This window comes from Ostrinia furnacalis, unplaced genomic scaffold (assembly GCF_004193835.3).
Source record: "Ostrinia furnacalis isolate ACB-3 unplaced genomic scaffold, ASM419383v2 OfSCF5080, whole genome shotgun sequence".
Taxonomy (NCBI): domain Eukaryota; kingdom Metazoa; phylum Arthropoda; class Insecta; order Lepidoptera; family Crambidae; genus Ostrinia; species Ostrinia furnacalis.
Window position 1 is genome coordinate 227314 of NW_021135319.1, and position 144179 is coordinate 371492.

Genomic DNA, 144179 nt, shown 5'->3' on the forward strand with positions numbered 1-144179 from the left:
CTTCCTCATTGGCCCTAGAGCAATTCCAAGTATAGCCTGACCAGGAACATAAAAACCCTGGCATAGAGGCGCTTCAATTGCATTTGATAGTGCAACACTGAGTACAGTCCTACATGTGTTAAATTAATAGGCTAAATTTATGTATCAGGATTCAGGATTACGGGCTAATTTGACATTTTCATAAATTAACGAAAAATATTATTAAAGGTAACCTGGTTTAAATAAATTAAATGAAACCATCAATCGAGCTAGTAGGATTTATTTTATTATTCATCAATAATCAAATTCAGAACTTGAATATTCAACTGCAATGTCTGCTCATGAACGCTTCAAACTCGATACTTCTTTCCCAATTCCATAAAATTCAAAACTTAGAAAGTGACAAAAAACATTAAAATAAGTAGTTGAAACAGACTACAGCTAATTTTCATAGTGGACTGTANGACTATAATGAATCGTAATTCCATTTCCACAACTTATGTACCTCATGTTTTTGTTTTTAATTAATTTATTGCATGATGCTTGATAAATTTTTCACGACCAAAAACACAGAATGTTCAAAACAAAGGTCGACTTTTGTTTACCCTTGGTAATTGAACATTATGAGCGTGACAGCAAAAAATTAAGGGTTATAATAGGTTTTTAATGGCTCCTGGGTGTAGGTAAAGTTTTCCCAAATGAGTGGTCGTTAACTCCATCAAGCTGCTAATCACTGAGGACTGCAAAAAGTTGAGTGATGAAATTAAATATACTTAAAAGCTGTAGTTTTTGTTACATAAACTAATGAGATGATGGGCCAATGTTTTAAATTAAGCAAACTTTAGTAAGGATATAAAATATTCGCAATAAGTGTGATGGCACAGATTCACTTATAATTATTATGCGAATTACTTTACGTTATGGTGCAATTGAACTTATTATATTTTTTGCGACAAGTCCTCTTGTTTTTCGTGCATTCAATTTCCGCCTGATGCGGAAAATGGGATTTTACGTGTGAAGCTGAAACAATTTTTCTCATTTTCCCCTATTCAATTCAGAGAAGCATGTCAGGGGAAATGTGAATCCCCTTAGTTTTTCAATATTATAATGTATTTTTTTCTTCATTTCAGCAATCGGTCCCTCCTGTGATGGCATTCCATTTGGGCTCGCTAGGATTCCTCACGCCCTTCGAGTTCAACAACTTCCAGGAACAAGTTATGAACGTTCTAGAAGGTAAATATACGCTTATGATGACGCAAATAGATTTTGGCAATCGTGTAGGTAAATAACATGAAATCTAGAACTGAAATTGAACTGTCTACTAAATTATTTCGGTTTGCAGTCTATTAGTTATTTATTTAGACAGCTATATGCTTGCATGATTGCAAAAATATTTTTATTGTTGTGACCACACCGGCTTACTTATAAGTACAGCGGTAATTACTTCGACATTGTTACCAATGATGACGAAGTGATATAAATGAGCCAAGTGGGTTTTTCGACACACAGTTAAATCATTTGAATAAAGCGATTACGCACTGCATTAAATTGTATAATAACGGTCTGCTTGGAATCGGATCGAAAGCAGTGTTGATCACCCTTATGCGATAAATGTTTTAGATCTTTGGACATTTAAAACGCAATTTTCAAGAGCATTTTACGCTATCCCTAGGATAGCGTAATATCCTAATATTAGAGATAGTTCCTTCTGCAGTGAAGAATAATGGCTTAGTGATTAATACGCTTTATATGAAATCACACGCATGTATGGCCGAATGAAATGCTATGGCCATTTAAGGCTATTGATTAAAACCTACATATTTACCTTCCAGGTCACGCGGCGTTAACGCTGCGATCGCGACTGCAATGCGTGGTGCTCCGCAAGAGTAATGACCACAGCAGCGACAAGAAGAAGCCCACCACTATTCTAGTACTTAACGAGGTGGTGGTGGACCGCGGGCCCTCGCCCTACCTCTCCAATATAGACTTATTCTTGGATGGGAAACACATTACCTCTGTGCAAGGAGACGGTAAGTCCATGCGATATTGGTCCTTCTTTCTCTTGAAAGGTCAATAGCCCTGTATTCTATTAACGTCACTAGCAACAGAGTAAATACAAATGAGTAGGTCATCTTCATAGAAATGCACCGAGCGCGGTTTGTGTATGAGCGAGCCAAAATACGTATGCGGTGCGCCCGTGCGTTTCTATGAAGATGACCTACTCATTTGTATTTACTCTGCTAGCAAGCGTCAGTCAACGTCAATTCTTCGTAAAGTTTAGTGACAGTTAAATAACCGAACATAGCTAAATGAGAAAGTTGCACACATCGCCGTTCTGATAAACAAACTAATCAAAGTTTTAAAACCTATAAGAAAAGATTATGCACCACGGTCAATAAATATCAATTAAGGGAGGCCCCCTTATGAGCAATTAGCAACTACCCGCCAATCATATTTTTCAGAAAACAACACCTGTCATCCGCTTTGCAATGGAGGGAAGTCGAACCTTAATTTCGAACTCCTATGTTCTTCTGATTAATTTCGTTGCGGGTCCAATGACAGTTTAACTTTCCCCCGGGACAACCTTGACCTTCATTGGTTGGGTTTTTGTGGCGGTCAAGCTGTAGATCCTGGCTACACAGGAGTTGCAGTGGTGGGAACGAGAGGTGGGAATAGTCCCGTAAACAAACTCATCAACAATCATTCGGTGGTTACCGAAACCCACCTGGAATATTAGCACCAAACGTTCGCGAACTTTACAATACCCACATGTGATTGATGACCGCTGTTGTTCACTCAGTTGCCATTATTGTTCGTCCCAAGCCTTATTGCAACCTATTAAAGTTCCAAATCGCTCGTTGCAGGCCTGATCGTGTCGACGCCTACCGGTAGCACAGCGTACGCGGTGGCAGCGGGCGCCAGTATGATCCACCCTTCAGTGCCAGCCGTCATGGTCACACCAATCTGCCCACACTCGCTGTCCTTCCGCCCCATCGTCGTACCAGCCGGCGTCGAGCTCAAGGTATGGTATCTTTTTAATGAGGGCTATCGTTTTAGCGCTCACCAGTTAGCGCCACTGTAGAGTAAGGTCCTGTCACTTGCTAGTAGCGAAGACAGTGGCACCAACTGGTGAGCGCTAAAGTGGTAGGAGGACTATCGCAATTGCACTCATCAAGATGGCGCCACTGTAGAGTAAGGTCCTGTCAATCGCCAGGGGTGCCAACTGTTAAGTATAAAAACGATAGCCCTCATTGAACCAAACTCCTTAGAGTGTTTTATTCTCTGTGGTTTTGACATCTTTCCCGCCAAAACTAAAAGAAGAGTGGCGGTGCCAGCCATCATGGTCACGCTCATCTGTCCCCACTCGCTGTCCTTCCGCCCCATCGTCGTACTGGCTGGCGTCGAGCTCAAGGTACGATATCTTTTTAATGGAACCAAACTCCTTACACCCGTATTCACAAACGATGCTCGCTTAAGTGAAGCAGCAAATCGAACGCACAGCGTTGAATAGAGCTCTGTGATTGGTTCGTGTGTCACCCTGTGCGTCCACGCGCACTGTGAGACCTCATAGTAAATACGGGTGTTAAGAGTGTTTTATTCTCTGTGGTTTTGACATCTTTCCCGCCAAAACTAGAAAAAGAGTGGCGGTGCCGGCCGTCATGGTCACGCTCATCTGTCCCCACTCGCTGTCCTTCCGCCCCATCGTCGTACCGGCTGGCGTCGAGCTCAAGGTACGATATCTTTTTAATGGAACCAAACTCCTTAGTGTTTTATTCTCTGTGGTTTTGACATCTTTCCCGCCAAAACTAAAGAGAAGAGTGGCGGTGCCGGCCGTCATGGTCACGCTCATCTATCCCACTCGCTGTCCTTCCGCCCCATCGTCGTACTGGCTGGCGTGGAGCTCAAGGTATGGTATCTTTTTTATTGTTTAATGGCGTTTAATGGCAACCAAACTCCTTAGAGGGTTTTTTTTTGACATCTTTCCCGCCAAAACTAAAAGAAGAGTGGCGGTGCCGGCCGTCATGGTCACGCCCATCTGCTCCACGTAGAGCTCAAGGTATCACAACCCTATTGTGTTTTATGCTCTGTGGTTTTGACGTCCGCCAAAACTAAAAGAAGAATGTTTCTGTTGACTGTTCTCTGTGCTGCAAGGAATCAATATGGTGGGAGCACACGTGTTTTACAGTGGCGACGAAGATGACTGATGATGACAATGAATTCGTCCATAGCTCAGGGAGCAATCCCAGTCGCACAATACCCATTTTAATAGTTGCTAACAGACTGGCCCTAGAGATAGGCATAAAACTCCATACATGTTCTTACCCGACTCTAATACTTTATAAAATTTTTACATAATGACACACACTTATACACATACAATTTTAGATCGCTCTGTCCCCGGAGGCGCGGAACGCCATGTGGGTGTCGTTCGACGGTCGCAGCCGCCAGGCGCTTCAACACGGAGATAGGTACAAAACGCCGTCGCCCTCCGCAATCCGCATGCCGTAGCACTTCTGAACACGCTTACAATATAACCTTTGCCCTGTGTAGACTAATGCCACCTCTGACTAGTGTTGTTTGTATCATTTTTAATACCGGTTTTTCGATGATGTTATTAGATTTTAGTAGTTGATGGAAGCCGTTGTAAAATGTTTAGAAACCGGCAGTGAAACGTTAGATTTAAACTGTTTGGTAGGTACAAAGTAGTGTTGTGGTGAAATAGATACCCAGTGTTGCGTGTATGATCGTTGTGGTATCGATAGTTGTTGATTATGAATCGATGTAATTAGGGTGAAATCCTAGTTCTACTATGTAGCTAAGCTGAAAAGCTTGTTTCAGATAACTCCTAGCCTAGAGGCCCGCTCGGCGGCCAGTGTTTCCTTCGACGGCCGGTCTCAGTTGGTACTCAGGCCCGGTGATAGGTAAACAACTAAACTCGCCACACATCATTCGAACATAAACTTCATTACTAGGGCACAAAGACTATAATCCGATGCCCGTTTCACTTGGGGAGTAGGTTGAGGTGGTCATTTAGTTGTAGTATGTACTAATATAGTTATGTATTGCTTTGCACGTGTTTGTCGCTTTTGTACATAAGTTATTTTGCTTTATAATAGTAACTAATTAAGTAAACCAGTTTAAATTGTTTTAACCAAGATCGCGTGCAGATGCTAAAGCTATATAAATGTTGCGTGTATTTTTATGTGTTTCAATATACATATTACACGATCATTGAAACATCGAGTTTATAATACGTGACGAGCGTGGTTTGACGATTTTTAATTACGAAATGTAAATAAAGATTTATTAACTTTTTACTATCTCACAAACTACATTCTGTTTATCGTATCGCCATGTAAAACGACCGTCACGTATTATTACTGTGCGTCTGCGCGCGATATAGAACTAGCTCTAACGTACCAATCGTTCCAGCCTCTACGTGACTACGTCGGTGTACCCGGTGCCGTCGATATGCGCACAAGACCAGATCTCGGACTGGTTCGATTCCCTGGCGGAGTGCCTGCACTGGAATGTTCGCAAGAAGCAGAAGCATATGGATGAGCTGAGTGACTTCACGCACTCCTCAAGTGACACTCTCGACGACCTCGAGCAGAACCACGACGCTCCCGCCAACGCGCACGCGTGACTCGCCTCAGTCACTGTAGCGTGAAGCCACCCGGCAACGAAGTTGACAACAACCTTTATAAGGCATCGACTGACTCAACTTAGTGTTTTCAACTCACGATAGCCACTACAATAATGTTCGTAACCACATCACTAGAGCTAGGTATTGCCTTCGGTCGTGACGTCACTGTTGCAAGCACTAAATTGAAAACGCCTCTATTCCACAGGGTCTCATGCTCGAAAGGCGAAAGATAGTTACGAACCTCGTATTAACATGTCGATAGGATAAGTTTTTATATCGCATAGGTGTGTAAGGCAGTGGTTATGTTCGTTGCGCGCGAAATTGTTGTTAACTGAGCTATATTGCTCGTCGTATGTTAAAAGAATTATTGTTGGACTTATTTACATTCCCTTAAAACAATGTAACCTACATGGCGCATTGAACTGTTCGTATTTTTTTCTACACGAATGCTTTTATTTCCAATAAAGTTATTTTCATTTACCGAAAGGTTACAACTGAATACGTTATTTTTGTAGTTGGGGCTCAATATACAGGGTGTCCCAAAAACAATGGATAATCTTGTAACTATCGATAAGCCTCACATAGCCTGTCTAATATTTAATTTTGGCCAGGTAAAAGTACCTATCATGGTTTTCGAGATGTTTAAGTTTTTTGTATTTTTAGAAAATTACCACCTGCGATTGCGATGCCGCGATGTTATGTATTAAATTATCTTCTTTTTAGTACATTTTAAATAATTTTCTAAAAATACAAAAAAAAATCATGAAGAGGCCTATCGTTGGCTTCAGGGTTATCCAGTGTTTTTGGGACACCTATTATACATAGTCACACTTAAAATGAAAATGGGACAACATTTGGATTATTGCTTCTGAAATAACGTTTATATTCCAAAACGTTGTGGTGCTACCTAAATATTTCAGTGCCAATATAAATAAGAATAAGATTTGCCACTGGTGTTCAACGGAGCACAAAAATAGGTGTAATAACACTTGCATAATTTTAGGTTGCGTTTCAATATTTTTATAAATGCAGGGGTTGGATTGTTCCTAGGTATTTAAATAAGGTTTGCATATACCTAAAATGATCGTTATCTTCTCTGTACAAAGTGTACAAAACAGATTTGTTAATCCAAACTCCAGAGGACTGGAGTATGTTTGATTCTTTTAATTTTGTCTGTTATTTGAATGAAGGTTTGTTTGGTGTTCACAAGTTTAAATAAGATGAACTGTATATATGTTTTACTATTGTAAATTATACAAATTTGACTTTAACTGTGTTATATTATTTTCCATGACCTAATGTCCATCATTGAATGCTCTCTTAGCGTGAAATCATAGAACCAGTTTCAACCAAAGCCGAGCGAAGAGGTGGCGTGGAACGGTGGAAGTAATGAAGTAGTTGGTTATTTAGACATATCCTTTCATCTTGATCACTTTAGTGGAAAACTGGCTTTATTCTCTTGACGATCATTTAGCGTTAATTCCTCTATGTAGTTTGACACGATAATAAATTAGGTATATCCAAAAAGTACTCTATTTCAACAAGCATTCAATTGCCCGCCCTTTTGAATCTTTATTTCGAAGTATAGTACCTACAATGTTTAGTTGATATGGCAACGTTCTAGTCATTCTAGCTCATAGCTCATTACGTGTACAATTTATAGATAAATATCGGTTTTATACAACACTATCATTGACACTTGGTGTCAAATTTTTAAAAAGATAAATGCCAAAGTAAAGCGCGGGAAACGNAAATTTGAAGTATTTTCATCGATAAAATTGTCCATAGATTACGCCCTTAAAGTTTGATCACTACAAACCCGGACACACTGTATAAAAGGAGAAACTGACTGACTGACTGACAGATCAACGCACAGCCTAAACGGCTAAACGTAGGCACTTGAAATTTGGAAGAGACGTAGCTTAGGTACCGTAGAGGTGCACTAAGAAAGGAATTCTCGAAATTCCTACTGGAACGGGAATTAGCGGGAAAATCCTTTTGTATGAAAAATCTAAACCGCTTAAGTTAGACGCTTGAAATTTGGCATGCAGGTACCTTAGTTAACTTAAACCTTATTTACAACAGGATATTGCAAAATTCCCACGGGAACGGGAGTGAGCGGGAAAAAACATTTGTATGAAAAAATCTAAACTACGTAAGATAGACGCTTGAAATTTGGCATGCAGGTACCTTAGTAAACTTAAAGCTTAGTTACAACAGGATATTGCAAAATTCCCACGGCAACGGGAGTTCGCGGGAAAAAACATTTGTATGAAAAAATCTAAACCGCGTAAGATAGATGAAGGGGGTAAAACGGGATCCACGCGTACGAAGTCGCGGGCGGCCGCTAGTTCCTTTATATTTGACTAGCGGCCGCCCGCGACTTCGTTCGCGTGGACCTCGTTTTATACCTCCGTTAGATATCATGTTGATAGAATTGGCGTTTCACGGCTTCCCCCGAATGAAATTTATGAACGTCATACAGTAGTTTGTCCAGGGCTGTAGATTTTAACCAATGACGATAGGTAGATGGCGCTTTTTAGACACGTCTTATTTATTTATTGAAATTTATTTGTCACATTTCGTCACAAGTTAGCCTATATGTTAATCTGGGTTAAAAAAAATAAGACTGTAAAGTTTTAACAAAATCCGTTCAGTACTTTTTGCGTGAAAGAGTAACAAACATCCAGACATCCAGACATCATGACATCCAGACATCCAAACTTTCGCCTTTATAATATAAGTAGGAAGTAGGATAATCAGGGTGTCCACATTCTGGAAAGTCAGGGAAAGTCAGGGAAAAGTCAGGGAAGCTCATAGCAGTCAGGGAAAGTCAGTGAAATAGAGGGGTCACCTGGAAAGTCAGGGAAACATTGAGATTTTGTCTACCAAAACACTGTATGTCTCCCGAAATTTCCCAGTGATTGTAAAATGAGGGATTTAATTAACTTATGATCTAGAAAGACCTTTGATCTTGACTATCGAAGCATTTTTTTTCAGGTTTGGAGTGATCTAAATTATGACTTTGTTTTTAGTCATAATTATTTACTCCTTTTTAGTTTTTTTATCTAACTAGCGGCCGCCCGCGACTTCGTACGCGTGGATCCCGGTTTACCCCCTTCATCTATCTTACGCGGTTTAGATTTTTACATACAAATGTTTTTTCCCGCCAACTCCCGTTCCCGTGGGAATTTTGCAATATTCTGTTGTAACTTTAAGTTTACTAAGGTACCTGCATGCCAAATTTCAAGCGTCTAACTTAAGCGGTTTAGATTTTTCATACGAGTACTATGGATAGTTTAGGAATTTTTACTACAGATATTCGCTTAGCCTTTACTAATAACCAATGCCTCCTTGCTGCCTTTCTTGATATCACAGCCGCTTACGACGGTGTTAATTTATCTATACTTAAAAATAAACTGGTAAAGCTACAAGTACCGATTACCCTAATCAATTTCATTATTAGTATGTTATCAGAAAGATCTATTAACGTTGCTACTCAAGATTCAACAGTTTTGACCCGAGTTCTTTGGAGGGGATTACCCCAGGGGTCTGTTTTAAGCCCATTGTTGTATAACGTATATACGTACGACCTTGAATCTGTTTTTATTAATAAAATTAATATTCTACAGTACGCTGATGACCTTCTTTTGTATGTTTCTGGTTATTCAGTAAGCGAATTATGTAATTGCTTAACTTCAGCTTTAGGTTCCCTTAAAAACTGGTTAGATAATAACTGTCTTTCATTGTCGGTCCCCAAAAGTTCTGTGGTACTTTTTAGTAGAATGCGGATGCCACCTCCTATTTTTGTTTACTATGATAATATCACTATCCAAGCTTGTAAGGAGGCAAAGTTTTTAGGTATAATATTAGATGACAAACTATCAGGGGTTCCTCATTGTTATTATGTCACGGCCAAATGTGAGCGTCTATTAAATATTTTGCGCTGCCTCTCAGGGGTCTGGTGGGGTGCTCACCCTTCCTCCCTAAAACTTCTCTATAACGCCATAATACGTAGTGTTCTTGATTATGGAGCTTACTTCTTAGAACCTTGCAATCTAGTCGGTCTGAAAAAAATGGACAGCATCCAATCAAAGGCTCTTCGTATTATTTCTGGTACAATGAAATCTAGCCCTATTAATTCTTTACAGGTTGAATGCACTGATCCTCCTCTTAGATTGCGCCGTCAATTCTTATCTGACAAATTTGTATTTAGAGTTTTACAATATTCAAATCACCCCCTATTCTTAAAATTACAACTTTTATCTGATTCTATTGGGACATCTCCTTACTGGGCTCATAAAAACCTTCCCTGTCTAGTTTTAAGTTACCGTAAATTTATATCTTTTCAAGCTCCAACTCACAGAACTCCAAAATTTCCCATATTTTCTGCTAGTTTTGAGTCGTTAGTTCTTTCTCCTGAAATAATATATGATTTAGATATCCCAAAAAATTCACTTGACGCTAAATATAAATTTAACTTAATTATTGAGGATAATTGGGCCGATTGGCATCATATTTATAGCGATGCATCCAAACACTCCAACGATGGTGTGGTCGGAGTAGGGCTTTTCCATCATCAGTATGGTATTCATGAAAAGGTCAGATTACCTCCTGAAACATCAGTTTTTACCGGGGAGTGCTGTGGAATTTATAAAGCCATAGAATATGTCCAAATTATGAAACTGAAAAAAACAGTAATTTTTGTAGATTCTAAGAGCGCTTTACAAGCCTTAGAAAAATTTCCCTTTAAATGCAATACTCAATATCCAATCGTAATCCAATGCAGGGAATTGCTTCATAAATGTTCTACTTTGGGGTTCAAAATTATCTTCGCCTGGATTCCGAGTCATAGCCATATTTTCGGTAACGAAAAAGCAGATAAATTTGCGAATGAAGCTGTTGTGAATGGTGATATGATCAGTTATAAAAATTATTGCCATGACCTTTTGTCCCTCCCTAAGTCCTACTTGCGTGAATCATGGGAATTGGATTGGGCGCACAGTAGTGCAACCAAAGGAAAATGGTATAAGTTCATTCAACCTACCATTCCTATAAAACCATGGTTTTTTAAAATGAAACTGGGAAAGGTTTCTACCTCTAATATTATCCGTATGAGAATTGGCCATGCTTGTATACCTACGCATCTTTTTAGACTTAAAATCGTGAATTCTGATTTGTGTGAGTGTGGCACTGGCACAGGTGATTTAAATCATCTGTTTTTCACTTGTCCATTACATGACCGATCCTCTTTCCTCGAATCCCTTATATCTTTAAAAGTACCATTTCCTACTTCCATAGCCTGCCTCTTAAACATGCATGATAATATTGATATTTATAATACCCTATCTGTATATATGAATAATAATAACATTAAAATTTAATTTGTTATGTAATTTAATTTTTATTTTTCCAGATTATTTATCATTTTGTTCTCTCCTTTACTTTCCTGATCCTTTGAAACCTTCTTTTTTCCGTTTTCCATTTTTACTTTCCTATACGTTTCCCAACCTTTACCTTACTTCGTCGTGGCTGACGCACAAGCCGTGCATGCCATCATAGGGAAAAAAAAAAAAAAAAAAATGCCAAAGTGACAACTAACCTAAAAAATTTATGAAATCAAAATAATTTGGCTTTTTGCAGTATTTTGGTTCTTTTGGCAAAGATAAACTGAGCAAAATGTCCAAAATTTCTAATTTGATCAACTTCTTTTCTAAAAGAACTATCTCCTTGTCAGCACCTAGAGAAGGTAAGAGGAATTTTAGGAAATTTGTAATTCCTAATAAAAGGGGTTCTCGCATACACAAAAAACAGCAAATGGGTGAAAATCCTGAACTGCCAGTGGACAGGAGAGGTGTGCGTGAAACAGGTTACAGGCTCAATGGGCGATTTGTGAATGTTCCTGAAATGATACCAGAATTGATTGTACCTGACCTGAAAAACTGTGACCTAAAGCCCTATGTCTCGTATAGAGCTGCTGATGTTATACAGAGTGAATTCACAGCACAACAGTTGTTCGACGCAGTCTATAGCAAAAAGATAGTCACTGATTACAAAGAAGGAAAGTTGGATGTAGAAGGAAACCCGTTAGAACCATCAAAAGAAGAAAAATTGCAACCGGAAGAGGCTGTGGCTGCTGCCAGAAGAACAGGCTCTGACTTACTTTGAATAATTTGTTGTTTATGTAGTAATATAGCTGTAAATAATTAAAATGTTAGGTAAATTACAAATAATGTTTTTTATTTAATACACCTGCCTAATTTGTAACTTTTTCTTAAAATATAAATCAGTTTAGGCTCTTAACCCACTAATAGGTATTGTATTAACATTCTTAATACTTATACTTATTAGCCTAATAAAAAAAAAAATAATAAATAATACCCAAATTGAATCTGAAACCCTTTGCCATCAGGCACTTCAATCAAACCACACACAGGCACTTAGCATCAAGCCCTCTGCCCTATATTGACCTTAGGATAGAGCGTGAAAATAGGTAGTAATGTCTAAATGGCGTCAGACAGCAAGGGTTGCATTAAAAACGCATAGGTTTAATATTGTGGAATACCAAATAAATGATCACATTTACGTATCAGCGTAAGGCTCCGTGCAAACGGGTCATCAGTAGCGCGGCGGCACGGCTGCCGCACTGGCTTTGGATGGTCGCTCATATGCGTGGAGCCCTCGCTGTATATGTATTCAAATATTGATTTACCCTGGCACTGACTCAGCATGATATAACTATGTATAATATCTGGTAAGCTGAAAGTGGTCCGACCGAGCGAAAAGTTTTTAAACGGTGCGTTTATGGAACTCGTAGATACAGCGTGCAGCGTTCGCGTTGGTTGGTAGCTACTCCAACTTTTTATCAGTACCCTTAATCACACATGTTTACAACTTTATACCACGCGACGAAGTTATACGTTCATAATAAATAGGTTCCTTATCATTTTTATTTTATTTTACATTGAGCCGAATGATTTGATCATGTCTAAGTCGTGCGTGATATTTTTCAGACACATCCATCAACTACAAAAGTACCTATGTTGTTGAACCTAGGTTCTGAAAGTGAAAACTCGATTCGTAAGGCATGTTTCAAACAGCGATAATCGCGTAGTTAGTAATAGGTACCACCTTAGATTAATAAAGCCGGCACCACCCAGTTACATTACAAACTTACATTACATTTATACAGTGTGAGTCACGTTAAAGTGTACATATGAAAATAGATGAAACTAGACCTATTTTTATCGACAAAAAAGAGGTCAATTTTTTTTTTAGATTTTTTTTAAATTTTTTATAGAATTTTTTTTCTTCAAATTACTTTTTGTAAAGAAAACGTAATAACATTTGAACTAAGCGGTATGTCCTGATAAAATAAAAACAGTAATAATGCTAAATAACAGGCAATACTAAAAAAATACATAAAATACACAAAAAAGGCCAACAAATAATAAAAAACGATACTTTTTGAAAAAAATCTGCTTTTAAATTCGTGTTTTTTTGGTTATTTGATAAATTTCTACAAAAAATGCCCCTATAACCGGTGGTTTTTATTACTTTGTATTATTCTCTGTCGTATTACCTTCGTAAAACCAAAAATCGCATGTCTCTATCCCTATCACAACGTTTGCAATGATCGTTTGAACTAAGCCTCTCCGGGCGCGTTATTCAACGCTTCGTTAACAACGAAACTGAAAATGGCTCTAGATTTGTAATTTTGATAAAGACAAGTTAGATTTCAAATAAAAACAAAAGATTTCGAAGTAAAATAAGCATTTTAGTTAAAATTAAAATTGTCTTTACCTGTAGCGGAGAATAATGTGGTGGCAAGCCTTTGTTCAAACGATCATAGCAAATATTGTGATAGGGATAGAGACATGCGATTTTTGGTTTTACAAAGATAATACGATAGAGAATAATACAAAGTAATAAAAACCACCTGTTATAGGGGCATTTTTTTGAGAAATTTATCAAATAACCAAAAAAATACGAATTTTTAAACAGATTTTTTTCAATAAGTATCATTTTTTATTATTTGTTGGCATTTTCTGGGTATTTTATGTATTTTTTCAGTATCGCCTGTTATTTAGCATTATTACTGTTTTTATTTTATCAGGATATTATACCGCTTAGTTTAAAAGTTATTACGTTTTCTTTACAATAAGTATATGGAAGAAAAAAAATTCTATAAAAAAATTAAAAAAAATCTCAAAAAATTTTTGACCTCTTTTTTGTCGATAAAAATAGGTCTAGTTTCATCTATTTTCATATGTACACTTTAACGTGACTCACACTGTATTGTATCAAATCGTAATGGCGCAGTTACCGCCGGTCGCGACCGGCTAGGCCACACGTGGCGTGGTTAGGATTCAAATTCAAGTATTTTATTCAGTACATACGCCCGTTCCAGGGCACATATACATACGAGTATAACACTTAATACTGGCACATGATCTATTCTGTGCTACGGCTACCGCTACCGCCTCGTCAATGAAAACTAGCCAGAAAAGCGCGCCCTGACTGACCACTCCAACACGGCCTTATACAAAATCAGCGACCCTAACAAAATGTTACAAGTACACTCGAAAAGTTATCTTATTACGAATGAATGTAGGTACTAAACTGTACCCGGAGCACGAATAAATTAGTTCTCGCTATGTATGGTATGGTAGTCGTTTTATTTAAACAAAACCGCTACGGTTTGTGTAAAGAATAGGATTACGAAAGTTATTCGTGCTCACGGTACCATGTTATTTATGAATGACACACAAACTAGACTAGGCACCAAGCTTAGATTAAATCTATGGCACCAAGATTAAATTTTAAAACTATTTTTAGAAGAGTGAGGGTATTTTATAATAAATATCAATGCGAAGTGGCTATAATGACATCGAATATTATGTGCATGTGTTGTTTAACAGGCACGGAGACAACGTTGACCCCAAAGTTTATCAGATGAAGCAGTCTGGAGTTCAGAAAATAATCATCGCTCCAGTATCATTTAAACTAAAGATACCAATTCGCGCGGTTGTGAGGCGCGTGCGCAGTTCGAGCCGGTTTGATATCTACATACATATTTATAATGGGTGGTAACTATTCCGCGATGGATCCGATGGAAGTTCCTGTCCCGGACCTAACGAAATTATTCGAAAGAGATGGTTATTTGAAGCCGTACGAACGGGAAATTCGTCGCAGGTAAGTCTTAACTATCATAACTATATTCGTGTATGAAAATTACGTGTGTTTATAAAGTTTATTTAAAAGTGTTCTTTTACTTCTTTTGAGGTTAACTCAGCTGTGTTTACTAGTCGCTACCAACTAAGCAAAAAAGCGCTTTAATCATTCACGGAGCGCTGTTTCACAGTATTGCAGTATTTCACACTTCTTACTACGTTATGCCAAATTAAAAACGAAACTTTAATGAAAAGCTGAGTTAATCTTAATAATTTTGTTATTTGGTGCCCAAATCTTTATTTTTCATGTCATAAATAAATGTAAAATGTAGGAATTTCATTAGAAAAATATCTTTGTCAATACAATAAGCAAAGTTGTAGGTAAGCGCTTTATTGCCGTGCATGTTGCTTACAATGTCAAACGAAAGGTCATTCATTGATATGAAAGAGAAGCTCGAAAATAATAATCCTATGTTCGGTAACAAACTAACAACCTAGGCCTAAGTATTGATTAAAAAGAACATGCACGTTAAGTCGTAATATCAAAAATTGTTTATATTAGCTTGCTGTAGGTAAACTGTTGAGACACCAGAATATTTTGTTGTCTACAAACAGTAGCTACGAGTTTATTTGTAGGTATTATATGTAGGTAGGTAGGTACTATAGGTATTTATTACCTACCTTTACCTTCCTTATGAACTTACAATACTTAGATACTTTTATAATAGGTAAACGACACAAACTTAGGACACAAAATATAACGAGTAGGATATATAACGAGTAGGATTGGCTTATGCAGTTAATTAAGATGAGAATTCTTAATTACTAAACTCCGTTTCGAGTTCGAGCTATCAAATAAAACACCTTACTTTATAAGTTAGGTCGTAGTTAAGAGAAAGCTTTAAAGCTTACCTTGCTTTATCATTTCATTACTCTCCCAACTTATACCTACCAGATATGCGTGCTACAAGGACCTCTGGGAACGCATCGAGTCTTGGGAGGGAGGCGTGGAGGGCTTCACCCGAGGGTACAAGTACTTCGGGCCACAGTTCCACGCAGACGGATCAGTAACATGGAGAGAATGGGCGCCGGGTGCCCACACCATGCATCTGCAGGGAGAATTCAGTAAGTCTCAAGTCTCAACACAACAGATGGGGAAATTACTCTTTATTAGAATCACTAGAGTGGTAGAGTTGGCTACCACTCTGTCTTTTTTTTTTTTTTTAATGGCAATCCGCGGCAGTATGTGCCGTGCCAGAGTCGAGTAAAACGGGGAAACGGGGAGATTAAAATATTTTCGGCAACGGATTTAAATTTAGCATTTAGCAGAAAAGGTTACAAAAACACCATTATAAAACCAGCATCCGTCATTGAGATGAAATTTTTGATAACGAATGATTTCGTTACGAAATGCATAGGTACTTACAAGATTTAATGTTTATTCAGCTAAGTAAAAACTGCAATTCAGAGTGAAAATCAAAATGCCTGTTACTGTATGTGGGTACCTACTTTTATTTTAACCGATCGGACATAAAACTATTCAAAAGAATGTAATGTAGGCCCAAAATACCGTGTGCATTCATTCAATGCGTGGCGAACTCGTGGGCGACACATGGGCCCGCGGGTTTCAGCTAAACTTGTACCATCAACATACATAAAGTAAACACGGTTGTATGTCGCGGCGATCGAATGCAAATACCAACTTTACCTGCCATTTTGTTTGTTTGGTATTGAGATAGTAAAGAGATATTAAAGACACAAAATTAATTCATCATTAACATTATCAACCATTTATTCACACGCAGACGGCCGCATAGCCCAGTAGTTTGCGTACCGAACCTAAACCAAGTCGCGGGTTCGATATTACATGTAATTTATTTATTTAGTAAACGTACTTACTTACAAGTTTAAAGTTTTTCGCCAGTAGATAATGTTGATAGATAAGATATTGCAAGTCCTTGAAAATATTAGTTATGTAAGCGATAACACTAATGTTGTTGACGCCGTACTTATTATATGCACGGGTTACAGGTTACGGTCATTATTTTCTATCTTAATCAAACCAAAAGATACCACAAAGTAGTAAAGTACCAGAGTACCTACCTTTACTTGTTAAGAGATACTAGTTAGAGATTCTATCTACCACATTTTTTATTTTTTACCTTTAGCACCAATGCAATGCAAATAATTTTATTACTTATTCATTCTAATATTTTCCAGACGGCTGGAACTCAAAGAGCCATCCATTCAAGAAGCTGGAATTCGGCAAATGGGAGTTGCACATTCCCGCCAATCCTGACGGCTCCTGCGCCTTCAAGCACGACAGCCGAGTCCAGATCATCGTGAATGACCACCTCTACAGGATCTCTCCCTGGGCCAGCTACGTGAAGCCGTTCGAGGGATTCACGTATCAGCATTTCATTTACAAGCCAGAGCAGGTATTAATAGATTAGGTTTACTTACTGATAACCTGTCTGCTATTGTTGTTTTGTACACTGCATAGAAACCATATTCAGAACGATAACCTACTTAAGACCATAAATCGATAACACGTACCTAATTACTTATCCAGTTTAGTAGTTTACTTATTGGTCAACAATCTTATATTGATATTTTAACTTAATTAAAGTAGGAGTATGGGTAACAAACACCTGCTCACCTGCTACGTATTTAATATCGACAGTTTTGAATCAATTTTCTTTTCTAACTTAATTTTAAAACTTTTAGCCATACCAATTCAAACACCAGAAGGTGGATAAGCCAGCGTCACTCAGGATTTACGAATGCCACGTTGGTATCGCCACTTCTGAAGGCAGAGTTGGCACCTACACTGAATTCAAAGACAACATTCTACCCAGGATAAAGAAACAAGGTACAACACCCAGACTTATTTGAAAGCTGTGTTTTTTTCTGTTTTGATAATAGCAGAAAATGATTAAATTTCTCATATCTTTCAGGATACAATGCTATCCAGCTCATGGCCATCATGGAACACGCGTATTACGCGTCATTCGGATACCAAGTCACAAGTTTCTTTGCGGCTAGCAGGTATGTACCTTACCTACTTTCATTCGTTCGTTTCAGCCGAATATGACGTCCACTGTTGGACAAAGGCCTCCCTCAAGGATTTCTGTAACAACCAGTCCTACGCTGTTCGCATCCAGGCACTTCCCGCGACCTTCATTAGACCGTCGCTCGGTCCAATTAATTGGAGTCCTGCTCACACTACGTCTTCCGGCTTGCTCCTTTCATTATAAGTTTCTACATAGTTTATTTCTACTACTTACAGATCGCCATCGCCGGCACGATCATAGGCCAATGACAGGTCGCGCGACCAATGACAGGTGTTGGACAATGTGGTTGAGGCTGTAGTAAAACGCCTTCTTTAAAAACTTCCATTTATTAAGATTCTTCTTCATGTCATTGGCCTATGATCGTGCCGGCGATGGCGATATGCACGCGTTGGTGTGGTTGAAGCCTTAGCCTAAGTTTTAAGATTTAAATGTTACCTGCATATTGTTCAATCTCGAATTCTCGACTAACGAACGATGACATTACTTGTGTTCTAGTCGCTACGGCACCCCTTGCGAGCTGAAGCAGCTGATCGACAGGGCGCACGAGCTCGGGCTCTACGTGCTTCTAGACGTGGTCCATTCTCACGCCTCCAAGAACACCCTGGACGGGCTTAACGAGTTCGACGGAACCAACTCGTGCTACTTCCACGATGGGCCGCGCGGCACGCACTCGCTTTGGGACAGCAGGCTGTTCAACTACTCAGAGTGAGTTTTAAGGGATCTCAAGTATAAACAATGTCTTTTCAAAGTTCTCAAGTCGATAAATTCACACATAAATTGCACATTCGTTAGCATGCTAAATGAGTGAGAGAAGAGTTTTCTGAACTAAATAAAATCGATTAACATGTCGACATTCATTTTAGAAGGAAAAAATAAGTTCTCTGCATGAACTAAGTAAATGTACCTTTTGTCTTTGTTTCAGAACTGAAGTCCTCAGATTTTTGTTATCCAATCTCCGGTGGTATCAAGAAGAGTACCAGTTTGATGGATTCAGGTAAGAAATACCTAAAGAATTAAGCAATTACAGTAGTCCTCGGATATAGCTGCGAGTGCAGGTCTAATATTGTGTAAAATACCTACTGCGCAGCGACTCATGCGATGTTCCGAGCCGCTATAAAGTTTGCATCGGACTGTAATTATACGGACGACACTACATAACTCAGAGAGAAGCCACACGGTGCGGTGCGGTCGCGGCGCGGCGCCGGGGCGGTGCCGCTGCGGCGCGTCCTGCATATAAAAATCAATGATTTATGCCAGACAGTGCGTTCCGGCGCCGCACCGCAGGCACACCGCACTTCGATTGAGCGAGACGGTGCCGTATTGCGGCGCCGCATACCACCATGTGTACAGTGATGCGGCAAAATGTTTGTGGTACGGCGCCGCACAGCACCGTGTGGCTTCTCTTTAAGTATACGATTATCGCTTTCCTTTGAAATAAAACTGGGAAATCCTTATCTCCAGGTTCGACGGCGTGACGTCAATGCTGTACCACAGCCGCGGCATCGGCGAGGGCTTCTCGGGGCACTACGACGAGTACTTCGGGCTCAACGTCGACACCGAAGCGCTCATCTACCTCATGCTCGCCAACATGCTCGTGCACAAAACTGACAACAGGGCCATCACCATTGCTGAGGTATGAGGCACTTCATTTAAGTAGTTCGTTCGTTTCAGCCAAATGACGTCCACTGCTGGACAAAGGCCTCCTCCAAGGATTTCCGTAACGACCGGTCCTGTGCTGCTCGCATCCAGCTACTTCCCGCGACCATCACCAACTGTTTAAAAGCCAAATTTTTTTGTTGATTTTTTTACATCCATCATTTCCATGTAATTTATTTTTTTCTCTCTGGGAGGTCTTTCTGGAGGATCTAATGAAAGAAGAATACGTAAAATACTGCGCTAGCCATGGTGCTATTCCAAATTCATCGCCAGAAGAGTATAATAGGAGTCACACAAAAAACACCTCCACATTTTGGACATCATCTAGCTAGTGTAGACATCATATCACATTCGGAGACGCTCCCCACCAATATTTAGTTGAGAGAAGCGCCGGGTGCGGGGAGTTTGATCCAAGCGTCACAGCGTCAGTGGCGAAATTATTGTAGGACGAAATCGTGGGGCACGTTCGTGGATGACACTAGCTGTAAATGCTAATTGCATTCTAGGACGTATCCGGCATGCCCGGGTCCTGCAGACCAGTGACAGAGGGTGGCACCGGGTTCGACTACCGGCTGGGCATGGCCATCCCCGACATGTGGATCAAGCTGCTGAAGGAGGAGCGCGACGAGGATTGGAAAATGGGCCACATCGTGCACACGCTCACGAATCGACGCTGGATGGAGGGGACCGTGGCTTATGCTGAGAGCCACGATCAGGTGGGAAAGAGTTATTTAACTTATGCTTCAACTACACCAACGCGTTCAGATCGCCATCGCCAGCGCGATTTGCCGTTGTTGTGGTTGAACTTGAAGCTTTAGTGGGTGTACCATTTAAGGCTTTACTTACTACTTTAATGTTTTTTTTAGATAGGGACAAAATTAACAAAGGAATTAAATTTGCTGTAGCTAGGCATCAGACGATTATGCTTTGAGCACACTTTGTTGATTTGGCGAAACATTTAATCGCAGCTCTTTGCGGTCATTCTTTTATTACACACGACACGACCTGATAATTTGCACAGACTGTGTCTTTTCGTAATTACGAAAAGACAAGCCTAAACTATTAGTTATAGTGGCGGGTGCGTCTCAGCCTGAAAAGATAGCGAACGAAAATTTTTCACATTACGCTAAAACATTCGGTTTAGTGGTGCAGTGGTCGACATAAACCCTCAAAATACTGTCTTCTTTTGTTATCTAAGTAATGAGGGCTATCGTTTTAGCGCTCACCAGTTTGCGCCACTGTAGAGTAAGGTCCTGTCACTTGCTAGTAGCGAAGACAGTGGCACCATCTGGTGAGTGCTAAAGAGGTAGGAGGACTATCGCATTTGCACTCATCAAGATGTCGCCACTGTAGAGTAAGGTCCTGTCAATCGCCAGGGGTGCCAACTGTTAAGTATAAAAACGATAGCCCTCATTGGACCATGTTTTAATCAAAAACAAATTCTCCAGGCGCTAGTAGGCGACAAGACGATCGCCTTCTGGCTGATGGACGCGGCAATGTATACGCACATGAGCACCTTAAGCGAGCCCAGCGCCGTCATCGAGCGCGGCCTCGCGCTGCACTGCATGATCCGCCTCATCACGCACGCGCTGGGAGGCGAGGCGTACCTCAACTTCATAGGTCAGTGGCTACCATGCAGGAGGGCACTAAGTCCGGTCGCCGAGCAGATAGAATTTCGTTCAATGACCCCAAGCTACCCATCCTTATCGCTCACGTGTAATAATGCTGTCGCGCTCGCACACTCACTGCGGCCGCCCGTCGCACAGTCGCGTGCGGGTGATAAGGATGGGTAGCTTGGGGTCATTGGACGAAATCCTATTTACTTGGCGACCGGACTTTAGATGGTCGCCTTCTGGCTGATGGACGGGCGATGTACACGCACATGAGCACCCTGAGCGAGCCCAGCGCCGTCATCGAGCGCGGCCTCGCGCTGCACTGCATGATCCGGCTCATCACGCACGCGCTGGGAGGCGAGGCATACCTCAACTTCATAGGTCAGTGGCTACCATGCAGGAGGGGACTAAGTCCGGTCGCCGAGCAGATAGAATTTCGTCCAATGACCCCAAGCTACCCATCCTTATCGCTCACGTGTAATAATGCTGTAGCGCTCGCACACTCACTGCGGCCGCCCGTCGCACAGTCGCGTGCGAGTGATAAGGATGGGTAGCTTGGGGTCATTGGACGAAATCCTATTTACTTGGCGACCGGACTTTAGACGGTCGCCTTCTGGCTGATGGACGGGCGATGTACACGCACATGAGCACCCTGAGCGAGCCCAGCGCCGTCATCGAGCGCGGCCTCGCGCTGCACTGCATGATCCGGCTCATCACGCACGCGCTGGGAGGCGAGGCATACCTCAACTTCATAGGTCAGTGACTACCATGCAGGAGGGGACTAAGTTCGGTCGCCGAGCAGATATAATTTCGTTCAATGACCCCAAGCTACCCATCCTTATCGCTCACGTGTAATAATGCAGTCGCGCTCGCACACTCACTGCGGCCGCCTGTCGCACAGTCGCGTGCGAGTGATAAGGATGGGTAGTTTGGGGTCATTGGACGAAATCCTATTTACTTGGCGACCGGACTTTAGACGGTCGCCTTCTGGCTGATGGATGCGGCAATGTATACGCACATGAGCACCCTGAGCGAGCCCAGCGCCGTCATCGAGCGCGGCCTCGCGCTGCACTGCATGATCCGGCTCATCACGCACGCGCTGGGAGGCGAGGCATACCTCAACTTCATAGGTCAGTGGCTACCATGCAGGAGGGAACTAGACGTCACCTTCTGGCTGATGGAACCAGCGATGTGTGATGTGCGGCCTATCTCAACTTCATAGGTGAGTTAGCTACCATTGCAGGAGGAAGATGGGAGCAAGAAAATAGGGAAGGAAGGCGAAGAATAGATGGGTGAAGGACATTTTCTAAGCATGGCACGACCGGACGAAGGAAGCCAGATTAGCCAGATGAGACGCTGAAGTATGGTCTCAAACTTGAACAGTTCTTGAGCAGGTCGTAGTTCAAGTCAAGTTTAAGTGCACTGCGCACTGTAACGTTCAAGTCAGTAATGACTTCAATTTAACAAAAACGAATTATCGCAAGTGCAACTCTTCTTAAAGTTTGAAGGTTTATTTAATATTCGTAAGATTACTACTTACATGTTTTCTCTCAAGCGAGGTCTTCAATAGAAAAGTATATTTTGTAACAGACATACTTATATAGGTACCTAATAACTCGTAAAATATCTTAAGTAAACTTATCTTCTTCTGTTTCTCCACAGGCAACGAGTTCGGTCACCCCGAGTGGCTGGACTTCCCGCGCGCGGGCAACAACTCGTCGTACCACTACGCGCGCCGCCAGTGGCAGCTGGTGGACGACGACCTGCTCAAGTACAAGTTCCTCAACCAGTTCGACCGCGACATGAACGAGCTAGATGAGAAGTACCGTTGGCTCGCCTCCGACCCTGTGAGTACATAGCTAAACCACATAAACGCCAGTTTGAGAGTTTTGAGACGATGGTGCTTCTTCACGCAAAAAATATTCGATGGATCTTAATGAAAATTTCATTTGGGTGGTTTTCGAACACATTAAGACATAGTGTTAAAGAGTCACATGAGGCTGACGCCTGGATTGGGACAGATGCATAGTCTATAATATTTTATGTGGGTAGGACAAAATTATACTGTCGTAAGTTCGTAACGTCTGTTGTTTTAGCAATTACCTAAATCAAATATGGCGGACAACTACGTCACTTGTAATTAATTAAATGCATGGGTGGGAAATATACCCGACCCATAGAAAAGCTAATCGTGATTATAATAATCTAACGATTATACCGTTTTCAGGCCTACGTATCTTGCAAGCACGAGGGCGACAAGGTGATCGCGTTCGAGCGGGCTGGCCTGCTGTTCGTGTTCAACTTCAACGCCTACCAGAGCTTCACGGACTACAGGATCGGCGTCAATCAATCGGGCAATTATAAGGTATTTAAGGCAAAAAGTAAAGCACCTAAGTAATTCTATAAACCACCATCTATGAACTTAAATAACGGATGTTTTCTCCATTTCAGGCTGTACTTTGCTCCGACAGTAAGAAATACGGAGGTTTCGGCCGTGTAGAAACTGATGGTGACTCCCATTTGACGCAAGGCACACCTTGGGCCAATCGAAATGATTCTATACAGGTAAATATATTTTAATTACCTACTAATTTTTGAAAACCTTGGAGGAGGCCTTTGTCCAGCAGTGGACGTCATTTGGCTGAAACGAACGAACGAACGAACGAACTAATTTTTGAACTGAGATTTTTAAATTTCAAAATTTACCATAATTCTACTGAACTTTTATTCTGTTTGCTTGCAGGTTTACATCCCTACCCGTACTGCAATAGTGTATGCCCGAAGTGATTAAATATTACTAAGTTTTTAATTAATTTTATTTCTGATAATGTTGATTTTATTATACAAGTTTTGGTTCTTTTAGGACAATAAAAGGGCTTCAAATCTTAGCATATATGCTTCATAGCTTAGGTATGTGTAATAAACTAGTTACTAGTCTCAAATTGTTATTGAGTCAGTGATATCACTGAAATTCATTTTTTTTTATATTATAGATTTAATTCATTTGTTATAAAAATGAAAGACTTATTTTAGTAAGAACTTATATTTTCCAAATAAAATTGTTTATTTTAAGATTATCTTTATTTATGCTGGTATTCCAATAAGTAAGTTATTCTTAGGTGTACATGTTAGTGGCTTTAATCTTGATAATGTGACTTTATATCCAAATTCTTCAGCTAGGCGGGCTCGGTCTGAATCTATTATCGCCATGCAGCGAGAGCCTCTCACCATTAAAGGATGCTCTTCATGAGTCTGGTCTGCTGCATGACCTATGCACAGGTACTGGTCAATGTTTACATTGCTGAAATTATTGCTTCTAGGATAAGCCAACCTGTCAGTAGAGTGTAGGGAGCCATAACAACATGGACAAAGGACAAATTTGGCATTGGCCTTCAAACATTTGTCCAATACTAGATCAGTTGCAATACCACAAGCGTGCAATGCAATTCCAATGTCAAACTTCCCATTGAAAAAGTCCAGGTTACATTGAAAGAAGAAAACATTCTTTAATTTCATTTCATGTACTCTTTTTCTTGCTCTCAAAAGGGATTGTTCTTTATTTTCTAACAATATAATGGTGCATTTAGGCAACAAGTAAGCTATAAGGATGCCCAGGTGACCGCTGCCACTGCAGAAGTCTACAATTATGTCACCATCTTTGGCTATGTCTAGCACAGGTAAAGTGAGATTCTCTAGTTGTTGAGATTTTCTAATGATTCTTGCATCAGGTAAATGTCCAGCTGTAGGATTTGCACCATCTGGAATATCATTCCAGTTGACTTCTGAATCAAAGTTATTGGCTGTGATATTTAATTCCATTCCTTCCACTAATGCGCTAAGGGCATTTTCTATATCATGTTCTTTGGTAAATAATCTCTTTTTGGGGTTGTGTCGAGATGGATCTCTCTTGTAAAGGCTCACTCCTTGCATCTCTGGCACAAATATATTCTCAATAAACAAAACCTTACTTTCTACCATGTTCATTAAATCTCTAATAATTTGTATCTCAGGCTGCTCCAGTAGATTTGTAAACCATTTAAATGTTAATGGTAAATGTGATTTAAAGACATCTTGCCCAAGAGCTTGCATGATGATGTGATATGATGGCAGCAGTACCATATCAGCAAGGGTAAAAAATGGACCTTCAGCAAATTGGTGACTGATACCTAAATCTTCAATTTTCACAGAACTTTCTATTTGAAGCTCTTTTTTTGTATTAGATTTCCATTTCCTTGGTTTAGCGGCTCTACTAGTTTCCTTCTTTTCCAGACTGCTTAGGCTGTCAGCTACCTCAACTTTGGTTTCAATATTTTTTTTGTTTTTATTTATGTCTCTTGCCATTTTATAAACATTGTGAACTCTAACTGGTTTACTCAAATGGCTCTCAAAGCATACCAAAGGTTTTGAAACCTCATAGAGCTTTTCTGTTAAGTCATTATTGGTTTTATTATTTACAGCAGCAAGGATTTCTTTAGCCGTTTTGATTATATCAACTTCACAGAATTTAGTCCAAACAGAGGCTTCATTGGGCACCTGCAAGCAACCCTTGCGGAATCCTAACAGGCCCTCTTCGTGTTCTTTCGGACTCTGAGGTCGAGATCTGTATTTTGTGATGTGTCTGGCGACTGCACACAGACCAGTTATGATTGTATCTTCACACATTACTACCGGATAAACACATGATGTGACTTGCCATGGTACATTCAACAAATCGGCGAACACTAATGTATCGTCATAATTATTAAGATACACAGCCTCCTCTGATTTAGACTGCGGACAGGATATAAATTCCAATTTAACTTCGGCTGGCGCACAATATTTAAATAAACAGTAGGTTATGAAAGATTGTAGTGGAATAGCTAATTTATGTGATTGAATAAACTCATCATAACTTGTATACGTTTCTAGAAACACAATATTATCCATTTTATTGCACTTTCATTTACAAAATTCAATTAAAAGCAAAAGCAAAGGAGAAATAACCTAACTTTTTTACCCAACTGCGACTGTCAATGTCAAAATCAAAGGCGTGTTCTTTTATTATTAGTAACTTTTACATATTGAACTGAAAAAGTTTATAAAAACGTAACTATATGCATTGCATTAAAGTGAATCGGTATTGTCACCACACTACTTTTTTTCAGCATAAATTTGACATTGACTGACAGACAATTGACATCACAGATGAGACAGATTGACATTGATTGACATTTTCTAGTTTGTATGTTGATGTAGGTTAAAACCAGATAAAACTTATTTCCTATTTTGAACAAAATACAAATTGATCGAGGTTGCCATTCATTATTCATCGCTCTTTAAGTTTTCCAGTAATAAACTATATAGGTACACCTATCATACTTTGAAGTCATAATGTTGGAGGTTATAAATGGATTTCTTATGATTTACTTCATTGTCTTATGTGTCTTCAATGTTTTTGTCCCCTATTTAGTGAAGCCAGTAAGTTATCTGTTACAATATCCTACTAATATTATCTTCACAATGTACGATCAAATAATAATATGAAATCATTATCTTCAGATTGCAGCTTGTTTTAGCAGACCTTCCAATGAGGAGAGAACAATATGGGCAGAAGTTGTTAAACTAAAGGCTGAGCAAAAGACTATCTCCATGAAGGAGGAATTTGCTGCTTATTCCAAGATTCAACGCAAAATCAATAAATTAGAAGGACAACTCAAAGAAGATTCTCAGTCTCGCATGAGTAAGAGTATTGCAATCAAGGGCTCAATCCAAATTATTCTACAGGTAGTTTTAGCTTTAGTAACAATTGTGTCAGTAATTTGGTTCAGACGTGAACCAATAGTAGCTTTGAAAACCAATCTTTTCCCATTTACCACCATGTTACGATACCCAAGTGACATGCCCAACTCAATTTCCACACATGTATGGGTATTAGTGTCCAATATATCTTTGAGAACTCTGCTGAAACCTATTATTTCATAGTTTTATTATAATGGAGATAGGTTTAGCTTAATATTATTTATTTGTACATAAATAAGGGTTTAGAAATTTAAAAACTGCCAGATTTTGTTTTAACCATTTATTTAAAGAACTTCATAGAATTTTATATTCAGTCCAACTCTGTCCCTAAAATTATATAATATTTAAAGATCTGCCTACCCACAATAACCATGTTTGTATATAATTGCAATTTTTGACAAATTAAGAACATATAACATACAAAATTAACATCTTGGTAGCTTCATATAGTACCATAAACAATCAATTTCGATCAGAATTGACTTTAGTAAATTACTATACTAATGTGATTTCTTTCTATATGAATATGAGGGACAGGATGTCCTAAGTTGTGCTTTATCTGTGCGTAATGTAAGGGATAAACTTCAAACTAAAATATACAAAAGCTCTATATCACAGCTTACCATTTACATTGTGAGCTAAAGCCCTTTCATTTGTGTCAAATATGAATTTACAAACTTGCACTTTTTAAACATTAATAGTATAATAATTGTTTTGTAATAATAATAATTTCTGGACTACAGCTGTTTCTTTGTCATAATTTTTAATTTGATAAACATTATTCAAATTATAATTTTCAACTGACAATAAGAATTGTTTACTTTTAATGACTTACATATTTTTGGACAAATATCATTATTCTTCTACACAGCTATTGACTAGTCTAATTGCTAACAAAAGATTTGAGTTTAACATAATAATAATAATGTTAAGGATCTTTTCTATAATAATCAAGTTGTGGAAGTAGAAAAAAAAAATTTTATGCAAGTTATGAACAACCCTGATTGAACACAAATAAACTACATACGTTAAAAATCAATGAATTTACACAAACCATTTTATATCAAAATAAAGTAAGTGAATAAACATGTTATACAAAATATAGACTGGCTACCAAAGGCAAAAATGGTTTTGTTAACTTAGTTTGATCACTGACAAGAACATAAATTCAATGTCACTGGGGAAGTAATCTTGAGACTAGAACTATGTATGACTAAATTTTTATCAAGTTAATCAGGTTTAATCATTTTACTGATGTGATGATGCATGAATGAAAGACACTATATTTGACATGTGTTCTACTACAGGCCTAGCATATAACTGGGTCAGTGCCTGAGGTTTGGGAGGAAATGACGTGTAACATATGACATGACAGAACAAGTCAGTACGGCTAGCACGAACAACTTTCGAGTTCGAATCGTTTGCGTATTCGAATCGCCATCAAAAGATTTAGTACGAAAACTATAACAGCGCCCTTGTGAACGTATTGTAAAGTGAACTTAGTATAAGAAATGGTTGCACGAAACATATTTTGAGAGTCAATATTGTCACGTTATCGTTTAGTTTGAAAGTTGAGTATCGAATTTTGTCGAATATGCAAATGATTCAAAGACGATAGTTGTTCATGCTAGAGGTACTGAAGCATAACTGAAGTTTTTCTGACGTTTGACGTCACGTTAACACCCTCCCGTGCCGCCCCCTTACCTCAGGCGCTGAGTCAGTTATGTGCTACATCTTTAATCTGTAGTTCAACTCATTTAGCGTCAGATTTTTGTGCTGTAAATTAAAAATTATGAAGTCATGTATGGAAAAACCTAGGACGCGTGTCGTTGACACGGAAACATCGCTTTGTTGTGCTATATTACCAAACTGAGTGATCTATCTTGAGCCTTACTTGGTAGGCTGGCTGCCTATAGAATCAATATAAAATTTAGTGCTTTCATTAATATATTTTATCATTACGAATAACAATACAATCATGATTTTTTGATCTTAGTCATAAGTACAACTGTTATAAACAAAAATTCACTTAAATATACAGTGAATTAAAATAACAAATGTAAGCAAGCTTCTATAGTTACTGTACAACACTAATCAACAACATCTACATAAATCAGTCACTTATGTGGCACAGTGAACGGTTCACTACTTTATGACACTTACTAATAACACCCTTAACTAAAAACAAAATAGATTCGGCTGAATTATATTTACCAATCTAATGCAAAGCTCTGCAGTATATTGACATCTACAGTCTCCTTGGACAAGGTCTAGTAATTTTCAAATTATAAATCAACTACATGCAGCTCATCCCGCATGGGAGACTAATAATCGTTGAAGTTGCTTGGTAGCTCTAAATTTTCTCAATTGCTAAGTGTTTTCATAGAAGGAACTATTGAAGTGTGTCGTGAGGAGGTAAACAACAGCTTCGTACGTTGACATCATGATCGCCGTGTTGGGTATTTGACGCACCAGTTGTGTGCCAAGGCCCCTGTAAAGAAATGTATACTTGTCAATGACTTTCAATCCTTAACATAGGTTTCTGTTTGCTAGAGTAAGAGATTAGGGTCATCTAAATTTTTAATGCCCGAGTAACATAAATGACGAAAGACTACTGTAATTCGAATGTTAATATTGTGTACAAATTATTTTTAAAATGCGTGTTAGGCTCAGAATACACGGTGAAACGCAATTGCAACGAAACTGCAACTTCTACTTACTTTTGAGTTGCATCTAAGTTTCTGCCAGTTTGAAACCGGTTTGAAATGGTCGCGTCATGTGTAATCTCTCAACGGAATCTATGGCAGAAACTTAGATGCAATTGCGTTTCACCGTGTGTTCTGGGCCTTAGTGGTGGGGGTATAGCAACAAAATCTTACCTATAAACTCCGCGATACCCCTCCTCCATCCAGACCGTGTGCAAAGTTTGCCAGAACTTTCGGTACTTGTCGCCTTCCTCTCTCAGTCTTGTTCTTGCTACCTCTGTAATGAAAATTAAATTAAGATGAGCTTTTCCTGAAGCGAGGCGATTGCGTTAAGAATAGGTCCTGTGTTCGGACATCAAAACTTGTATTACCCTCGTCTTATTGATCATTTAGGCATGCATATAAATAGGTACTGGTGGCGACAGTACGACCACACAAAATGAAAACATTTTCCATTTCGTAAGTCTTGTCCTTTTTGTGATTATAATAAATAATTATGTATGCAAATGCGGAAACATTACAACAGCTAATATCCGGTCTCTGTTGAAAAGCGTGTAAAAAACATGTAAAATGTAGCGAAGAAAAAATTCATATCGCACTTTAACAAACTTTGGATTTAGCGGATTGTTCATTTGTGAAACTGATCATGAAAGGGAATCCTCAACATGTGGATAGTATCCATTATGAAGAAGAAACTTTAAGATGTCGATAAGAATGAAGATGCGACCGTTTTCAGATATTCTGGTCCAAATGGACGTTGTGACATCAATATCTATAATTATGTGAAACTAATTAATGAAGAATAAAATAAGCACGATGCGACTGTTTCCGAGATATTCAGGCCTAAATGGACAACAAAATTTGTCGTGGGCGTAGTTCTGTGAGTGATCATGAAGAATCCTTATCATGTGGATAATCAATGCACGAAGCGACGATCGCTGGCGCCGTGTAGAAGCATGGAAATGGACATTGGACATCTACATTTTAATATTTTTGGAATTAGTATTTTGCTGATTGTCCTGTGAAACATTATGATGCAAGATCCTCACCATGTGGATAAGCAATGCACGAAGCGACCGTCTTCGAGAAGGCGCCTGCTCCCATGAACTCCAGGAAATCCCGCGGCGAGCGCTGGTCGCTGGGAATCCCCTCCCGGTTACGCGCGGCCATCAGCCGAGCCTTGACACCCTCGTACAACACGAAGTGGACCACCGTCTCGCTGATGCCCATGTAAGACGCTGTTATGCCTTTGTAGAAACCCCGAATACCCTGTTTTGGAAGTGTGCCTTTATTAGTGATTGATTTTGGTTGCAAATAGTTTGTAGCTCTTGTAAACAATGTCGACTCTACAATAATAATATAGGTAGATCCGCGTAACTGTCGCTTCACTCGTTTTACATCCTATTTGTCGATAAACCATTTATAGAAACGTTGATACGGCACGCAATTTCATCCTTCAAGGCGTGGGTGGTATGGTATATTGTATAGTTGGCATAAATCTTAGACTCCAATAATTCTTACAAGAAATATTCGAATTTTTTATTGTAAACATGGCCACACGATTTATTTTTAAAAATTAATTAATAATAATAAGTGATTATTGGGAAGTGTTTAGTGAAAGAATCTACACAAGACGATAAAAACATACAACGGAAATGTATTGTACAATACTTTGTATAACCGGACAACGACTTTTTATTTAATAATTATCGTATCAGTCATTCATTATATTAATTACCGTTCTAGCGTATATCCTCTTGATACACTGCACTGCCGTAACGTTCTGCCCGTCTAGTTGGAGCCGAGTCTTTACGAACCATATTGGGTTGGTCATTGTGCACGATACGAAACCTGAAATGTATGACACGGTTACAATCTCGTTTTCGCTGTCAACGACCTTAAAAGTAAGTAAAGGTTCAATGAGTAAAACAAAGACATGAAGGTATTATATTTTTTATTTTATACGTAACTGTCTTGTCTTGCAAGTTACATAATACTCGGGAAATATTCAAGTATCTTACCTGCAGCGCTAGCTGCGGATAGGTGAACTATAGGTGTGTCTGGAGGTATGTTCTGATTCAGGATAGCCTTAGCCTGTGAATACGTGCAGAAGTAGATGGCCCTGGAGGGCGCCACCCCCACAATGTTCGGGCCCAGGCCCTTGAACAACGCTCGCGGTCCCTCATTTTTGACAATGTGTCTGCAAGCGTTAAGATCAAGGTTAATCAATCACCTTTAACACAAACGTAGGAGATAACGTCCATGACGTAAATCCCAATCGACTCCCTCGGAGATAATATTTTGTTGTCAACATCTGACTAAAAATATCATGTTTTGAGTTTATCCCGTCAGCTACAGCTGAAGCGAGCCGCGGGCGGTGTAAAATGTTTCACGGCCAGCACTTGTGATTCTCGGGGATATCATCTAAGTATGAAAGGCCAACTGATAAAGATAAGCGATCAGCCAATATTAGCGGGAGTCGCTAATCAGAAAATATTTGGCGAACCAATGGGTCCAGTGCAAATCCGGCTCACGCGTGCTTCTCGTGACAGCGCGCGCGCATTTGCTTCTTATCTATTAACACAAGCGTGATAACAATGTCAGTTCCAGGCGGTTCAAGCTCCTTCTATTTGCCGGTGGCAGATTATTGTTTAAACAAACATAATCTCGACATGATATATTTTTTGTAGTTTTCCATTGTAATTCAATTGGCGTTGCATCTAATTTCGTGAATCATTCATAAGGTTGACAAGTGAAACAAGATAATCGCGCGGGGAACAGTATGCGATCACGTTTGGTCTTCACATAATAGTCTGGAGCACGCGATGGCTCGACGCCAATATGTCAGTTAGGCTAAAATACATATAGGTAAACGATACAAACACACATAAAACTGCACATAACACTTACACTAGTAGAAAGTTGTGACATGTAATGTTGAATGAACTTTTGGCTCTGATAAACGGACATTTCTAAGGCACTGTACGCACCGGGAGGATTTGTGTGCGAGCATTCGTTGCGCGAGCGATTGTTACGTAAAGCACAATAATATTTTGTCGCAAAAAATCTGCTACACCCTCTATCAATCTAGTGTTTGTTATTTATTCAAACTAAATTCTCCCAGTGTGCACTCATTTCATGATGACAAAAATGGTGATCTTTTTTTTTAAACATTTATTAATCGTAAATCGACGAGTACTCGTATGAATGCGTAAAATGCGCCGTGAAGTATAAAAAGTTGCATTTATGATTCGTTCAGCGAGGTAACAAATGGTAATATGCATAACGAACCATGTCACGAGTTACGTTGCTCAATGCTCTTACTAACAAGTTCTACAATGGAATTTCATCACGACAACAATTTTATTGACGATAAATGGTGCAACTGCTCACCTGATGCATTGGATAAGGCTCATCCTGGAGGTGGTCCTAGCGTGGCCAGCCCTCGCGTACTGCTGCACCTGACAATTGTACGACATCAGCATACGATCGCCCTGCTTGCTGTATGCGAACATCGCGCCCATCGTCCGTCTGTAGCCCCATTTGGCCTCCTGCATACATGGCCAACGTTATGATGGGACCATCGCTTGTGTGAAGCGTCATAGCTCGGCCAGGAGTTGCAATGTAGAGACGCGCTTCCCGCTTCCAGTTGATGTACAGCTGCAACTCGTGGCCGAGCTATTTTTTATTACAAGAGTGAAACTGCACTGCGATAGCAGATGTTGAGATAAAGCTATTGAAGCTGCATTTATGTTATGTTTTCAATTGATAATAATATTGCAAGTCGCACATGCCAGTGAAACGGAAGAACGTTTACGACTTTTTAATGCTTTGCACATATTATGTATTTACATCTGAGAAACTACAAGTGAAACACACAATATGTGTATCAGTTATTACTCATAGTATGCACGTTTGCTGTGTTTACTACTTTGTGACACAATAGTAAATAACTACGCTTTACACAAGTGATGGCGTAGGTATTTTTGAAATCACATTTCAGGGCTAAATGTTTCCATACGGCTACTGACCTATGTCCTACATCATTCGTTCAATATTCGACGTTATATTATTACATCGAAGTCAACATCTTTGTATCACGCTTCTCTGTGCTGTACAAACTAATGTAACGAGATAGAAACCCTACATGCGCTGATTACACCCATTACACAAATAGACGAGATAAAAGGCAACTTACTACGCAAAATATTATTATCTCAAGTATTGACTCGATAAGTAATCCAATACCTAAAGAATAATTGCATTATTAATAAGTTTTGATTACAAAATAAATACCTAAGTGCACACCATTATCTCAAGCCAATCGGATGCAAGCGTCGGCCTCCTCCTCCATGGCGTGCTAAGTATAGCTCGACCTTGAAACTTCGTTAGGTTCAGTACATCTTGACATTGCGTAAGGTCAATGGGAATTGCGTCTTTGTGGAAGGATAATAACTTAATAAGCCAGAAGACAACAGTTTGATCAATCAACGGAAATGTCGAGCAACATGCAGCTAAAGTCATTTATTACTTTATTACGTGGTTTTTGTACACCAGTGTTGCCTTCTAAAAGAAGTTGAATGCAGATTATAAAACTGTAAATATTATATGAACAAACATAACATTACTCAGATTAATGGACTCTAAAATACAGCTGAATGTGTAATTTATGAAGGACGAACTACGCAGCAAATTAAATAGACGGCGCTAGATTCTAACTTTATTATGTAGTAGACGTGGAGGCCTAATAATAAATTAAAACTTGGACGAATAAAACTATGGATAAAGACAAAACGGTTTCAAGTGTTATAGAGATTGATAAAAGAGAATCATCATCATCATCATTTCAGCCATAGGACGTCCACTGCTGAACATAGGCCTCCCCTAATGATTTCCACAAAGGTCGGTGTAAGCATCTAATACCTTCTTGCTACCTTTATGAGGTCGTCAGTCCACCTTTTGGGTGGACGTCCTACTAAAAGAGAATAAATTCAATAAAATGTAGTAGCATGTTAGAGAGAGACCACTTTGATAATTTGATTGTTTTTAGGGTTCCGTACCTCAAAAGGAAAAAACGGAACCCTTATAGGATCACTTTGTTGTCCGTCCGTCCGTCTGTCAAGACCCTTTATCTCAAGAACGCGTGAACGTATCAAGCTGAAATTCACATGAAATACTCAGGTCTATTGTCCCTTTAAGCTGTGAAAATATCAAACTTCTAAGCCAAGCCAATCAAAAGATACAGCCGATTATGTCGATATTTTCAACAAATTTTCGACACTCGCAAAGGAATCAAAACCTACAGGATACTTCCCGTAAACTCAGAATCTTGAAATTTGGCATAAAGCATTGTCATATAATGCAAATATAGGAAAAATTGCGAAAATTACATTTTTTTAGTTATATAATATAATAAAAATATTTTAATAAAATGAAACTTACTACCTTATTTCTCACGAACGAATAAAGGTATCAAATTGAAATTTATACCAAATACCTAGATCTATTGTCCCTTTAAGAAGTAAAAAAATCAAACTTCTAAGTTAACGCGATCAAAAGATACAGCAGTTTATACCGACACCTTAGACGAATTTCCGTCACACGCTAGGGAATCAAAACCTACAAGGTACTTCCTGTGAACTCAGAATCTTGAAATTCGGCACGAAGTAACGTTATATAGTAGATAAAGGATAAATTGCGAAAATGATAAATTTGAAGTTATATAAAATTAAAAATATTATTTTTGCTTACATGATAAAATATTTTTTTAATAATTATAAACTTACTACCTACCCTTTTTCACATGAACGCGTAGAGATATTAAAGTTGAAATTCATATCAAACACTTCTTAAATCTAATTGCCTCTAAACTGTGAGAAATTCTAAATCAACGCAAAAATTCAAAACGCTGAGGTAGGTACCTACCTATAATGCAAATATAGGAAAAATAAATAAATAAAAATAATCATACCGCATATTTTGAAATTCGCCACTACTCGCAACGGAATCAAGTAAGTAATTTGATTTAATACGTCATAAATTGTAAACCGCTACGTTTGTACGGCGGAACCCTCGGTGTGCGAGCCCGACTCGCACTTGGCCGGTTTTTTTTTTATTGAAATAAGTCGACTGTCGAGTATCTATTACGATTAGTAATCTCTTCTGAAGTAACATGAAAATCTAGGTGAGGGATGTACCCACCTACATTGTAATGGGATCAGTCCGGTCATCATTCATTGAATTGTATTTAATACTTTTGTACGAGCCAAAATCAAGATGTCCACGACCTACTTTTCTCACACTACAACGAACGGATAATCTGCTATCTATGAACTACATTCTGAAGGCAAATAGGTTTTTTACAAAGATAAACCTACTTGCTGAGACAATATGTGCACGTAACATTCTGTTTCATACAGTATCGCATAGGATCCGGGACACTAAAATTCAGTTAGGTATTTGTCTGATGTTCTGTCTAACTTAAAGCAGTAAAATTATATTAAGATTTTATTTAAGCCTAGTCAATCATAGTATCTAAAAATAACAATCGGTTTTACAGTCTATTACGAGACATTGAACTGCTGATTTCTGAAGCAAGAACATGGCAATTTTCGTAGGTACAACGGAGCAACATGATTTGGCTTGCAAAATGTTTAGGAGCCAATCTTTGGACTCGAGCCAATGTGGCGGGTCACTAGCTCCATAATTTCTTTTAATCTGCCGTAACGCTAATGAGTACACAAATGTCATGGATAAATAATAAAATGATTCTTACTATCACAACAATTACCTAACACTAAAGTCAGAGTTTGTGCCTACTATGGCGACTAGATAACGGAGATACATGTGAATAATAATACTTTACGTACACAAAAAACGTCATTGACTCCGGATATTATGTGCTAGAGCTTATTACGCTAGCATTTTTTACCAGCGGGATTCGAACCCATAACACCTGTCGATTTAGTCGTAGCCGTTTAAAGGGTGCTTTAGAAAAATATATTGAAACAAATTCGATTAAAAACATGGCATCCATGTGACATTACACCCAATTATGCGAATCATTATCGTCACAATAATAAGTAATAACAACGTCTTGCTTGGTATTAGTTAGCTTGATAGATCGTTATTCGTTTATGATATCGTAAGATGCGTAGTTACGTCAGATGCCGACCGTAGAATACTATTGATGAATTGTTACAATTGTCCCTATTATTCTTTCCAACCACTTATTGTAATATTATAATAAGTTTAGAAAAATACCTATATTTCTCATTACCAGAGCATTTGAGTTAATCGTGGGTAAGTCATTAAAATTGTAATTTACTTACTTTCAAAAAAGGAACTGTATTATAAGATTTTAATTTTATTTTAGTTGAACTGTATCATCAACTCAAATATTTGAAGAGCTTATGATTTCATCCATTGTGCAAACAATCCGTGTTGTTTTGGTGCAATGCTACAAAATAACAACTGGATCAATAATAGCTAAGCTGCTAGTGCCAGATGTCTTTCAAGAGAGAGACAAAGCATTTTGTAAATTACTTGAATTTGAGTAGATGGAGACAAGATAGTCCAGTGGGGCATTCATAATCTGAGGTCGTACGATCGATGCTTGACCTGTACTACGGAGTTCAGGGTAGTAAAAAAGCGTAAGAACAATAATATCGAAGGAAACCTAGAGCTTAGACTGGTTACGTTGGGCTTACAGTGCCTACAGTATACCCTATAAGGCACTTTGTTCAAATTCCTAACATCTGAATCATCAAAATGGAGGAGGGACATGGCTCCCAAATTACAATGCGTTAATTGTAGAGCCAGACATAGAATTAGTGGCTGTCTAGGAAAAATAGCAATGAAACAAGACACATACTTATTGAAGACCGTACCTTCTGTCCTACGGTCCTATCAGTCAAGAGTGTACTACGAAGACTACAAATTTAGAAGGTGAACGTTAGCGACTATCGCCTCGTTGGTTAATATTTGCTTAATATTAATTATGTTTAAGCATGCTGCCAGCTTATCACAGTCAATTCTCTACAGGGGTTTGTTTATCAAAAGAATGTCAATAAACAATCATATTTAGTTCGATCCAGTTTTATCCGAATTCGATACAGACAGATTACGTTTCGTAGAAAGATGTCGCCCTTCTTTTGACGCAGTTTACAACAATTTCAGATTATAAAAGTTGATACTCATGGTCATAATAAGACTGTGGATTATAAACAATTGATATTGATTAATCGTATTTACCAAAAACTTATGAGTAATATTAATTTTCTTTTGGTTAGGGTAAATAAACAGGAATGTTGTTTTGGTGGACCATCAATTGGCAAAAGGGGTAGGTATAATTAAATTACATCGACTTTTGTTGACTAGTTAGCAAATAAATGCAACAGAAAAAATATTTAATTGGTAATGTTCCGCGATGACTTTAAATATCGTTTATCAGAAAAGCGAAAAGAAATAAGAATTACACACAAATGTGTTAGTTAGGTAGGTATTTGAGGACCGCGAAAATGCTGATAAACCTACAATAAGAATTCGCGCCGACAACAATTATACTTCATCGACTGTTTTATGTTTATTCTTATACCACACCTATTTTTACATTAACTTACGTATGCAAACATAATCGAAAACCGGGTGATAATACCTACCAGTTAATGATAATCTTTTTTAAACAACAATTGCTTTGTTCCTTTAGGTATTACACTTATTACATTATATTAGCAGTGGTTCCTTCATACTGGGTAGGTATTGCGTCATATGTTATAGATTTTCTCTTCTAGGAAGAAGGGACATGATTTTCGATTGTGCAATATTTTGAATTGAAACTTATAAGTTGCTGTTTGCCTACAATAATTAGACAAGTCAAAGTTACTTTGTAAGTTTATTTAAAATGAAGGAAATATTTTTAGGATTTTAATTTTTACTGATTTAAACTTTACATCATTTTACTTACTACATGAAGTAATTATAAAAATACCTTAAGCCACTCTATAGATTAAAACAGATGATAGAGCACTTTTTGGTTTCTCTGTTTCTTAATTTTCTATACATAATACACCCTGTATAGCCAACCCTACAACTTGGGCACCAATTTAATCAACGGGAGGGGATTTAAGTTTCTTTTTACCATTAGTAAACATAGTAGCTCTCTATCCTCGATTACATATTATCTTGCTGTTTATATTGTGTAATCAATCACATGGCATAAATAGTAGGTAGTATACTTGTACATACTTAAAAAATAGATAATGAATACCAGATACTTGTAGTTAAGTGTTATTAAGTTGGGGAACCACTTTAGAGGCAAATTATGTTCTTAGTAAAGTACTTAATTTAAATACTTTAAAAAGTATGCATAAGGCTGTTGTTAAGTGTAGGAATACCAACATTAATCATACGAAATATAATCAGTAAATGTCAAACATTTGAGATAAAACAAAACATACTTAAGATATGCAACTGAAATGTAAAGAGCAAAGTCCGTACCTGATGTTTGGGAATTTTTGAGCAGACTTTCCTTGTGCTGGTAGCATTATCAGATGGAGGGGGGCCTGGTGGTGGCACCCCTACTCCTTTGGACGACTGAAGACGAGTTTTGACCACTTCTAAGGGGCAAGTTACAACAGCACCAGCAGTTCCAGCCACTCTGGAATCAAAACAAAAATATGATGATTTCCAATTCAATAAAAAACTTGCTATGCTGTCATTTCCTCTTTTTTTCTTCTGGCAGATATTTAGGGTTTCAGACCAATTGCTAAGGAGATGAACATACCTAAATTGACACCTAAGAATATATGATCATCCATTAATCCAAAACTTTTATAAATACTATTCTTTCTTTCTTTCAAAACATTAAGTCAAAAAGTAAGTCATCCATGAATCCTGATATAAAATGGTCAGGCCTATTACAATTTTATGTACTAAAGAACCTCCTAGAAACATTTTTGGTGGAAATCACCTACTGTACCTAGTTGAATTTAGCGGGAATCTCCCACTTTAGTTGAATTTTCTAACATACAGTTTACTGGAAAGTTTTTGTTTTGACTGCTCTATGTAGGTGAGATAATTGCTGATAGTATTCCAGCACTTATCTGACTGTGATGGATGGATGTGTTCAATTACAAAAAGCACTTTTCACACCATATTGACCTGGCAACACTAGACTTGGGTAAAATTAACCTCGCATTGGTGCTGAGCTGAAACCATGTGATGTTGATTTTTTAACAGTCAAAGTCAACATTTTTATAGGTGTTTTGTAAAAGTTAGAACCATATAATATGAACTTAGGTGAATGTGTTGTGCTATAAAGAGTTTCCATCAATATTTGAAGTTGAAAAACATATTTTCAATTGTTTATTTACATTTTTACTGCTTTGAAAGGCCATCAAAATATCATAAAAACAGGTCCAAAAATACGTTCAATACACAGTAAAGATAGTGACAAGGTCTTGTACTTTTGACATCACAAATTTTAGCCTTGTAAACTTATACATTTGGGTTCTAGTTGGAAAATTAGGGTTAAATAAATATTAACATACCAAAGTTAATCAACCTTTAATTAGATTTAATAAAAGCGTTGGCGGAGAGCAATCGTAAACAACCTTTCGCCACATGTGCCAATGATCAGTACGATTATATTAGTGATATAGATGAAGGTAATGATAACTACAAGATTAAGGTTCATACGGGGAAACTTTACTCACCCGCCGGCAACAAGGTGTATAGCAGTATCTCTCTGAGACATTTTAGCGCCACAAGAATAATTACATGACTGCAAATTGCGACTGTCTATAAATAAACAAATGCACTACTACTACTGCTCAATATAGTAACATACACACAACTTCGATACTTGAAAGTGGAAACAGGAAAAAACTTTATTCTCACGAAGATCGATTATTGTCTATATGTATTGAGATCTGATTTTCATCAGTTTTACGTGTAATTTAAAATATAAATCGGCGAAATCCTTCACAACACCGCACTTGCACGTCGTACTTCGTAAATAACACACACAAACATAAAAAACTCTCGTGTGAATATGAACGGCGCGCACACAACGGAAGTTGCGTACGTGACGTGATCCGCGACGACATGAAAACACCAACTGCGGTCCAACAAAAAACTTTATCATTGTAAAAAAAATAGCTTAATGGAATACGCCTTGTCTCAATGATTTGAAATCGATTCTCGAATCGATTCAACAACATTGTAGTGCCCTTCCTTAGCTTGTCAAACTGACAGCTGACTTTTCGAGTTGCATAATTTTTGCAGCTGAAAATTTCTCGAAATACAGAAAGAAAAGTGCCGGTTCTTCGGCAGTAACAAATCAATCGTTTTATAAACATGTTCGCTTCACGCCGGGTTGGATCTTTAGTGTAATTACAGTTTTTTTGAAAGGATATTGATTTTTCTTTCCTAGCTGAACTGTTATTCAATAATCGTATTTGTTTTAGTTGGGCGGTGGGTGGTGCGAGGCAAAAGCACTGCCTGCCTAACCTGCCATACGAGTACAATGCGTTGGAGCCGGTGATCAGCCGTGAGATCATGAACCTGCACCACAGCAAGCACCACGCCACTTACGTCAACAACCTGAATGTTGCTGAGGAGAAGCTCGCTCAGGCACAGGCTAAAGGTAAGAGTCTTTCAATATAGATCTATCTACATTAATAACAAAATGTATACAACCTACTTGTGTGACTAGTTCTTGTTTAGGCATAGTTTCTCCATCTTATTATTTTGCATAAAATGTAATGAAGTCAACTAATAAATGTCCCCAACCTATAAATATGGAAACAGTCATTTACATTTTAAATTGGTTTGACAGCAGCTGATACTAATGTTATCCTGGGCCTCCTAAACACCATCAAGTTTAATGGAGGTGGCCACATGAACCACTCTATACTCTGGAATAATTTGACCCCTATCAAAGCTGATCCCTCGTGTGAATTTTATTGTGCAGTTGAACAGTAATTTTTTTCTTTTTATAACATGTTTTATTAAATAGTTATGCATAGTTTTGATGTAATTTACCAGATTTTAAAGCTTTTAATTTGTATTTACTGAATAGTATATGAATTGATGTCCTAAATGTAATAAATTAGTCATTGTAGTTTTGGTTATGTATTTATGCTACCTTAATTACTCTTGACCTTTAACCATTTTAAAGTGTGACTTTTGTATTATTGAATATTTGCTACAGGTGACATTGAGACGGTCATTAACCTGGCCCCAGCCCTCAGGTTCAATGGTGGTGGCCACATCAACCACACCATTTTCTGGCAGAATCTCTCCCCCAATGGGGGAAAACCCTCTGATGAGCTCACCAAAGCCATTGAGAAGTATTCAAAATTATATTTGCATGATTTTTTGAATGTCCATTGTACTATAAAATGTTTTTAGTTCATTAAAGCTTTTATGTGCCTTTGTGAATGATAAGAAATCTTAAACTACAATAATATTCTGCACTACAATAACATTAAGTGTTATCAGTCTACAATAGTCACAACAAATATGATAAACAGCTACCTTTATTTGCTTTTTATTTCGTAGTAGAATTCTTTATTTTTATATTCAGTTAAATTATTGCAGTTGTAGTTAATTTTTATTATGTGCTCCAAAATTTATTGTATTTTTTTCTATTAAATAAGAACACTACCAGCTTTGTGTATATGTTACGGTCAAAGTGATAAATGTGAAAATTATGAATAATCGCCGGTTATTATGAATAATTACCGCATGATTTGGTAAATGTGATTAATATGAGGTCATTTATGTGTGTATAAAACTAAATAGGCGGCTTAGGGGTGGCCCAAGGGCCCCCCCCCGCCGCACCCTAACCTATTTTTCGCTTTAAATCAAAACATTATGTTATAGGCATCATGGAAAAGTAATATTATGCAAGAAACATTCCAAACTCATTATGCCAAATTATATTAATATATGATATCAAAACGTTCAAAAGTTTGGCTGTACACGAGCACGTACACAAGAAGTTGTTCTCTTGTATGAAATTTGATAGTACTAAGGTTGAATTATTAAATAATCACTGTTAAATGTGATTAATTTATCACTTTTACCGCGACTGTCGGTAATTATTCATAATAACCGGTTATTATTAATAATTTTCAATTTATCACATTGACCGTAACATATACATTAATCTATTAAAATATCTATACAATACATAACTCAGTGGCTCATTATTTGAAATTTCCAGAGACTTTGGGTCATGGGAAAACATGAAGAACCAATTAGCGGCTGCGTCGGTCGGCGTCCAAGGCTCCGGTTGGGGCTGGCTCGGCTACAACAAGCAGATGAAAAAGTTGATGATTGCCACATGCCAGAACCAAGACCCTTTGCAAGCCACCACTGGTATGTACCTTAATTGCTTACCCTGCTATAATCGATTTCTGCTGGAAGAGACTAGTATCTTTTAGTTGCTGTCATTAGTTATATTTTTTATACTTATGTATTTTGAGAGCCTTCATTTCAAACTTACCTTTCTATATTTACAGGTTTGATTCCCCTGTTCGGGATTGACGTTTGGGAGCATGCCTACTACCTGCAGTACAAAAATGTTCGCGCTGATTATGTGAAGGCAATTTTCGATATCGCAAACTGGAAAGATGTCTCGTGCAGATACGAGAATGCCCTGAAGTAAAATAAATACCTCAGCATTTTTAGGATTAAAGCTTTAAAAAAATTGCAAAACTCACAAGGTGAAAGTGCATTAGATTGTGATAACCAAGTTCTTGAATAACATGTAATGTCCTTATTTTGAGTTTTATTTACATAAACATTCATAGTCAATTAACTCATTCCTAAACTTTTACAATTTCAATTTGTACCACACAATCAGCATGACCCGCTATCCTTATTCGCTGGGTGCGAAGTACTAGGTGGGGGGGACATAATCTATCGCAGCGCTCATGGTGGTCAAAAGTAGAAATAATGTTAGCTCTGTCATCAGATGTATCTGTCAATGGCAAAGCGATTCTACATAATACATTTTAATATCATTAATTAATCGCATGAAAAGGGTCCTACTGGGAACTTAAATAAAAGAGTGGACTGTATTTCGATAGGGCTGTTTTAATAGCCGTTTACAATTTGGAAATAACTAAACTATACAACGTGGTAGTACAAAAATGAGTCACAGTAGTTGTTGTGCACAGATGTTTGCCTTATGATGAGAGCGTGAATTATTGAACTCTGCCCTTGTTTTGTTCTTAATTCTTCTACATCTCGGACTTGTCCAGCCAATACCAACAACTTTCCTTTAAATACGGTTTGTGGTTGGAATTTGATATTGTAACTCTCACAAACCCGGTCTTCAAAACGATACTCATTTCGATCTGAAAACGATATTTAATTTATTACTAGCGATACAGAAACATTTAAATATATTTACTGTTATATAATGAAACCGTTAAAGTAGCTTTTTCTTTTTGTTTTACTGTAAAACTACAACTATAAATGAAGTAAACAAACCCTGACACAATCAAAATTAAACACACTTTTTGGACTTACCTCATTTGATTTGAATGACCAAAATGATTTCAAAACCTTTTTTCCACCCAAATCGTGGTATCACAACAATTTATTAGTTGAAAATATTTGTTATTTTTTCATTTCGATATTTTTTCACAAATATACGACCTAAATGTCAATGTGACAGAGCCCACAAAGTTGTGGACGCTAGTTGGCGCTGTAATCGTGCACGGAGCCAATTCTCCAAAATCCCCAGCTACTGAATTAAACTTGGCACAGAGGTTTAATGTCTGCTACCTTTGAAGTCATTACTTTTATCCAACCAGGTATTTGTGATAGGTTGATTTTGCTAGAATACAGCTTTTTATTGTATTAAACTGCAAACGAATGTACCACTTTGTAACGTTAAACTGAAAACTACTGTACCGCTTTGTAACGGTATTTTTTTTTAAATAACGTTACTGGTTATTTTAATTTCTAGGAAAAATATTTTCCTGTGAAACGAAACGGAGCGTTATCTGTCAAATCAGCCAGAGCTGTCAAATCAGGTGATTGTCAGTTCGCTTTGTTCAAAAATTGTGGTGAAGAAAAAATAATAAATAAAGATATTTTGAGGAACTTTCTATTGAACATTCGTGCTCTGTAATCGTGAACTTCTAGTGCACAAACGGGTAAGTTGTTAAACTAGATGGTTTATCACATTTTCACAGAATTCAGAAGGCTACGATAGCAGTGGTCTAGTGTTATTGATTTTTCAGGGATTGGTCATAGCTGACCGAGTTGTACTTTATAATATTAGTTCCATTACTTATTATAACAGGCTATTTAATAAGTTAAATACATTTACGAAATGTCCCTACAGTTTTCCTTCTTATTGTGCTAAGTATTTGGTCAATATCAGATACTTTGTGAGATATTACGGAATTCGTGCCTGAAGGTCGATATTTAATATTTTGAAATAGATCACCGGTTATGCTTTGTGCTCATCTAGGTTTTCGATTAGTTTGGTGTCTGTTATGATCAAACATTCCTTTTACATCTTTGAAACATTGCTTTATTGTGTTACTTGAAATTGATTAATCTTTTTTTTAATTGGTTTTGTAGTTATCAGAAATAATAACACTGAAAAAATATTTTATATAGCCAAACTAATTCACTGACCAAAGTTAGAACTGCTATCCTCTTAATTACTAGTAGCTACCTATATTTGGTCTAGTAGAAATTAGATTTTCCTCTAATATTTATTTACTTTAAAATTAATTAAACTTTAAGGCAATTAAAACCTGATACATTTCCCATAAGTATGTTTTCCTCTTGACTGTGAAAGATTTTTTCAGTTTAAAAAACTTTATAAAAATATTACTAAATAATCCATTCATCAGTTTCTGAAGACAGCAGTGTGACATACTTTGTACTATATTTCTTCAAAGTAAGTAACAAATACAAATTGTCAGTATAGTCATAATATCCAACTATTTCGATGGGTTGGATATGCATTAATTGAATGAAAGATAAAGTATGAACTGAAAAGATATAACGGCAAATAAAGATTGAAATAATAATAAAAAATAATAAGCAAAGATGTTGCAATCTGGAAAGACATTTAATGCACATACAGGCTAACTAATGGTTGATTAATAATAATATGCTGCAAGGTTACTACTTATATTATTGGTGAATGCCTCATTTATTACTATTATTTATTTATTAAAATTATCTTTTTATTGATTTCGATTTCCAAATTGAACAAATCAATATTTTATGATGTTATGTTTTTCTGTCATGTTAGGTCAATAACTCAATTTACCAATTGAAACTTGAGTGCATGGGGTGCTTAAGTGACTCAAATGCAAGTCAATTTATATTTAATATCTTTTATTGATTCACTTGAGTCTGGATGTGACGATGGGATATCTTTACATTAAATGACAAGATTTCTTCCATCGTGGTTCCATCCATAAATTATTTCTTTGATTGTAATTTAGTTTCATTTCCTAAATGCTACTATGTATTATGAAGAAAGTGCTAAGAGATAGGTCATATTTTACATAGAGAACTAAGGTGCCCATCTTTTTTTACCAAACTCATTGACCAAGGGTCTACCTACATGATTTGTCAGATGGTAACCTGGCTATAGCTCTAATATTTTTTTTCTGTGCAATGAAGGCTCTTAAAATCTGTTACTGTTTCGCCATCCTATAAGACCATAACAGAATCAATTTAACAAAGGCATGGTAGGACACAAGTGCTGTTGAAATATTGGTCACTTTCCTGACATGTTTCAATTCATATAAACACCAATTTATTCTTACATAGATCATTTATGTGTGTTTTAAAAAACAGGGTTGTTTTTCTTGAATCATATGGTGGAACCAGTCATTCGACAATTTCTGTTCCATGTGATGAAAATTAATCACAGATAAAACGCATTTTTCGCAAACCCCTAATAACCAGACCATTCCCCGACTTTTATAGCGCAACTTTGTTAATGCCGTTATCCAAATCAATGGTTTCCCTATGGGGGCGATGGTTTATCGCACTGGCGCCGCACGCGATCCGACGGTGAATGCACCCGGCGCAGCCGCGGGCGCCCAGCCGGTGGGAGCCCCATAATTGAGGTCCTTGGGTTATTGTGTCGCGTCCATGGAAATGTTTTCTGCGAACAGACACTTTTCCACCTCGACCGCCACGTTGGGATAGGTCGGAGTTACCTTCGTGATTCACCGCCATGCCAAGGAAAGCATTCCTGGAGGGACCCATAAGCGAGGCTAAACCGAGTTCTTAATTGCGAATTCCAAGCAAACATGAAAGCATTGCACGTTTGGGGTAGGTTATTAAGCGAAGGATATATTTCCATGTTTCCCCCATTAATTTAATGATCATGGCAGCTCTGCGTGAGCCAGGTTGTGGTGTGTCCTTTAATATGAATTTGGGCCGTAATATCTTAGACCTGGCCATAAGCAAATTAAGAAGAAGAAGTGGTATTCGTACTTTGTTAAGTGCATCGTTACGAGTTGTAGATGTAGAAAAAATATTGCCCTCCAACATGCTCCAATCCATATATGATATGATTGAACCGGTGCCCATTTTAGGATCACCAGTCGTGTACTTTACAATGCGGTCAAACCGGTCAATCTGTTAGAAAAATCTAGCGAATCTTTTTCTTTCATTGCCGATTTATTTATTTATTTTTCTTTAATCAGAAAACCACAGCTCTTTATATCGATTTGGCTAGATCGTAGAGCAGTTGTCTGTGATTTCACGATGCACTTGCTAGTGTGACTCATTGTTCTGAGCGATTGTGGGAGTGAGCGCCTGATAAATGAAATCTTGGGTTATTGTGTCGCGTCTGCGGAGCTTTTAACGATAATGACTTCTATAGTCCTCCATTTACAAGGTGGACCGACGACATCGTAAAGGAAACAGGGAAGCGCTGGACGCAGGCCGCTAGCAATCGATCAACGTGGAAAGCATTGGGGGAAGCCTATGTTCAGCAGTGGACGTCCTATGGCTGAAAATGATGATGATGATGATGACTTCCATAGCCTAATTGGGATAGGTTTAAGGAGTTTCAGGTGCTTTCATGATCTAAGGAGAGTGACTCGTTGCACGCTTTTTTTTTGGAGGCTGGCTTTTCAGCAAAACGGGCAAAAGAGTTAGTGCAGGTGCTTTTGTGATCTAAAAGGAGTGACTCGTTTCACGCTGTTTCAGCCCCGGCAAAATTAGGGCAAAGGGTGTGCTCAATATTGTTAAGCGATCATGATGTGTGACGTCACACCTTATGCGTCGGCACACTAGCACGATCTACGAGCTGCAATTCACTTGTTTGTGTTTTCGTGATGCATTCGTTATATAGGATGGTGAGTCATTGATTGGAATGGTTGCAGGCATCCAGTTAATTGATTGGGTTATTGTACAGCATCGTGTAAAACATGTATTTCAATTTGTACTTCGCTAAATTGAAAGTATGAAACAAAGAGGTAGGTCTTCTTTTAGGATTTTGCTTGCTTTTAGAGACCTTTACCTTTTGGTGTACATATTCCACATAATGTATAAATTTTTATCTACTCAGCAATCTTTAATGCAATGTAAGTACCCAATCTAGTCACAACTGGAGATACGGAGGCTTCAAAATTATATCTCTAAATTAATAAACATAGGCCTCCGAACCGAAAACCTGTTTGTATTTATAGCATGGTCGTATAAAATTTTATACTGTCTGTAATATGAACGAAGAGTGATGTGGATATTATTCGCGGAAGGGGCTATTCAGGGAATAGGGGCGAACGAACTACAATATACACACCAAGAAATTGTATACAACCTGCGCCCTTATTTTCACGATAAGAAAGCGATACATTATGTGTTGATCAAATAATGTACCTACCTATTGTGGGAACCAGGCAAGGATTTTTTGTAATTTTAACGCTTTTCTTTACGTAAATCATTTCAAACAAAATGTAGAACAACGTGATTCTTTGTAATGGATAATTTAAAAGTGAACATAGTAAACTTTTTATCACGGTTTCAAACTTGTTTAATTTCGAGTAGATAAAAAAGCATTTTAGTCATGTAGAGAAAAACTCTCTAAATACAAACGGACTTTGCACCTGTACTAACTTTTCCCGGAATATTACTCTGTATGCCGTATTGTTACGTAAACGCTTTATACAGAGCCATTTCAGTGGAAAATAACGAATTTTCTCTCATATTCTGTTGTTCCGTAAGCTTTGTGTCGTGTCATCATTATGTGTTGAGAGTTTCAAAGAGGCTCTTATTAGTTAGTCACTAATTTATACTACACTATTAATGTATGTAGTAAATTTGATCTTTAATATTTGTCAGATTTGCTGTTCGTCATGATGTTTATTGGTATCATCTCTACAAAGAGCTTCCAACTTTCAGTCTAGGCATTTCAACTGCATTGTGTTAAATATAATCAAAACTAAACCTTAAAGTTTTACACAAATAAGAAACATTTCACTGAAGCCAATCTTTCAACCTGAGACCTTGTTACTAGTATAAACTAGGTAGAGCCGAGCTCTACGTACCCATTTGATGAGATATTTCGTCGGGCCTCCATTGTTCTTGGATTGAAAGAGCTTTCAGGTTTTTTATAACCGTAGACAGTACAGTCGGTAGCCTAAACACGTTATTTCATAATTCAAATACTAGGTATTGTGGAATACTACTTCCATCTGCTTCAATCTTGTTATACAACATGTTTAGGATGCGCAACGCGCTATTGGAACGTGATATCATTACAAATATCTGTATTACTCAGACGTTATTTAATTTATCACGTTACAAGATTATGACAGTTAATAAATATCCTTAGACATTTTACACTGCGCTTCTAGTCCCAAACTAAGCAAAGCTTGTACTATGGATACTAGACAACGGATATAAACATACTTTAATACTTTTTTTTTTTGTAAATACATACTTATTATACATAGAAAACACCCAGTCCAATACAAACAAATATGTTCATGCACACAAATGTTTGTACTGTGCGGGAATCGAACCCGCTACCTCCGGAATAGTAGTCCGTTCCGAACCACTACACCAAACGGCCGACTAAATTAAAAGTTGTTTAAACAAAAGTTTTATGGCGAGAAAGACTCCATAAAAGATGAAATTGACTTTGTGAAATAAGTTCAGGGGAAGAAAATGAGTAAGTTTTATTATTGGCGCTGATGTTACACGGTAGCGATAAAATGTTAGCAAACTGCAGCAGGGTTGTTGCGAAACTGTACCGGTTGGTTTCTTGTTTTAAATGAAGTGTCCATGACGTCTTAAGATCCAAAACCTTAACATATTATAATTTTGTCTAAAAATGCGGCTCTCCCTAAGTACACTCTATCTCCATTCGATTTATGATGGTTGTATTTGTGCTTTTTCCATATTCTTTGTCATCGTTTTTTCCCACATTGATACAAATAAGGTGATTTAATTTGATTTATGTGGCTATAATATTATTCAACTTTTACAATAGTATCGAGTGACTCATTTCGGATTACCACCTATATCCAAAACTTCAAACTTTATCTCATAATTTACAGGAATATTCCAATAACTTAAGTATTTTATCATGCCAGCAAAGTTAACCATCTCTTTAAAATATTGCAATGTTTATAAAGATGGTAAAATGGAAGGAGGGTGGGGATGTAGATATGGCGCATACGCGAGGAACGTAAAAGAATAGTTTTGTCGCAGTCATAACCAGTGAAACTTTTTAATGTCCTTACTGAGTAGTGGCATCCTGCCTTACCCAAGTTAGTGGATAAAGTGTTCAGTCCAGAATTTCAACTTTTCCACAGATGTTCGTACAATTTTGCGAAATAAAACCGCCGTCGCCAGGCAACCCTGGTCGTAAAGAGTGCAGCGGTGTTTAAACGAGTGTTGCCTGCAGCGAGTTGCGCTTGAATTATTTCCTCTCGACGTGTCTTGTCGTGTATGCTGCAGCTATGTACTACTATGTCGAATGTGTTGTGCTATTGGATTGAAAGGGACGTAGGTACTTGTTACATTGTTGTAGCTCTTGCAATTTGTAGATTTTTTAAATTGAAACTGAAAACAGCGGCTCTAAAACGGGTTTTAAATGTAATAGAACGAGGAACTTTTAAACCTTATGTAGGTTTTTGAGTTAGCATAGTTCCATAGTTCGTTCGTTTCAGCCGAATAACGTCCACTCTTGTCCATTGCTGTGCTTTGTCCAGCAGTTTGCATAGTAGATTGAATTTATGTATAGCTGTATTTAATATTTTGATATAATACACAAGATAAACAGATTCTGTGATTAAAGGTCGTGGGCAAGCATATTAAATAATTAAATAAGCAATTACAGCTAATAACGTGAATGAGTAGGCACTTAAGTCTTTAATTGACATGCAATGAGCAACACACAACTGGAGGAAATTCCGTGGATTCATTACTTCATTAGGCACCTAGTTGTGACTCCGCTGATGCAAATTTGATTGCTCTAAGCTCGTCGAGGTACCGTAATGGAATGTCTTGTTTGCTATGTCTTCAACGTTTAATTATCTCATTTGAGGACTGATATTGCTAATTGTTTGATTAGTGTAACGAGGGGCTTGAAGCTTTATAAAATAAAAGCATTTTTAGTATTATTTAAAAATGAATTGCATCAAAATTGGAAATGTATAAGTATTCGTCATAATATCCTACTCACAATCCCCCATTTGAAGGGCCATGGTCATGATTCATATCTAGCATGTATTGTTACAGACTTGGCAACTTACAAACATGATAATCTCTAGAAAGTGAATGCTGTAATTTTCTAAAGTTAATTAGTGTCTCTATAGGTCGGCAATCGCATTTACGCCAGCGTCGCTACACTACACACAAACTTCTTTAAAATATTCATCATAACTCCGAGTTATTGATAAGAATAATTCTTATACCAATTCAATACTCAATTAAAACTTTCTTTGTACGATACGATAATTTATTTCAGTTCGTCGTTTCAGCCAAATGACGTCCACAGCTGGACAAAGGCCTCCCCGAGGATTCAAACTCAAAGAGCTTCAATTTGTAATTCAAGGATATTTTAATGAATACTCCCCAATACAATGGAATAAGAAAAATATAAATTCTGCCTACATATTTTGAATTTAAAAAACGTATCCTAAAGAATATTTATTTTCCGAAGTTCAGTGATTTGCTGGAGGAATTTGCGTTCCAACTTCGGCGAAATTTAGCGATTCAAGTGAAATGGAAGTATTCAGGGTATGGCAGGGGCGCAAGCTCCAATTTGAAGGTTCCAAAGGCTCTCGGAAGTCCTTTGAAAGGTATTAATACTGTTCCATGACAGATTTATTTTATTTTATTTTATTTATTTGGTTCACCAACAGTTAATTACACCAATACAATTGTATAAATCTTAAGAAGAATAGGTACATGTTCAATGTATTAACTTATTACAGGCAAACACAGCATGCATTTAACGTGAAGACTAATATTATACATTATAATTTTATAATGATAGGTATAAATCAATCCAACAGACATGTGCTAAGTTTTAACAGAAACAAAGTTGTACAGATTTTTTACATTAATTAAGCAAGTAAGTATCTAGAGAATTTTATTTTCATGAAGACGTGTTTTCCGCAGAGCTGGGACCGGACAAGTGACTAAAAATGGCTTTACGGTATGATGTCAGAGAGTCCGCGTGTAAATCAACCAGATCACTTATGCTGTTGACAAGCTTACTCAGCCGGGGTATTGGAGAACTAGTCCCTAATACGGTTCTTCTAAGAGGGGGATATAGTGGAGTGATTGGCTTCCTCGGTGTTCTAAGAGGGACGCGAAGCGCGAATAGACCCAACAATTGTGGACTGTCGATCTTGTTGTGGAATATTTTATGTAGAAACAGTGCATCCATTAGATCCCTACGCTTTTCAAGTGACATAATGTTAAATTGCAGTAATCTACTATTATATGAGGAAAGCTTCTTAGCTTTACCCTCTGCGAACGCAAGATGCCACAAGAAGCGCTTTTGTATGCGTTCTAGACGAAGTGAATGCACGGCATAGTGAGGACGCCACACTGTGCAACAGTATTCCAGAATACTTCGTATTAAACAATTATATAAAAGTATTTTGATCTTGCGTCGTTTAAGACACTTAATATTTCGGATCACAAATCCCAGCATTTTAGATGCTCTTTTGTTTATGTACTCAATATGAGACTGAAAAGTTAATTTTTTGTCATATATAACACCTAGATCTTTCATTGTGTCTACAGCCTGTATTATGTTGTTATTGATCAAGTAGCTAAAGTGCGATTCATTTATCTTCCTTGAAAATTTCATGTGAAAGCATTTTTTGTAATTGAGTTGCATCTTATTAGCACGACACCATGTTGTTAGGGAGTCAATGTCCAACTGTAAGCATCATTTTTAGAGTTGATAATTTTGGCAATTTTTAAGTCGTCAGCGTATAGGAAAGGTTCAGCCTTATAATATTAGTATAGACTATTATAGATTGTTTTGTGCCGTAAAAGCTTGCTCGATAANGCTACACCATGTTGTTAGGGAGTCAATGTCCAACTGTAAAAGATCAGCATCATTTTTAGAGTTGATAATTTTGGCAATTTTTAAGTCGTCAGCGTATAGGAAAGGTTCAGATATACTTACTGCCAAGATCTTTAGAGCTGGAAATTGGGAACATTCTTCCTGTTAAGTGCTCTTGTGTGCTCTTTGTGAAAGTAATACGAGTACATTAGATGAAGAGAAAATCTATAGAACTTATTAATTTATGGATGACGGCACATCAAGCTAACACTGTAAGCTCTTATGTAGTAGTATCAGAGGTGCTATTATACAACACAAATGTATTGTCTGACGTGCCCGAGTGTACACTTTATATGCGTTGAAAGAGTCAGGATAATTAATGGCCAGTGAATCATAAAGATCTCGCCTTTGTCTCTTTTATCATGCAAATTAAACTGACTTGACGGCGCTTTATTAAGCGTCAGTTAACGGCCATATTGTCATTTCTGTTTTCCGTTCATTAAAGTGTATTAGAGTTACTTGTTACATTTTCGGTGATACTTAGATAAGCCTTATCTTATTTCTTCCTCGTGCCAGAATTGCCTGATCCTATTTTGAAGCGTGAAATTCTTGTTTGCGTTTTATTCTAATTAGAAATTATATCCTTAATATTAATTAAGTTGGTATTAGGCGAATGGCTTTTCGCCTTCCTTATTACAAGGATATTCTTGTATCTTGAAATTTAGATTTCGTTGGACTATCGTTTAATTTTGCCAAACAACCAAACAGGAGGGTTTTAATGCTTCATAAAGCTTTGACGACTGAAACTGTCATTTCAGTCTCTCCTGAAAAATGTGTATCATTTTCATTAATGAAATTATTTATATTCACGTCGCATTACGCTTCTCCCGCGTGTAATTCCCGTCGACAGACGTTATCAAATTTCCATTACATGAGATCCGTAATATTCGACCTCCGTCCTCTTCTCTTAAAAACTTCACCGGACGTGCTGTTCTGTTTTCGTATTTATTACTGGCAGCCGTTGGGCTGAGGTAAAGTGGATTCTATCGGGAGGGAGGTAGGTGTGTTTCGGCGTGTCGGAATGCGGTGGAAAGTCTGAGGTGTCGTTTAGGGAGCTTACTCGGGTCGCGTTATTAGAGTCTTGTCCTTCTTTATTGGAATATACGACGGGCCGATGTCCCCCTCCCGCTCGAACGCAAGAGGCTGCGGTATAGCGCCTGTGTTCCTCCACCTACAGAGAATGTAAGGTCACCGCTATCGTAATTACCGGGCTATTTATAGATGATAGACATGGCGTTTTCGTTATTTATGCAAACGGTATCCGATAGACATCACATCGTTAACGAATCTATTTTCAAATATCGTATCAATAAATTAATTAATTGGCTTCATCAGAAACAGCTAAAACGTTGCTTCAAATTCGTAAAAATGCAAAATAAATAACGCCTTATTTTTTTTTTACAAAAATAAACGTGGACTCAATGCACCCAAATACACGTTGTAGATAAAAAGTAACCCAACTTACCTCTATTTAGTCTAATCCCATAATGTTTTCAAGTTTCATCAAACTCCATTTTTGCGTGAATGCAACAATAAACATCCACCCGATATATCGCTTTTCGTATCGCTTATCGGTGGAGGAACACCCCAATTCCAGAACTTGACGTGGGATCTAGATTGGTAACGTCAATCCGTGTCGATAGCGCCGGGAAAAGTCGTACCCAGAAGTAGCTTAGCACATTCTGCTTTATTGGACAAAAAGAAAACAATAAACGGACAAGTTGTAACTTTCACGGAAATCCTCGAAATAGCAGGCTTGGGTATTTAGATCAAAAGCCAGTAATAGAATTTCCAATAAGATTCCGTTACGGATATAATGTGATTTTATAAAAGCTTTCGTAGTCGCTACGACTACTACGTATCTACATGCTACGGCCTACGACTACGAATAATCGTAGCGTGTTGTTAGGGCTGTATTAAAAAGTTTTTCAAATTAAATGAAAAATATATGTATTTTTTTTAATAGACTTGTGTTATTTGTAAATGAAGACCACGGGCTGGAAGACATAGCTTGGGCAGGCCTCCTACTATCTGGTAAAAGTCGTGGGAAGAGCCTGGATGCGGGCAGCGCAGGACCGTTCATTATGGAAAACCTTGGGGAGGCCTTTGTCTAGCAGTGGACGTCATTTGGCTGAAACGAACGAACGAATGAATTGAAGACATAAAACAGAATCCGAACCGGGCTCTGTAAAAGTGTAGTTGCTCTTATGTAAAAAGCATAGGAAAGAAAGGAGCCTACATAAAAGCTTTTCCTTTTAAAACGTTACATGTCGTATATCGGTGAGTTATTTACTCTTGTGGCAGGTCACGCGTGTGTATCGTAAAGAGAGATGCACCGTAGGTGCTAGGTGCCGCTGAATACAGTTTTATAGTTCTTTAGGGCTGCCCTTAGCTTGATGTACTATTTTGTAAAGACAATAGGCTTCTAAAGCTATATTATAGGCTTCATTTTCTTGATTTTCTCTATGAACTATTGTCAGCCAATATATCTTCAAATATGGTATGGTATGGTAAGAAGGTGAGCAGAATATATTTTGCAATTTCTAAACAAAGTTTATTTTTTAAAGCATTTTAAGTCTTAAGATGATGATATTATGATGTCAAAAGTTCTGTAACTTAATAATAAAGTGGCAACCCTACAAAACAGCAGTAAAACCTGTTACTACGGCACGTTTATCTCTAACTACATAGCCACTGCTCTTTGGATTTTGCAACTGAATTTTACAGTTCCTGTGGATAATGGTCGCTGTAATTCATGGAATTTACTACACCTTTGGAGTCTATAATGTTATCTAACAAGTTAATTCGTGTATTTGTTACAGATGCGCTAACTTCAGCTCTCACACAGTAAGAGGTAAGTACTTTCAAGATAAACATAATAATCGTTTTGAGTTCAAACTAGACACTACTCGTATTTTTAAGTCCGTGATCGATTTGTTATGACAAAGCTGTTTCTCTCTTTGCGTCTTCCGTATCGACTACGTGCGTGCCTACGTTAATAGACCTAGTTATACTAGTCTTATGTTTGGTCAGATTCTTCCTCAGCACGTTCAACTAGTTATTGGTACTCCAACGGTATTTTGTGCCAAATAGTAGTGAATAAAAACGTGAGACTTTTAAAAATATCTACAACTGTTCCGGTATTATGGATATCAGTCATTGGATGACCCCATGACAGTTCATCTCTTTCATAAAATCAAAGAGTAGAAAGTTACTGGCCAGGTTTGTATAAACTGCGCCATCATTTATTGAAAAAAGAAATACGTCACTTTTACAGCTTTTTCAGCACTAAGCTGTACCTATTAGTGGCGTAGTGGTGGTATTAAAAACGCATTAAATCCTCGCAGGAGTTGGCGCCGCGTGGTCGCGTTTTGGCTTGCTAATGGGATTATTTTTCATTAACGTGAGTGCCGTCTAGGATCGTGAAAAAATATGAGAATATTTATGAAGCATCGAAACTGTAGAGTTCATTGTTTTAAAAGAGAACCACTAGATTTCATATACTTTTCTACTGTAAGCAGTTCTAGTGTTACGAGTTTAAAGAGTGGCAAGATATCGATCTAGTTAGGTACAATATCTTTGTAAATATATTTAAAATTAAGATATACTATTTTTATAACACAAAGAAAATGGTACTAACGGAGCAGTTTTATACGAGACTGTTTCACCATTTAATTTGTATGCGTGTAACTTAGGACTTGTGCTATTATAGGTGTACATAATGAGCGGTTGACCCATAAAACCCCAATATGCGGTACAAACTGCTCTTCAACGTGACATATTAATTATGTTTCCCGCCAAAAAGGTCTCGCAGTCAGGTGCGCACGCTAATTGGTTTTGAGTTACGCCGCCAGGGCGGCGCTGGCGACACCTGCTTCGTAGAACTGGCCCATTTTTGAGATAAGATTTTTATATAAATTCATGAGATCCAAATTACTTTAGGATCTTAATAAATCTGTAGGCGTAAAACTTATCTAAACTTAAAGTCAGTGGTTTTAGTGAAAAGCTGTTAAAACATCTGCAATAAAATAGACTCAGTTCAGTTCATTTTATGATAGTTGCAGTTAGGAACGGTTCAGTTTCCGATAGTCTGGCAGTGTTTCAGTTTCCATTGTATTCGAGATCTGGATATTAGATTTCTCTGGCGAATACGATCTCTTGCTAGGGCTCTTTGTGTCATCTGATCTGAACTAACCTAGATAAAGCTGCAAAGGAGGCTATAGTATTTCATTTAGAGGAGGTTTATTATTTATCTTTGTCTAGCAGTCTATTTAAAACTCTACTTTGTGGAGGATAAGTGTGATAGTTGGGATTTTTTTTTCTTAGTAGTTTATTTGTAATGAATAATATACTGAATTTTTCAGATCACAATTGAACATTTTCCAGACCCAAGAATATACAAATTTACCTAAAGGGTTATGTGGAAATAACTTGATATATTGTACACACTAATTATATTAAACCTTGCAGAACCATTTCAATTTTAAATTATCCAGGAAATGGAAAAAACCGTAAGAATCCTATAAATAACTTCAAACGCTAGTTCCATTTATCATGAGTTGAAGTGAATGTACAATTTAAATAGTTTCTTCCACGAGGCGGATATTAAAATCTTTCTGCTCTTGGGAAGAGCAACTAACTAATTTCCTTTGCATACAATCCGTCTGACATTCTTTTTCATTAGATTTTTATTGATCTAAGCCTTTAGTGGCTATCGGTGGTGATTTGGTTTTAGGACGTAAATCAGTTGAAAAACAGAAAACTTAAGTAGTGACTTTTCCAAAAAACTACTTCGATTTTCTTAGCCATTAAATGCAAGGTTTTTCAATTAATTCTAACTTGTTGACGTACGAGTGATGACATCAGTGCTTATTGCTATAAAATTATATCGTCTACATAAGAGCTTTAGGTCTATAGCAGTTGTAAGACATGCTAGTATGACTGTAGCAGCATAGTATTCATGAGTACCTATTACGTGTAGGTGTGGTGACATTATTATGTATGACGTCTAAGAAATATATTTCTGGCTTTTACCTACCGCCTTATTTTTATGTGTCCTTTCTCCCACGCTGGCCTTATTAGTGGTTTAACCTCTAATCGTCTCTATAAATAGTATTCCAGACGCCTGTATCCTGCCACTGCTGCGTCATGGGCGCGACGCTCTGACGCCATAGTCTGCTTACCATAATATTGCGTCGCTGTCGAATTTTCGATATCTTTCGCTCATCCATCTCATTCTTATATGTAACTTTCCCAGTAGTGTAAGGGAGATGGATAGATTTCGTTTGCGAAGTAGAGTCGGGATTGTTTTAGTTGTTAATTTGTAGACACATGCGTCTCCGTTTGATTAGTCATTTGTATAAAATGAGGATATCGTTCTTAGAATCTGTAATTTCTTCAAAAGTATGACGCAGTTCTGCGATACTTGTTTATGTGGATGATTCAGTTTACTTTCGCTGGCTAGATCAATTGAGTTGGTACTTTCAAAGTAGGGTAAAGTATTGTAGGTACAGTTTTAGATATGGTGGAGTTAATAAGTTTCCCTGCCAGGTATATCATTTAGAGGCCCTTTAAATCTACTTATTTGTTAGATGCATTTGGCAGTAATTCTAAAATGAAAATTAATTATGACAACGGGTCTTTGACATAACAAATGAAATTAATGAGCTGTCAAAACCTAATAAAGATATTCGATTCTAAAACGCGATTGCTCAATAGATTTTCTTAATGAAAACTTCACTTCAAAGAAACTACCAATTTTACAGTTAATGGAAAACAAATTAAGCTTCAGGGTAAAAATTAGGTATTTTTTAAGCATTATGGTATGATTTGTAATAGAAGGTATCGAAGTAGAGGTAAGCTTACGGCTCTAAAAGACAACCTTTATTGATAAAATTTCAGCTTCACGCACAAATCGATAGTTATAACCTCTCTTTACAATACACTCGCATTCGCACACATATTCCCAACTTCATTGCCATTCCCTGCAAACCCCTGTCCAACTGACCTTGCACAAAGGAATCCGCTTGCGCTGCATACCAAATATCAACCTGAAAACGAGTAGAACCGCACGTGGTTCCCAGTAATGGTGTAAATCAGGGTCTCTCAAACTTTCGGCTCCACGAACCCCTGTTAAAGTTTCCAGGGGACAGCGAACCCCTTAACTATCTATTTAATGCACGTGTTCACCATCAATCCCTAACTTTTAAGGGACCTCTATGGTAACACATAACAGGATTTTTGTCTTCAAAGGGGTCACTTAAAAATTTATTAGGGATTGATGGTGAAAGCGGGCATAAGTCTCGCCAAGAAAATAATAAAATTTACTATTGAAGAAAAATAAGGTTTTAATTTCAATAAAAGATACCAAAAGTGCCAAAGAAATGATGCCCTTTTAATATGTGTTGAGTGTGCCTGTTTCTTGTCGCAAATGTCGTCAATTTTACGAGTATTTTTAGACAATATTTCAACCATAATTCTGCCAGCATTACGTAAATCTTGTCGCGAACCCCCTGGCATCGAATGGCGAACCCCTAAGGGTTCGCGTACCCCATTTTGAGAAACCCTGGTGTAAAGCGTTTTTCTCAGTAAATACTTGCTTGCGTGATCAAAGCGGGGTGAAGTCGATATGTTGATTGGCCTAGCGCGCCGTGCTGGCGCCCGCGCTTTATCTAAAACAATGGTTAGTTTGCTGAGCACGGGAATTGCTTCGGGTCGAGTTTCAAATTGGAATAATGGTTTTATTTATTGTTATGGTAGATGAAAATTAAAGATAGTGGATCGAGGCGTCTTTTGTTTGAGAAGTATCTTTGCCTGGTCTACGTGATTATGTACGTGGAAAGCTTGTTTAAAGTTGAATGGTAATTCTAACCCGCAGTTCTTCATAGAAAACGGTTCTCTACATATGAGTTAAAATGGAAAATGTAGATTTAACTTTTCCTTCTGCATTTGTGCACTATTTCTTTAGCACAAGTGTAACAGAACCTTTCAAAATGTAGCATATCGTCAGTGGAAAGGAAAAAAGACTAAAGCGCCAAAACCGTACTTGTGGGAAATGAGGATCAAAGTTTTTTTTTTACGAAAAAAATTCGTATCTCTTTTGATATTAATGTTAAACTGTTCTTTTAAAATGCAATCGTGTTCTTGATTTTTTGCCTATATTTTAATGAAAACACCAGGTTTGTAGCTCTTTTAGATCGTAAAATAGGTGTCGCTTTAGAAAAAGAGTTATGAAAATTCATTAAATTTTAGTCAGGGTAAAACTGCTAACCTCCATTTATAATCAAATATCCAGCAACCAATAAGTGCTAAATAGTTTGAACAACCTTTTTGATAAAAGAGAAAAAATACTTAGTGAGATACAGCTTAATAAGTAAGTCGAAGATAAATTACTAAACTACAAAATAAGATAGTCGCATGCGCCAGCGAAAAAATGCGTAAAAGCGATATTATCCATGGAGCTTACATGAATATTTGCTTACTTACGCAGACCCTATAGAACGAATATAAGAATAAGAATAAGAAAAACTTTATTTGACACAAAAGAAAACAGAAAAACAGAACAAAGGGACTTAAAACTATACACGCATAATATTTTGTGCCAAAAAGGCGCCCGCTCAGCATTAATCGAGCCACGCGTGCATGCACGCGTGCCCCGACGCTGGTTTTCAGCGGGTGACTCTCCAACCAACATTTTAAATACAAAAAACAAAACATTAAACAAGACATTGACATTGACAAGAGGGCGCCACTATCTCACCGCACCAATTTTGTATAAGCAAATGTTACTAAACTCTTACTACATTAAACGTTTTAAGCAAAAGTAATGCTTATAGATTGAATAGGTATTATGTTTTATGACAAAAAANCATCTTATTAGCACTACACCATGTTGTTAGGGAGTCAATGTCCAACTGTAAAAGATCAGCATCATTTTTAGAGTTGATAATTTTGGCAATTTTTAAGTCGTCAGCGTATAGGAAAGGTTCGGAATGTCGTAAGTGCCAGGGAAGGTCGTTTATAAAAACATTAAAGAGGACAGGGCCCAGGTGAGATCCCTGGGGAACGCCTGAATTAATATTACGAATACTGGAGTTAGAACCGTTCATCACGACAAAGAGCCCCCTTTGAGAGAGGTAAGACTCGAGCCATTTCAGTAGCGATCCTGTAATGCCGTAATCTGACAATTTCTGAATCAGAACATCATGAGGGACCCGGTCAAAGGCTTTACTCAAATCTGTGTAAATGACGTCAACCTCCTTACCAGCATCCAAGGCTTTTGTCAGATATTCTGTAAAAACTACAAGGTTAGTGCAAGTGGATCTAGAGCTCACGAATCCATGTTGGTAATTACTTATATATAGCTTAAGGTGTCTCTGAAGGTGTGGGCAGATGAGAGATTCAAAAATTTTGGCAGCTGCTGATAGAATTGATATGGGCCTATAATTTGCAATGAGGGAGTTATTGCCACTTTTATAGACTGGAACTACCTTAGCCATCTTCCAAACGGAAGGGAAAACTCCTGCAGATAGCGACTTGTTAAATATAGCAAGTAGAGGCTCCGCCAACTCCAATGCACAAACTCTTAGAAATAAAGGGGGTACATTGTCCGGTCCTGCACCCTTACAAGCGTCTAAGGATTCTAAACTAGCCAACACTTCGTCATAATATAGTAAAGGTGCATTCAGACCCAGGGCGTTTGCTTTTAGGGCAGCAATAAAGCTGGGATCAATACACTCAGCCGGGCCCAGACTACTACCATCATCAAAATATAAGCAAATGTTACTAAACTCTTACTACATTAAACGTTTTAAGCAAAAGTAATGCTTATAGATTGAATAGGTATTATGTTTTATGACAAAAAATGCTTAATTTATCCTAACATCATGCATAATTTGATTGTCATTACTTCTAACCGGGTACGGGAGTGGTAGGTAATTACTATATTTTGAATTATAGTGAACAAACGTAGGGACACTTAACAATTTTAATGACCACCACTAACCACTGGTGGGAACCTTTGGTGGGATGGACATGGTGGGTGGTGACTTACGCGGCCACCACCATGTCCATCCCACCAAAAAAGCCAACCACACACTGATAGTCTCATCGACGGACTCGAGCATAACCGGCGACAATGTCATAAGACCGTCAGAACTAGGGTTTGTACCCGGGTTTTCCCGGAACCGAAAGAACCGGGAAAACCCGGGTTTTTTCGACAGCTTAAGAACCGGGTTTTAAAAATTCAAAACCCGGTTCTTTCGGTACTTTCGGGTTTTGCATAGTTGTCTAAAATATGTTATAGGTATTAGGCATGAGTCGTCACAAGAAAATTGCGAACGTATAGAGAACCTAAAGATATCAGATTAGCTACTAATAAAGGTTACCTACTTATTGGTTTTGTACTTTGTTTTTTTTTATGAGATATGTCTATACAGTGTGAGTCACGTTAAAGTGTACATATGAAAATAGATGAAACTAGACCTATTTTTATCGACAAAAAAGAGGTCAAAAAATTTTTGAGATTTTTTTTAAATTTTTTATAGAATTTTTTTTCTTCCAATTACTTATTGTAAAGAAAACGTAATAACTTTTAAACTAAGCGGTATATCCTGATAAAATAAAAACAGTAATAATGCTAAATAACAGGCGATACTAAAAAAATACATAAAATACACAAAAAAGGCCAACAAATAATAAAAAATGATACTTTTTGAAAAAAATCTGCTTTTAAATTCGTGTTTTTTTGGTTATTTGATAAACTTCTCCAAAAAATGCCCCTATAACCGGTGGTTTTTAGTACTTTTTATTATTCTCTATTGTATTACCTTTGTAAAACCGAAAATCACATGTCTCTATCCCTATCACAACATTTGCTATGATCGTTTGAACAAAGGCCTGCCACAACATTATTCTCCGCTACAGGTAGAGACAATTTTAATTTTAACTAAAATGCTTATTTTACTTCGAAATCTTTTGTTTTTATTTTGGAACTACCTTAGCCATCTTCCAAACGGAAGGGAAAACTCCTGCAGATAGCGACTTGTTAAATATAGCAAGTAGAGGCTCCGCCAACTCCAATGCACAAACTCTTAGAAATAAAGGGGGTACATTGTCCGGTCCTGCACCCTTACAAGCGTCTAAGGATTCTAAACTAGCCAACACTTCGTCATAATATAGTAAAGGTGCATTCAGACCCAGGGCGTTTGCTTTTAGGGCAGCAATAAAGCTGGGATCAATACACTCAGCCGGGCCCAGACTACTACCATCATCAAATACAGCTGAGAAGGCATCGGCAAACAATTCACAGATACTTGAGCTATCAGATGTAGAGGTGTGTCCGTCAGACATATTAGCTGGGTAACTACTGCTGCCTCCTCTTTTACTTTTAATCAAGGTCCAGAACAACTTGGGGTTGCTAGTGATTCCTTCCTCAAGTTTATCAACGTGTTGCTTGTAACATTGAGCGGTCAATTTACTACACCTTTTAGAGACTATACCCAGTTCTATACCATCCATAGGATTACTATACTTTTTATAGCGCAGTCTTAATCTATTTTTTTCCTTGAGAGCTTTAATAAGACTGTGGCTAAACCACGGAGGGTATGAGCTTTTTTTAAGTTTTTTAGAAGGCACATACTTATCAATCACATTATTAATTTCTCTATAAAATACAGCTACCATAGTATCTACCGTATCATCCGTGTTAAATAATGAGGTCCAGTCAAGTTCTTTCAAGTGCTCGCGAATAGAAACAAAATCGGCCTTATAGAAGTTAGGTTTTTTAGTATCGCTGTTATATGGTAACCTTTTGTCCTTAAAATAGGTAATAGATACTTCTATCGGTGGATGGTGGTTATCAACTATGCTAAGCGGACACACACTCTTATTTACAATACATGATGCCAAATTGCTCAGCACAAGATCCAAAGTGCACCCAGTCTTATTAGTAACATGATTAAATTGGACAAGTTTATTTACTAAAGTAAAATCTAAAAGGGTTTTGCAAGTATTAGACAATGAACTAGAGTAGGTTTTTACATCTAGCATGGACCATTTAATTTGACGGAGATTGAAATCACCAATAATACATACAGGATGGCCAATATTTTCCATTATGTTGCTGCAATTGTTAGTAAACATTTTCAAATTGCTCAAGCCGACCGGGGGAGGGAGGTAAGCTGCACAAAGAGCCAGTTGATTAACTTTACATGAAAGACGAACCTTTAAGACTACCCATAGTTCTTCCAAGGAACTCTCCCATTCGGGAATCCGTTTTGATTGGAAGCTTCTTAAAATAGCTATCAATACACCTCCCCCATCCTTGCTGTTCAAATGTCCCGTGGATTCTCTATCGCGCCTATAAACTACGTACCGTGGATCAAAAAGCTCATTGTCGTGCATAGAGCTGTTAAGCCATGTTTCAGTGAGAATTATAACATCGTAATTATTGCAACATAAATTATTATAAAATATATGAGATTTAGTACGAAGGCCCCGAATGTTTTGATAATATATTTTTAACCCGTCGAATTTTACAATTTTTATTGAATGGTACACATGTTTATAGGCGCGCAACCCAAAATCACACAATTTTACTAAGGTCATTGAATTCCTTAATTAATATGTAACCTGAGTCGTCATTTTTTCTAGCGAATATTTTACCACTTCTAACCCATACATATTTATAACATTTTTCTTTCGCACGTAGTCTCACAGCGGCATGCAGGGCCTTATTATGAGGAGAGAGATGTTCTACCACAAATACTGGCATTTTGTCACCACCAAAGCCGAGGTGCGCCGTACATAACTTGTCGTTTGGATTGTCTTTATTAAACTTGTATGTGGCAGCAAGAACCTGGTCACGAGTCTTGGGTGAAACAAACTGAACCACTATCGATCTGGGTCGTGCAGTTGAGGGGTTAACCTTGGCCACCCGTGTACAGTTGGCAATGACTTCCTCATTTAATTTGCACTTAACAACGTGTCCAAGCTGAGAGATTATATTCATCAGGTTCTCGCTCTTGCTTTCCGGGACACATTGGATTTCAAGGTTATTTGCTCTTGATTGTTGTTCCAGATAACTTAGACGCTGAGTAAGATGAGTCACTGTATTATTTAGTTTGATGTTGTCTGCGACCAGTTCTTTTACGGTATCGGATGCAGCTTTATGTTCTGCTTCGATGCTGTCAAATCTGGCACTCATGAATGACATGGATGTTGTAATTTGCTCCATTTCCTCCTTAATTGGTGCGAGTTTTTCATTGAGGTTCTTCGAAAAACTGTCATTTATTCTCTTGTACATAGAATCGAATTCTTGCTTGAATAAATCCTGGCCAATAGAACGTACTTCATCGACAGTAGCGGCAGCCGCAGGGGGGGACGGCGCTGGAGGCGAGTTGAGAGCAAACCTTTTCTTGCTCCTAGACGTAGATACATTACGGGCCGGTGTTGTGTCAACTCTTGCAGTTTTAGGCATTTTATTTATGCATGCAGGACACTTCCAAGTTTCAGGTAATTCAGACGACTCCGTTATTGATAAGCATGCAAAATGATACTTATTTCCGCATTTACAACAGACATTAAAACTCTCGTCCTCCGAGCAGTCATTGCCGCAGCAGCCCCAGGAGCTTGTCGTCTTNATCGTCATAAATTATAGCCTATTATGTTATTCAGGGTTATAAACAATACTACTGTAAAGTTACATCAAAATCCGTTCAGTAGTTTTTGCGTGAAAGAGCAACAAACATCCAGACATCCAAACTTTCGCATTTATAATATTAGTTGGATAATAGTGTCAACCACTCAACTAAATAATAATTCCTTCTCGTGTATTTCTTTGCAAACTATTACTATAATAACGAACTAAATATAAATAAGTACACGTGGATATCTGTTTTTTCTTGCATAGTATTAAGAGTAACATTTTTCTATCATAACGAAATAAACGCAACACATGACAAGACAACCCTAGCGCGACGGCCGAGCGTGCGAGCGAGAGAGGTATGCAAAGCGAGGTACATACATGAGTTTACCTTCTGTTATATTTTGTGTTAAAACTCTCGTCCTCCGAGCAGTCATTGCCGCAGCAGCCCCAGGAGCTTGTCGTCTTTGACATTTCAAATAATAATATTAATAAATGTTGTTTACTGCGAGGAATCCGTCGTCGAGTGAGAGCGCGTTCAACCGGCAGTCGTAGCACAGAGAGTAAAGTGTGGTCGTAGTCACTCGTAGCAATTTCGTAGCTCGCCGCGCTCAGGAGGTTCGTAGTTTGCGCGCGTTCGTAGAAGTTCGTAGCACTCAAGTTCGGTTATGGTTGCTTATTTCGTCGCGCGGCTTACCGATCTCGCGGCGCAGTTGGAACACGCTCGGTCTAAACAGCCGCGAGGCCCCGAGATCGAATCCAGCCCGGCACACAAAACACGCACTCGCGCTCGACGCGACGCAAAGGTGCTCCGGTCAGACGGGGCGCAGCACCAAGCCAACAGGGGCGAAGTCCGAGGGCTCCGGTCAACAAATATCAAATATTTAACAACAGCGCGGAGACACTTCGACACGTCCGTCCATCACGAATTCACAGAGAGAAGGAAAATCTAAGCAGATTGTATTTTATTTGAGATAGGAACATCATTTCCAAGTGTCCAACAAATAAAAATGTGCTATTTCCTTCATTTGTCAACGAAGTGCATAGTCATTATTAGATAAATTATTTATTGCAAACATAATCAATTTATCGAAGTTAAAATCAATTTGTCTTATCTAATCGTCACCTATTTTCAGATAAAGTGTTCTAAGTACTGATTTTGAGTTTTATTTGAAACTAGCTGACCCGGCGAACTTTGTTCCGCCTTAATGGCAATAAATAAGCAGACTTTTTTTTTATTTCGAACGGGATAAAAAGTATCCTATGTAAAAGTAAAAGTATCCTTCTCCTGGCTCTAAACTACCTCCCTGACAATTTTCAGCTAAATCGGTTCAGCCGTTCTTGAGTTATAAGTGGAGTAACTAACACAACTTTCTTTTATATATATAGATATGTATTAGTATCTAATGGTTTTCCTTTACAAAAAATATTTCAAAACAAAGTGTTAAGTTCCCATTACTTAGATTAGATCTAGTATTTTTAAATAATATGGCAATATCTTTATTTTTCTGATCTTAAATCGGCTTTTGTATAGTAAAATACATAATATATTACGTATTAATTTTAAGAGCTTCAATTTTTATTTGGGACTATCGCATATTCATGCTATCAGACTGTGTAAACGAGTCCTGAACTTTTACATGGCCGTGGTCAGAACCGTTACCGTTCAGTTTAGATTTACGTGTTTTGATCCGACAATTTGATACGATCCCCTATAAAGATCCACCCATTGTTTACACTGTAACAAGCTTGTAACAATTACACCAGTAACCCATTTGGTGTCTAATTTAAATGGAAAATAGATTAATCAAACGGTATCAACTTTCTAGCCATGGCGATAAAATATTTAACAATAGCTCATCCTGTGTTCTACAACGTGTCCTCTTTTTTTGGGTTGGGTACCTATTTTAAATTAAACTAGTTTGTATTTCTCTAACGTTGAGATCTTATCGGGCGATCGGTTCTTCAACCCTTTAATGTATGCGTCGTTTGGAATCGGAATATTTTAGCTGTAACTAGCCATGTGAAGAGGTTTTGATGTGAAGCATATGTTCGCTGCGGCCAACTGCGCGGTTTAACCACAAAACTCAGTAAAACATGAATTCGAGAAAATGTTCTTTGCGGTAAAAATGTCTGTCAACTGTTCACATGACCAAAAGTAGGATATTTAAAGTGTTTTGTGTTAGCGTATTCTATAATTTGTTAGTTTTTGTAACCCTTACCGGGTTTTGAATTTGGACAGCCATCGCACTCCGTATTTCCACCGCGAGCACCAGAGCAATAAAGTAAGCAGTTTTACAAGTGAGTGGCCCCAGAACGAATGCACGGGTTAGCGTACGCCCGATATTCTTATTTTATGACTGTGAAAAATCTCGCAAAGAATATTTTCCGGGGTTATAACATAACGAAGCCCGTGTAACCCGGCAGATTTTGACTTCAGACAAAGGAAACTGTAATGCTTGCTCACTTGCGGAATATGGTGACCATAATTGTTAAAATAAAAAACTCGTACTTGCCTTGAAATTTGATACTCAGAAGTGTGAGGTGGCAAATGGCCATCATTAACCCACTTAACTGCCCTGTCATTTTAGTGACTGTTGATCTTTAGACGCGATAAAAAAATGGTTGACAAAAAATCGAGATCAAGATATTCTTTATGTCTATTAGACGACCCGTTTTAAAGAGGATCTCGGATACGATCTTTAGAGAAAGTGAAATTTTGAAAAATCCAGTGTTAATTCTGTTTCATGCATGCATAAGCGCGGGTGATTATCGTTCTTATTCCAACAAGCAGCAATTAGTCCATTCATGTTTATTATAATTGTGGCGGATGATTGGGGCATTTCGGTTTTGTCGACATGATTGTCAGTCAGAAGTTATGGGAACGTCATTAGCCCAGACGAGTCGTATTCAGTCCGGCCGAGAAGAATGCACGGGCAGCGACAATACCTCCACATTATGTTGTCGACTGCGTTCGCGCTCTCCAATTAAGTGAGATTTATTCATCCCCTCGATGCCATCCGACTCCTCTAAAGACATTATCAAAGATTTAACTCGGCAGGACAATTGTTCCCCAATTTTCTAAACACCTCGACAATGCTCTCGTAATTTGTTCCATCCTCTTGGCTGTTTGATTGTTTGCTCTGGGAAAACACGAAGCGTCATCGCAGCGCCAGGGTTGCCGCGTCGTACCTATTCCTCGCATTCGATATTCATTTGCTCGGTTGCTTTGTAATCGTTTACAATTTGAATAGGGAGAGGGAATTTAAATCATGTTGCCATTACGGTTTACNTGTTTACGCAGATTGTGAACGTTTTGAAGTGAAAATGATTGTTCTCTCGTGGCTGCGTACGTGAGCGTTCAACACTAAATTTGACAAAAGCTTTGTTATTAATTTGAGGTGTACCTATACTTAAATTTCAAAGAAAATCAACTCCTCAACCTTAATATTTAAAGCAGCCCTTTATGCGTCAGCATTCCTCATACTATTAATAACTGGTTAGTTAATTGGCTTCCGAGGACCGCGGCCTTTGTTATACATGAACCACACCCCGCGTTTATCTAAGCAATAGCTTATTTTAAATGATAAACGAGCTCCCAATCGATTTGAATAACAAGCAGGCAGATGCTCTTAATCCTTTTGATTTCATTAAACGCATGCGCCCCTCGGCTCCTGTCGGAAATATCACTCGAGTGAGTCTCGATTCAACCATGCATTGTTCGTAATAAGGTTCATTGGATCCCATCACGTCATTTACAGCATCCCGACCTTTAGATTTTAAGGGTATTATGCTTTTTGAACAAATTCCGTATGTCCAAAACCGTGACTGCACTGTAGTTCTGTTGGATTGTCTTCAAATGCCCTTAAAGTTTTTTTCTTGACAGAAAAATCTTTCAAATATAAAGAAATGAATATCCTATTTGTAGAGCGAACAGTATTGTGTAATCACGGGCGTTATATCCTCTCTCCCCGACGGAGATACTAATGAATTCCCAGTAGAGGTTACTCTGGAGTTCGTACCAATTGCAGCGTCATTTATTTGATCGTTTCGTTGGGGAGAGGCCAAGTGAAAAATCCGTCAACATTAATCACGTCGATACTGAAATACAATTTCGAACGGTCGAAAAAATTTACATAAATAATTTATACCCGTGAGGCAGATCGACGGTTCGGCCCTAATCCGTCGGGGACTGCTGCCGTCTTGTTATGAGTTTCCATATTGATTCCGATCGCCGGAGCCATTGTCTCTATTGCTCTTCAATCAATTACAGAATGGGATTGCTTTTATAGTTATCACGTACTCGCGCATTAGTTATACTATTTATTCGTATTGATTGATTCTAACGTGTACGTATGGCAGCGTGTAGTGGTTCTCAGCGGGCCGTAAGGCTGGCGGTACACCGATCTCTACAAGAAGAGGTGGCCTGCGCTTCGCTTCGCTTGACAGACCTTAGGCATGTGACTGTGATCGATTCGATCGGATCTCTTTTCGGACAGTGCGAGTTTTTACCAACGCTGACTGGGTCGAGAAATACCACGCTGAAGATGATGTAGTGACGCGGTTTACAAGCGTGTTGCGATGATGTATTGTCGATGTTTTGACCCCTGTTTTGGTGTTTTATTATTAATTGACTTGGGTACTTGCCGCCGTGTTGGAAGACTCTGTTTTGGCAGTTGCAGTAATTTATTTTATATGCGAACCAAAATTACATTGTGTTCCGAGAAATCTTATATTTCTTTGTTCAAATCAAATCGTATGCAGATTTTGATCTCAGTTACCAAACGTTGTCTGTGTCTTCTTTGGCGTGATAAAGCGTATCTAATTTTATTTATACTTGCGTTACAGCGTCAAGACATGGGCCCATTCAATTAACCTTAGTTAGCCGCCAATAAATAGCGGCACCGAACAGCTTTACGGGCAGATATAATTAACGTCCCGGTAGCAGCCCTGCGCAGCCTATAGGCCATTTAGCTCGCCCGCCACCTGATAAATCATTAATGGGAATCTATTTACTTTAAGACATCGACTGCCTTAAAATATTTTCGACGAAAAAGCTCTAAGAAACTCTAGGCCGATTTGAACGTACTTTGCATTTACTCGTATAGTATAGGTATAGTAATTCGTTCGTTCCTTTCAGCCGAATGACTTCGTACGTAATTACTTGAATAGAATTTAATTTTGTGACACCATAATGTTCATATTGCCGAATGAGGAATTCAATGCTTAAAATTCTATTGTAACAGATAAACGCCTGCCTAGAGATACGAACTCAAATTACGGCATAATTTATTATAATCTAACTCATTAATAGATCTAGTCGAAATGACAAACATTATATCATAATTATCATATCTGGGAAGAGATAACAACTTGCTAATATCAAAGGAATAATAAAATAAAAATTGTTTCACACGAAAAATATTAATCAAAGAAATAAATACAACATACAAATGAGGTGTACAAAAAACCAACTTGTTAATGCAAACGATTTGCTCGCTATCACGGCGATGATCGGACGTCGCGTACATCGTTTTAATAATTCCACACGAATTAATAAGGCTTAGCCACGCCTTGTAGGCGTCCACTCTATGATTAATAGAGCCGAGCAAGCGACTACCGGGTCGTGAAGAGACCGCACTTCGCCCCACTAGAAAACTCCACGCCTCGCTCTTGAACTTCGAATCGTACGTATAAACCGAACCTATTATTCTAACTCAAGGTGAGCCCGCGAACTTCTCAGACAGTTTCAGCCGTGCCATGTTATATTCAACCTCCAAACTAAAGGAAAAGTTACGACACAAAGAAGAAACTCAAATATCACATTCGCAAAAAACGATAACGTGGTCGGTAATTTAAAATCAAATTGTAATTATGAATCAGCAGAGCGGGTCTACCTATGTTTTAAATGTAGGCAACACAAAAAACAGATTGGTTCATTACTACGGGCCCCAGCTCAATTCACACGTCCACATTATTTATACCGATTACGTATGCCAATACGGCCGTATATCAATCCAAGTGTTAATATTTAAATAATAACGTCAGATTATAAATTGTTTCTCACTAGACACTTTTAATATTCGCTTTAACGAGATGCCTCAGTATTTTAGACTATATTAACGTTGTAGTGTAATAACTTGTGTTCGAAATAGCATGTTTGTAGAACCTGATGACGGTCTATTTAAAAATTATTACCCTGGGGCACGCATTTTCGATGGTAATTTTTGTTTTATTACTCTGTATCTATGTTCTCTTTGCCTTTGTGACTAATTTAAATGCGTGAGATGTATGTTAACTGCTTATTTATTTCCTTATCGTAAGCGTTTCTTGATATTTACTTAAAGTTTAATGTACCGTTTTTAATTGTCCATTGTGTTGTTGGTTTTGTTAAATTTAACGCCAACGCTAGCAAGAGTTGTTGCTGCTTCCCAGAAATTATCCGTAAATAACATTTGTGTGTAATTAGTACCTTTGCATATTACCATTTTTACCATGTTACGAGTACATGCTTACCTTCAGTAGGTACAATCGACAGCACATTGGGCTTTACTTTTTTATTGCGAAATTGTACCTATTACAACTTCTCAAGGTTCCTGTGTTTGGCTTGATGTCCCATCGTCTGTACCTACCACAGTGTAAGTAATCATTGTTCATTGTTTTCTTTTGTTCAAAGTATATATCTCTAAATATGATCCTCACCACAATGATATTAGTAGCAGCACCCTTTCACTAAAGAAAGGGATAATAAAAGATTAGGCAACAAAGTAAAAATTGAAAACCCTTTGTTTATTGCACAGCTTTCAAAACAAAGCTAAAACGGTAAACTGTATTTTAGAAATACAAAATTTGTTATTTTTTATCAAACTAAAGCTTATCTGTTTGTTTTTTAGTTCTTTTAATATTCCAGGAAAGACTGTCTGGTCTGGTGCAAACATAATCTGTATTAAAAATGCGTTTTTGAAGTGAAGGAAACTTGTGTTCGCTGGCCAAGTCAGTATTACATTTGCCATGTTTATTTGAAATTCAACGCAGTATTTTTAAGATTTTTTCTATCCTGTGGACTGTAGATTGCAAAATATAGAAAAAAGACTGAACAGATACATGTCTGAAACTTTTTTGAACGAAAAATAGCTGTATATAGTTTGTAGAAATGCTGTTAGCTCTAAAATTTTCCACCGTTTTGCGCACGTGACTGACCGATAGTACCCGCTGCCGTGCCGACATGTCTCAGCGGCTGGTGGTGGAACCACTAGACTGTTTGGTAATGGACGATAGATTGTAGAATTGTAGCTAGCTGACATAGTAAGTAGTGACATAAAGTACCTATTCTTATTTCTTGAGTTCTGTCTATTATATTATGTGTCGATTTCTTCGACACATGCTTGATTTGACCTATGCTGATTAGGATATTACGTATATTATTTTCATTAATTTATGAGAACACTCAGCAAATAGGCCTTGAATGTAAAACAATCGGATTGTTGGAAGATTTTCTGATTAATTTCGTTGCGTGTCCAATGACAGTTAACTTTCCCTCGGGACAAACTTGACCTTCACCGGTTGGGTTTTTATTGGCGGTCAAGCTGTAGATCCTGGTTACAAGGAGTTGCAGTGGTGGGAACGAGAGGTGGGAATAGTCCCGTAGTGGCGGATTTTGCACCGCTTCATTTTCAATGTTATCAGACTTCATCAAAGAAAGTGTTGTTGAATTTCTAATTTGCATGTTGTTTTCAAATCATAAATCAAAGATGAATTCCTCGAACCTTTAATTATTAAAGTGGAAATCATTTTAGAAAATGATTTTCATGTAACAGACGGCGTAATAATCTATCAATTTAAAATTAGTATTTGTCCGATTCAGTTTCGTAGTCCATTGTCTTCTCGTTGTCACTAATAAACGAGATATCGAAAACTCAATTAAAGTCTGAATAACAACATGAACCCTATTTTAGCCGCTTGACACTTTTAGTGTTAAGATTTAAAGCTTTGCAAATATTTGTCGTGACATTTTACGAGCCCAGTATTCTATTATTTCGAGATTGATGATCAGTTGATAGAATCGATTTTGATAGTCATCATTTCAAAAATTATATTACCATCGTAATATTGTGCTATGTTCGAATATCATCATATTAATCATAAATATCAACTGTTGTAAAGTGAATATTTGGGCCATTTCTTAGATAAGTGGTTAATTACACGTGGTAATTTTTTCAAATACTTTGCTTCATACATATTTGAATATTCTCCAGTTTTGCGATGAGAAACTGGAGAACGCATCATTCGTAGTATCTTTATGACATTATTTACAGCCGGCCCATACCAGTAGTCCTAAGCAAACTGCATTGCATAAAGCATTGTTCGTAAAGAAATATGATCTTTGGCGCATATCTTCCGCAAATATTGACTTTACGATGATAGCATTGAAATCTTGACACCTGAGCTAACACCGGATCGATTTCTTTGAAAAGGCGCATAAATTCCTTTTCGTATCGACTTCCGAACGAGCCTCTTATGTCATAAAACAAAAGGAATAGTATTTTCAATATTAAAATGCGGGATGAGTAACAACGTAATTTGTAACTGAATATGTGTGGTCCGGGCGCAGCTCTCAAAGGCTTTGCCGACAGTCACAACCGTCCGTACTCGGATGCCGTACGCAGAATATTTCATTATGCGAGTGCCCAAAGTACGTAATAACTTTTGTCCAAATGCTTGGGCTGCATCTTCGATCGCACCGCAACTGTTTTCATAGTACGCAGCTCCCAGAAATGCGACGGCTCTGTTTACCTTTGTAGATCCATTGTGCTCCCGGGGACGATAATTGTAGTCCGACATGTTTTTTTTATTTCTTCGGATATGATCGTGTCTGATGATTTTATAAATGTTTGTGTTTCTGCTCAATGTGATGGTTAGTGACGTGTAGAGCCGAAGGCTATTGTCCCTGAAAGCGTTCAGTCTGCAGGCTGTTTGCTCTTGTTGCCTTCCTCGCATGCCTTTGTGTGCTTTTGGTATAATGTACGAGGGACGCTAGCGATCGTAATACATCTTGATACTTTGTTTACAAGGAATATTTTACATTTAAAGTTTTATACTGGCCTATAAAACTTTAACAGTTCAGTAACAACTTACATCCATTCGGCCGTATATCAAAGTTAGGTTGCGTATATTTTACTATGATAAATAGACGTGATACCTATCATTAAATAAACTATAAAATATTTTTGTTGTGCTGTTTGTAATGTATTATAGGTAAATTGTATGGTTAAGTTTTGTAATATCTAACCATTTTTACTCTTAAAATATAAAGAGTTTTCCAGTATCAAGATTATTTAGCTATAACTTCAAATTACACTATCACTCCTACGCATATCGTTGAAAAGGTAAACATTGAAGAATTCGTTCTTTTTGTAGTTGCCAACAATCGGGTGCTCGTCTACAATGAAATTACGGCATGTAGCATTATTACCGTGCATATTTGGTACAAATATTCTTCGTATTGTAGGAGGCGGCCGTATATTACGTGTTTAATATCTGTCGGAAATGTGGGCATTCATATTCTGTGTCTCTATAAAAACCAACAAGCATTGCATTGTTGTTCGTTCCAAACAAGATGCTGCGAAGACAGCGGTACCCTCCCGACAATAAAAGCGTAATCATGCAGATGATTCTGTTAATCGAGAATCCGTCCACCGATTTTGACTTTCAAATTGACGGCATTATTTACATTAATGTCCAATGTTATCGTGTCTCATTAACGTTTAAATATTTAACCTGTTTCGTTGGTGTTTAAATACTGATTACAGGACATATAAAATTCACTATAAATTCTTTATTTATGTGACAAAAAAGGAAACAGTGGGGACGCTCTTAGAATTAAATATATGCTCGCGATCATAAAATAAAGAATTTATAGACGTCCTTTGGTATTACCACGGCTCGGTTTTATGACTTTACGGAGCGTTTATTCAGCGTTGCGTGGTCGTATCACGCGCATTCCAGATAACTCCGCGCTCCTGTTGTCACTGTAAAGGCAATTTCCGTCATTTGCATGAGGAGTCTCGTCTATTATATCCACATTATACGGGCCGTTTAATTATAAGGTATGTTTACGACGCGCAGTACTTGGCGTGGCTACGAAACATAGACTCTATTTTGCACTTATATTTTAGCTACTGTGTATGACATGATTCTTAAACGTTATACGCTTTTTTACTGAGTTTGTGGGTCAGTAAAAGGAACAGAAAATAAAGTAAATAACGCCGTGATATGTGATCATTCCGGCTATGTGTTAGAGATTTATCAACAGTAACTAGCTCCCATATTGCAGCACTTTTATGTCACTCTTTACTAACATCTTGTAAATAAATGTAACATACAAAATCGCACTGAGCTTTCATGGTGCAGCATGAGCTTACGTAACGTAATCATGAACTCTATAAACATTAAATACGATTAATTACAACTAAAAGTGATACATTTTACATTTAACATGTCTATCTCTACTAAAATGAGACACTCAAATGGTAAGCATACGATATTAACCACAAACAAAACAGTACCTATAGACGTTAAATACACACAAAAACCGTGACTAACGAGTTAACATGACCGTTCTCTCTATAAGCACGCGTGAAATTGTGATTATGAACACAAATAAACAAGTATTTTAATCGAGCGGCAGGCGCACACGATTGACCAACCTGTTTCGAGCTTTGGAGTTTGGTTAAGTTTTAACGAAACTGTTTTAGGGGAAAGTTTAAATAATCTTGGATACGTATTTCTGTAAATAAATGTAACTAGATTCACCACTTCGCCTTATCATCACCTAATGGTGATATTCAGGCTGAGAGTTCCTCGTTGTTGTTAAAAAATATCAGATCAACCTTCGTAGAGCTGTTAGTACTATTACGCTCGTATTCACAAAAATTACTATGAGGTCTCACAGTGTGCGTGAACGCACAGGGTCATACACGAACCAATCACAAAACTGTATTCAACGCTGTGCGTTCGATTTGCTGCTTCACTTAAGCAAGCATCGTTTGTGAATTACGGGTGTGAGTTATTCTATAGTAGAGCTTAATATTGAGCCTATAACTTCTATATTACTATCTATGCGATAGTGAGTAATGCCGCGTTTTTATTAAAAATATATTTGAATTAACATCGACTTCGCACTCGCATTACAGTTAATCATCACAAAAAGCAACAAAGAAAAAGTACTTACACTTTATACCTACTGGAAAAAGCGGCAAAGATACAAAACTAGCTGCCGGTAAATTAACCACTTAGTACCGTGAAATTGGATCTAGTTTCAGATTACTTTTTGCACCTAAGCAACATAAAAACTAATGCTTTAGATAAAGTAGATTTGTTGCTTTCTGACTGATGCTCGTTGCAGTTAATGTTATATTACATCTTATACTTATGTGCCAGTAATAGGTAATAATTACATGTTGTTGTATTGTTTTTGTTTAGATGTTAGGCTGAGTTGATCATCTTACTTTAACTTTGACAAACGTCAAAAATCTGTCAAACTCCATACACAAAGCACCGGTTATTGTTATTGTTACGGTTAAAATAAGGTGGTACAACTAAGCCTTATGCCCGTTTTCACCATCAATTCCTAATTTTTAAGTGACCCCTTTGAAACCAAAATTTCTGTTATGTGTTACCATAGGGGTCACTTAAAAATTAGGGATTGATGGTGAAAACGGGTATTAGTCTTTTAATTTATACTTTACTAGCTTTGGCCCACGGCTTCGCCCGCGTAATTATCTAAAGTAGAAGGCAATACGAGTAAATGAAGGCAACGTCAACACATTTTGTGACATTTAGATTCGATAAATAAAGAGGAATGCGGCGCACATTCATAAATTAATTTCGAAATTTACACGCTCTAACATGCACCGAGTAAGTTGTAACACGTGTTATGAATGAAATGCAAAAGAATGGATTGTTTTGAGCATCGCCTGTGAGGTGCGCCGGCGCAGCAAGCCCATATTGTGGCCGATTTGTTACGCTTTTTGTGGCGTTCGGCGCGTCATTGTGACGCAGCCGCAGTTGGGTTAGGTCAAGTAACAGCTGTAGGTAACTGTATCAAGATGTGTTCGTGCAGTTCTTTTGAGTGTTGTTTTATGTATGATAAAAAAAAAACTATCGACAATATAACAAAATGCAAAGACACTATTTAACTCATGACTATTATAATTATGTTCCCGTTTTTCTGTATGTAAAGCCGTCATGCACATTTCTCACTTGAAAAGCTACGTATCTGCAAGCAGAAAACCCTTATCTCTATAATTACAACACGTTTTATTGTAAAATTTATGAAACAACTATTTCCACTCGTCTATCGGTGTTATTGCTTAAGCATTGAAGCTTAGCGATTTCTAGGAGGCATCTTTTATAAATCACGACACAATCAGCCCTAAGTCACCGAGGGCTCATGACGCCGGACAAGCGGCCGCTTCCATTCCGAGCAAAAACAGCTGTATTGGACGATTCCAGAAGAAATTATTAGCACTGTCCTCGGGAAACTTGTCAGCGTATTAGAAATAGTTTTATTCACCTTTTTGCACTACGCAATCTGAAAAAGATCGGGCCAGGTATTTAAAAAAATATAAAGTTGTTTGAAAAAGAAAGCATAGATTTATTTACTACATACCTACATTAAAGATACAACTTTCATACGAGTTAATTGACAGGAGCTCTTGCCCACCTATTCCTATCTATGTCTAAGTCTATAAATTCTTTGAACCTAAAAAGGAAATGTTTCTTGCTGTGTCCAAGAAAAATAAAGTTTATATTCTTCGTTCTTGCCATTAATTCGCTGGCATTTCACCTTTTCCAAGTATTTAGTCCATTGGAGAGCTAGTTTGTACAGTTCACTGGGTTTGAGACGCGGTTTGACTCTACCATACCGATCTCATTACAACAAACTGTATCCTAACACCACAGTATTAGCCTATTCTCTAGGAACGATAATGGTGTAATACCGGTGTAATCATACTTTGTAAACCGTTATGGAAATAGTCGAAGTCTGCCACCTCATGTTCAGTTTATAAGATGGCAGCCAACTGTGTCCATTGTTGTTTTGACTTATACAAGTTTCCCACTCTATTTGTTACGATTATGTTTTGGGAAACCAGCTACTTAATTAATAGATAAAATAAGGTCTGTAATATAGACATTAGACACACTTACAGTAGAGCAGTCTCTTATTGAGTAAAATACCACTTTTCGTAGACCTTCACCGTTCCAATCCAAACGACCTCTTGAAACTGTCATTGTTGAAATAAAAAAAGTACTAACTTATTTCATCAAGCATCAAATGCTTCAATAGCTATTTGAGTAAGTGATACTCACACTCAACACTCCGCTCCCAGAACGAAATGAAAACTATATCGACACGATGCATGCTCTTCATGCCTTATTGTCCGTCGAACGTGACTCTTTCTCCACATTATAATTACAGATCAGCGATTGTTGTGGCCATAAAATGTATAATTTATAAAAGCGGGACGCAGAATCCTGGAGATGCTGTTTATTTTTTTAAGCGACAAAGTCGTCACAGCATGCGCCATGTTACGTATTAGTTTTTGCGGAATCAAATCAGTGCAGCCGAGTGACGTGATGTACCGTACAATTATGTGGGACCGTGGGGTGATGTATGATTGAACGTAACTCAGGAGACCATTCAGGTTCTTGTGCAGCTAGAGATTGCAATCCGGATTATTCGAAATTCGAAAATATCTGAAAAATCCGGCAATTTAAACAAGAAAGGCTGCACAGTGCAGCCTTTCTTGTTTTCTCATAGAATATCCTTATAATCAAGACATTTTGTAAGACAGTGAAATTACGTCATTCAGTATTTCATAGTGATGATCGTTTATCATTAGAACAAATAATGAAAAAAACTTAAAGGCTTGTGAGTAATTTTTTTTTTACAGTTAGGTAAAAAAAAGTTTTATTATCGATTTTCAATCAAACAAATATTCCAAATATCTTCGCAAAAACGGTTTACAGTCATTATTTTTTATAGCGTATCGTAAATTAAGAGAAACGGAAAGGTGCTATCTAAGATTAGTTAGAATCCCCATAGATAGACGAGTCCCTCGTGTGACGGCGTGACACGGCGTGTCGTGGTTTTATGGTCCTCATAAACCGACCATTACTATTCACACCGATCTAATACGATTTTTATACCTAGTCTCTATTAATTGTGCTAGTTGTTCTCTTCGATAGTAAAACTCAAAAGTTTATCGGCAATAAATTAGCCGAGCCTGATTCGATGTTTACGCTTCAAATGTTTCCCTTGGATGTTAAGATTCAAGCAATTAAGTATTTGTCGGTAATATTAATTAGCAACTACTTAGTGGAAGTTATAAACTAGTTACAATATCCACGAATTAAGTTATTGTCCCATTTTATTGCTAACACTGTTATACAAACCAAAGTACCATTACAAAATTAATTTTAACCGACACATCTCGATTGCCGGAAAATGTAATAAGAGTATACTGGCGTATATTAATTACTTTAATTACCAAATGATTCGTTCATTTTAATACAACCGGATTTATCACTCTCATCGTAACAAACATAAATTTCGATTGTATAATTTCCATCTCCGTTTCAAGAGAGTGTAAAAGGCTGATCGAATCGGCTCTTATGTTTTTAAACTACAACGTTAAAAAATACTACCTGCATAGGTGATTTCGTTTCTGAGTATGAAAAATTGAGTCGCAATTTGGCGGCTATTGTGTAGGAACAAAGGTTAATAAAACAGGTGCATCGTTTTCAAGTTAGGGGTCCCACGGGATAGCTACGTGACCGGTTCGTTTCTGTTCGAATTTCGACTTTGATACCGTCCGTTTTGTGTAATTGGCGTTAAGCTTGAAACTATTTTTCAGTGTTTAGGCCTTTTTGCGGCATTGTGCCGAGATCGGGTCCGCCCACGTTTCATTAATGCGAATCTAATTTCTGTTGCGGCGACCGTTCGGGTTCGTTCGGACTTTGTTGTTGATGCGTTAAAATGATTAGCGAATGTTTTGTGCAGATGCCATACAAATTACATCGGCCTTTGTCCAATATTACGCTCATTTATTGTGTGGGCAAAAAATATTCTCTCAATAAAACGCTTGCAACTTGAAGGGGAGTTACCTCGTAGTTTAAATATTATGCGTTATTTTTTCGTATTAGTTTTATTTAGTAGCACTGATTGAACATTTGTAGATAGATGTAATGCGTTATTTTTTTGTACTATTCATATTCAGTAGCACTGATTGAACATTTGTAGATAGATAGGTAGGCAAGACTTGCCGCAAGTAGTGTTGCAAAAGAGCCCAATATTGCACACACATTTTAAATTTTAAGTTCGACGTTCGCTTTTAAATGTATTTCTATAAATCCGATCTTTATGCTATCTGCTAAAATACAAACGATTCGAAACTAAATCCAAATAATAAAGGGGAATGTCCTTTAGACAATCTAAAGTTGTAAGTGCGGCACAGCGCGATAAATCAGCGCGCTGGCAGTTAGAGACCTGGCAATTAACGCTACCTAAATCAGATTACAGCAATTGGCTACCATTGAGCGGGCGCATTCGTTTGACGACGAATTGTTAACGTCGCCTTACAGCGGACTTAATAGATGCTTAACTAAATTAGCTGAGGAAAAAGACAGCGGCCATTCGTTTAAGAGACATTTTTAAATTGTATCATTATGGTAATTATTGATATTATCAGTTAGTGTAGCTTGTGACACTGCTTGGCGCAGAGCTAATAATAATACGAGTAGGTTTCGATTCAAGTGTTATACTACATTTATGTTTATTATTTTTTGTATACTACAGACCGTATCAGCCTATATGGTTGTGAAGTGACCTCGGTCTAATCATCATTATCATTTCAGCCACAGGACGTCCACTGCTGAACATAGGCCTCCCCCAATGATTTTCATATGACGTGGGTATAATTTCATAAAAATAACTATAAACTTGCGAATAAAGAAAAACTTAAACGTAGTACGTACCTCACTAATGTCCCTAATAAACACATTCAGTCAAAGTTTGCAGTGTTCATTTCAGATTTTAAACTAGTGTAAATAGATATTACGGTAAAAGTTTATGTACCCATGTAAGCACGTAATCAAATTCGAACCACAGTTGCGGTTACAAGTTTGGCAGAAATCTCTCCAAACTAAATTGCTGTGAAAACATTCCAGCGTACGCTTTGATATGTCAGATTGTTGGTAAAGTACTGGTTAGTTATGTTTCAAAATTCCTGACATACTTTTCTCGCCACGATCCACGGCCCAATTGAGGATCTATCACGACCCGTGCGCTTAATCAGGGATCAAAGAAACGTCGGATATCTTCGATGCTTGTAAAATGACTACTCGTTAGTTCTTTTGCAGGAGTACATCGTTTAAGTCCATTTTGGTCGGCCACTTTCTAGATATTTCCTTAAGAGTACGACGTCGTACTTAAAAGTAACATTGAAAGCAACATTGTAATAGTGGATAGCGATTTAAGTTATGCGGTATCGTATCCTCGAATGCGGGATTCAGTCCGCATTGGTGCATTTTTTGCACAATCGTTGGCGTAATCTTGCATGAATTCTAGAGTGTGCGGTTTCCATGTCTCCGGATCGTGATAGCCAGTACATCTCAATTTGTAAAGGGCGCTTCCATACGAGATATTTTTTGCGTCGTTTGTTCGCGGCGTTCTCACTCAGACGTTTCGAGCTCATTATTTCTCATCTCCGACATGAACATAATATTTGTTGACTATGTTTTGTTTGCGATCGTTCGGTTCCCTTTGAGTACTTTCTTGTAAAGTAAATTGATGTTTCATGTATTCCTCAATAATAAAGCGCACAATTATTTTCTGTTCGAGATCAAGTTTTTATATCCACGACGACCAATATATTCAATAGTCAATTAGATGGCAACAACTGGCCAGTCTTTCTGATCACATTGTGCTGAATATTGGTATATTAAACATAGCGATTCGTTCTTATTCGAATTAAACTAACAGCGAATCTTGTTTCGCGCGAATATTATTTAGACAACAAATCCAAGATACGTAATCTTGTTCACGTAATCTTGAAATATTGTTGTTACAAACAAGGAACTGAATTTGAATTTCTACACTTGAAACCTGTATCGCTGTAGCTGAACTCTTAATGTCACCGGGAATACGAAACAACATACAATAAAGCTTCACAATGGTGCCTCGGGGGATCCGTTATCGTTTCAATAGAGACGTAGATATCGGCTATCAACGGACTCACCGATGTTGACAGGGTTGTCAAAATCTAAGAAAAATTAGGTCTGTTTCATGAAACGACGTTCAATTACGAGACTAAAATCAAGTCTAGATTCAAGCGTGTTTAAACTTATGCTTGAATTAGAATCGGGCTTTTAGCTTCTGGGTAATTGTTCGCTGGAAAACGTAAAGTAAGAACTATTTATTAGTCTAAACAAATAAAGAAATTTTGACTTTGACTTTGACTTTGAAAGAAGTTACTTATGGTCGTAGAACCATGACTATGGACATAGGTTATTGATGGTATGTTTTTAATTCGAATGAATTATGGAGAGTTCTGGCGTTGTTTGTGTCTTTTTATTAAATTAGCAAAAAAATCCCATGTTCCATGGTAAGTTTGGTTTTGTTCAGAAAATTCGCTTTTCTGTTCCAACAAATTTGTGGCCGAGTGGTTATGTTCCGATCGAAAGCAATCAAAAAGTTTCTAGGATCAGACTCGCCGCAAAGCCGCAATGAGATGGTTAGTAACAGGCTCAATGTTTATTTCTGGGTGAAAACTGGCGAAAGAGTAAATTTTCAAACACAATTAGTTTCAAATCACCGAACATCAAGTAGCGGAGGAATCCCAGATGATTCGTTTATTAAAATTGGAATTAATGTTTGATAACATGTCATTATGCATATTGGTTATTCCAATTTTAGCTGTCACTTCGAAAGCCAGCTGACAACCCTAAATAGAGCCCAGTTTATCGTAGATAGACGACAAAAACAGAGCACATTCTACCGATCTCACCGTAGATAACTCGAGATGTTTTTGTGATTCTCCAAATGCGATCAAACAATGCACTCAGCCGTCTTTAAGTTGGTCACAATTACGCAAAAAACCTTTTAGGTTGATGAATCACACATTTTTCCAGTTTGTTTATTTACAATAAGACTTTTTTTAAATAAATAATAACCTGGCGCCACCTAGTCCCAACCAAAGCAAAGCATGAATGTGGAATTTTGTTTTCATAGGGGTCACTTAAAAATTAGAGATTGATGTTAAAAACGGGCGTTAGAGTAGTAGCAGTTACACATTTTTATAGTATTTTGTAGTTTCATTTTGTTAATTGGTTTCTAAATTTTAGATTAAATGGAAAATATCAGGTTATTTAAAAACTCATTAAATTTTACAGGCTTTTAAATGCTGTTTGCCAATGAACATACCATGTTATTATTAGTTAAACATACTAATTATTCAGTATTACGTTAATTACTCATTGCATTGACTTTTACCAATAACTTTTAATTACAAGCCTATTCCTTGGCCGTGGTACGCACTTACGCGATAAAAGCTAATAATTAAGTAAAAGAGTTTGCAAATAAAACTACCGTCCGACTTGCAAAAGTGAATGGTTCACGTCCGCACTCCGTAGTAAGAACGCAGCAGATTAATATAAATCATAATAATCGTTCTTGTTTATGGGACAGTTAATAACATAATTGCCGCTTTATTACTGCAGTGTTATTAAACTCGTTCGTTTATTAATTAGCCGCCGTTCAATTACGCTGTTTAAGTGATCAGTTTTTGCTAAAGTCCGATAATATTGCGTGGCAGCAATTAATTTTTAATATGGCCCTCAATTCTAGAAGCGATGACAGATCAATGTATTTTATCACTTTTATCAGTTTCAGTCTTACGTTTCCACTTTTTCAATATTAATAACACTAAGGCTGGGTTGCACCATCTTACTTTAACTTTAACAAACGTCAAAAATCTGTCAAACTCCATACAAAAAACACCGGTTATCGTCAAAGTTACAGTAAAAGTTAGGTGGTGCGACTCAGCCTAAGTTAGTAACAGATCTTTCGTCACTTGAAACTAAGAGTTCGTGAGAACATCTTACTCGTCAAAGATGCCGTTGTAACTTGAAAAGTGAACTGTCAAATATTATTTTAGCTCAATCTCCTAAGAATATTTCACCTGGAAAATGTGTTCCCGGGGAATGCACGTGAGATAACAGCGCGGTATTGAGGACTGGCAGTTGTTGCGGGCGGGACGTGTAAAGCAAACAAAAGTGGCGCGAAACTGAAGGTAATAACGGACCGGACCGGGCCGGGCCCGGGCACGTACGGCAATTCGTTCTAATAGTTGCGACTGACAGTGCCGCAACTGGTCACCTATTCAAGGAACACTCGATAATTTCAAAGGCAAATTGCGAGGCAGATCGCCTGTGTCTTTTATTGCGAGCGAACTGTTCTGTCGCGCATTGAAATCGAGTCTTAGTAAATTATCGTTTTATAACGTCCTATTTATTATGCACCTATTTTTTCTTGACTTGTTACGGTTTTTATGTACATAAATATTTCATCATCCACTCCACTTACATCGGCGAAGTTCTCACGAGCTTTCGATTTAATCTCAATAACGTCTCTCACCACTAGTATTTCTAATTGCGTATAGGTAAGTGCGCTGTCCATTTAAAATGTGCATACTTTTCAAGCGCTAAATCGGAACTGAAACGGAACTTTTTTACGAAAGAAGACCTAACCACGAAGTTCTATTTTCCCGGCAGTCTATTCTCGGACGATTACCGCATAGCCATGTCGCTGGTATAGTGGCCTGCACGAGGTAAACAATTTTGTTGCAAAATGGCACGTGTTACAACTACATAAGCTGCTGCAGTGTTAAGCATCATGTGCTCACGTCCTTACATTGTTTTGTTAGGTCGGACGGCGGGCAATGCAAAACTCGTGCCGCCATGCGCCACCAAGTGTGTGATCTGTAGTCTGTACGGTGTAGGCGCCCGTTTTTTTCGCCTAAACGTGGGGGGTGGATTCGAGTGCACCCCGATTGCGCAGCTCAAATGAAGGAACCAGCCCACATGAGGCCTAGACAATCTAGACATCGCTTAGACTGGCATGTTTTACAAATGTTACATCCTCGCTCGTACATCATCTACATTTTGTGATTTTTTATACAAAGTTTAATCAGTCGTGCATTTAAACAAAAAGCTCTGAAAAACATGCTATTGCGCTAAAAACCTGTTTTACTTTAAAAAGGCTTTATTTGGCTTACTTAATAAGAGATACTTATGTAGATAACTCACAGAGGCCTTTAAAAATGTGTTTTACACAGGAAACTGGCTGTTGCTGTCTAGCTATGCCGTTGCAATAATTAATGCGCCCGAGTGAAGCGAGCGCTCGTTGGACGTCAAAGTGTTTCGGTACAAATTGTAATGAATTGCCCTACGGGACCTCACACTTTGAATGTCTACTGGATTACGTCATCAGAACTTTATTTGTTTACGGAATATTGTAATTATGGGCTAAATATTTCGACACGAGAACGGACCACTTAAATTTATTGATTGTCTAATAAGTCAAAACGTGGTTTTAGTGCTTTTTGATAAATAAAAGTACAACCTACTCGTAATGACTTTACGACTTAATTTTTACTACGTTGTGCTCTTTATAAAATGGAAATAACTTACGTTATTGTTGATTAATGGCGCACTTTTAGTTTATTGTTAACTTTCGCCCATAAAAGCCTCGCAATAAGCAAAACAGTTCATTGGTCTTAAGAAGTAAAAAAAAATTAACACATTTTGTATGAGTTAACGCTTACCTTTCGATCGAATTTCAAACATCGATTTTCAATAACCATAACGAAGAAATTTAACTGCTACTGAATTGGTTCTAGTCTACCAAGGCATAACATTATCACGGATATTATACCGTCTGTTATAATTTACAGTCGTAAAATACAAAGTATTCTGATCAAATACATCGATAACACAACGGTATGAAGACATTTCCTGCCCGAATGCGTTTTCCATCGTCTACAGTGCTATAGCCGAGCCACAAAAACAATTTGTTACTATCACTTTTTAATGGAGTCATTAAAATAGTTTTGCGGTTAAGAACGAGTCATAACATTTTGGCGCCTCTTACAATCACGGATAACAAATATCTTGCGGTCAGTAATGCCTCATACCGCTTAGAACCTGCCGTTTGAGAAATCGCATAGTTGCCGTACAATCGGTCAGTGTCATTTGTAAAGTTCGGACAAAAAACAAACAGTTCTGATTCATCACGATTCTACGTAAAATGTTGATTGAAATAGAGATTTTTTAGCTTCATGACTAACCCTTTTCTGCAGCTTTACTTACCAGACTTTTTAATCCTCAGACCAAGCGTATGAGCTTTCTGTCGTGTAATTAGTCGTTTTAAAGATAAAACTCTACAACGGATAAATCTCTAAACGGTAAAAACGGTAACTTTACTTCAAAAAAGTTAAGCGTGAGTCACCGCAACACAGTGGTAAGTAGGGCAAAAAATACTAGGTTCAATTTATTGAAACGGTTTTAAAGAAATTTGTCCCCAAACTTTTGTTATAAAATTCCAGAAACTAAATGTATGTGCCTGTCGGTTGTCGGTTTCTCTGACTCAACCAAATTCCAATACAAACAAATTGCACCAATAACGTAACTATAAAGTCGGTTTGCTCAAGGCAAGCAATCTGGCATTGAGGATTTGTTTAAATAGTAAAGTATCATTTTTCTATTGTCTCCTTAAAAGCGTGCGTCCTTTCACTCTCCGCCGCCTATTATTATGTTTGTTTCTTGTCTTGCTTTTGTCCTTTTGTCACGTTGGAATATTGTGGAATGGTAGCAGACGTTAATTGCATAATATTTTACTAACAACTTCTGAGGAAAAGTGAAATGATGTTATTGTTTTGTCTAGGTCAACATTAACCTTTTTGTGATCGTAACTGTCTAAAATCTGTAAGAATGGGAGCACTTCGAACAATGCACGGAATGGCCCTGAAATTGTTTCCCAGTAATAAAATTTGCTGCCGAAATAAATATACCTTAGTTCAAAAACGAAAGTAAAATTACCATTTTTTTATTTATTTCTACTTTAATGGTAGCAGATTTTTCTACGAGAGGTAACCTTTATGCACCTACCATTCCTATCAATAAAGGTTTTAGCTATTGTAATAATGTCAAAATTGTCGGAAGGTCATTTTGTATGAATGCGGAATTTAAAAAAATACGAATTCGACATGCTTGAATGCTTACTTAACCCTAATTTATAATAATAGTCTTTGGTACAACTGACCATATGTCCTCCCCATTCTTTAGTGCACATTTTTGTGGGAGTCCTCCTCCCCAAACTAGCCAAGACATTAGTGTCATATTCCTTTGGTGCCATGTGTGGCATTTTTTGCCCCTAAATACACGGAGTGTGTCATCTGTCTTAATTGTCTAACAGCTTATTGTTATTAATCAACAAAACGATGGAAAAAAAGGTTTTTGTTTACTCGTGACAGTTTAACGCAGTTACGATTTTGTGCTGGCGAGAATTTATGACCAGCAATTTGCAACAGATTGCCTGTTGGTGGGAACTTCTTGCTTGTTTTATATGATTGCGCTATTTTTTGCTATTTTTTTGTTCGTTGTCTTCGCAATTCTAAATCTTCAGTTTACTAGCTAAAAGAATATACGTAGGTATTTTCTATTAATATGTAGGTTACCTGTTTATCTACACTTACTTTATTTGGGAAGCTTTGTGAAGATGTTTGAATATTTGGAGGAGTAGGTAACCTAACCACAACCTAAACTATTGGATTGATTTCGATAAAAGATATCATGAAAGTTTAAATCAAAATCTTCGCAGAACAATTTTGCGGGATGAGCTTCTTGTCAACAGTAGGCAGACCGCAGACGTAACAATTAAACCTTTCTTCTCGAAATTCAAAGCTTAAAGCAAGAATGGAATATTATACAGTAGTATAGAAATTACGTCAAAGAAAAGAAGAAAGTGATGCGCCGCCATTATTCCCGTAATTTGTATGGCGGGAATCGGCGGGTAATCTGGGTTCAGACTCTTTAAGGTTTTTCATTATTTCTGTGCGGAATGGGCGCTCGGCCTTTGTCTAGGTACCGGTTTTAAATATTTTTTTAACCCCACAACCCTTTTCGCTCTGGGTGTTCGGCCGTTTATTGTTTCTTTATTGCAGGCCCTCGCCGACAACGGACTTTGCATAACATCTACCTAATAAAATTTCACGTCGGTCAGTGTCAGTAAAATACGTAGTAAAATTTTATTTAAATGAAAGAACACCATATATTTTTTGCTAATTGGTACGTTTTAATAAGCATACTCGTCGGCCATATTTACTCTAGATTTTCATCGGACGCGTAAATTAATTACTTATGTTGAACAAAAAATCTTTATTTGTTTCCACGGTACGGAACGTACGCTTGCTATGGGCGAGGTTTGCTCTAATAACAAGTTTCCAAAAACAATTAGTCGGACCTCTTTGAAAAAGTAAAGAATTTTATCGGTTAGATTTATTATATTTGAGGTGGATGTTATCGCTCGCGTCGATTGCGCGCGCACCGGACCGTTCCCTAGAACAGTTCACCAGGTAGACCCGAACATTTATCGGCCGTTTTAGTTTTTTGTCCTTACTTTTGTTATTATTCGAATCCCTCGGATGTATTAATCTCGTGTGGGTCTGCCTGAACCGGTCATTACACCAAACTCGGGGGCGTATTGCGTCCGGGTGCCTAGTTATTACGGGCATTCTAATAAAATAACCCAGTATCATTTACGAAATTAGGTGTATCGCTAAATATTTTATAATGACGGAGCCGAAATTAGTTGGGTTGGCAGCATTTAGGCTGATGTTAGTGGAGCAAGCCGTGTGCGACGGGCTTAAAACTTTAATGACACAGTCCCTAAACGTTTATGTCTGCCTTAACGGGCGCATTGAACCGATTTATTTCATTTTTTCCTAAGCTTTAGAAATGTCAAGCCCAGTCATTATCAGGTTAGCAGTATGTTTCTTAATAAATTGACCTGTTATTTTGCAATATTCAAAATGAGATTGATAAATTGTGCACGGAGTGACACAATTCGAAATGACTTGTCTTTACTTCAACAACTTTTAAATGACTTCTTTTGGGAAAATTAATAAGTGTAGAGCACAGAACATTCCCGGCGCACTTATCGTCGCGTTTGCGCATTATGTTTCTGACATATTGTCATAACATCCCATTTCATTTCACTTTGGAGTGTTGTCGCGAACATCGGCGGAGCGTGAGGTTTCGTTTAGAAGCGGAAATGAGGAGGAATTTCCCAAAGAGACCTCTGACAGAATAAGAATATTACTTGCCGTCCGAGTGCCACAATAGGCCCGGCCGCGCCCCGCCCCGGAAAGAATCAATTATACAAACCCCGGCCGAAGACATGTCGCCGAATGGGCGAATTGTTTGTTTAATAACATTTCGTTGCTACTATAAAAGCCGAGAGAAATATTTGTCGCTTTTGTCCGCCTACTTTTGTACGTAAATGAAGCGATAGACAAGCATTTTTTCCATCATTATATTCCGGGAGATGTCTCTGTTAGTGCGGATGCGTCCGTTTTTTCGTATGGGAACGTTTCCTGTCTCCGTCAGTTTAGTTTTTTAAGAGTTTTATGTCCCCCACGATATGGTGGCGATAAATTTGGCTTATAAATAATACATACATCATATGATTCTCCCGTATAGGGTGAAAAATGGCAGTCATGTTTCATTCCATAATTACTTAACTAGCCTACACATACGTTCCCGGCAGATCCGTTCATTTTATTTTTTAATACGATCGTATTTTATGATGACTTTTAATGGCTTTATTGTCGGACATTGAATACAGACGTTTTTAGTTTGTTTACAAAGTCTATTGAATAGCTTTAGAGAACGTTTTATATTGCTTACCAGCTTCTGAAGCTCGACGTTATTTATAGGTAAAGAATTTTATCTTTTGCCGATTCTATGCAAGAAAGCGGCAAACAGTTTATTAGTAGGGATTAAGTATTTTTATTATATTAAGTAGGTGATTCCCGCTAATTTTAAACGAATATCGGTAATGAGATTCACATTATAGCCGCTTTTAATTCAAATAGTGCTTCAACGATGCCTGTTACCTCCACTGGTATCATACGTGATGCGTTTTCGTAAGATAACCGCTGCACAGTAGCACTCATATTCACTGATGGACTCATTTCTATTCCGTAGCTATAACGCTTAGTGTGCTTTGAATAAGTCGACGATGCCCGAATGGTTTTTAAATTTTACATATCTAAATATCACGACCGTAGTCCTCCGTAAATGAGCGCCAGTATGACAGTTCTAATTTACGCTCAGTGTCTTTTAAGTAGAATTTATAATCATACTACATATTTAGTGATAAGACGTCGCTTCGCATATCGTATTAGATTGTTTTTATGCGCGCAAAGTAACTTCTATCTCTTTTACACCATTCGTGACTATCTATTTGTTTTCAAGTTTTGCAGTAACGGTACAAATTTGGGCTGTGTTGTCACAATTTGATTTTTTGCAATATTTTTACAGTCGCACGTGTTTCAACAGTTTCACAACGTATGTATGTGGCCAGGACCACACAGATATTTGCGTGTTGGGCTTTGACTTTTTGTCGTTAGTTTTAAAGTTTTTTTTATTTACACATTTTATTGATACTCCTACTAGTCTTCACACAATAGGGGTCATAAAGTTAAGTGCATTTCTAATAAACTATTAAAGATATTGAATTGACGATTCCAAACGAACAGCATAACAAATGATTGTAAATTCACCCTCATTTGTTTTAGTATTTTAGACTTTTATAACCAATGATGTTGATTTTATGTGTTTGTATGCAACGTATTGCTATGCGGCCGGCATTAAAAGCAATGCTTCTCGTTACACCAATGAATGGCATCGCAATAAAACCTATTTTTATTGCTGTTTCCTCTCCGCTTCGTTGGCATTCATCCCGAGAACTACCGAATCATTAAGGCTTATGTTTGTTGATTTTTAGGGTTCCTTGCCCGTCATTTAGGACGCAAAAACACGTGCGATAAACCATTATCATGATAATGTAACCTTCCGTAATTATACGGATTTGCTTGCAATTTTCAGTTAGTTATTTAAGTCAAGGATAAAATTGTGCTTACTTAATGTNATTAATTTCAGGTAAGGCTGGCTGATGATTTTTTGAGTTAACCTATATATTTTTTTAATCCCCAGCTGAAATTACCGGAGTTCGGTTATTGTAAGGTAATTTTAAATATGCAGACAGAATTATTGTATATTTTAAAAGTGTTGTATGTATAGTTTAACTGTATTATTTATTTGAAGCATTTTTGGGAGCAGTTATATTTTGTACAAGTTTTCCATCTCAAGGAAATTACTTATCTTATAAATGTATTAAGTTAAGTAAAACCTAGAGTTCAGAAAATTGAGCAATTGATGTGAGATAAGTAATGGTTGAGAATTGAGATAGTGATGCCGTAGTAAATCGTGATAATTTTTGTAACTAATATGCACTGAACCCGACACATCCTGGCTAATTTGTTCTTGGCTTNCTTAATGTCAGGTAAGGTTTGGCCGATGATTTTTTGAGTTTACCTATAATTCTTTTTAATCCCCAGCTGAAATTACCGGAGTTCGGTTTTTGTAAGGTAATTTTAAATATGCAGACAAAATTATTGTATATTTTAGAAAGTGTTGTATAGTTTACCTGTGTATTATTTATTTGAAGCATTTTTGGCAGCAGTTATATTTTGTAAAAGTTTTCCATCTCAAGAAAATTACTTATCTTATAAATGTATTAAGTTAAGTAAAACCTAGAGTTCAGAAAATTGTGAGAAATTGATGAGAGATAATGGTTTAGAATCGAGATAGTGATAATGATGCTGTTGTAAATAGTGATCATTTTAGTAACTAATATGCACTGAACCCGACACGTCCTGGCTAATTTGTCCTTGGCTTTATTCTTTATTTGGTTTATGATAATGGGTGTTGGTTTCATCGCGCCCCCACGACGCGGTGTGAAACCTGACGCCTTCATTCACCGCGTTTATAGAGGCACTCGCTTTGGCCAATGCCTTTTTAACAGAGATTCGCCCCTGACACGTTCATTTTACAAATTTTTACAACCGTTTATGGCGATGTTAATAAGTTTTGTTCGGTCCCAGTTGTTTCGTAGAGTTTTCGTGTCTACTATGTGAATTTGCTTCGTTATTTTCAAATTAACGTAGATGTATCACATACTTTGTAAATTAAGTGAACAAAACTATTAAACTTAAATCCTGAGTTAATCAGAAACATCTGCAAATTACTGATTTCAAGCGATTTTACACTCAAGTGCACAGTAAATAAACCAAGAAACCTATAATAAGGCTCTCTGCCACTAAGCCGGGAATTTGCCATTAAATTAATATGGGTCAGACCGAGAACAAACTAATCTTGCACGGGCAAAATAGTCCTGTTTTTATTAACAACGAAAATCATCCGACAGTTTCACCAGCAAGCAACGTACACCAACTATTACTGGACCTTAGACGTTCTTTGAAACCAAACCGGAGTTGCACTCATTAAAAGTTATACGCGACCGCTAGTGCCCTCGAAACTCGCAGGAGGCCGCGCTGGTATTTATCAGCTCTCAAAAGTGCTCCAAGGGAAGTCTGCCTGGACCATTATTCCCCATTGTCCCTGACAATAAGATTAAACTAGCGGCCGCCAACTATAGATAGCGCTCTGACCAATTCGCGAACTGCTCCCGTAATAGTTTTGTTGTTATCGCCCGTAACCACTCTTCAGTTGCTTCTGGGACGATATTAAAAAGATTTTGGCAGCGAGCCACATAGATATTGATCTTTATGCTTGGCCAGACGGCTATAGGAGTTCTCTAAGTGCCGGTTGCTTTAATGACTTCCCATGTTTGTAAGTTTTGGATACGATATTTTATTTACTTGGCGATGGATGCGGACGTTTCTAGCCAGCGGTTGTTTTCCACGTTTTCAAATTTCTCCATTTTAATTTAATGCGATGGCAACTGATATCTTGGTGGTGTGGTGTGGTGATGGATGAATTGTTTATCATCTTTCAAGACTGCTTATTTGGTAGGTGTTTTGGGTTGGACACTCCTTATCTCAACGCGACGTTATAGGGGTCCATTAAAATGGAACGATGGTGGTCCCCATATAAAGTTTAATTCTTATGAGGACTGTCAATTCGTTATCAGCGATGAATCGTCAATTTTGGGCTAATTCGTTGCAGCTGTGTGCTTATCGCGAATTGAGGTGCGCAGTCAAAAACGTGTGTAATTAAGTTGGTATGCGTGAAGGGCGACACCTGCCGGCGGTATCGTGGATCAGGCGTTACGGTTTATGGGGTTCCTTCCAAAAACAATGGGAATGGCAAAAAGCATATGCGGGTTGTGGCACGAGCAGGTACGAGGGTTGGCGGGGTGCGGCGCGGCGGGGTTCCAGACCGACAATTTATGATTCCGCCGTGTCAGAGAGCTAATGAACGCACTCTGTTGCTCTTTATTGAGATAACGCTCGCAATCGATAGCCGCGCCGGTATCCGACCATTACTTATTGCATCGCCCGATCTCGCGTGTCCCTTTATATATTTTTTGCTCAGCACTTTCGTGCCATGTAACTATTATTAACGCACCACCACGAATATTGCACGAATAAGATAACTTAATCCGCAGTACCACTGCCCCTTAATAAGAAGATCATAGTTGCATATATCTGCATTAATAATGATACAGCATTATAAATATAAAGGAGCTCATTACAAATGCTTATTGCATGTTATATTGGTTACTTTGCATTTAAATATTCATGGTTTTCAAGATTATCTTATTATTGGATGTTTTATTCCAATCAATGTGCATTGGCGATTTATTGTTGCTTTTTATACAGTGAAAACTCTGTCATAAACTATTGTACTTAATGGTGAAGCAGATTTGTGTTGAGAAACGCGATCAGATGCGCTTCTCAAGTCGTTCGTTCTTTTTATTGCTCCATAACTTGCTTAGAATTCTTTAAGATCCACCTCGTATACTCCCTTACTAGTGACTCGTTAGTATTAAGTATATCTCGCATTACACGAATGTTTAACCTACATTCCAGTTGCCCATTAAAATCTCAAGCTAATTAAGTGTTGAGCAATTCAATTAAGTGCTGTTCCTCTAACTTATGTTTTTTCTTGCATTGCTTACATGTGTGAGAGAAGTTCTTTACATTTACTACTTAAAATTTTTGAATGGTTCATAATTCCGAGTTTGCAACATTACTTTAAGCTTTGTGGCAATGTTTTCGAGTAAATAGCATTTTGATTTTTGATCACAAGTTCAAGATTTTTCACCTCAAACTGTACCTACATTTTGTGTTATGAGTCAAAGTTATGGTTGCCACCTCATCAGGTCATTTACTCTTCACTGCAGCAGGATGACCTTCTCTAATTTACCATACTCAAACGGAGGATTTGGCTACTCCCCACGCTGACCAGACAGGTTGGTTTGGCAGGTCTCTTCAGGAATTCTTAACTTTAAGGATTCGTTTGTTCGTTCGTTTCAGCCGAAAGATGTCCACTGCTGGACAAAAACCTCCCCCAAGAATTTCCACAAAGACCTTAAGGATTACTTAAAACTTATTTACAGAATATCTCAGACTTATTGCATGTGAAAATATTCTTTTCGTTTCAATATTTGCGTTGAATCGAAATATTCATCCATTTGTTCTAATACAGAATACCATCCGATATATGCGTATAGGCGATCGCCTATCCCTTATCTGCGGTATTGACGGCTGACATATCGGAGGCGGTCATACGTGCGATACATTAAGACCTCGCGTCCACAGCGCGATCGTCGCGTATCTCACGACCTTCATCTCAACGATACCCGGCTATCAATGATACGATTGATCTACAGATTAATTACTTGGACTGAGGCTGCACTATTTGAAGGCCCGACGAAGTGGTGCGGTGAGCTCATAGGGTTCCAAGCTCGACTCCTGCCAGGCTAGGATATGCGCTATGATAAAATCTTATCGACGATTATAAATGACAAATCTATATGGGTTTATCGTGCAAAATCGATAAAAAATTATCGTGTTGCACATCCTAGGCCCCAATAACTCGACCAGTAGGTCGAGTTATTGGGGAAAATATCTTCGCTGAATGTATCTAGCCTGCGGTAGAATATGATGCGTACAATCGACACCACACCAGACAATTTTTTGCTACAATGAGGGACCTAATAGAACTGCATAAGATGCCGCAGCGCCAAGATCGATATAACATCGTTTGTGTCTTGTCTTACACTGATGAAGTGTATCTTTAGTCCAAAACCACGAAAACACGTCAACATTACCTACGCGTCTTAAACTTAGGAACTCTTGTGAATTGCTGAATATTACCAACATTAGGTACAGTCAACATCATATCAGACTTCACATTTTTGTTTTGCAAAATAGCTCTTATCACAACTGCACAAGAAGCCACAGTTTTCGACTTGATTTTCCGTCGTCAGTACATGTAATTTGTTCGTTAAACTCACTCTAACTAGCAACTGAAATCATTTACCTATTTACGAAGCTTTCCACTCGGCTGTTTTATACTTACTTGTTAAAACCTCTTATCGTGCCGTCTTTCGTCTTAAACTTTGCAAACTAGGTTTAGAGACTGCTATGTTTTGTATTCCATTAAGGTTGCTTGCGGTTCTGTGGTGAGTAGATAGGTATTTACTGTTTCGTTTAGGAATAAGTAGGTAATATAAAGTCTTAAACTTAATTTAATCCATCCCGGATTAGGGAGTAGCTTTCTGCTTATTTTGAGGTGTTCGTTTCAGCCGTAAGACGTCCACTTCTAGACAAAAGCCTCCCCCAAGGATTTCCACAAAGATAAGGAAATTTTGAGGTGTGTTTGTTTAACAATTATTGTAATACTATGAACCTGACTCTACGAAGGCTTAACACATAATTATTTATTTAAACATACATTACTGTAGCTGAATTTACATAAAAATATCAGAAAGCCAAATTAACTTCCAGTTTTGACATCAGGTTTTTAAATATTTGTGTATGCATTCCGGATTGGACAAAATAAACTGCTCTTACCAAAATATCTTAGGGCAGAATCATGACTCATCCATATTCTATTATGTCTTTGTTTGCAAACTTTTCATAAGGAAATATTTTCTTATTTTGTCCTGACATTTTCGTTGAGTGGAACTTTAAAGGAGGATAGTTGAGAGATAAGAAGATCTCGTCCCCTAGTTTTTTAAATTAATTACTGTACTCTTTGCCAGCGAAAAATACATTCCTAAGGGATATCACTCTGGACTGGATACAAAAAACATTGGAACCAAAAAGAAAATAGCCGATGCAATTTTCTACATATTTTCCGGAAATGCTTATTACAATGTATTGGTTGACGACTTTAATACTTACATTCTTAACTTTTCATGAACTTCGAATTGAAAAAACACAAAATAAATATCAGAAAAATACAACTTAAATACCGAATATTGCAGCAATGCAATAAACAGGTGCGTATTTTATTATATTAATCGCGAATCGATCGGTATGCTGTTTTTCTCAGGTCAAAAATTCGTTAATTATAAATTATTCGGCGCACAAGTTCGGCACTTTTGTTCGGCTGCATGCCTGCAATTACTGAAACGTTTGCGCCCAAATACAGTCCAGTGAAGTTCCTTTTTATTTCCTCCTCTAATTCTTGCGATATAAGGGTCAAAACTAATACTTTGGTGATGTTGCTGACGGTTTGGTCTTACTCAGTGACGAGTTTTTAACACAAGGCATGTTTTCGTATGTCTGCATTCCACTGTGAGCTGCAACTTGAAATCTGTCCTTTAAAACTTCGTGCATCATTTCACGTACCCTACCTAAGTAGACTTTTTAAAATACTTAAATGTTCTTTCGACTCGATATCTTAGGTTATTTGTAAAAAAAGTACAAGTAGCCAGAAATTAAGCTATAAAATATTTTTATAAGAAATTTAATTTGAATAAGCACACTTCAGTTCCCTTCATCACCTTCTATCTAATCATCGGCAAATCATTATTAATAGTCATTCAGTATAACATCATTAAAAACATCTGCATATTTTTTTATTAAACCTTTGAATATTAATCACAAATTAATGATATGATTTTCAAGTTTTGCTACTGCTTAAAACTTTACTTACTAACTTTGGATTTTTTTACAAATATTTAGTGTTGTCAGTAACAGCTTTTATAGGCCGAAAAATTATATCGATATATGCTTATATTTCGCTACTCTAAGTTATTTTCAGAACGGCGATAAGTCTGTGCGCTACCGGGAGCCTTCGGTCCGGGCCCATGCGTCTGGGCCCTGTCTTATCTACGATAGTATCGATTGATAGCTATTGTTCCCAGTCATCGGTACCGCTTAACCGTTGTTCAAGTTAACGTACCAAGTGATGAATGGCCCGCTGATCCCTGGATATGTTTATCTGCCAACGGTCTTATAGGACTTGTCATTCGTACAGATAATCTTATTGGGAATCTCTCGGCGCCGATTCGAATACGAAACGGAATCGATGCAGCGTAATCGGTTCGACAGTAGCGATGGCCGATTGAGCGGTGATATAATTGGGAGAGTTGGCATTAGTTTTTTTTTTGTATTGTCTAATATAATTCAGTTTTTAATTTGAAATAGTAACATGACATTTGTATCATAACTTTGTAAGTAAGTAGATTAAAATTTTCTAAAAATAAACAAAGTAAATTAATATTTATTTCTTCTTGTTACAGGTATTTAGACGACTATTTGAGGACTTGGCAAGCAGTTGATAAGGTTTTGTCAATTTTATATTTTATCTTCTTCTAACATTATTTAACAATTTATAATGCTGTTGTGGTTTTAGAGTTAAGGTTAGGGTCAATATTTAATTGTAAATGTAAAAATATGTTGACCAACCCTTTCTAGTTTACCGGTTGACTGATTTAGAACACTTGAATTCCCGAATAAAAACACAATACAATAAACCGACTAAGTAGATAAGCACGATTATTGAAAACAGCAAACACCGGAAGTTTGCTCTGTCTGTTACACTCGCCAATCGATTAAACTTTATTTATTCGGCATATTCAACACGATTCAACAAATACTGCATTGAACTAATACAATAAATCCAATACAACAGGCGTGTTTTGATGTGCTATCATATTCCCATAAGATTTGCGTGTATAGTAAACTAGCTGGGCCCACGACTTCGTACGCGTGAAAAACCCTTATCATCTAGGACTACTTATGTAAAATAGTTTACCTATTATTTCATCAAATCTACTGAATATCACACGCAAGAATCGGAGCCGTTTCGGAGGACTTTTATTACAAAGACTGTGACACGAGAATTTTATACAGGTGTCCCAAAAAGTAGTGATGCTCTACCTCTGGGCTCCGGTTTGACACTACTTTTTGGAACACCTTGTATATTAGAATATTAAATTCTATTACTTGAAATATACGCCACCAAGTCGTTTAAACGGTCAACAGTGTAATGATGTAGTTAAAACAAATGACAACTACTAATTTGGAAATTCAAATTAGCGGCCGCAAATCGGACGTTTACATCGATTTCTAACAAGTACACATTCCCGATCTCGAGATTATCTTGTGAGACGTCAAGTATATTCAAATAAGATGTCCACACAATAATTTTCCGTAACGAAAGGTTTCACAAAGCGAGGCATTCCGGGCTGTAACGGGCACGCATTACGGACTCATAAATCGACTGCCAGACAGTAGTGATGTCTCTCCACGACTATTTAATTGGGATTGCTCCAATTTCTCGGCAATAAATCTCGGTATTCACTGTCCGAGCTTATGTAATAACTAGCTCTAGAAAAATATTTTTTTTTAGGTAAAACTATTTAAAAAAAACATCTAATTGGAATGGTATTGAGCTGAATTCTAATAAGATGATTTTCAGCTCAAGTCAATGCTTGATTCTTATTTAAAAAAATATGCAGAAAATGTGAAGACCAATGTCGGGCAACGTTATTTTCATTGATGTTGTTTAGGTTTAATAAATAAACCAATAATTTTCATTTTTCATGATGAATTATTCGATAAGAATACTTACTATGACTTCCACAAAGCTCGTGCCAGCTGACATATAAATAATTACAATTAATAACAAACAGATTGAGTAACCTACATTATATTGTTCGGTAATTATTTATGAGGTATTGAATAAGGTGAATACACACTTTAAAGGTTCCATTAATAACAAGCCTTGAAATCTATATATATAAAAATGAAACCCGTTTCGCGTTGTCACGGCATCACGTGTGAACGGCTGAACCGATTTCGATAATTCTTTTTTTTAAATGTTTGTGGAAGTCCAAGGATGGTTCTTACGGAAAAAAATATTAAGAAAATCTCTACGCTAAGGCGGTACGAAGTTCGCCGGGTCAGCTAGTTGGATATAAATATTGAAAAAATTTCAAGCCTTTAAACTTTGTATGACGTTACATAACCGTCCCATACTACATAATTAGTAAATCTATAAAGATGATTGATTTGTATTTTGTTATGTTTGTAACGAATAAACTCAAAATCTACTGGACCCAATCGAAACATTTTTTCACCATTAGAATCCATTTTTTTTCTGTTGAATATGGGCATTTAAAAAAATTATAATGCTGTACGAGTAAGTGTTATATTGCGACAAAAATATAATTAACAAAGTCGACTGCGCGTATGGCTCTTGCGATTCAATTAGGTGTGTGTTCACCTTTACACAAACGTAGGTAATCGTATTCCGGTGTATTCCTATAGGAATTAACGAACGAGCTAATTGATTAACGATGAAATTATAGTGGCAATTGTAACGATATTTACTCCGTTCGTGTAGTGTTTTCAGTTAATGAATACCAAGTTATATTTTATTAATTCTTTGGAGTCTGTATTTATTTATTATAATGTACCAACGACAGCAGAGTATACAGTTTTGTTGCAAAATAGCCCCTTTTCTAACTATGTAAAATGCCACAGTGTTTAGCTTGTCTATTCATTACGCAATAAGTATTATGATATCAATTATTTTAGTATTTATTCCATTTCATTACAGTATTTTTTTGGGCATGTGAAATCACATCTGAAAAATTCAAAGTTGTCGAAACCGAAAGTGTAAGTAATCGTATTGCTAATATTAATATGGTAATAATACAGTTAAAGGTTTGCACAGCACTATCTGAACAAACGTCTCGGCTGTCTATCGGCGGACATAACCTTCGCGAAGGTTTAGTGCCTCAGTCAGGTCTACTAGTCGACTGTCGGGATTAGTCTTACTAGGATTATCAGACTTATGCCCGTTTTCACCATCAACCCCTAATTTTTAAGTGACTCCTATAGTAACACATAACAGAATTTTTTTTTTCATAGGGGTGACTTAAAAATTAGGGATTGATGGTGAAAACGGGCATTAAACCCTCACAATTTAATATTTACCGTTCAAAGTTGCGCTGAAAAATTAAAATTAGCCCAAGATGTACTCAACCGTTTTGCTAATATTATTATGGTAAAGATACAGTTAAAGGTTTGCACAACACTATTCTAACTAACGTCTCAGCTGTCTATCGGCGGACATAACCTTCGCGAAGGTTTAGTGCCCCAGTCAGGTCTACTAGTCGACTGACGGGATTAGTCTTACTAGGATTATCAGACTTAAACCTTCCCAATTTATTTTTTCCGTTTAAATTTGTGCTGCTAAATTTAAATTTGCTCAAGGTGTACTCATACGTAAGCATTTTGCTAATATTATTATGGTAATAATACAGTTAAAGGTTTGCACAACACTATTCTAACTAACATCTCAGCTGTCTATCGGCGGACATAACCTTCGCGAAGGTTTAGTGCCCCAGTCAGGTCTACTAGTCGACTGTCGGGATTAGTCTTACTAGGATTATCCGATTTCAACCCTCAGAATTTAATCGCTTAAGTAACGTTTTTTGTCAATTTAGTAGGGTTAATGAAACCGATGATAGTGCGAGTTATAACTACATATTGGTGGCTCCTTAGAGGTAGATATTTTAATTGTAGCATTTTGTATTATGTATGTAAAGTAGATATGTCTTCCAGATCAATTACTTATCAGAGAGACCGATACGATAACGGATCTATTTATGGTTTCAACACTTGCACGGAACCCTTAATAATAATTACATTAAGTTTGTAAAATTTTCTTTATTTTAGAAACATAAATTATAGTAAATCGAAAATTAAAGGACACTAAAGGACATGAAAAAGGTACGAAAGTATTAAAATTATAATGTTATGATTTTGAAAAAATCTTATCTTAGATAATGACGTTTTCCCACCTACTTAATAATACATATATAATTCACGAAGTAAGTAATACTGAAGACCAAAAATCTTTTCTTAGTTAATTTTCCAGAGTAATAACCCCAGCGCCATACACCACCTTAGCAAATAAGAGAAAGATGAATGTTACCGAAATTGGGATAGTGTAAATTCCCAGCAATGGAGGCCGCGGGCGGTCGCCAGCTTACATAAAATAACAGCGTCTATAGGACCGATACGAGCTAACGAGTAAATTACATACCTCGGAAGTGTTTGCAGACCGCCCATCGACGTTTGGCCTGATTTGAAATTCGCCAAAGAGAACAGCAGAAATAACGGTTGTGTTCATAGTAAAGCAAATTGTTATCTTCGAATAGGTATACAAACACTCGAATTACGAATTTTGTTTACATAAAATAATATTAATTTATGTAAATCAGTTATTTGTACATATAACGTGAGATAAACCAAAAGTAAACTTTAAAGCCAACTGGGTAAACAAGTGTAACTCGAGCGTAGCAACTGACAGCTATATTCGCGCTCATCCGACAAGCCCGGCTAGCTCAGTCGGTAGAGCATGAGACTCTTAATCTCAGGGTCGTGGGTTCGAGCCCCACGTTGGGCGCATAAAATTTTTGTTTTTTATTTTTTCCTATTTTATTTTTATGTATTTGCTACTGTATTTTTTAAATGTTTGTTTTATCAGTATTGAGATTTTCCTCATACTCAATCACTTTGCGCTATGGGTCGGTCGTAGCACCGTTAAGGGTCATCGGATGGGCAGACAACGCTTTAAATATGTTTCCCACGATTCGTAGTCGTGTACACACTCGGTGTTGACTTTAGTGACGCTTAATATCGTCTCGGTTTATTTTGGGTTGTAACTGTTCAACGCTTAATAGCTGTCACTGCGTATATTCTTAATCAGATTACTATCTAACTAAGGAATGTGCTCTCGGTTGAATTTTTTAGCGTTTCAAAATGTTTACCCGGAATATGTTTGCTTAATTGCCTAGTAACTGCTTTTGTGAAGTTTTATTACTGTCCACTGTGGACGCGGTTAGCTCATTTTCTTCTATCATGTTAATTTTGCCTTTTTAATTGCAGCAAAAGAGCATTCTTGTTACGTAGGTGTAGTAATTATTCAGCTGAATGTTCTCGGTCCGTTAGTAGTTTTAGTATTACAACTAGGTAATGTTGCAGATATGTATCTAAAGCAAATTAGGAGCACTAAAGCTTTTAATATTCATCTCTGTAATTATATAGCGAAGCTTGTTATCTTGTAATTTATTAACTTTGTTTTTATTGGTTGATGTGACTCACCGAAATATATGGTGTTGTAAAATTTTATAGCTTCACTTAATTAGCGATTGTTGTTTTTATTATCATCAATCTTCGTTGATTGAAAAATATTCAATGTATCGTATTTAAATTCCTGATCAAATTTAATGAGGCACGTAATATTTTGGTGAACTCAAAATTGAAATTTAAACTTTTCTTAATTTTATCAAACGAAAAACAAAAAGCTTTAAAAGTTGTATAGATGACTATAGGTACAAATTAATTTATTTTAATGCCCCTATGTAAGCTGATTTAGAGAAACATAAAATCAGTCGCAAACTGACGAAATATTTTGTGTATTTCACCATCATAGTTTTGAAACTGACGTTAAAATAAATGATAATACGAAGCATATCTAAGGCACAATTTTCCTAATATGTAACATATTCAGGTATTTTGGTGGTCAATATTATTCTATCGGTTGTAATATCTCACCCGGAACAAGGCGTGCGCCCACGCAGGCTATTGTAACACAACATGTACCCCATTTGTGGGCACTCATTGTTCCCGTTGTGCGTATATCATTGTTGTGACACTCTTATGCAAGAATTCAACTGAATTGTAACGCGTTTGGTGATAATGTTTGAATTATAAGATGCATCTATTGCTCAATAAATTGTTTATAGATTCAAAAGTAGATTAGTGGAATTATGAGGGTTTTGTAAACGAAAAAGATACATTTTGAGCTAAAGCAGTAAATGTCTGTCCTGTAATACCTTCTGACTTAGCGAATCGCAATCTTAGGTCTGAAGACTAAAACCTTAAACGACGTTTAAACGTTTGAATAAGTATATTCAAGCCTGTTTTTAATCTAACTAATACATGAAGCTTTTATGCAAGAAGTAAAAGGAAGAAAACTTAAGCCAACCAATCAGGTGTATTTTGACTCATATTTAACAGATACTTAAAAAATTAATAAGTTTAGAGCAGCGATTTTCAACGTGGCTTTTTAAAAAGCCTTAAATTAGTTACAGTTAAATAAAATACTTTCAAAGTTAGATTTGGAAAGGGTTAGAACAACCTCTAAAAGAAGCTTTTGGAGTTATACAGACATTCTAGTGTAAAATAAACAGTTAGCAAGAGTGATATGTTTATTTATGCAGAAAGTCTCGCCTTGCAAAAGGTTGAGTAACACTGGTTTAGTGATTAAGCTGAATTTCAGCACTATGTTCAGGTAATAAATCATTTTAGGTGTTCGTCAGCGCACACATTAGCGCTGTAAGTTTACATAATATCGTTATCAGGCGAGCGATGCAAACGCAGCTAAATTCCGTTAATTCAAACAGTGCATGTTGGTTAAACGGGAATTTAGTCTGAATTTTGGCTATTAAAGTATCATAGTTTAATAATATTATCGAGAAAGTTAAATAAAAACAAACACAATCAGATTACTCATATTTGGTATCATCTTTTCAGCTTTCAATTACAGTCAGACAAGTAAATGATTGAATCCATAATAACATTTACCTACTTACTTACTTAAATGTGTTCTGAAAACTGACAATTCGTTATCATAATTCTATATTCGTACCGGATTCTTAATATGATGAATACATTTTGAAATCTAATTTTATCCTATTTTTCCGATACTAATAAGATTCATATGAGGAAACATATTGACATCCTTACCCACTTATTTTTATCACGTTTCAAATACAACTCCTGAATTCCAAAATTTCGTATCCAACTCAATACTGATCCTATATCATGTATTCTAGCGACGCCTCACAACTTCTCAACTTAACTATTTCGCTTTGAAATAAGAAGTGCCATTCCTATATGGTCTATTGTTCTAAAGCAGCCATTCACACAGACCATGCGCTATCATCTCTTGAACTTCTCTCTAGTTGAAAAGTTAAACTGTAAAAATTGCTGGAGTTAAACATCGGGGGGTTTTCGTTAAACCGTTGGCGATAATGCGAGGTCAAAGTGCTGTTTCCACGTGAGATTACATTTCAATCTGCGCTGAGATGATTGCAGCTTTGACCGTTAACTTAAAGACAGTAGTTCGCGGAAAGCCAGCTGCTATTTGGACTGTGCCACAGCCTAGGTAGATGCAGACTACTCACCGTGGACAAAGATTTCGGACACACCTAGGTTTCGATGAATGGCATAATATTAAAACAGGTGAGATACAGGCCAAGAGCTTCCTCGTTGTAGATAAAAAAACTATGGAAGGCTAATTACTCTACGACATCGTAATGATTTATTAATAACTGACCTTATTGATTTAGAATGTGTATACTTAGCTACGAATTCATTAATAGGAACACACGCGAAATTATTGTTTTACTNGTTTTACTTTCAAATTAACAGGTTGCTTTAAAAATTGCAGTATTCTTTATCCAAAAACTACATTGTTGTGCATTCCTTATACTTAACAATGTTGTAATGTGGTACCTATCAACTGCTAATACAGTTAACCTGTGGATTGCGTTGGCGAATATTGTACGCATTTAGCTTGATTACAATACAACGATTCTGACTAGTCTCACCGTGCAATACTCAGTACTGTTATTATGATGGTAAAGACCACCGTACTTACATAGGGTTATTGTTAAGGCTATAACTACGATGATAATTTCTCTTCAACATACGTAAATAATGACGAGCGGTATTCAATTACGCTGGCGCAGTTGAATCGCAGATTCTCCCATTCAAACCTTGTTAACGGTATAAACGATAGCTTACATGTAATAAATGCTGACGTTTAAGCAAGTTAATTGCACACGACGAGATAGTCCCTTCAATACGTACTGTTTTAAATGCATGCCTCCAAAAGGTACCGTCGTATCATTCATATCTTAATTTAAATATAAATAAGAAAAGGTAAAAAAGGAATCCCAGGCAACGTTAAACATCAACCGGCTCAATCACTCTCCAACGTACCTGGAGTGAGCGAGTCATAACAAGCGAAAGATTGAAATGAGATGATAAGAAGCAAATCAGAAATCTTGCCGAAAATGCGTACCTACCTATTATGAGGCGGTAATTTTACAAGGGATTCCTTGGGTCGATATGGGGGCAATCATTACGCGGCCGAGTGCGCCGTGCACTACACGGCCTTTCGCGAGATTCTGCCCGATATCCCAAGGGTTAAAAATGTTTAAAAAGTCTGCAAGCGGATGAACGCACGAGCATATTTCGAAATCCATCTTCTAGAGAAAGCTCTTCTATCATTATTTTTTGCTCAAGATCCATCAAATTAAATCTTGCATTCTACATTTATACATACTCGAATTCTTCAGTTAAAGCCGTACTTTATTGTTCCTTGCGTCTCGCGTCGGGCCGGCTCGTTAACGCGACCTTTCGGATATTTATTGTATCCTCTTCAGAAAATACAATTTCCAACTCGCATGCCAATAAATTTAAAGCTGTGCATACATTCATGTTTTTTATGTGGACGAGAAAGTTGGTGTCTTATTAGGGTGATAACGAAATTAGTCTGTACCGGACGGTTGAATTTATTATGCTTGTTTAATATTGCGCATTTTTGGAGGCGTTGCCCTTTTGTGCCAAGAGCCGTTAAAAAGACGCATTGCACGTAATATCACTCCGCTAAGACAAAGGTAAAGTAAATGTTTTTGTAATTTTTTATTTGTCAACTAAAAAGTTGAAATTTTCCTGGACATAATTCACCGAGAGCCGAGTGTAAACACAACGAGATGCGATTGTTACGGAAAGAACAATCCTCCTGATACAAGATAAGAGCGAAGGCGTGAAATAATTTCTCTTATACCTGCCAGCCAAGTGGTATTTAATTGGCTTGTCAATGAAGATATGGTTTGGCCCGCAACCACTTCGAGATCAACAATTTAAATTATTATGAGATCGCTGACACACTTTCCGTTGAATTATCTCCCCGTTTTAAACACCATCATTGAAGAAATTACCAGCGAAATAATTTGTCTTTGATATGTCGTGTAATTTTTAAAACGAGTTGACATGTTTTCCGTAGTTTTGAGCGTGCCGAAAATTCCTCGATAAAAAGAAATGGTCGTTCCGAACAATAAATCGCTCACTCACAACTTGAAAAGGGCAAATAGAACTCGCTTCGCGCTCAACAAATAGACTCGCATGACTCTCCGCTGCTAGTCGATCATTTTCTGTCGTCGCCTTACATTATTGTTCCGTCCGTAAACGATGACTACAAAATGTGTAAAACAAAATTCACTTTTCCTCGCGTAGTTTGTCACTAAGTTTCTTTTCTGTGAGTGAATGATTAAGTTGTCGTGTTTTTATTCCAATTAGATTGACCATGGAAATGTCAAGGCCGATGTCAAGAATCGGAGAGCTCTTGGGATAAACCATGTAGACATGAATAGCGAGATTAAGTCTTTATTGATAAATGTGAGTCAAATAATCGCGAGTGCAGATGCGTATATCTCGATTCCTGATATTCATTTTGCAGTTCTCATTCGATATCGATTTTACACTCGATCTGTCGACGAATAGGCGCGCGCATTGCGTGTGGTGGTGAGCAGCTTGATATATGGCCTTCTTAATCACAGCCTCGTTGTTCGTGATTTATACATCACCTGTTGCGCCAATTATTTACATTCGGAAGTCATTCCTCTCGGACTCAGCTTGTTTCATTAACGAGTTAGATTGTGCGAGCGCCAATCATGTCTCAATGGTGTAATTCCCACTTTTAGTGGGCTCATTTGTATTATCATCTTTATCAACGCTAATTCGTCTCATTCCCCAAAACATAATTAGGAAACGCGTAAAAATATGTCGCCAATTTGTCACCGTAACATCTTTACGAGCTCTTTGATCTTCTCCGCAATATATTTTGGAAATTCTTTTATTGGCTTATGATAACGCTTTAGGCTTATTGACGTGACATTTATTATTTAAGCTTTATGAATATGGTATAAATAATCAGATTACATACCGCGCATGAGACTTGTTGAAAGAATTATAAATCACTCATGTCACTTCATATTACGGTAAAAAACTAGTATCTTCAGATATTTTCTTAACCGCTCATAAATTACCTGCGAGCCTAGATGATTTAATACCGGTTTCGCTACCTAGTATTTACATTACTTGCGCCGTAAAATAATAAATAGCTTGAATATTTTTCCAGTCGGTGTAAAGTGGGCAACCCGCTATTACGCGGGTATCACGTTGCCAATGACGATAATTTGATAATTGGAGCTGTCATAGTCTTCTCGCTTGACGTTGGCAGCTGCAACTGCGCTCCTTACTTCGTTAACAACTTTAATTTTAATAAAACTTTTCTTAAGATCCCTATCTTTATTTACCTATCCCTTTTTTCAAAAACACATGAATCTTTGGTATTGCAATTTGCTTTCGTAAATCAAAGACATCTTAACAACGCTGTTCATAGGGATTAAAGATTGTTATTCACATTTTAACAGCATGTATTTACCCCTATTCAGCTGCTTGACGTTATTATCGTTTGACAGCTTTACCACCATGTTCCATCGCCACTTTTACCGTTTTTTTTTACAATTTGTCACCCAACTGTCGCTTCGAAAACGGCAAATTACACACACAAGTATACTCGTGATTAGTTCGTGGGGCACTAATAATACCTTATCTTCGGAAGTAACCGTTTACTATACGTTTGCGAACATAACGATATCGGCCAAGTGATAATTGGTACGTGTCGAAAACCTCCCGACGCCAAACTTAACACCTTTTCTTGAGAGTTTGTTTGCCCGTCTTGTTTGCAATAACGCCCTTTTGTTGGGCCGCAAATATTGAAACGTTTAAAGCAAAACAGGTGCATGAAAAAACCATCAACGCTTATGGTTTATGGGGCGTATAATATTTGCCTGTCAAACTCCACTAACTAGTTTGGCTGTCGTTAAACGGTTTTAGAAAGATTTAACACACATGGCTCACAAAACTGGGTTTGTGTTTCTGATCTCTAATAAAGCGGTCGTTTGAATTCTAGTTAGTGACGCAAAGAAGTTTATAAACTCGCACGCGTGACTAATTACCATCAGATGGTAAAATTATGTTAACAAGAAATAGCTTCATGGCTGTATGAATCAAAGTTCTTTCTCATACGATTAGGCGCGTAGATGTGCCCATCTCGGCGTTTCTCATTCTTAACACTTACACTATTACACGAGCCGACCCCGCCGTGATTTATCAGCTGCATCTCGGACCTGCGAACAGCTCGTTTATAGCCCGGTTGTTATTTATAATTTATTTTTAACGGGCACCGATTTGTAGCCTCGCTCTAAATAAACCCCAATTCATAATTCAATAGGAATAAAGCGTATAATCGTATACGCTCGCCGTGGTTATCAGGGGCTAAGCATATGGCTTTTTGTACAAAATAAAAAGGTTCGGTTGGTCCGTTCGTCAATTCTTTATTAAGGCTGGGTTGCACCGTCTTACTTTGACTTTAACAAACGTCAAAAATCTGTCAAACTCCGTACAAAAGCACCGGTTATCGTTATAGTTACGGTCAAAGTTAGGTGGTGCAACTCAGCCTGAGATTACTTACAAGCCGTGAATATATGACTCTCTTGTGATTTCAATCATTTGTCTTTGGGGTCATAACTAAAATACCATAATCTGTCTGACGATGGCACATCATCTTAAATGTTGTTTACATGATGAATTTTGAACTCTATTTAATAAAGCTTCAAAATACAGCTCGAAGTAAAAGTTCGGAATCAATTTCATACACAGTAATTTTCCAAATTTTTCTCTATGCATGATTTAATTCTACTTGCCTTAAAGAATGCAAGCCGAGCCTTCTGTCCACACCATCATGTATGTGTGATGACTAAAGGTCGTTCTTTGCGGGTCAAATAAACCGTGTGCCTTCTTTTATTGCCTTATTACCGTGGCCAAAAAAAGAGGGCAATGCTTTTCGCACGTATGTGTTTACTGGTAACCATTATTATTACTTTACTGTTAACTCTCCACTGATAAAAGAACAAACGAGATAAGCATTTCTTCAAAGCGATTAAGTTCGGTTTTTATTATATCCTGGAATTGTAATATTCCATTATGCAAATTGCTCTGAATTTTCGTATCATACCTTTCGTTTATTATTATAAGTATGTGATACTTATTTGTATCTTTAATTTGCACAAAAATGTGTATTTAGTTGGTAAAATAAGAAAAGAAATGTTTGATATACATAATGTCTGTTTCTGTTTCCCAAATCTTGACGTTAATTAATTATGCCAAATCTTAGTTTAAAAATTACAAAAAAAGTGGACTGAGCACCATCAAATCATACGGTTCTACTAATTAATGCAAATTATACCGTTTTATTTGACAACAAAGCGCAGAATCGCAAGAAACTAATTAAAATTCAGTGCCAACGAGACGGATGAAACGCCGCAGCAACATTATCGGGTCTACGGCCGATATCGGATGGACCTGATTTATGCGGCCAACAGCATTAAACTACATCTAGATCGAACATCGCCATAAATTGACGGCGGCGTTGTAAATCTGCCGTGTGTATTGTCAAATCATGCAGCCGAATACACTGGCGTGCACGAAATTTGGACCGATGTTATTGTTCTAAAATCATTATGTCGTACTAACCTGCTTCTAAACTTCTAATAGTTCAGTATAGTTACCAAACCTATCCCTGTTGGCTGTAATAATTTCTTATATGATTTTAAACTATATTTAGATAACTATTACCTTTCGCGGGCTGAAGCTTTTCCTTGTAGTCCTAGGCTCTATCTACCTTTATACTAAAAAAAGCTAAACCGACGACCTGATAAAGGTAGCGGGAAGGCACTGGATGCAGCTGCTAGGCTGCTACGAATCGTGCGATGTGGAAGTCATTGGGAAGAAGACCTATGTTCAGCAGTGGACGTCCTAGAGCTAGTTCTTCTAACTAACTGATGCACACTCTCTTAAATCGAATGCATATTTATAAATGTTGCAATGAATATGTAATTTTTTATCATAAAATTGTATTTAATATCGTTCTTTTGTATAACTTAGCACCTACAAAACAATATTTTTTTAACCTCTCTATAACAGTAAAATGTTGACTTTATTATTTACGTATATTTTCATGTTGCCTTGTTTTGCTCGGCAGTTTATATCAGGTATTGACATCGCGATTCGTGGACGGCCGATGATGATCGTGTTTAGGACCCACGGGCTACAATATTACAGCTATTTCTTGTAACCAAACTAGGGGTCATTTTGTATAGGGCAACGCTGGTATTCAGGTCGTCAAATTCCGGTCATAGTTTTATTGACAGAATTTGCGAATGGTTGATTTTTTCTTACACTCATTTGTTAAAGTATCTTTCGACGTAGGTACTCAATTCACTATTTATTGGTTCAAATCAACAAAAAAATAATTAGAAACATAACTTTTTAATACATTCTAGAAATTCCTTAAAATTTCAAGTATTTTTAAGTTATATTTTAGAATCATTATTAGTTAACCAATCAATTACCCAATAACAGAAATAACACAATCTGTAGTTATTCTATATCAATGCAGTTGGACAAATAGAAAAAGATTAAAAAATCAATTGACATCTCACAATTTATCGCGATCGAAATAGCAAATGCACTGTTTACTATTCAACAGCGCTGCGACACATCACAACATTTAAGGGTGAGATAATAAGTGCACGGACATGTTAATACGACAAGAAAGGACTCGTCAATTGCACGCACTTCGTTGAAATCAACATTCTATTTAAAGGGGTTTTTTATGGCCGCATATATCGACAAAGCAAACGGCTAGGAGCCGAGCAATTATTTTCCCAAGTACAGGTATCCAACGCTTTCAGGTTCTAGCTAGCTAAGTTGGACATCGGCCGGAGGAAATAGTGTTATGTCATTGATCTAAGAAATCGATTGATCGGCTCTACCAAGAATTCGTATAAGAAGCATTTTGCAGCTTTTTCAACTATGAACTATCTAAATAGAATATAAAATTACCCAATACAACTATTTTACTTAAAAGAAAAACTCAAATCACTGAAAATCTGACGTAAAACTAAGCAAAGGAGCTCTGAAAAATTTAACACCAAATGTAGAGTCAAAAGACTTAGTTACGAGTATGAGCCACTAAAAGTAGGTATATTATTAAGGAAACAAAAATATATGTGCATTAATTTTAAGATTAACTTTAGTGTAATTTACTTGGCATTGGCATGGTATGGTACATGTACAAAGCTCACTAGTTAATTACGTTGTTCATCATAATAAAGCTTTCCAGTTTGAAAAATAAATTACGCCTGGCGGTGCGATTAAACATTTGAAATTATTATTTTATTCACCCCACCTTCTTAGTTGCTCACGGGAGATTTTTAACGATGCCGCATCGCCATTTTAGCTGATCCATGGTCGTTTGGCGACTAATAGAGCGAGCGGCGGCGTGTCGACCGGCTAAGAATAGCCGATACTTTTTGTCGTCTCATTCCGTTGGCCATCGTTCGTTAGCCGAGCCTTGACGAGGACGCTTCCCATATTTGCGGGAACCTAAAGCATTTATCCACTTGCCACGAGTGAATTGAAACAATAGAATTAAGAAAGCAATTAAAAGGGCACGACGCTTGAGATTCAGCATTCTCTATAAATCTTGTTAGAGAATCACAATTGCCTAAGTTAACGGTATCGGCGCTCATGTATTCGTCGTCTGATCCCTTTCAATCATTCATTATCCGATGCTTAACGAGGACGTAGAGGCTTTGTGTGTAACTAGTTAGTCTGCGAGAGATTATTCTATGTTTGCGAGTATATTTTTTTCTTTTCTTATATTTATCGAGTATTACTCGTAGATAAACCGTTCTTCAATTGCAACTCACTTTATCTTAATAGAAACCAAGCCAAGTAGGTATATTATTATCAGGGAATATAAAAATGAAATGAACATGTATTTTACTTAATAAAAATGTTTAATTTTTCATTCCGCTCATAAAGATGTCTTGTCGCGACATCGTTTTCTAAGCGACGACCCATCAGAATAAAACAATAATAGACTTCAACAAAAACCAGATGAACCATTTATAACGTTGAAGATCTTTGCGACGGTTATTAATGAAGCGGACATCAGCTGTAAAAACTGCAAGCTCCATGTAAAGGCACTAAAACTGCGGGCTGTTACATTCTTTATTCCTTACGAGGAAACTTAATAATTTGTTTGCACATTACCCATTTCCTTCAAGGGCAGGATCAAGTGAGCGGACTCAATCGAGATAAACTGGCTCACCGTACAATGCAGATTAAGCGTTTCTTACTCACGAGAGAAATTATTATCGAGTGCGCTGTACTCGATATTATTTTTCTCGGAAAAAGATAGATCGCTTAAGCGATTTTACGGGAAATTAATTTTGGCAGTGAGCGACAGCGCACTGCGGCCGCGGCCCGCCGATGATTTGTTGCGATTCAGTCCCTCGTTACACTTCGCGATAATGATGCATACCATTTACTCAAAGGCGAAGCTAAGGTTGTAATTCAAGAGCGTTATCGATATTTCCCGGTAACCATCGAGCGTTCGATGCCGCAAACAAAATTAAATCCGAATGGGTGTACATGCAACATTTTTTGGAACAAGTGAGTTTAATTTTGTATAATACGAGTATGTCGTGTAGCCTGCGCACGCGCAGCCACGCCCCGGTTGTCGCCGCGGCTCAGCCGCAATTAATCCACTGTAATGCGATACCGGCCTCTTGTCGTCGGCGACGTAATGCATCGTGATTTACGCGCGACGAACCAGCCGTTAATCTTATTACCACTTTCAATAACTTTATTATCGAGTATTGGATACAAGAATCACAATCAAATATATACCTTGGACGCAAACGCTCACGGACTATTTACACGCGCGACGGACCCCGCGGTAGGAGTTAGGAAGCTTCCCACGAAATTTATTTTAGTCGACTTAACGATTGTGTCCGCATTACCAAAAGCGGTAAGTTAATACGCTCGTTGCTTAACTTCGATTAAACGGTTATGCGCTTAACAATCAAGCAGCTTGTTTCAAATTTAAACGTTGTTTCGTGTTCCCAAGAAACGTCAGTTATGTGCACCTTAATTTCGGATTAAATAACTATTCAGGTTTGATTGTTGCGTTTTGAATGATAATAGAATTACATCCACGTTGCTGTCGTGTGAAATCACTTCGTATTCCGTGCGCGACGGCTCGAGGCGGCGGTAAAGGCAATTCAAATTCGACATGTTATCCCCTAAAACGCACCAATAATAAGATGCAAATGACGAGTCCGGTGGCGTGGAGAACAAAAACTGCTACACTGAAAAGGGATACTTCCAGTGAGCTGGTAATTTGCATATAATTTCGTAATAACAACTTCCGTTTGCAACGCCCGCGGACGTGTCACGCTCAACCTGAAGCATGTAACCGTGGTAGCTGTGTCCGATCATCTTTTGTTATTTCGTGGCCGGCCCCTTTTAAGGCGGCGTGTTCACTTAATTAACTTTTAACATGTGTGTACTCAAATAATTATGATCTTTCACACTGTCCTTTTCAACGGACCTGCCAGTAACAGCGTAGGTACCTACATAGAGCTATACTATCTGTAAACGTTATGATCAGTGGCTAAATTTATTGCTATAAAATATTTAAAGTTATGTATATTTTTAAACATTAATGTAAAAATATACATCTATTGTTTTTTCACCAATACCAACTCATCATTAAAATATTTTTTTGCTGTGTTTAAAATTATCCTAAAGTCACTCAACCATACATATTTGTAAAGCAAATCGTTTCACCTGTTCTTCGTCTACATAATATTTTAATACATATAGCGGAATATTGTGTGCTGAATTTTTATAATAAGTGAGTTTTGAGTAACTTTCAAATGTTGTATTCTAAACTTCATTGTTACGAAAGATAGCGGGATCAACGTCTCCGCAAAATGCATCTTCAATATTCGGCGATAATGGCGGTGTAGCGCTCGTTGCCATAATGCGTTGTAATGAGCCGGCGCGCTTAACGGCGCATCAATAATTCATGCGTGATCCTTGTTATTTAGAATTCGCTTTTTTTAACGCCTCGTTTAGGCGAGTCTTCCAGTGACTTGGCCCACTGTTAGCTTGGTCCACGGGCCAAGCAGCTGGACTGATTTTTAAAATATTTTTTCTTCTAGCAACTGGGCCCACTCTTAGATTATAGAGTAATGTTGATTTGGTGTTTAATTTATTAATAAAAAAAAAACACTGATGTGACTGGAAGAAAAAATATTTAAAAATTCTTTAGCTAAAAGTGGGCCAAGTTACTGGAAGACTTGTTTGAGTGAGTGTTTGCCCGATACTTTAATGTAAAAATTTTATAAAAAAAATTAAAACCGACTCCAAAAAACCNGAAAATTAATGCTTTGACAGATTAAAAACAAGAAACCCTTGTGTACACAGCTTTATGTTGGACGTGTAAAATATTTTGCCCATTAACACTTCATTATGAAGTTACGTCATATCATTTTAACAGTGTTTGGCAATATTTTTTTGTAGGGCTTGAATATTGTCTGTCATATTATCTTTATTTAGACTATGAGCATCTAATATTTCTCATTGGATCTGCTGACTTTGACTTTGCACTAGCACACTACAAAGCTAACACTAGCTTTTGCCGCATGAAAATTTGTTTGTCACAGAAAAGTTTCCCTGTCTCAAACACCGGGATAAAAACTATACTACTTATGTCCTTTTCCGGGACTCAAACTATCTCTATACCCATCAAAAACAGAATAAACACTGCAACATTGTCTTACTAATTAGCTGTAGAGGTATATTTGTATCACTCTGTCTTTATTCATAAAGCAGTCGCGAAAGCTCCACGTGCATAGTGCATACAATGTCGTTTCGCACATTATCATACGCTAAATGAATAATAATACGTCACATGACTCACGTCTCGCCTCCGCCGGATCATACCTAGTTGTTTTTTATACTTTATGAGGTGCTAATAAATAAATGTATGTTTTTAGAATGTCTAACGAAAAGGCTGGCCAAACATTTTTTAACTTTAGTTTATTAAACCATACCATACCAGACCACCATTAAGGTAATTAGTATGGTAATATTACGGTATTATGTTTTTTTAAATGGGGCCGAATGTAAACATTTATTTTTGTACTGCTGGCATGTACGCCTCTACAAATAAAAATTGGGAAAATTGAGAATTTCATAATCACCTGCGAATTCTTTTCTTCTAAATAAGAAAGTAGGATACAATTTTCTGCATATAACGCAGTCTCTATAAACCTGTTCACACTGTTTTATTTTTAACATAACATAACGTAGGTACATGGTCGGCGCCACGCTGTCCCATGGAATGATGACGGGAACTCACGTGTCGCTACACAAATCACATTTGTATTCCGCCTTTGTATCCTCCAACACTCTTTTAATTGAATACATGTATCATAATACACCAAAGCACCTACGACATGAATTATGTATTATTTTTAATTGAGCATTAAAAGCTCGCAGACGAAACGGTCACCTTTATGTCGAGCATGTCGGTGTTATGATGTGACGTACCTATTCATTTGTAATGCTAATGCTGTAATTATAACGGCATTCATACACGACAACACGGACTAATTACCTGTTTGTAAAATTAATTACAGAAAACCACTCGAAGTATTGAAATTTCTGGTATGGCGCGCGTCGTACGTAGGTACTTTATCGCTCGACACCAACTCTCCATTTTTCAAGATGCTAAGATAATTTTCTGGTTCTCGGCAACAATTTTTTAACTCGCTAAATAAAAAGTTTCGCTATCGTCAAATTTGTTTATTTTGTCCCAGAATTCAAATCATGTTAAACTTGTAGATATAGCCGTTATTCCGGGGTCCGTGTCGGCGCTTCCACAAAATTTCACGCTTCCTGATGAAAGTTTTAACACAATTACCTAGTCCGGGGCCATTCCGACCCTCGACGGCTGGACAGGAAAAAACTTGGCAAAGAACAAACTAACCAACAGTCCAATTTGGCGACATTCGTATAAAGTTTAATGTACCGAATCCGTAACGTTACCGCGTTCTCGCATTTTAACTAGCTACGTTACTAACTCGCCCCTTTGAAAAAGTTTTTCCGTAACACACAACGGGCTCTTTTGACACAACTACACGGGAGCACATACAAGTTAATATGAATTCATGCTCTGTTTGTTTATAGGCAATCAGCATACGTTTCGTTCTTTCTAGGTTTATGTTTTCTATTTATTATAGCTTTACTTCAAGTCGCTTAGAAACCGTTTATTGGAAAATTTGTGAGTACTTAAACCTTGTTATGAAAAACACTCTGTTTTAGTTTTGATATAAATAAATATCCTTGGACATTTACACTGCGCTTCTAGTACCAAACTAAGCAAACCTTGTACTATGGGTACTAGACAACGGATATAAACATACTTAAATACTATAGACCACTGTTTATTTTTTATACCTTGTCTTTAACTACAATTTAAGTAGTGATCTTTTTGGTCAAATTATACTTAATTAAGTGAACCTAATTCGACACAAGAGCGTGTACAGGGCACCCCAGACCTCGCACAATCTCCGAGATGAAACGTCGGCGTTCTCCTAAACGCGAATTTCATTAGCATTGATCTATCCGTCTCGCGATACAAGCCCGACCCGTTTCATAATTCAATTGTATGACGGCACTCGCCTCTGGCTCCTCACTGCACTCTACGAGATTATGCTATCATCACTGAAGAGCCTTGACCTAATGTCGGATTTGTTTTACTCGGTTTTGCGTTGCTACATGAATGTGATACGTTTTCATAAGAGCTTTTGAATTTATTACACTATTTTATGGTTACTTGGGACCTCCACCCACAAGGTGGACCGACGACATCATAAAGGTAGCAGAAAGGCGCTGGACGCAGGCCGCTACCAACCGCATGGAAAGCATTGGGGGAGGCCTATATTCAGCAGTGGACGTCCTATGGCTGAGATGATGATGATGATGATGATTTTATGGTTATATCGCTATGAAGCGATTTTTTCAGGCAACTCAGGGAGAGGGCGGTTGTTTGATATTATTGGGGAAGGCGGTGTTTGCCTGATTATTTCAAGGATATTTATTCACTAAACAGCGTATCAATGTACAACTAAAGAATTAGACGCCAATAAATCAACCTTTTCCGAATCGCAATCGTTTTCCGCTGAACTTCAGGCACCTTTCCAACTACATGAAACGAGAAACGGGCTAATGGATTCAGGAATCCGTTTTATTATTCAGTCAAACAGTGGGCGGCGTAGGTGCTCGGATTGATAGCAGATAGTATCGGGGAGCACCAGTCAGCCGGCCGGACGTCCGAATTAGCACAAACTCGCCCGTGACTGTCCCAGTGTTTGTCAGGTGTCCGAGGTGTCCGAGTTGTGACCGACTTCTGCGAACGGCACTAGTTGTTAACGATGCCCTGGTTCTGATTGTCTCTATTATTATGTTTAGACGGTTATATTACTGGAAAATCGTAGCGTTCCGTGAATAGTTGAGTATTTATATATTTGTCCAATAGCTTCATTTCTATGTAACTCTGAACTTAGTGAGGCTTTATTTCCTGTTTTTGGGTCTCATTGTTGTTGGTGCATCGCTACATTGAAAGGGCGAATGAATCTGAAAATACACAAAATTTTAACAATCAAAAGTTCTGATTGTTCTTCTCATTAAGTAAGTACCTACTCGTATAATGTTAAGTAGGCATGACTCGTCGTTTGTTTTTGGCTTTATCAATAAAAGTCTCGTAAGTTCTCATTTGGAGTGAGATCAAACGCGAAGCTCAAGACCGAACACGATGGAGAACTGTTGTAGACACCCTCTGCCCCATCTAGGGGACATTGGACCTTAAGTTAAGTAAGTCAAGTTACAAAAAAAATAATAAAGAAAAATGTTTATTTGGTTCTAAACAATTATTACAATTTTACAGTTCAAAGAATTTGTACATGTTTAAACCAAAATGGCATCCGCTCAGCATTGTGTCCTGCTCTGAGGCAGACCCCAGAACAGGACGCTGTTATTCTGCCATTCTCATTCAACCGATAAAATGCTGAAGAAAATCGGAAAATCTACTGTGTAAACTTGTTTCTCAAGAAATATGGACGTTTTCGGAAATATGATTTTATTAGACTTAATATAAGTAAGAATAATTTACTAATATTTTAACAATATCTCAAAAGATTCTAAGAACTCTGTGTTACTCATTTTAGCTCATTGAATATTTAATGGACTGTTATCTAAGTTAGCCATGCCTCATATATCTTTCGATAAATTACTTGGTTATACATGGCTGCCCCAATGTGTATTGAAGATTGTTTAGAATTACCTTTCGTATATTTTCATATTACCTATATTGAATTTCAATCACAACCATAACTGGTAGCTGGTGATCCGTGAAGTTATTATAACTTTACTTACGTTAAATCTATATACTGACTTTGTTTGAAAGTCAAAGGCAAAGTAATGAAACAATGAATTTTTTATTCCATTTAATTGAGTAGGTACCTATCATCGTTCCGATAAAGATTTCGCCGTCTGAACTAGAATTTTATTACTTTCTGAACTAATAAAAAACGTCACCAGAATGGAGTTGAGCAGACAAGTCTGGCAAAGGCACGAGTCCTCCATTATAACGTGCCGACGTCAAAGTCTTTTATTTTTCCCGCCTTCGTAGCTGTTGATCCAATCAAAACTTGGCAAATTTGTTTACATACATCACGTGCGCGTGCTTTATCGCAATATTCACCACACGTAAACACCTCCCGACACTCCAGGACATCTCTTTGATGTCCCCATATACCATCCTCGCACTAATAAAACACCACCGAATACACGAGACATGTTTGTCATATAAACGAAATGTGATTTCATTGTGATTTCGTATTCCGAACCTAATTTCCCCGTGGCTTTGTTTCGTTGCGCCTGAGACTTTGTGGCGCTTTGAGTTTCCCCAAAAACACACTTCAGGCCAAATCTCGGTTTTAGTGCGGAGCCGTTGTGGCGATGCAAGATTATTACACGAATGTACACATTGTACGAGCGTTGTCTTACATTGTACTCGACTTATTTTCGTCGCAAATGGCGAGTTTGTTGTGTGTTGTCCTCGCAAATATTGTATACGACTGTATCTAAATTACTCGTGAAACACCGGGAACACAATCACTGTATTAGTCAGGCGCATAGCAAACATTGTAAACTATCATTACCCGACGTTATTAAAACGGACCACGATTTATAATACCGTATATTACGATAGCAGCTACAGTTCTCAATTTAATGGGTGCACCACTCAATAATTGAAATAATAGGAAATTATTGAAACAGTCCATTTAGATCAGGGGATTGTGCCTCGGTCGTGTTTACGACGCGGCCTCTGCGGTGCAGATTTATAGAGCCTCGTGTCACCTGCCAGCCGCAACACTATGCCACTTCGGAAACTGTAACATTTCGGATGTTACATATAAGACCTTCTGGGGCCAATCTTAGGGTAGGTATTTGTTAGAAATGCTTTGGAGCTGATATTAGGGTGGCCACTCTGAAGCTCTATGTTTAACATTTAAATGGAGTTAGTTAGCTGAAGAGGTTGTATCACCTTGTCTCTGTTCACAAATGAATCAAAGAATTGGATTTAATATTTTGATTCTTCGTTTGTTGATATCAATTAGTAAGTGATAATATCTTCTAAAACCTTTAGTGTTGTATCAATAGTCAAATGAGAGATTATACCTAACATAAAATTTTGTCTTTGACACTGTCGGACGAAGATAACCATAAAGATACTCTGATCTGTCTGGGGTGGTGCCTGTCTGGCTTTACATACACATTTGAGTAAATACATTCTGTATGAGGTAGAATATAGCTGAGTAAAATGTATTTTATATTTACTCCAGTCCACAAATCCTCTTCTGCGTATTCGAGTTTCACAGAAAACGTGTTTTCGAGCATCTCTGAGGAATTTTGTAGGGATTATCAGTGTCCTTCATTTGGCACCTGAATTTCATAGAATCCGTTAATATAAATGTTATTACTGTTAACAAATTACTTTTAAGTCTGCACCTATTTACTGTTATCAAACTTTAGGACTAAAATATTTCGAACCGGGAGTTCCCCTGTGAATAATTTATAGATGCCAGATCTTGTGTTTAATACTCTATGTTCGTTTCAGCCGAAAGGCGTCAGCTGCTGGACAAAGGCCTCCCCCAAGGATTTCCACAAAGACCGGTCTTGTGCTGCCCGCATCCAGGCGCCTCCCGCGACCTTCACATCTGGTGAACATCACGTCGGTCCACCTAGTTGGGAGGCCTGCCTACTAGTTTACTAGTACCTACCACAGAATAAGTAATAGCTAGTAGTAATATCTATGGCATTTCCGACATAAATCCTGACTTATATTCGCTTTATAATGAAACATCACAGTCTTTTAGCAGGTTAAATGTTAATACTTTTTTTTCGAGGCCTCGTCCGATTTCGTCACAAAAAGTGAAGTAACTTTTGTACATTTGTTTCTAATTTTGATAATTGTAGTTATTGTAAATGCAGCGTTGGACGTCCACCCACGAGGCGGACCGACGACCTTATAAAGGTAGCAGGAGCGCTGGATACAGGCCGCTACCAACCGCTATTTTACTAGGTATTTTACGTCCAGAATGGCGGGAGATTGTGAAGAGGCAGGTCCACGAGTTCGAGAGGCAGCGTACGTAGGGACACGGTATNAAATCCTCTTCTGCGTATTCGAGTTTCACAGAAAACGTGTTTTCGAGCATCTCTGAGGAATTTTGTAGGGATTATCAGTGTCCTTCATTTGGCTCTTGAATTTCATAGAATCTGTTAATCTAAATGTTATTATAAATAACAAATTACTGTTAAGTCGGCACCTATTTACTGTTATCAAACTTTAGGACTAAAGTATTTCGAACCGGGAGTTCCCCTGTGAATAATTTATAGATGCCAGATCTTGTGTTTAATTCTCCATGTTCACTGGTGTTTACTAGTACCACATAATAAGTAATAGCTAATACTAATATCTATGGTATTTCCGACATAAATTCTGACTTATTTGCTTTTTAATGAAGCATACTTTTATTAATACTTTTTTCAAGGACTCGTCCAAGGTTTTGGGTTCGATTTCGTCACTTACTAGTGAAGTTACTTTTATACATTTGTTTCTAATTTTGATAATTGTAGTCATTGTAAATGCAGCGTTGGACGTCCACCCACGAGGTGGACTGACGACCTCATAAATGTAGCAGGAAGGCGTTGGATACGGACGACAGACCGCTGTGACGACCAATCGTGTGATATGGAAATATGGGAGAGGCCTAATGTTCATCAGTGGACGTCCTATGACTGAAATTATGATGATGATGATGATTGCAATCTCATCATAATTATCATTTCACCGTTTACATAGGCCTCTCCTCTTTCTGGTGAAGGTCGCGGGAGGTGCCTGGATGCTAGCGGCGCAGGACCGGTCTTTGTGGAAATCCTTGGGGGAGACCTTGTCCAGCTGTGGACGTCTTTCGGATGAAACGAACGAACGAACGATAGGCCTCCCCTAATGATTTCCAGATTGGCCGCTTCGACTTCTTCCAGCGCCATCCTGTAATCTTTATAAGGTCATCTGTCCACCTTATAGGTAGATGTCAGTCTGATTATTATTTAATTCGCAAAAGGCAAAGGAATTGTCCCATCCAGCCTAGCGAACGGTAGCCACCGCGCGGGTGCGAAGTGGCCGGCCGGACAGCCGATACGGCGGCCACCGTGACAGCGGTATTGTTCCGCGCGATACGACACCGCAGCTAATTTATACCGATAGCGGCGTCTTGTCCACGTCTATCTCGGGCCGACCATTAGCCCTGTATAAATGCTATTGTTTCACTCTTACAACTGGGGGGGATTTTAAATTACACTTTTTTGTGGCTTTGTTGCGATTAGAAACAGATTTTTTTTTAACAGTATAAGGCAAACTTATATTTCTAAACATTTCTTTCTGCCTTCAAAACTAAAACGGCACGATAGGTATGGTTGGGTTTTATGAAATTCAATTTTTAGTCTAGATCTAACAGATTTTTTATACTTTTTCAATCACATTTACATTTTATGTCCTTGAATACTTGCAACAAAGTTATGCCTATTTAATTTTAAAATTAAATTATGTGTATGTGTTTGTATAATCGCCAATCTGAATCAAATAACAAGACTATATCGAGGTAGCTGTACCGTCTCTATTATATTGTCCATAAATATGTTCTCAAGAATTAACCGGGCTGCAATCGGTAGCTTGTTAGCAGTATATTCAAGGCTTGAATGCGTTAGAAGTGATAGTGAACAGGTAAGTATTAGAACCAGCGGATATAATTATATTTACAGGATAACATATTTGACTTAGCGCTGATTTTACCAACCTGTAACTGCAGATGAATAAACTTGTCATTTTGACATACATATTTGATATTTCCCATACTGAAACTGTCAATGTGTTTGACACAGTTTCTTCTTCAGTTAAAAGTTATGAGGATGGTAAATTCAGCCCTTAGTAGAATATTCGACGTAGTATAATATATTAGCTTATTTATGAAGTAAGTACGTNAAATGATGGACATGCTTGATGCATCAATTTTTTAAACCCACGCCCTTTCACAATGTCAAACGGTCTTTTATCAACGCAAATAAAATAAAGCAAACATTTGCAGAGTTTCAAATAATCTTTNATTTTTATGTCCTACTGAGTATGATGGGCATTTTCTTATACACTTTGTTGGTCCTAAAACACTTGCTTCTTCTCATCGCGAATAGGGATGTTTCCTGTGTCAAAAAGCAAGAGTTTTAATTAGTCCGTCAGTTAACTTATCAAAAAATACTCTACACGTATTTTTCACTTTTTCAAACTAATGAAAATTTAAAGAGATAAAGCGAGCCAAAGTTCATAAGAAGAGGCCCGTGACGTCAATGCGTGCATAAAAGTGCCGCACGTTGTGACGTCGTGCGGAACTTCAACGCACCATAACTATGTAACTATTTGTTAGATTGACAAATAAAAATATTATATGTGTCCAATATTTTTTGATATTAAACATGACGGACTAAAAAATTTTTTTTAGGAAACTAGCCTATTATCACTTACAAAGACTACAGTCCACAATAGATACCTACTAGTACTTAACCCTATATGTAATGCTACCGCCACATACTCGTATTTAATGTAGTTTTTATATTCTACTAAAACGCTTTACCCGGAAGTTTCTATTTTTTATACGAAAAGCATTGAGTCATCAGGGAGGAACGGCCCATGCCGCCTAGTTATGAGGTCGAAGCCTATTCGGTGGGTGCTCGTAAAACCTCCAGGCAAATCTTTTACGTCTGCCCCAATGTGATCCAGGGCATACGGCGCACGGCAAATAGGGACCGCGTTGAAGATATGAACAGCATACGTGTGCACGCCCTTTCTGTTTTGTTGACGATATCACATATTTTACTACGCTCCCAGTGTGAATAAGATAGACACGCTAATAACACAATTCCGCCGATTCACTTCCCGCCCTTCTTTCTTCAATGAATGACGTATCAAACACAAATGATAGTGGACAGCGAAATGAAGACAGCTCATTTAAAAATGTATCGTTTTCAAAAGAAAAATGCTTTATTACACGCTGTCAGCGGTCGACACAACTTTCTTATTCGCACAATAATTTAAAGTTGGCCACATCGTGGCATTTTAACCACTTATTTCCGCGCCTGTCACGGGGCGACGCTCGGCGTTGACAGTGATATTTAAGTCCCCAGCACAAATTGCCCAGACGTGTACTTCATCTCAATGCAAATTGTTCACTTGAAAAACTGGGCCTTCATGTTGACCTTTACTTTGAATCGAAAAGGCCCCGCGTAAAAGAAAACCAACAAGTCCTGGCTAATTTCGCTCAAATCAACTTTCGCATGATCACACGAAGGCGATACTTGTGGGCCACTCGTAACTCGTAAATTCACAAGTCGCGATGACGGCACGCGGCCGCGGGCGCGTCGTGACCCGACTTCGTCTGCTTCTCGTAGCATTATTTACGATTTTTATTATGCCGTAAAAATGCGCGAATTCTTAGAGGGCACGCCTCGGTCGCACGTGGATCCACGCGTCGATAGGCGTTTCGTGAACACCGCAACACTTATAAATTCGCAACTTGAAAGCCGGCGACTTGCAAAGGCACTATCTCCAACTGAAAATTGTAAAATATGTAGGTACTTATGCAAAAGAAGCTGAGTTTTCTCGGAGAAAAAGGCTAGTATATCACAATGACATTTTGGGTAATGCATTTTCAGCTGACTCTAAAAAGCAGGGCGAGAGTGCCTCGTCGCCTCGCGTCGCCTGTCTCATTATTGTCACAGAAAAGGGTAAGATCTGTCAGGTACAGCGACGCTGCTTTCGTAGAATTTCGAAATAAACATAACCCTCCCTGGGCAAACAACATTTTGCCTTACAAATTGGATAAATATAGTTTTATTCCAGAAGTACTTTAACCGTTCCCATTGAGTACAGGGGTGGTTTAGAATTTAATTTTCCCCACCGAACAAAGCTTTTACACTGTCACAATTCATTGTGCCAAACATCTCACTTAACCGCTATGCATGTTCATTGTGTTATTTTGAAAGGTATGAGATATTTGCTCATTTGTATTTTGTTCCCATAATAAAAGCTGGGAAAACGTAACATTTCATTTCCTAATCAGGTTTTAATAAACCGTAAAATCGTAATGCAATGAAGTAATAAAAGGTCGACCTTCACAACTCACACGTGAAATCTGTGCCCGATAAAACTTTTCTCGCCGTTCCTGGGCAAACGGTAAGACCTTTTCCCGGATCGTCAATACGGCACAAAACGGCGTATAGAGGGCGTAACGATAGTTTGAATAGAGAACGCTGCTTGTTTACAATAGCTGCGGGTAGTTCGTGAGCCGCTCTCCATTTAGATGGGAAGCGCGTCGATACCGCGTGCGGCAGCCGCGGTCATACGAACCGCCAGCGTAGCGTGAGCCCCTCGCCCTAGCTTCTTCCAAACGTTTCTGAAAAGCGGGGAGTCTCTCGACGCCTGAGCGGGATCTTGCTGCACCGGCCGCTTCACCGCCGACGCCTCTGTTATGGAACTTTATGGAATGAAGTGCGTTTTATACGGTCTTTGATGTTCGGTTTCGCGCTCTTAGCTCTAGTGGCTCCCGAGGGGCGAGCAATAACAACATTGAGGGAAGTGCTCGCGGTCGTAACGTACACTTAACGGTCCGCACAAAAATGTAAATGCGCTCTCGGCGTTGTAAAGGAGCGAGTGTAATGAAATTTTCATACCTATAGTGTTGTAGGTTACAAGTGCCGCGAGTACGGAAAACCTGAAGTCGTCTGAGCTATGACAGATTCTTGAATATTTTTTCATAATAATTTTTCATGCAGCTGTAGGTACATTTTATGTAACCGAAGTCAAATTATTATGTTATTGAAATTGAACAACACCAGAGTTTTTATTTCAGACTAATTTTTTTAATACCCACTTCATGATAATCCCCCAAATGTCTATTGTCGAACTCCAATAACACGACACGATGCACTGAATGTCAACTGTCACCGTAAATCGTCAAGTTAATAGTCGCATTAAACCGGACGCTAAAATCTCGAGCAATCTGCGAGTGAATTTCGTGGAGTGTAAACCGAGATCCATTATTTTTAATGACTGAAATTCTTTTAATCTGCGCGCGATGAAAAATGCCTTACAAATCACAGTTAAATAAATCTCGCGAGATGACCTATAAAACGTACTCAGAATAATCTCGTTAAAATCCTTTGCGGGTAGTTTTAAAACAAGCAAGGGGGAAGAGGGGAGTGATGTAAGCGGGCGCGTGGAGCGGTCGCATCTAATTAAACGGGACATTCTCATTTCGTCTGCGACAATTTTATGCGAGGATTTTAAGACTCCTCGAAATAAAACCCACGAATTTATGAGCGGATACACCCCCCGTGATGGATAATTACGCCCGTGGTACCTTTTAATGATTGCGAGACGACCGGCCGCGGGCAATCTTATTGATAACAGTATTTCACTCCTGTCACGCTATGTCACGACTTTGCATAGGGAACTCGAAGGGTATTGCATAGAGTTGGTTGGCAGCCCATATTTACACCTCTTGGTTTCTCGATTGAGACTCGTGAGGCGACGGTTGAGAAACTAAATTACCTGCCTCTCATACATTTAAATTGCCATAGTTTAGTCTTTGTCTTTATTCGGTCGCGGCTTACTAAAGTCATTTCGTATTAGGTTGTACCGTGATTACTTTGGTTGCGCCACTTTTGATGTCTTTGGATGACCCAAATTGCAATGTAGATCGACATTATTATTTATTTTGTGAGGTAGGTAGTCAATTAAGATATGCTAATGTTAAACAAAACCTTGTTAGTATCTATGCTGATATTGGTTAGCGCACTGATACAAATTAGTGGTTACGGGTTTGACTGCCACAAAGTAACAATCTGAGCTCCTTAATATAAGATTCCTGCTAACTTATTTCATATAAAATATTAATTAACAATATAAAGTCTAAGTATTATTATCCAATTATCGTATCGACGCCGCTGAACCCGGCTCAACGAGTGTGAAATAAGACGCTACTTTGTTTCAAAGTCATTTAACGGTCTTTAATAATATGTACGTGCTCGCAACTTAGCAGATAATGAAATTAATTGAAGCCTTAATAATTATGCAGAGCTATGCCCTTGGCAAATAATGGCCAATGATAAAACCTATCTTAGAACTGATTCTGAGAGTACTTCTGAATGAACAAAGATTCAGCGGCCTAAAACTTGCACAATAAGCCTTTGAGAACTTAAATATATGTGAGAAGATAACGGTGAAAGTTTATGTATGACATACGAAGGTGATATACGGCTAACATTAATTAATTAATTGTTTTTGTAGGCTACATTCGTTCTTTTACAAATATATCGTACTTTAAATCTTCGGAATCAAACGTATCATTGATTCATCTCAGGTAAGTTTGGGTTTCATTCAAGCATTTGGATGTACACTAACACATTTGTATTCTAATAATTATAAACTTGTCCCTTAGTACAAGCTATGCTTAATTTAAACTACTTAGATGGCGCTAAGTAAATTTTTAAGTACGAGTATTTATCTTCATCAAAGAAAAACAACGAATCTGCAGAATCTGCTATATGTAGCGGAGCCGTGCATTCCCGAGTGACATACAAACGAACTTTAACATTTATAATATCAGAAAGATAACGATCGGTCCCGATTTTATTGGCAATCAGTGCTCGAACAATTATCCTCACCTTTACAGACGAGTTGAGAACGTGACATCTTGCGCCAGACGGGACTCGGGCACAGCCAAATAACATCAGTCTTACAACTTTATCCAGTTAACATGAGAGTGTCATCATTTTGAGGTCTCCCGTCTCACTTCAGCTGCATCAATGCAAAGGGTTCAATCACTTCGAAGGAGAACGAACACTTTTTGTGGATTATTTTGTGCCATCTATGAAGGTCTGTAGTAGATTTTGACCCAGTCCTCTTTATTTTAAACGAATTCATATTATTCTTTTCTGGATAATCTTCGTGTATTATAGCAGCCTAAGTAACTTAAGTAGTCTCTCACTTCAGCTGCATCAATGCAAAGGGTTCAATCACTTCGAAGGAGAACAAGCACTTTTTGTGGATTATTTTATGCCAGCTTTGAAGGTCTGTAGTAGATTTGGACCCAGTTCTCTTTATTTAAAACCAATCCATATTCTTTTCTGGATAATCTTCGTGTATTATAACAGCCTAAGTAACTTCAGTAAATTCACCTTGAAGATGACAATGGCTATTATTTGAACTGGCTGTTGTCATTATTGCTATTTTTGAGACCGGTCCGTTTGCTTTTTAGGCACCTTCCAGGTTGGAAAAGACACTCATGGGACCCGCACTATCGAGCAATACAATTTCTGTTTTTTGTTCAAAAACAGAAATTGTATAGGTATGCGACTTTGGTTTATACAAAAACGCGCTTATTATCACTAACCCACATTTGAACAACGTTTCAATCTAGTGCCGTCACCAGCTCTATAAAATCTAAGTATTTCTACAACGACCGAACCTGCTCTGCCCGCATCTAGGTGTTTTCTGCGACCTTCACCAGATCGTCGGAACACCGAATGGCAGGCCTGTCTACGATACGTTTTCAGGTTCATTTGAACAATACTGTTCTTAAAAGCGTTTAAAAAAACGGCTTATGGTTTTATCAGCTGTGTTGTTGATTGACCTTGAGGTTGGAATCGAAAACAAAAGAACACCGTATCAAACCAACGTAACAATTCAGGTTGGACATAAACAATTAACAGCAAATCCTTATCGGACGATCTCCAAGGGTGCTAGCTCATAACTGTTAGTTACTATGACTGACCTGGAGAGCTAGACAAGGGTTACCAACATTAGATGTAACACATTTATAACACTCGCAGTTACGCAATATCTTTGAAATTAATGAATGTAACTAATAGGTTGTGGTAACCACTGAACCCTTTTAGATGAAAGGTTTACGAAACTACGGGAAAATATAGGATGGTCTTATCCTGGTTTTAAACAAATACGACGATAAAGTCTTTCTGTGAAGCCGTGAGCAAATGTTAGTAAGAATTATCCTACTAATATTATAAATGCGAAAGTTGACATCCAGTCAGGATGTCTGGATGTTTGTTACTCTTTCACGCAAAAACTACTGAATGGATTTTGTTGAAACTTTACAGTATCATTGTTTGTAACCCAGATTAACATATAGGCTATAATTTATGCCGATCTGTGACACTAAATTTCACGCGGGTGAAGCCGCGGGCAAAAGCTAGTTCGATAATAAAAGCACCATGCTTACATTTGCTTCAAGCAATTACTCGTACTGTGTTACTAGAATAAGCTAGTATTCCCTCTCTAAAATCCAAACAACATGTTAAGTCTATGTCAGATATGTCTTTCATACAACATGTTTATGTAACCTTTGATCTCGTCTCCATCGCGTCACAGAGGATCAAAGGTTGTCAACCCTACCGTCTTCCCATTGCGGAGTGGGGATGAGCGGGTGGGCCTGCGCACGAGCGCGCCACCTCGTAAATCTGAACCGCCTGAGGCCCACGCCTGCCCCTGACTCGAGCATCGCGGGCTACTTAGCGCAAAGACAGTGCTTAATAAATCCGCAAATGCTATTATAGTATGCTATTCCGGGTGGAAAGTGGCATGGAACGTCTGAACTTTGGTAGAATTGCTATTATGCTGTGCTGCTCACAATGAGGATTCGTAGGTGGTGTCGAACGCATTCATACGCCCAGGTGCGGAGTTTAGAGTGGGCGAAGGAGGATAATATCGGACGTTTGGCAGTCGTCATCATCATCATCATCATTTCAGTCACAGGACGTCCATTGCTGAACATAGGCCTCCTCCAATGACTTCCACATCGCCCGGTTGGTAGCGGCCTGCATCCAGCGCCTTCCTGCTACTTTTATGAAGTCGTCGGTCCACCTTGTGGGTGGACGTCCCACCTGAGTAATATGAACAGAAACAAATACATGTATTAAACTCTGCCAGTGTAGGCTTGTGGACTTAAGACATTCTTGGAGCCGTCAAAGACCTGGAGGCTATTTTCAAATCATTCGTATTCGTATGCGCATTGGAATTTTAACACTTCCAAAATAAGCCTCCAGGGACAGATGATTATTTTCTAACAAAATGAGGTAGCGCGCAGAGCGTAATTCATTCATGTAATTTGTATGTAGAATATTAATTATCTACGTAATTTTAATTGTTCATTGTTATTTCCATTTGCATGACAATATGAGTAGATATTTTATTAGAATAATATTAAATTAATGGTAATAATGTTACCTACAAGCATAATTAATAAATAATGTAATGAGAGCAACTAACAGTTTATTTGCCAGTGAACGCATTATTATGCTCAACAATTTGTAATAGGTAAATCTAAATATGCGGTAATTGATATTTCAAACCCATTATTACAAGCTCATAGCATACGATTTGAACAAGTATTGATTTGAAATAGGTTCATGACAATCTAAGCACCTATTGGAATTTATGATAAATTGTGCTACCGTACCGAACTACTTACCTAGGCTACCTTTATTGATTGAATCTGATACGGAAATTATAATGTTTTGTAAGTACTCGTAGTTTGTAATTTTGCATAACTTTATTCATAGAATATTAACTGGCATTAAATATAGGTACGAACAAGGTTCTAAAATGTTAAATAGAATACGAACCAAACACGACCTACGACTGAAAATAAATAGTTACTTACATTGATATTCTCTGTTTTAATAATATAATTTCTATTACACATGTGGTCCGTTGGTTTAATATAAAAGCGCGGTCGTAGTTTCGTTCAGATGTTGTGAAGCTAACAAGGGAGAGAGAATAAAGAAGAGTAATTTGCAGTCAAAGCCTATTAGGCGATCCGGCGGTCGGCGTCCGATCGTCTCGGCGCTTCGCACGGTACGCCCATGACCCCTTTAAGCCTGATTAATGGCAGGGCCCCGTCGAATCCCAGTCTGTTTTTTCGTTAAAAGACAATCTCTCTTTCTGAATTTTTCAAAACACGATAGGCCACTTAGCGCCCCGTGTCGCGGCCGATCGTAACTTAGCACCGTTCGATACGGCTGCCATATTGGCCCGTTCTTTTTCGGTGCAATTTACGGGCGCTGCCGGGGGCCTGAAAAGATGCACACCGATTTATTCACAGTCCACTGCATTCGGGAGCGTGCCCACTGCGAGCGATATTTATGTTACACACAGTGTGCCCGCTCGAATTGCCAACAATGCACAAAATACATTTAAAGTGACGCCTTCAATGCTCAGGATGGCTCGTATTTTTTTCGAAATACCATTTTTATCGCGCAGAGTATTCAGTGTATCAAATTTATTGGTCGCGTATATCGAACCTTTGGGTCTCGGCCAGTCGTACGTCGTGAATACCGAAATGAGATTCGAGGTATTGTTCACCTCTGCCCGTATTCGCGCGGTAGCATTTCCTTAAACATAATAAAGTAGTAAATAAAAGCGGCACAATCTACCCCGTACTCCGAGCGGATGATCTGAACCCTAATAACAATAAATAGAAGTCAAGTGATATCTTTTATAATTTAAATTAATCGAAATGAAAACGGTGATAACACTTACATTCAGTCGGTCTTAATGTGCCGACGCAAACCGGTCCTTGTGTTCCTTGGAGCGCGGTTACAGTATATGCTTAAGTTATTTAAAGTAATTGGATAGATAACGCCTGTATCTCGCGGCGATAATGTTCAATAAATCGTATTTTGTATATTTGAATCATTTGTAACGTTAATTTAAAAAGCATGTCCCGCCGTGTAACGCTCAAGTGAATTTATGAAACTCGTTCAATGAGAAAGTCTTTGTTTTCACAGAGAGCGAAGTTTGAACCTTTCAAAGTGTTCAAATTCCGGGATTAGTTCACTTTGTACTCTGGTTGTAGAGCAGAAAGTTTTTTCTCGCGATAATCGAGTTCTGTGTTGGCGCAAGCGGCGCTAACAGTCCCGGGACGCGCCATTGTTGATCAGCCTTTGCGTTCACAACTATTTGGGACGCGTCCACTGGGCTGAAAATGCATGTCAGCACAGACTCTATGGATAATCATCATCAGGTAACCTGGAAAGGCCCTCCCCTTTAAGCACACTGTGCTTTGGCTAACTCTATACAGTTTGTAAATACTGTGGGATATTTTGGTCCATAAAAAATGCAATATTCAACCATTGCTACTATAAATTCTTAAACACTTCATCATAAACTTAAATCAAGTAACTAATAGCGCATAAGTAATAAAATGAGTCTAAATGTATCTGTTTCTTTCTTTATTTTGTTCTGGGGCTTAACTTGCAAACAATACAAACTATCTCAGTGCCTTTACTTATCTTAATTCCTACGGTCTTTGAGTCTCTTTCCTATATTGGAATTGGCTGAATCTTTGCCCAGACTCAGTACATAGATTGTGTTCGCTGAAAACGCTGCCGGCAGTTTGTTTTACAGTTTAACATTGTTTCCTTTTCGATCTGTACAAGTAAACGTCTGCTGCGGCCCGCTCAAGTTGTCTGCCTTTGTGACACAGAACTAGCGAAGTCTGCTGGAAAAACAAAAACATTAGTTCCCTCTGCCTTTTTTGATGCTGCATTGTTTTTGGGAGTTTTACTGTCTACCTTTAGTCGTTTCTATTAGAAATAGGGAGATTTTGATGTAAATAGTTGAAGCTGACACTCAAATTCACAATACGTAATGGTGTTAAAAAGCTTGTTTATGAGAGTTTAAATAAAAAAAAAACTATTAACGACACGTAATAAAACTTGAAAAAGAAATGAACAGTGATTTTCTTTTCTATTCGTATTACGGCGGCACAGATTAGTAGTAAATTACAGTTTTTAAGACCCGCGTTAGTATTTATACTGAAAGGAGTAAATGCTTTAGCCTCACGCAGCGTAATAGCCATTGTCCTGTCACCAAACGTTTTTTTACTTCGTGCAAAAGACGTAAAGACTTGCTAATCTTTACCGCACTTAAAGTATTTTATTACACTTGAGTCTATCCACACGCAGGTCAAGCAATTATTGCTGGAAGGGAGTCCTCCGAACCCTCTCTTCCATGTATCTCCCGACTCCCGTATAGGCTCGGTTCCAATTACTCGTTGGAATCGTTGTCCACTGTAATTGGATTGGGCTGGCAACCGGACTTGTTGGCATTTTAATTGTGCTATTGTGACGGAGACCAACCGCCACCCAACGCAACACCGCGCCCGCTAGACAAACGGCTTTTTATCTCACATTCGCACATCCGAATCCGATTAACAACGAATGGGGAATCGATTAATCACATGCAATAGGCAAAAGTATCAAATACGTTTAAGCATCTTGAAGAAGCCTCATCCTTTTCCCATGACAAGACAAAAAGTCTTAAACACGTGAGAAACAACTTTGTCGCCAAAGCGTCAAATATTTCTTTTAAGGGCTCAACTCGCGGTGTTTTAGGAAATCGGACATTAATGGAATGACTGACACGTTTTGTCGAACCCCGTTCGAGGAATCCTAATGTGTTTTGAAATGCAAGGAATCTCGGATAAAGGACGATTCTTGAAACTGGACTAATTATGGAGCTTGGAAGTGTAAAGGACCGGATTAAGAAGATTTAAGAAATGTATGTAATTAAAGGTTTGAGTTGGGACAATTTTAAGACACCGCCGTTTTGAAAAATATTTTTTCCGAATACCAAGTAATGCAAATTAGTTTAGGCACCTTCAAACACTTTGTAATTTGACTCTGCAGCGACGTCTGATATTTCAAAAATCTTACTTCGCCTCTTACCAATGTTCATTTCGCGTTCGGGAATGACGTATTTTTTGCGGAGTTCGTTGTTATTATTAGATTAAGCTCGGATTGAAATACAAAGACCATCCTCCTTTTTTTCATCTTATTTTATGCGTATTGTATTAGTCTTATTATAATACAACAGGAACCGTTGTCGGCGACGCGACTGTTTCGGAATATTTTATACAAATTTTAGAAACAAGAACAAGGGCGGAGTGACAGGTACACTTAATCGTGTTGCCTTATTTTTGCTTAGTGAAGTTTTATCGGCTACCAATCGTGAAGTCGGCGTGTAGCAGAGATGAATAAAATATACATTTCTGTGTTGAGCACGCCAGTTCGCCCGAATGGGAACTTTGGATGCCGCTTTAATGGAGTTCTGAAGTTTGGCATTCGTTTCTATTATAGCCACGGATTGTTTGCTGTCGTTGATTTAAATTTCACGCCCCAGTTAGTGAGTATCAAATCTTATTTACCAATTTATCTGCAGTTTGGACTTGGCCTCTCGCCGGTCTTTATGCATAATTTCTTTTGTATTTGCTTAATTCAAAAGCTAGATGGCTCTAATTGGCTACCGCTTTGAAGTCATCATTGAGTTCATTTCCATTTTCTTTGTGTTTTCTTATCACTGAATTAGTTTATTAGATTTTAATTGAGTTTTGTGTTTGAGATTTTCGAAATTATTGTGAATAGTGGGCCGTCGGGCGTCTTTGTTCTTTGTCTGCTTTTGTTAAATATGTATTTCGCGGTCTAAAGCACTTTTAAATTTGAATTCTTTCCTCGTCTTCTACGAAAAGGTATCGGATGCTTCGCCTTTGTATCACTTTTTGCACTACCCCTTTAGCTTGTAGCGGTTCGGACATTATTTATGATGTTAGTCTTAGTAAAAATAAACGATTCTAGTGTAAGCTGCCAAAAGTCTGCTTTCGTTTGAAATAATTTGAATTTTTTAAGGTCAAGTCATTTCATTAATATTTATTAATATTCCCATGGTAAACTTTATACGTTTGATGAAAAGACTTTTACTTTATCAGACACTGGATTCATGTTTTTTAAAACTCGATTGAAAGCGTATTGTGCAAGTTAATCGAATAGAATTGTTCTATGTAAAATGTTTTCGTCTAAAACGTTTTTCATTTTTCACTAACCTATTTGTTTATTCGGATTTATTCATCGAAAAAAATGGTACAAAGAGAGAAGTTTTCATTGTTTTCTGATGTGTTGTTACAAAACATGGCAGCGATTGTAAAATAGCAGTATAGATAGGCGGGGAACGTTTACCGGTGTATTAAGATCTGCTGATTTCTAAATAATAGAGGTGGGAGACATAAATCAATTCACGCCTCCGGTGCTAAACTGTGTCCGTCGATGCTGTTTATCAAGGAAGTGCGCTGGCAATACTAGTGTTCAACACGTATCAAACTTAACACCAGCAATGAGGAAACTTCGCTTGCAATTTTTAATGCACAGACCGAAGCTCCGATAGATAAAGGGAGCCTTTGCGTTGCTATGCGGAAAAGCAATGAACACGACTGGGCAAGTACAAAAAAAATGCAGTAAATGTACCTAAAGAAATTAACCGCAAAGAAAAGTTCAACAGTAACAACTTTCCGTATTTAACTTTCCACAAACAAATCACGTTTGCAACTAACAATAATACTCATTGCAACTGTTAGACCGTGAAATGAACAACCGATGTAAAAATAAAAATGTATCTTTTTCTGTACAAACTTGTAGATTGTACAGCGGGGAAATTCAGTTCATTGTTTATGTTGTGGCAAAATTTTAGAACTATTACTACAGTTTGGAACGAAAGTGAAATTCTCATTGGTTTAAAGTACAACTCTCACGCGTTTTTGTTAGAGGCAATTTTGGAGAATATAGATTGTGGCGCTATTATGCGCACGCGGTCCGAATTTTGTGACATTGTTCGCGTAGGTAAATGTGATTGCACGTAATTGTAGTGACACTAATCGCTCCTGTGTTTAGAACGAGCAAAACGTATGTGTACATTGATTATTTTCATTGTATCACAGCGTGCCGTTACTCGTAATTTGCTTTCCCTTCTTTTGTCATTAGATTTGGACTGTTTCTATTGTCTGTAATTACTGGGTAGCGTTTGCGAGGCTTTGCGTGTCACGTTACATTCAAGACAAATCGCATTTGGTTCTCATACCGTATTCAAAACGTATGAAATGTTAAGTTTTTTGTAGTTCATGTAATCGAGCTTGGCACAAACGTATCTATTATGTTATATTACTATGGGAAAGCTTTGCCCTGTGAGGTAGAATGGATAATTTATTATTTTTTTCCTGTTGCTTTCGAAGTCGGTCGTTGATTTGAAATGAGGTTTGTTTAAAAAAAAATCAATTGCAGCTTCATAATTAATCCCATCAAAGGAATGCGAGATAGTGTCGTGAGTCGTCGATTTCACATCGGTGTGCCTGTCCTTAGTAGGTTCACAATAATCAGCAAGCACACGATCGGCGAACACATTCAGGGGATTTAGAACCGCGATCGCGTTGACAGGCCCTTCGATCCGTATCAGACGACGCACTGAAAAAGGCCAAGTACCCCGCCGCCAAAGCGGGCGACGTCGTTGCACCATAAAAGTGCATCGCATTCAAGCGTTCAATTAATTTAATCAACCGTATTGATTAAATGTCAGGTACCCAATTAAATTATCGGATCGTGGATGCGTTCCGTCGTCCGCCGCGGGCGAGACACTTCGCACTTTGCTTTCACGTCGCGTCCATATTCAATTGCATCGGCACCATATCTATATTTGGCGGCACCATCGTTGATTACACGCTGTCTATAATAGCCTGTTGTTGTTAATATAATTATGACAAGTGAGATTGCATTAATCGGTTTTCCTCGTAAGGCAAGTGTGCTCAGTGCTCACTCTTACTTTGTGTGAGCAAACATTGTATCAAGGTGCTATTGTGATCGTAATATAAATAACATAGGAACCTATAGTTGGTTTAACGAGCTCTTTTGCTCGCCTGTATTATGCCCTTAAGTCACAAGATGCAATACTTCATTATAAAGTCATACACATAATTCCTAAACTCATTTTTTTAACGAGTGCTATTTACTCGTCTATGTTAAGAGCTTCAGTCAGTATCCAGGTCGGTGTGACGTCCCTCGTCCATTAAGATGTGACTGCACATAATCCTCATTCCTTTTAATTGAACTCCTTTACGAAAATAACTGTAAAGAGCATTGGCCTCAATAATTATTGTAACGTCCTCATAATGACATTAATTTCGAGGTGAGGTGTAATTCGATCTCCAAGATGGACCCAAACTGCTTTGAGATGCAAATGTCACAGCGGACTTAAAAAACAAATTGCCACTTAATTAACAACCGCAATCGGGACTTAATTTGGCCGGAGATATAGACAGGTGCCATTTAAATGAATTCGCATACTCGTCAGATTAAAATAAGGCCGATATCGAATTCTCCAAGAAGTAGTGGTTGCTAAATATGAAAAGGTGGTTAACTAGACATTGCCTTTTGAATACAGCATGATTATAGACTCCGCTGCGATGCCACTGTAATTATTGAGTCTCGAGAGACCTTCGGCACGAATGCTAAGTAAACAACGTTTTCTTACCAAATAAGACTTATTTCGCTGCGGAGTTCTTTGTGAGTTATTTACATATATTATGCCTTCAGAATTGCAATGAATAATGTGTTTAACAATAAATACAAAAGTTTTCGTCGCATTTTTTTTAAACACTAAATTATACGTCAGCTCTTCTATTTTGGCAACTCTACATTCGTGTTCACTGCTACAGACTGCATTTTTGTTGTGAAATAGCTTCTATTACAACTACATAGAGGTTACAGCATGTAGCTTGATGTGCCGTGTCCGTGACTACGTAAATGGCTGTAAGCGGGAAGTGAACCTTCACCTTGCGGGTGCGAGAGTGCCAGACCTCCTTTGGCAAATACTCCTTATGGTAAAACGTTTTACGGCTTTGGACTTGAAAGGCCCGCAGGTAATCATAGATAGACAAAATTGCGAAGAGTTCTAGGATAATGAAATTCCATAATCATATTTACCTACTCATTTTAATAGCAATAGATTTATATTCATAAGATCATCCTTCAATTTCGCGATAATTCGGTCTATGCAAAACTAACATTTTCATCAATAAAAAGTATGTATTGTTTAATTTAATTTAAGTTTTAATTTGATAAGTAAAATTTTATAAAAAAAAATAAAACCGACTCCAAAAAACCTACATTAAAAAGTAGAAAAATAATTACTAATAACCTACTTATTTATTAGGACGAATTAATATTTATGTAGGTATACCATGATTGATACTTCTGGAGTCNTCGATTGTGGAAAATTGGAGCTACGTAAATGGAGCAGTAATTCTCTTGATTTTCTTTCACATCTTCCAGCTGATCATCGTCAAACACCTAAAGCGTTTTGTGATAAAGAAAATCAATGTACACTCAAAATTCTGGGCATCCAGTGGGACCCACTAAATGACAAGTTTACTTACACTCATTTAGAAATGAACCCGGCTTGTACCAAGCGGATTGTTCTCTCGAGTGTGGCAAGAATTTATGATCCACTCGGATGGCTAACGCCAGTGGTATTATTGGCCAAGATGTTTATACAAGAACTGTGGCGTCTACAACTAGACTGGGACGAACCAGTTTCTACTGAAATGTTACAGAAATGGCAAGATTTCGTACGAGAACTGACAAATTTATCTAGTATCAGTATACCTCGGCAAGTAGTTCACTCAACTACTGCTAGATGTGAACTAGTGGGATTCTGTGATGGATCTTCTAAGGCGTATGGATGCTGNAAAATAATGAAAACCTATGTTTGCGCAATTTTATCAATTGCAAACATTATTATGCATAGAATATTACGGATGTGCATGCTAGACGCAAAATAATTGATGATTATTAAATTAGTGATCTTATTGAACATGTATGATACTTGTATTGTTTTATTGAAGTAATATTTCTCGTATAATACGTATCAGTAATTAATTAATATTGTTAATTTGTGTGTTATCAGTAATTATTGATACCAATCAAATGCATTAATGTTGTAATTGTAGTACACATCCCTAACGATATTGTCAATTGAATGACAAAGGCATTATTGTGTTGTACTGTCTCACTAAAATTTTCTTCTACTTGATGTTTCTTTATGTTTATGTGAATGTACAGAAAAAAGAAAAATATTCTGTGTCTCTTGAACTCATGTCACGTATTGCATAAAGCTGTCCACACTACTTCACTACGACTTATCCCGTTACGATTAATTCATTGCCTCCAATTATACGAAACCATTGTGTTTGTCAAGTTTCAATTTAAAATGTTCAAACCCACCTCTTGTTAACCGGCAGATTGGTCGTATGTACTAACGGCACTTCAAGGTAAACACTGTAGCGTCTTATGCTAATTGTAATAGGGTCGATTTTCGAACCAAAATGTAGTCTTAGGTACATGCTGTCGCCTGTACCTCGCCGTATTCCCTGAAAGCACATCGTTACCTTCTCGTGATTTAACTGTCTTGACACTTACAAATTTTATTTGTCTTTTTCTCTTCCATCCTTTGTGTGAGTTTTATTTCGGACGAATTCCGCCGGGATGTGAGTGAAATCTAATTGCAGAGGGAGCCATTAAACAAATGGGCTCAAGACACATTTCAATGAGTATAATGTGTAACGACATGAGTCGAGCTCATTACATAGCTCGCTATACAGTGATTACCGCGGTGCAGGAATGTTTGATGTTTTTGTTTTGTTTATTAGGTCTGAGGAAAACGTTGAAGCATTTTCTTGAATGTAATATTTGGGACTTCGACTCTGAAAGATAGGAAAGTTAATTTAAAACACTAAAGTTATTTTTACTCATTAACTTATTTTACCTATTCAACTTACACGCACTCGCAATAAATAAAGGCATCGCAAAAACATAAAATATTGGTTCTCAGCGAAAAATATACACATCTAATCATCTTAATTGCTTTCGACATTAAATATGTACACAGCGATTTATAATGAGGCATAATAATTGTGCTCATTAATCTATTTCTTAAGCTATTAACACTTCATTGAATATTGTTAAAAGGCCGTTAATCAGGTAAATTGAATACGTTTAGGTAAAGAAAGAACAATAAATAAAGTGTACAGAGGTGTTCACTTTATTTATTGTTCTTTCTTTACCTAAACGTATATGAGATAAGTCCATAAAGTTATTCTATTCTTTGTTCGATTAATTACAAGAGCTTCAGGTTTTATTGCTAGTATAAAACATCATTGTTTAAAAGCTATTAGCTGTGAATTACTAAAAATTGTCCGCGCCGGTAATAGGCCTATTGCATAGTTGGCGCTATCGAGCCACAGGTGGTCTTCAGCGCATTAGAAAAGCCTTTTTACGACTATGTAGCTGACGCGCTTAATGTTAATAAAACAAGACATGCAAAAGTAATGACAAACGCGCGCACTTGATATATTCATAATGGTCTCACGATTAGCACACTGCGAATTAGTCATGTTCCCGTCCGATGTACTAGATTGCATCCGACGGACCGTATGCCAGTGATAACCACTCGCCAAATGAAAACCAACCCTATCACCCTGCAAATAAGACTATCAGCATTCAGACATATCTGGTTCGGCCAGTATGCACAGACCGGATAAAATTATAGGATCAGTGAACGTCATTCCGAAACAGGTTCTCTTGGCAAAGATGAAGAATTGAAAGACGTGTCATTACTCCATTCGCACTTGTTCAATTACTCTCTCATTCAAACTTAATCGTGAGATTTTGTTCTGAACTTAAGTGCATTACTTATCCAGAATTGTTAACAATCGCAGCAATTTCGAATTAGGTCGTGATAAATTGTTTATTAAAACTAACACGAATATGCAGAGGATTAGAAAGGTTGGATGATAAGATAAATAGCTATTTGTTCTACATAATAGAATTACAAATAGTAATTATCGAGGAATGCGAAGGTAACGGTCGGCGCCATTATTTATATGCGCATCTCCGTTACGTAGGCACAAAAGGCAGTCCCGAACGCACTGTGTACTGTAGCGCGTAGAGCAATTTTCACGTCACTGGGCACTTTGTCATTATGCATCAGGATCGTGACGCCTCGAGACAACTCGCAATTATTATGTATGTAAAAGAAATTCTTTCTGACAACGCACAGCGAAAGGTGTGAAGTAGTAATTTACTACATTTTTTCGTGCTTAATATTTTCAGATTGTCTTAAAGCTTTTCCTGGTTTTAAAATAAGTTTCAGTTCTCGGTACTGTGCGATTTTCTTTCAGTAAATGCTTTGATGGCGTTTAGTGTACATTTCATTAAAGTTTCTTAGAACAGTTCGGGATGTTGATTGGAATTAGCCGATGTCCAAGTTTCAGCAGTGTGATTGATAAAAACGCACAGCATCGGAACGTGTCCCACTCCTCAGACGTCGCATTTCCCGAAGTTCACATTATTATAACGAGCTAGCGGCACGTCGGCACCGTGCAAAGCAAACTGTGCCCACGGCCGTGCGAATAACTGATACTTTGCTGTAATAGCCACGATCAAGGCATGCGATAACAAGCCGCCGATAGAGTTGAACCCGTATTTTATTTATATATCAGCTCGCCTCTTTTTCAATAACGCTTTTTCCTTCTCACAGTGGAAATTTTGCTCTTATATGGCACGAGGGCTATGCCCGTTATTTACTAAGGTAATTATGCGGCCATAATGCTGAATATTCAAGGGACAAATTGTCGGGCCAAGTGACAGTTCCCACCGGCGTGGAGCGCTAAACGTTCGCGCTAGCGTTTGTTGACGAATCGCCTCGTCATCGGCACATGGCGAACCTTTGTCGTGAACGGTCTTTATCGAGTCGACACAGGAGGGTTTGGGTTGGGGCGGGCGGTAAATTTATGGTTTTGAATGTGGGTTGTTTTTATATTTTTTTTATATAAAAAGCTTATCTAACTATATTATTTTTGGTTGGATATCAGTTCAGTCGTATTCTCGTGTTTGTGATACCAATAAATCTAGTCAGTTTTTTTTATTTTGGTCTCTGAAACTCAATACTGTTTTTAGTACTGAAAGCAAGGTAGATTATTCCACAATATAAAAGGGGTTCGTGGAAATGCGGTAAAATGTGTACCTATAATCCGAAAGCTCTAATCGAGTTCTACAGTAGGTAAAGCTGTGTATTCACTTGGTAACGTGCGACATTAATTATCATGTTTGGCAACAGTGTAAAACAAGCTCAACCTATCTACAGTAATAAATTTATCAGTTGTACGGGAAGCGGTTTTCGAAATTCACCCACAGTTTTTCAGTCCGTGTCGATCTATTTGAAGACCGGCGCCGGCGTCGCTCTCATTAACAAGTTATTCTTTTTTTGGGAATTTTTGTCGTGAATCTGATTAAAAGGTTTGAGCGTGGGTTGTAAAAGTGGTTTAGTCCTCTACTTGTAGGTCATCTAGAATTTTTACTACATATTTATTTGAAGCTACGGAACAATGCATGCGTCACAAAATTGTGTTTTATTGCCTCATAGTAAAATTGCGACTTTGATTTTCAAAAACAGAAGATCAATCTTACATATGTAACTGGTTACAGTATCTTTTAAAGAAAACAATGCCAACCTTCTAAGTACTAGTGGTTCATATTAATTCACACAAAGATTCTTCCTGCACTATTCGGCGGTGAGTTTACTCTCATTTATTCTGAAAAATGCCTCATTTCTTTATTTTTAAACGTTATATCCTCCATTTTCCGCGCATCCCCTTTTCATCCCCGTGGCGATAAGCATAACCGTGCGCGGTTCGATGCAGTTTTGTGGAGTCACAGCCTCCGGCGTAGTTCATTAAGGAGCCGCGGCGGCGGCATTGTGCACGTTTTTAATTCACGTGTCCGTCGCACGCGCCACCCGCGGCCCGAGACTGCCGGGAAATCTCGCTGGAAAATTAACGCCACAATTTTCACGCCACGACTTTTTTCTCGTCTGTCGGCGTGATTGCGAGCCGACGCCGTTTTATTTCGCGCTTCGATCGCGGCGGACGTTTAGTTGGCATTTTTATTTTAGTGAAATTCGATTTGGATTTGTTTGTTTTTGTAGGTTAGTTATGGTTTT

The 144179-nt window shown here is 37.7% G+C and overlaps 8 protein-coding genes and 1 non-coding gene across 10 annotated transcripts; 6 read left to right on the top strand and 3 right to left on the bottom strand.

The window, feature by feature from the left end:
• The first annotated feature begins 450 nt into the window (after window positions 1-450).
• LOC114360530 (NAD kinase) lies at window positions 451-6842 on the top strand. Its single transcript, XM_028315258.1, has 6 exons — window positions 451-457; window positions 1072-1212; window positions 1812-2009; window positions 2844-3001; window positions 4366-4448; window positions 5413-6842. The coding sequence occupies exons 1-6, from the start codon at window positions 451-453 to the stop codon at window positions 5624-5626; spliced, it is 801 nt and encodes a 266-aa protein (XP_028171059.1). The 3' UTR covers window positions 5627-6842.
• A 4362-nt stretch (window positions 6843-11204) lies between these two features.
• mRpL41 (mitochondrial ribosomal protein L41) lies at window positions 11205-11852 on the top strand. The gene has a single exon (XM_028315267.1). It carries the CDS (start codon window positions 11306-11308, stop codon window positions 11792-11794), a length of 489 nt encoding a protein of 162 aa, XP_028171068.1. The 5' UTR covers window positions 11205-11305; the 3' UTR covers window positions 11795-11852.
• A 2683-nt stretch (window positions 11853-14535) lies between these two features.
• AGBE (1,4-alpha-glucan-branching enzyme) lies at window positions 14536-24002 on the top strand. The gene is made up of 14 exons (XM_028315262.1): window positions 14536-14821; window positions 15755-15924; window positions 17020-17237; window positions 17527-17671; window positions 17757-17847; window positions 18369-18578; window positions 18796-18867; window positions 19335-19506; window positions 20036-20245; window positions 20978-21149; window positions 22805-22989; window positions 23370-23507; window positions 23594-23707; window positions 23886-24002. Exons 1-14 carry the CDS (start codon window positions 14709-14711, stop codon window positions 23931-23933), a joined length of 2058 nt encoding a protein of 685 aa, XP_028171063.1. The 5' UTR covers window positions 14536-14708; the 3' UTR covers window positions 23934-24002.
• Window positions 24003-24127: 125 nt separating this feature from the next.
• On the bottom strand, window positions 24128-26164 carry LOC114360536 (glutathione S-transferase C-terminal domain-containing protein homolog). The gene has a single exon (XM_028315263.1). The coding sequence runs from the start codon at window positions 26066-26068 to the stop codon at window positions 24227-24229; it is 1842 nt and encodes a 613-aa protein (XP_028171064.1). The 5' UTR covers window positions 26069-26164; the 3' UTR covers window positions 24128-24226.
• A 238-nt stretch (window positions 26165-26402) lies between these two features.
• LOC114360529 (tail-anchored protein insertion receptor WRB) lies at window positions 26403-27657 on the top strand. The gene is made up of 2 exons (XM_028315257.1): window positions 26403-26599; window positions 26681-27657. Exons 1-2 carry the CDS (start codon window positions 26513-26515, stop codon window positions 27101-27103), a joined length of 510 nt encoding a protein of 169 aa, XP_028171058.1. The 5' UTR covers window positions 26403-26512; the 3' UTR covers window positions 27104-27657.
• A 1005-nt stretch (window positions 27658-28662) lies between these two features.
• Window positions 28663-40722, bottom strand: Rim2 (replication in mitochondria 2). 2 transcript variants are annotated; one of them, XM_028315255.1, is made up of 8 exons: window positions 40341-40722; window positions 39124-39283; window positions 33019-33086; window positions 31647-31825; window positions 31364-31476; window positions 30675-30894; window positions 29800-29902; window positions 28663-29411 (listed from the first exon to the last, which is right to left on the bottom strand). In XM_028315255.1, the coding sequence occupies exons 1-8, from the start codon at window positions 40379-40381 to the stop codon at window positions 29291-29293; spliced, it is 1005 nt and encodes a 334-aa protein (XP_028171056.1). In that variant the 5' UTR covers window positions 40382-40722; the 3' UTR covers window positions 28663-29290. The 2 variants fall into 2 exon arrangements, with proteins under 2 accessions (XP_028171056.1, XP_028171055.1); XM_028315254.1 differs by having other exon boundaries at window positions 33019-33176; window positions 40341-40717.
• Window positions 40723-40862: 140 nt separating this feature from the next.
• On the top strand, window positions 40863-43414 carry Sod2 (superoxide dismutase 2). The gene is made up of 5 exons (XM_028315256.1): window positions 40863-41015; window positions 41094-41272; window positions 41840-41978; window positions 42857-43011; window positions 43155-43414. Exons 1-5 carry the CDS (start codon window positions 40984-40986, stop codon window positions 43298-43300), a joined length of 651 nt encoding a protein of 216 aa, XP_028171057.1. The 5' UTR covers window positions 40863-40983; the 3' UTR covers window positions 43301-43414.
• An 18138-nt stretch (window positions 43415-61552) lies between these two features.
• On the bottom strand, window positions 61553-65861 carry LOC114360541 (uncharacterized). Its single transcript, XM_028315268.1, has 2 exons — window positions 63224-65861; window positions 61553-61716 (listed from the first exon to the last, which is right to left on the bottom strand). Exon 1 carries the CDS (start codon window positions 65703-65705, stop codon window positions 64812-64814), a length of 894 nt encoding a protein of 297 aa, XP_028171069.1. The 5' UTR covers window positions 65706-65861; the 3' UTR covers window positions 61553-61716; window positions 63224-64811.
• A 37022-nt stretch (window positions 65862-102883) lies between these two features.
• Window positions 102884-102956, top strand: TRNAK-CUU (transfer RNA lysine (anticodon CUU)). Its single transcript has one exon. It is a non-coding gene; the product is annotated as a tRNA-Lys (tRNA).
• The last annotated feature ends 41223 nt before the right edge of the window (window positions 102957-144179 follow it).

Excerpts from the sequence above, each read along its gene's own strand:
- mRpL41 (XM_028315267.1), top strand. The coding sequence starts at position 11,306 with ATGTCCAAAATTTCTAATTTGATCAACTTCTTTTCTAAAAGAACTATC.
- Sod2 (XM_028315256.1), top strand. The coding sequence starts at position 40,984 with ATGTTCGCTTCACGCCGGGTTGGATCTTTAGT. Across the intron at positions 41,273-41,839 it reads CGCTCAGGCACAGGCTAAAG|GTGACATTGAGACGGTCATT; the intron begins GTAAGAGTCTTT and ends TATTTGCTACAG. Across the intron at positions 41,979-42,856 it reads CTCACCAAAGCCATTGAGAA|AGACTTTGGGTCATGGGAAA; the intron begins GTATTCAAAATT and ends TGAAATTTCCAG.
- LOC114360529 (XM_028315257.1), top strand. The coding sequence starts at position 26,513 with ATGTTGGAGGTTATAAATGGATTTCTTATGATTTACTTCATTGTCTTA. Across the intron at positions 26,600-26,680 it reads TCCCCTATTTAGTGAAGCCA|ATTGCAGCTTGTTTTAGCAG; the intron begins GTAAGTTATCTG and ends CATTATCTTCAG.
- LOC114360536 (XM_028315263.1), bottom strand. The coding sequence starts at position 26,068 with ATGGATAATATTGTGTTTCTAGAAACGTATACAAGTTATGATGAGTTT.
- LOC114360530 (XM_028315258.1), top strand. Across the intron at positions 2,010-2,843 it reads TACCTCTGTGCAAGGAGACG|GCCTGATCGTGTCGACGCCT; the intron begins GTAAGTCCATGC and ends CGCTCGTTGCAG. Across the intron at positions 4,449-5,412 it reads GCGCTTCAACACGGAGATAG|CCTCTACGTGACTACGTCGG; the intron begins GTACAAAACGCC and ends CAATCGTTCCAG.
- Rim2 (XM_028315254.1), bottom strand. The coding sequence starts at position 40,381 with ATGTCTCAGAGAGATACTGCTATACACCTTGTTGCCGGCGG. Across the intron at positions 33,177-39,123 it reads CAAAAATTCCCAAACATCAG|GAGGCCAAATGGGGCTACAG; the intron begins GTACGGACTTTG and ends CCATGTATGCAG. Across the intron at positions 31,826-33,018 it reads AGCCTTATCCAATGCATCAG|ACACATTGTCAAAAATGAGG; the intron begins GTGAGCAGTTGC and ends TAACGCTTGCAG.
- LOC114360541 (XM_028315268.1), bottom strand. The coding sequence starts at position 65,705 with ATGCCTAAAACTGCAAGAGTTGACACAACACCGGCCCGTAATGTATCT.
- AGBE (XM_028315262.1), top strand. The coding sequence starts at position 14,709 with ATGGGTGGTAACTATTCCGCGATGGATCCGATGGAAGTTCCTGTCCCG. Across the intron at positions 17,848-18,368 it reads AGTTTCTTTGCGGCTAGCAG|TCGCTACGGCACCCCTTGCG; the intron begins GTATGTACCTTA and ends CTTGTGTTCTAG. Across the intron at positions 19,507-20,035 it reads GGGCCATCACCATTGCTGAG|GACGTATCCGGCATGCCCGG; the intron begins GTATGAGGCACT and ends ATTGCATTCTAG.